The sequence below is a fragment of the Ahaetulla prasina genome, chromosome 6, assembly GCF_028640845.1.
Source record: "Ahaetulla prasina isolate Xishuangbanna chromosome 6, ASM2864084v1, whole genome shotgun sequence".
In the NCBI taxonomy this organism is placed as follows: domain Eukaryota; kingdom Metazoa; phylum Chordata; class Lepidosauria; order Squamata; family Colubridae; genus Ahaetulla; species Ahaetulla prasina.
In genome coordinates, this window is record NC_080544.1 from 104,113,609 (window position 1) to 104,257,787 (window position 144,179).

Below are 144,179 nucleotides of genomic sequence, written 5' to 3' on the forward strand. Positions count from 1 at the left end.
GAGACCAGATGCGAAAAAACCTTGCAGTATTTCTTGTCTGTCAGGCGATGGCGCTGTTGCTGGTCTCCTCATTCATTTCTGCTAACGCAATGCTTTTCCACCTTGGCGAATTTAGGATGCTGGCATTCTGGGAATTGAAGTCCACCCATCTTAAAAGTTGCCAATATTGAAAAACACTACACTAAAGTGTTCGAAGGGGCCAGTACAAGTTCAGAAGGATTTACCGCACATTATTGAAGGTTCTGCAGCTGGGTACATGCCACAACAGTGTACAGCAGGTGTCCTCCAGCTGCTGTTTGCACACAGTTACAGAGAGCATAGCTGCAGTCCTGAACAATTGGTAGGGAGTTATATTCCCCTTACGAACTGTGGAAGGATAACAAAGAAGCACAACAAGTGAACCCAGGAACACTATCAAATATTCTCCTGGCTTGTGTAGTTAAAATAACTGGCACACCTGCTGAGGTACAAAGGCAGAATTGGATCTGTTGAAATCACATTTTTCTTCATTTTTTTCCACTTGTTTTCCTCGAGTTAACTGTTGTGACCAAGGCCCAAGTAGTGATTACTAAACACAATTCAATCCTCAACAAGCTTATTTTATTAAAACAGCTGAGAATGAATCAGTTCTCAGCTGTTTTAATAAAATAAGTTTGTTGAGGACTGAATTGTGTTTAGTAATCTATAGTGACCAGACGTCCCGCTTTTGGCGGGACAGTCCCGCTTTTTAATAATTTGTCCTGCGTCCTGGGGCATTTCAAAAAAGTCCCGATTTTTTCCCCCCACTCCCATTCTGAAAATGGGAGGCGGCAACGCAAGAGGAGGAGGAGGAGGCGGAGAAGGGGGAGTGGCGGGGAAGGGGGCGCGAGATCGCCCGCTGCCTGAAAGAGCCGAGAGGAGAGCCGAGGAGAGCCGAGCCTGCCTGGAAGAGCCGAGAGGAGAGCCGAGCCTGCCTGGAAGAGCCAAGAAGCAGCAGCCGCTCCTCCTCCTTCAGCCAGGTGGCAAGACTCAGCGCGCATGCGCAGCCCCCCCCCATCAATGGTGTCCCGCTTTGCCATCGCTGAAATTTGGTCACTTTAGTTTAGTAATCACTACTTCATCCAAAACAAAATTCTTAATAACCGGTCCTTCGGCCTTATCACAAATCTTTATCTTCTTTGGCACCCTGCCAAAGACTTTTCTTGGCAAGAACCCCAGGAAGTTCAGAAACAGGAGGCAAGAAACAATTGTAGCAACGTTGCTTTCCTACAAAGCACCCAAGAGCCGTTGCTGCTCTTTTAAACCTTATGGGAGTGGCCAATCATCTCCTGGCCTTACTCCGAGTCGTCCTTTTTGCTTCACTGCTCTTTCCTTCTGGCGGCTCTTCATATGCGTGCATTAGGAACAGGCTCCTCTTGTTCCTCTGCCTCACTACTGTCAGCCCCTGGAGGCTCCGGAGTGAGTCCCACATCACTCCCCAATGGCCCTGGCCCCATCTCTGCCTCTTACGCAGAGTCCACATCCGAGCCTTCCCCAGCCTCCAGGACTGGCCCATGTTCTTCCTCAGCCTCATCGCTATCTGACTCCGCTGCCAGCTGTGGCGGCTGCTGGCGGACCAGAACAGTAACCCATTTTGATCTGTTATGTTTCTGGCAAGCTCAAGTGCCGTAATAAACGAGCACCATTAAGCTGGAAGAGGCCTTGTTGAGGGCTGATCAAGGTAGCCATTGCTCTGTGATCAGAGGATATCAAAACAAATGTAAGCTCAGATTACTTGAGTTATGTCCCCGGGATTGCTCTCAAGAGAAAGCAAAGTACTTCTTTCTTGAGGATCATTTGCTTTGCTTAAGGGTTTACTGACCTGGAGTCCATTACAGCTGCTAAAGTAGTTGACCCTTTAGATGCACTCCATTAGTCTGTTAGTTATCTACTCATCTACAAGGCCATCCATGTTTAGGGTCACTGCTCAATGCACCCGCGGAGATTCACACAGCCCAGTCAGTGTGGTAGCAGGCTGGGAAAAAAGAAATCCACTGTGAGTTGCATAAAGTCTTCCTATATGCTTCAATCCTAAATGTACTTCGAAGATCTCTCTGTTCCTAAAAATCAAAAACAATGAAAGTGGGTCAAATGTAGGTTTTAAGAGTCACTTTGTTAGATGTGACTTCCTTAGGGTTTGGAACGAATATCATAGAATAGAATAGAATAGAATTGAATTGAATTTTTTATTAGCCAAGTGTGATTGGACACACAAGGAACTCGTCTTGGTGCATACGCTCTCAGTGTACATAAAAGAAAAGATACCTTCATCAAGGTACAGCACTTAATGATAGTCATAGGGTACAAATTTAATACTTAATTACACTTTAATAACACTTTAACTTAAAGAAAGTTCTTGATGAAGGTACGTCTGTGGGTGTCCCTTCAGGGAGCCTTTTTCAGAAAAGAAACGATGGCAAGGCCAGACTGGTGGACTTATGGCCAAACAGGGTACTCCAAGGCTCTGTCTTAGATCCAGTACTCTTCAATATCTTCATCAATGATTCAGATGAGGGGATAGAACGGGAACTCATCCAATTTGAAGATGACACCAAGCTGGCAGGAATAGCTAATACTCCAGAAGATAGGCTCCACATACAGAAGGATCCAGTGATGGGATTCAGCTGGTGCGGGCGAACCGGTAGTTAAATTGCTGGCTGGCCCCACCCCTCCCTTCCCCGCCCCTTCCAGGAATCCCCACATGCCCCATTTCGGCTCTCAGGTGATGCAGAGAGGCCTCCTAGGCCCAAAACGGGGCATGTGGGGTCCCCCCCCAGCCCATTTTCACTCCCAGGAGGCTGCAGAGAGGCCTCATAGGCCCCAAACGGAGTGCAGAGGGTGCGGCGCGGCTCCCCTGCAGCCTGTTTTCCCTCCCAGGGGGGTGCAGGAGGCCGAGTGCTGCCTGTCACACCCCTGACCACGCCCACCATGGCCATGCCCATTCAGCCGGTCATTAGGGCAGAGAACCAGTTGTTAAATTACTGTATTTGTTGGAGTATAAGACGCACCTTTTTCCCCCGCAAAAAAAGAGGGTGAAAATCTGGGTGCGTCTTATACGCCGAATGTAGCCCTGCCCAGCTTCTCAAATGGAGGGTTCAGAGGCTGAAAGAAGCTTCAGAAACAGAGCTTAGGAAAAAAGCCCCAAATGGAGCTTCAGAAAAAAAGCCCCAAACAGAGCTTCACAAAAAAGCCTCCAAACAGAGCTTCAGAGGCTTTTTTTTCTGAAGTTCTGTTTCCGAGGCTTTCAGAGACAGAAAAATGTTTTTTCTGAAACAGAGTTTCAGAGGCAGAAAAAAAAGCCAAACAAAAGCAAGGCACAGAGCTCACAACTAAGAAACCTGTTGTTAAAATTCACCTTTGAGAAGAGCTGATTGGAGGTATTCCGGGAGGCCAATCCATCTGCCAATCAGCTTTTTTCTTATTTTCCTCCCCAAAAACTAAGGTGCGTCTTATATTCCGGTGCGTCTTATACTCCAAAAAATACGATATTTGAATCCCACCACTGAAAGGATCTTGACAGACTTGTACACTGGGCCCTATCTAACAAAATGGAATTCAATAATGAGAAAGGATTTTACACTTAGACACGTAAAACCATATGCCCAGGTATAGAATAGGTGATACCTGACTTAATAGCAGCAACTCTGGGAGGGACCTTGGAGTCCTAGCGCACAATTACTTAAATATGAAGCAGTGTATTGCAGCTGCCAAGAAAACCAATGCAGTCCTAGGCAGCATTAACAGAGGGAGAGTAACAAGATCATGCAAAGGATTACTGTAGTAGTACCGCTTTATAATGCCTTGGTAAGACCACTCTTGGAAGATTGCATCCAGTTTTGGTTGCCATGATATAGAAAAGATGTTGAGACTTTAGAAAGAGTGCAGAGAAGAGCAACAAAAATGATTAGGAGATTGGAGACTAAAACATAAGAGAATAGAATAGAATAGAATTTTTATTGGCCAAGTGTGATTAGACACACAAGGAATTTGTCTTGGTGCATATGCTCTCAGTGTACATAAAAGAAAAGATACGTTCATCAATGGGCCGCAGTGTGGCTCAGGCTGTTAGAAGCCTGTTATTAAAACACAGCTGCCTGCAATTACTGCAGGTTCTAGTCCCACCAGGTCCAAGGTTGACTCAGCCTTCCATCCTTTATAAGGTAGGTAAAATGAGGACCCAGATCATTGGGGGGGCAATAAGTTGACTTTGTAAATATACAAATAGAATGAGACTATTGCCTTATACACTGTAAGCCGCCCTGAGTCTTCGGAGAAGGGTGGGATATAAATGTAAACAAAAAAAAAAAAAAAGGTACAACATTTACAACACAATTGATGATCAATATATCAATATAAAATCATAAGGATTGCCAGCAACAAGTTATAGTCATACAGTCATAAGTGGAAAGAGATGGGTGATGGGAACTATGAAACGATTAATAGTAGTGCAGATTCAGTAAATAGTCTGACAGTGTTGAGGGAATTATTTGTTTAGCAGAGTGATGGCCTTCGGGAAAAAACTGTTCTTGTGTCTAGTTGTTCTGGTGTGCAGTGCTCTATAGCGTCGTTTTGAGGGTAGGAGTTGAAACAGTTTATGTCCAGGATGCGAGGGGTCTGCAAATATTTTCACGGCCCTCTTCTTGATTCGTGCAGTATACAGGTCCTCAATGGAAGGCAGGTTGGTAGCAATTATCTTTTCTGCAGTTCTAATTATCCTCTGAAGTCTGTGTTTTTTGGCTGCAGGAATTGGGTATGTCCAGTATAGTGAAAAGAAGGATTAGGTGTGACATGAGAGCAGTCTTCCAATATCTCAGGGGCTGCCACAAAGAAGAGGGGGTCAACCTATTTTCCAAAGCATCTTAAGGTAGGACAAGAAGCAATGGATGGAAACTAATCAACGACAGAACCAACCTAGAACTAAGGAGAAATTTCCTGACAGTTAGAACAATTAATCAGTGGAATGACTTGCCTCCAGAAGTTGTGGATATTCCAATACTGCATGTTTTCTAAGAAGAGATTGGACAACCATTTGTCTGAAGTGGTGTAGGGTTTTCTGCCTGAGCAGGGGGTTGGACTAGAAGACCTCCAAGGTCCCTTCCAACTCTGTTACTCTGCTGTATAACACTTTTTAATCTAATCATGTTTGTTACTGGTTCACATATTTACAACTGAACAAATGGTTTTAACTAGATAAATCTATGGGGTTTTTTTCTAAAAATAATTTGAAATTTTACTGTGTGGTTTATAAACTGCTATTGAAATTGAATTTGGAGAATGGATACGTAAAGCGCTTCATGATTCAATGAGCAAAGAATTGGGGTATAATATAATGTCTGAGCAATGGGAAAACATGTGGACGAAGGGCTTAAAATTTACATTAAATTATAATTTAAAAGGAAATGTTTTATCAAATGATGCACTGTTGGTATTTAACACTCGATAAATTGTCAAAGAGGTACAAAGATATTTCGAATATACAGTATGTGGGAAACCTAAATGCAAAGACAAAACTTTTTATCATCTTTGGTGGACTTGTAATACAGCCAAAAAATACTTGGGAAGATTCATATTTCAATACAGGAGAATCTTAAAGTGAGTATAAAAATTAAACCAGAGAGTTTTCTTTTAGGCTTAACGAACAAAGAACGCTTTATATATAAAAATAGAAAGATGCTCTCCCACAATGGATGAATGGCTGGAAAAATCGTTGGAACTAGCACAGATGGCTGAATTAATTGCTCTGATCCAAGAATAGGCTACATCCAACTTTATTTCTGGGATTTTGTTCTTGAGATGGAAAAAACTGAAGCATCGACTTTGGGTTTTGTTGATTAGATAAGTTTGTTGTTATAGAAATAGCTTGTATATACTAAGAATATAAAAGGAAAGTTGAGACTGTAATGTTACTATTTTATTCTTCTGTTCTAAAAAGACTAGGAATCAATGCTTTTCATTCTTTTTAACTCTTTACCTGACACTGCTTTCTCGTCTCTTCCCCATTTTCCCACTATTTTCATTTATATTTTATGCTTTGATAAATGTACTAGACATTCTTTTTCTAAAAAAAAAAAAATAGGTTGAATGAAGAAGAATATTTGCCAGATTAGCCTACATAGGCAGTGGAAAAGTTTGATAGGGAAGCCTATTCAGGAGGGGGCTTAAAATTTTTTAGCACGGGGTTCTCTGCCCGGTTGCTGGGTAGGTGTGGCCATGGTGGGCATGGCCTTGTCAGCCTCCTGCACCACAGTTTGCCCTCCTCAGCCTCTGGAGGCATTGCTTGAGCCTCCAGGAGGGCAAAAACGGCCTCCCCAGGCTCCAGAGGCCCTCTGGAGGCCAGAAACTGACTTGTTTCTGAACTTCTGGTAGGACCATTTTTCACCCTCCCCGAGCCTCCGTGAGTGCCCTGCACTAACCTGCATCCAAAATGGGCCGCTTGGGGACTCCTGGGAGGGGTAGAGTGGGGTGGGTGGGGCCAGCCAGGAGTGGGATTTGGGGGTTCTCCAAACTTCACAGAATCTTAGCTAGAGGTTCTCCCAAACCCCTGAGAACCCCCAGCAGCCCACCCTTGAACCTATTATACCGTACTGCCAAAGGATAATACAGTATTTTAAAATGATTGGCAATAAAGCAATACAGGGCAATTGGCCCAATTCATCCAGGACAGGCCCACCCAACCAGTGCTGGGATTCAGCTGGTGGCGACCATGGGAGGCTCTGCCCACCCGCCTGGATGTAATGCACGAACAAAGAGCATGCGCAGAAGGCCGTGTGTATGTGCAGGGGAGTGTCCGCTCACATTTGCGAACTGGTAGGGAAGGTAAATTAATCCGACCTCTGCACCCAACCCCAAATCTATTGCTGAATAAGGAGACCACAAAAGAAAATTCAAACCAACCCAATAAAAGTTTTAAGGTAATGCATTTTTTTTTAACAAAATAAAAGTGTTCTCCTAGTAACTTTGCCAGCCCCATTAGGATGTGAGGAAAATAAACCACCAGCTCTCTAAAACTCAAAGCAGCATCCAATTGTATACAAATATACAGAAATATATGACTAAACAAGGAAATTCCTAAAAGTGTATAATCCTCCTCCTTTCCCTCCAAAAAAAAAAAAAAAAGGCTATCGACAGGATAAGTTTTGACTAGCAGATTTAACCAGAAATCAAAATAGATCCAAACTTTCAACAAACTAGAGAAGGAGATTGTATGTGATTGATTGGAACAACAACAACAACAACAACAAAAATGGAAGCCTAATTCATACATAACGATCTTGCCTGATGAGACCTAATTCTATTTCTCACTTTTCTGCTTTAGAGATCATTGCGTAACTGAAACATTTCTGTAGTTTCATTGAGATTAAACACTTATCCCAATTTAAAGAAATATTTTTAACGCATCACCATCTTGGGGAATCTTTAAAAAACCTCTTGAGCGCGTGCAACAATTTAACATTTTCTCATGACACACACCGGTAGATGTTATTTTTTTTTTTAAAAAAAATTATCCTGCCTTTTAAAAAATAACTAACTCAAGGTGATGAACATATCTTATATGCTTTCCTTCTTCTTCCCCACAACAACAATCCTGTGAGGTAGTTGGCCTCAGAGAGAGAGAGACTGGCCTAAAGTCACCAGTTGGCTTTCATGCCTATGGCGGGACTAGAACTCACAGTCATCTGGTGATTGGCCCAAAGTCACCCAGCTGATTTGCATAGCTAAGGCAGGACTAGAACTCACAGTCTCCTGGAGATTGGCCCAAAGTCACCCAGCTGATTTTCATGGTTAAGGTGGGATTAGAACTCACAGTCTCCTGGTGATTGGCTTGATGTCACCCAGCTGGCTTTCATGCCTAAGGCAGGACTAGAACCAGGGGTGGGCTGCTGGGGGTTCTCAGGGGTTTGGGAGAACCTCTCGCTAAGATTCTGTGCCTTTTGGAGAACTCCCAAATCCCATTCCTGGCTGGCCCTGCCCACCCGTCCCCTCCCCTCCCCTCAGGAGTCCCCACGTGGGCCGTTTTGGATGCAGGAAAGTGCAGGGCCCATGCGGAGACTCAGGGAGTGCAAAAAACTGGCCTACCGGAAGTTTGGGAAATGGACCCGTTTCTAGCCTCTGGAGGGTGTCCGGAGCCTGGGGAGGCCATTTTTGCCCTCCCGGAGGCTCAAGAAAAGCCTCTGGAGTTCAGGGAGGGCAAAAAGCCCCCCTTCCCGCCATGGTGCAGGAGGCTGACTAGGCCACGCCCACCATGGCCACGCCCACCCAGCAGCCAGGCAGAGAACCCCTTGCTAACATTTTTGAAGCCCACCCCTGACTAGAACTCACCGTCTCCGGGTTTCAAGGCCAGGACCTTAACCCTTACACCAACCTGACCCACTGGCACGTCAAGCAGGCGGTTGTGAGAAAATGGCATCAGAGTAGCCGCTGCCTGGATTAGAATATTTTGAATAGAATAGAATAGAATAGAATAGAATTTTTATTGGCCAAGTGTGATTGGACACACAAGGAATTTGTCTTGGTGCCTATGCTCTCAGTGTACATAAAAGAAAAGATACGTTCATCAAGGTACAACATTTACAACACAATTGATGGTCAATATATCAATATAAATCATAAGGATTGCCAGCAACAAGTTATAGTCATACAGTCATAAATGAAAAGAGATTGGTGATGGGAACTATGAGAAGATTAATAGTAGTGCAGATTCAGTAAATAGTCTGACAGTGTTGAGGGAATTATTTGTTTAGCAGAGTGATGGCCTTCGGGAAAAAAATGTTCTTGTGTCTAGTTGTTCTAGTGTGCAGTGCTCTATAGCGTCGTTTTGAGGGTAGGAGTTGAAACAGTTTATGTCCAGGATGCGAGGGGTCTGTAAATATTTTCACGGCCCTCTTCTTGATTTGTGCAGTATACAGGTCCTCAATGGAAGGCAGGTTGGTAGCAATTATTTTTTCTGCAGTTCTAATTATCCTCTGAAGTCTGTGTCTTTCTTGTTGGGTTGCAGAACCGAACCAGACAGTTATAGAGGTGCAAATGACAGACTCAATAATTCCTCTGTAGAACTGGATCAGCAGCTCCTTGGGCAGTTTGAGCTTACTGAGTTGGCGCAGAAAGAACATTCTTTGTTGTCCTTTTTTAATGATGTTTTTGATGTTAGCTGTCCATTTGAGATCTTGCGATATGATAGAACCTAGAAATTTGAAGGTTTCTACTGTTGATACTGTGTTGTCTAGTGTTGTCTTGAAACAGGATTGTGTAGGCTGAACATTGAAACTGGATTATTTTGATGGCTGTAATTCTCTCTGAGAGAAGGGAAGGGGAGAAGCCTGGATACAGACAGATAAGCAGCACCAAAGATACCTATAAAAAAACATTTTATGTATTTTATAACAGTTGGAGCCGGTTTAAAAAAAACACATTGGACTCAAATTCTTACCAGCAATTTCTGTGGTGATACTGTCTGAACACTTTCATCTGAATTTTCTTTTTCTGAAATCGAGGCAGTGCCTCATATCATTCAAAGGGTAACCTGACTTTGATCAACTTGGAAGCTGTTCTGAAAGCATGAAAGAAAAATGGTACCAAGTTATGTGACGTATCTTATCAACATCTTTTTTTTTTTTAATGTTTTCTCTGTGGAGAAGAGCATCTGGATGTGTTTTTCTTACACAGATTTACTACTTGGATTCCTGCTCCAAAATTAAAAAGAGACTCTCTGTCTTCCATTCCCCCACCCCCTCTTTTTTTTTAACCAAAATCTATTCATCAGCCTAATGTGGGCGAGTGAACACAAAGGAGTTTTAAAAAGAAGATTATTTATTATCTCTTTTATTTTTCTATGCATAATTCAGGGCCAAAAAGTATCTTCCCAGTGGCAAGGCAAGTTTATTCCTTTAATCAATTGTCCTAAATTCGTTCTTAGAGGGATGTTTTTAAAGGGGACCAAGATTCAGATTTGGATAAAGTTATGGTTCCAAGTAAGTTGGAAAATAGTGGAGGGGACACAATCAAAGCTGTAACACAGGGGTGTCAAACTTGATTTCACTGAGGGCTGCATCAGGGTTGTGTTTGACCTTGGGGGGTGGGGGGGCAGGGTGAATGTGGGCGTGGCCAGGGTGGGCATGGCCAGCTTGATGTCACTCGTGTCGGGGGCGCCTGTGGCGGCCCAAGTGCTCTGCTAGAGAAAACGGGCTCCCGAGCTCCATTTTCGGCTACAACAGCCTCTTGCAACCCTCCTGAGCACCGTTTTTGGCTACAACTGCCTCCTGCAACCCTCTGGAGCTCCGTTTTCACTGGCAGAACCACCGCGAACTGGCCGTTCGCTGTTTTCAAGGTGTAAGTACCCCATGGGCCACATCCGGCCCGTGGGCCTTGTGTTTGACACCCCTGCTGTGAGAGTTCCAAATTCTCCCGTGTTTAAATGGTTTACTTTTACATTAAATAGATACAGGTAGTCCTTGAGTTACAACGATTCATTTGGGGACTGTTCAGAGGTACAATGGCACTGAAAAGTGACTTATAACCATTTTTCATACTTACGCCCATTACAACACCCCCATGGTCACATGATCAAAACTTGGATACTTAGCATGTGGTATGGATTTACGACGGTTGCAGTGTCCCGGGGTCACGTGATCATCTTTTAAGACCTTCTGATAAGCAAAGCCAATGGGGAACTGAAGTTATCTTATCAGCCCTATTATCAACTCAACAACTGCAGTGATTCACTTAAGAACTCTGGTAAGAAAGGCTGTAAAATGGAGCAAATTACTTAACAATTGTCTTGCTTAGCCACAAAACTTTTGAGGCCAATTCAGAGGTGGGGTTTCAGCCGGTTCGGACCAGTTCTGGAGAACCGGTAGTGGAAATTTTGAGTAGTTCGGAGAACCGGTAAATACCATCTCTGGCTGGCCCCGCCCCCATCTATTCTCTGCCTCCCGAGTCCCAGCTGATTGGGAGGAAATGGGGATTTTGCATTAACTTTCCCCTGGAGTGGGGAGAAAATGGGGATTTTACAGTATCCTTCCCCTGCCATGCCCACCAAGCCATGCCCACCAAGCCACACCCACAGAACCAGCAGTACAAATTTTTGAAACCCACCACTGACTATGTTGTAGACCGGAGAGCGATGATGTCATATACCCCGCTCTGTTGAGAGGCTGTTTTCATGCATCTGCATTTTGCAAAAGAAGTTTGTGCCTGTCTGCCAATTTCCGCTACTATTTTATTTTCCTTTTACGATGAATACCGCTGACCCTCGATAGGTGCCCACGTTGCCAGCTTGGAGGGATTTAGAATAGAGAGACAGAGAGAGACGTCTCCTGTTCTAGCCCGTCTCCAGATAAAACAAGTATTTGTCATAACAACAACAACAGAGTTGGAAGGGACCTTGGAGGTCTTCTAGTCCAACCCCCTGCCCAGGCAGGAAATCCTACACCATTTCAGACAAATGGTTATGCAACATTTTCTTGAAAATTTCCAATGTTGGAGCATTCACAACTTCTACAGGCAAGTTTTTCCACTTATTGATTGTTGTAACTGTCAGGAAATTTCTCTTAAGTTCTAAGTTGCTTCTCTCCTTGATTAGTTTCCACCAGGGGCGGGATTCAAATAATTTAACAACCGGTTCTCTGCCCTAATGATTTCTTCCAACAACCAGTTCACCAAACTGCTCAGAAAGTTAACAACCGGTTCTCCCGAAGTGGTGCGAACTGGCTGAATCCCACCACTGGTTTCCATCCATTGCTTCTTGTTCTGCCCTCGGGTGCTTTGGAGAATAGCTTGACTCCCTCTTCTTTGTGGCAACCTCTGAGATATTGGAACACAGCTATCATGTCTCCCCTGGTCCTTCTTTTCATTCAACTAGACATGCCCAGTTCCTGCAACTGTTCTTCATATGTTCACACAGAGCTGTTTCTCTCCCAGCTGAAGGATGAACAGTTGGCATTAAAATAAATAAATAAAGTCTGACAAATATGAAAGGAGATGGAAGGGTCACTTAATTCTTTCTGGCAAGTTCTTCCGTCTTGCCCAAACACTGTTCTGGTTCTCTACCATCAGCACCCCCCCCCCAAAGAGCTCTCCACCCCAAACCCCACCCGCCACCCCCTTGCATTCATACGTTTTTAAAGAAAGGAGGCTCTAGACTTTCCTTAGACTCGTCTCCACTCTCTCTGAGCATCCATCACTGTAGGTGAGATCTGCAACTTCTCATTCGCTGAGTGCTGCAGCTGTCTTTGCGGAGAAGGAATCCAGATTCGGTGGGCGTTACAGATTTCCAGCTCTAGTTTTTGTCTGGCACAGATGGATGATGTGGAATTAGAGGTGAAAGAGGTGAGCAGACAATGAAGACAAAAGAGGCAGCCAGATGTGTCTAAGTAAAACTATCGACAATGTTCCTTTTCAGAAAAGTACCTTTGATTCAAGCTTTGCTTTGCTTTGCCCTTCCTTTCCCTTTATCTTTCCCTTCCCCCTTTCTTTTCCTTCATCCTTCCCTTCCTCCTTTCTTTTCCCCATCCTTCACTTCCTTTCTTTCTTCTCATCCTTCCCTTCCCTCCCTTCCTTTCCCCCTTTCTTTTCCTTCCCCCTTCCCTTCCCTTCCCTTCTCTCTTTCTTTTCTCTTATCCTTCCTTTCCCCTTCCCTTCCTTTCCATCCCCCCCTCTTTCTTTTCCTTCATCCTTCCCTTCCCCTTTCTTTTCCTTCATCCCTTCCTCCCCCTTTCTTTTCCTTCATCCCTTCCTTCCCTCTTTCTTTTCCTTCATCCCTTCCCTTTCCCCTTTCTTTTCCTTCATCCTTCCTTCCCCTCTTTTCCTTCATCCCTTCCCCTTTCTTTCCTTCATCCTTCCCTTCCCCTTTTTTCCTTCATCCCTTCCCTTCCCCTTCTTTTCCTTCATCCCTTCCCTTCTCTCTTTCTTTTTCTTCATCCTTCCCTTCCCTCTTTCTTTTCCTTCATCCCTTCCCTCTTTCTTTTTCTTCATCCTTCCCTTCCCTCTTTCTTTTCCTTCATCCCTTCCCTTCCCCTTTTTCCTTCATCCCTTCCTTCCCTCTTTCTTTCCTTCATCCTTCCTTCCTCTTTCTTTTCCTTCATCCCTTCCCTTCCCCTTTCTTTCCTTCATCCCTTCCTTCCCCTTTTTTCCTTCATCCTTCCCTTCCCTCTTTCTTTTCCTTCATCCCTTCCCTCTTTCTTTTTCTTCATCCTTCCCTTCCCTCTTTCTTTTCCTTCATCCCTTCCTTTCCCTCTTTCTTTTCCTTCATCCTTCCTTCCCCTTTCTTTCCTTCCCTTCCTTCCCCTTTATTTTCCTTCATCCTTCCTTCCTTCTTTCTTTTCTTCATCCTTCCTTCCTCTTTCTTTTCCTTCATCCTTCCTTTCCTCTTTCTTTTCCTTCCTTCCTTCTTTCTTTTCCTTCATCCTTCCTTCCCTTTCTTTTCTTCATCCTTCCCTTCCTCTTTCTTTCCTTCATCCTTCCTTTTTCTTTTCCTTCATCCTTCCTTTCCCTTTCTTTTCTTCATCCTTCCTTCCTCTTTCTTTCCTTCATCCTTCCTTTCCTCTTTCTTTCCTTCATCCTTCCTTCCCCTTTCTTTTCCTTCATCCTTCCCTTCCCTTTCTTTTCTTCATCCTTCCTTCCTCTTTCTTTCCTTCATCCTTCCTTCCCCTTTCTTTCCTTCATCCTTCCTTCCCTCTTTCTTTTCTTCATCCTTCCTTCCTCTTTCTTTTCTTCATCCTTCCTTCCCTTTCTTTTCTTCATCCTTCCTTCCTCTTTCTTTTCCTTCATCCTTCCCTTCCCCTTTTTCCTTCATCCTTCCTTCCTCTTTCTTTTCCTTCATCTCTTCCCTTCCTCTTTCTTTTCTTCATCCTTCCTTCCCCTTTCTTTTCCTTCATCCTTCCTTCCCTCTTTCTTTTCCTTCATCCTTCCTTCCTCTTTCTTTTCCTTCATCCCTTCCCTCTTTCTTTTCCTTCATCCTTCCCTTCCCTCTTTCTTTTCCTTCATCCCTTCCCTTCCCCCTTTCTTTTCCTTCATCCCTTCCTTTCCCTCTTTCTTTTCCTTCATCTCTTCCCTTCCCCCTTTCTTTTCCTTCATCCTTCCCTTCCCTTTCTTTTTCTTCATCCTTCCCTTCCCTCTTTCTTTTCCTTCATCCCTTCCCTTTCCCCTTTCTTTTCCTTCATCCTTCCCTTCCCTCTTTCTTTTCCTTCATCTCTTCCCTTCCCTCTTTCTTTTTCTTCATCCTTCCCTTCCCCCTTTCTTTTCCTTCATCCCTTCCTTTCCCTCTTTCTTTTCCTTCATCCTTCCCTTCCCTCTTTCTTTTCCTTCATCCCTTCCCTTTCCCCTTACTTTTCCCCATCCTTCACTTACTTTCTTCCTTCTCATCCTTCCCTTCCCTCCCTCCCTTTCCCCATTTCTTTTCCTTCCCCCTTCCGTTCCCTCCCCTCTTTCTTTTCCTTCATCCTTCCCTTCAGCCTCTCTTTCCCTCAGCCTTCCCTCCCCTCCCGTCACCACCCCAGCCCAATTTAAGAACCACTGTTTGAGGCTGACCTAGGAATCTGTTGGTATAAGAGGGGTGGGGGTGAGGATACTTAACAATAATAAAGCAATAGACTCAATCTTTCTCACTCGTGGGCTGAGGCGGAGGTGAGGGTGAGCCCATGGACAGATGGCAGCAAAAGGAGATTGCCAGAGAGTGTTTTCCGCCATATTACATGAAATTATTTTTTCCCGAAGGCCATCACTCTGCTAAACAAATAATTCCCTCAACACTGTCAGACTATTTACTGAATCTGCACTACTATTAATCGTTTCATAGTTCCCATCACCAATCTCTTTCCACTTATGACTGTATGACTATAACTTGTTGCTGGCAATCCTTATGATTTATATTGATATATTGACCATCAATTGTGTTGTAAATGTTGTACCTTGATGAACGTATCTTTTCTTTTATGTACACTGAGAGCATATGCACCAAGACAAATTCCTTGTGTGTCCAATCACACTTGGCCAATAAAAATTCTATTCTATTCTATTCTATTCTATTCTATTCTATTCTATTCTATTCTATTCTATTCTATTCTATTCTATTCTAAATGGCCTGATTCTCACTCCCATGGTGACAGGTGTGGAATGCTATTGGAGAGCTCTGTTTTCATATACAGGTACTCCTCACCTTACGACTGGTCGCTAAATGACAATGCCTCCCTCCCAAATCCTCGGGACCCAGTTCTGAAGTTCCAAGGTCAGCCTCTCCCTGCATTTCAGGTGCTTGGCAAACAGCCCTGATTTAGGGCCATTTTATAGCTTTGCAGACTCACAGGACCTCAATTAACGATGGTTTTTTACCAAAAAGCGGTGTTTACTTCTATTTTTTTTGGCAAAAACGCCACACCGTGAAAGATGGGTTTGCTTAACAACTGTGGTGTTCCCTTTGTTAGAGTAGCATTTGCTTTACAACTGTAGAATTGGCGTAATGACTGCCTCCCAAAAAGTTGTAAAATTGGGTAGGTCAAGTGGGTGACCCGCTTTATGACTGTCACAACTTACGGCAGTAGTGGGCAAACTCCATTGCAGGTAGTCCTCCGCTTACAACCGTTCATTTAGTGACTGTTCAAAGCTACAACAGCACTGAAAAAAGTGACTTATGACCGTTTTTCACACTTACGACCATTGCAGCATCCCCAGGGTCACATGATCAAAATTCAGGCACTTGGAAATTGACTCATATTTATGACGATGGTACTGTCCTGATGTGATCGCCTTTTATGACCTTCTGACAAGAAAGTCAATGCGGAAGCCAGATTCAACTAACTTAACAACTGCAATGATTGTTGTGTCTCGTCCGATCTCACCACCACAGCCGGGGTCTGCTTATCTGCTTCCGAACGCTGAAGAATGTCCTAGCAGGCCTCCTGGCCCCAGCCCTGGCTCCATGCCCAGACAGGCTGAGGAGGAGGCATCTCCCGGCCCCAGCCCTGGCTCCATGCCCAGGCAAACGGAGCAACTAGACCCCTCCCCCTCCTCCACAGCATGTGAGCCTGAGGAGGGTCTATTACCAACAGCTGCCGATTGGAGTGACCCTCGCTTCAGAAGGATTGATAGGCAGCGGTGTCAGAAGGAAGGGAGGGGCAGGCCTGGATAAGTGCTGAGTCATGGAGCCACACCCCATGGCCTATATAAAGGACCTGCTTTCTGGCATTCTCTGAGTCAGGCAAAGTCTAAACATATCTTGCTGAAGTCACTTTCTGGTCTCCTGCCTGCCCTGAGGACTTTGCTAGGACTTTGGCAGAGCTGCAGAGGCATACCTGATTCGGATTTCCCTGACCCGGCTGTCAGCGGAGGAGTGGGACACGACAATGATTCACTTAACAACTGTGGCAAGAAAGGTCGTAAAATGGAGCAAAACTCACTCAGCAAATGGTTCCCTTAGCAGCATAAATTTTGGGCTCAATTGTGGTCAGAAATCAAGGACTTCCTGTATAGTTGTAAGTCGAGGACTACCCAATGAGACAGGGAAAACAACCTTGGTTGTGTCTGCAGCAAGTGTCATTTTATACCAAGATATAGGTAGTCCTTGACTTAAAACATTCGTTTAGTGACTATTTGAAGTTACAACAGCACTGAGAAATTGACTTATGACCGTTTTTCACACATTATTCACACCGCTGCAGCATCCCAATGGATGGTCACGTGATCAAAATTCAGTTGCTTAGCAACTGGTTCATATTTATGACAGCTGCAGTGTCCCGGGGGTCACACGATCCCCTTTTGTGACCTTCTGACAAGCAAAGTCAATGGGGATGCCAGTGTCCCTTACTCACCTTGTTACTTAACAAGTGCAGAAATTCACTTAACAGCTGTGGCAAGAAAGGTCATAAAATGGGGCAAAAAACTCACTTAACAACTGTCTTGCTTAACAATGTAAGTTTGGGGCTCAATTGTGGTCGTAGGTTGAGGTCTACCTATACACACTGGCTGAATGTTATCTCAGCGCAGCTGCCCAAGTAAGCCAACTGCCCTGGTCTGGCTTGGCTGCCCCTCTGGTTCCTCCTGAGCTTCCATATTATTTTTAAGTTGCAATAGTTCTGTTTCTCTCCAGCTTGTGACTTCCAGATTTGGGGGGGGGGTCCCTGCTTATTGGTCAGGCCAGTGGACAGAGATCTGATGAACTACTACACAAGATACAATTAGAAGAAGGATGGTCTGAATAGAATAGAATAGAATAGAATAGAATAGAATAGAGTAGAGTAGAGTAGAGTAGAGTAGAGTAGAGTAGAGTAGAGTAGAGTAGAGTAGAGTAGCGTAGAATAGAATAGAATAGAATAGAATAGAATAGAATAGAATAGAATAGAATTCTTTATTGGCCAAGTGTGATTGGATACACAAGGAATTTGTCTTGGTGCATATGCTCTCAGTGTACATAAAAGATACATTCATCAAGAATCATAAGGTACAACACTTAATGATAATCATAGGGTACAAATAAGCAATCAGGAAACAATGTCAATATAAATCTTAAGGATACAAGCAACAAAGTTCCAGTCATACAGTCATAAGTGGAAGGAGATAGGTGATGGGAACGATGAGAAGATTAATAGTAGTGCAGATATAGTAAATAGTTTGACAGTGTTGAGGGAATTATTTGTTTAGCAGAGTGATGGCGTTTGGGAAAAAACTCTTCTTGTGTCTAGTTGTTCTGGTGTGCAGTGCTCTATAGCATCGTTTTGAGGGTAGGAGTTGAAAGAGTTTATGTCCAGGATGTGAGGGGTCTGTAAATATTTTCCCAGCCCTCTTTTTGACTCGTGCAGTTTACATTATTATTACCATAATAATCAGCAACCAAGCAAAAGTGTGGGCGGAAGATGTTAATGGAATATCTGACAGACCTTGTGGCAACTTGGATGTAAAGGCCCACTGTTAAATTCGGGCAATAAAGAGGCAGGAGACCAGTGAGTGACAACAGCTCTTTAGTTTATAGTGAACCCAGCAAAAACATCCGGCAAAACCCCTCTTTATATACAGTTCTGGCTGAGGCTTCAACCAATCAGCAACGTGCTTGTTCCCGCCCAAATTTCCCTCCAAAAACTTTAAAGATACATTACACTCCTTCCCTCCCAGAACGCATTGTACCCATATTTACATAAAATTAGCATCTTATTTCTCTACATAGTCACGCAGGTAGACAGGGCGTCTCCTAACTCTTTCGGACCTGCGCAATTCATTTTCTGGGAGTGAGTCGAGCTGGCCGGAGGGACTGTTAGTTCCTCCCAGCTCCTCCTCTGGGCCATCCGGCCCTGGATTATTGGCAGAGTCGTCCCTGCTGTCTTCAGGAGGAACCGGTTGGCGTCGCTGGACTTCATCGGACTCAGATAAGTCCCCCGTTTGCCCCGGGTTTGAGTCAGCTGTGAATTCAAACATTTGATAGTCAGGGCCTGGCTGATTTGTTTCTGTTTTACTTGTTATTCGTTTCCTTATTTGGTCTATGTGGCGTCTCCAAACCCGGCCATCCTCCATGTCTATTACATAGGATTTCGGCCCAGTTATTCCAAGAATTGTTCCTTTCAACCATGTTGGACCCTCGCTATAGTTGTGCACCCACACTGGGTCACCCACTGTCATTTCCCTAGTTTTACCGTGTGCCCCCTTGTACCCATCTGGGGTGTAGGTTGGGTTTAGTCGGTCTAACGGGCACCTGAGCTTCCTGCCCATCAATAGTTCCGCCGGGCTGCGGCCAGTTGTCACACAGGGGGTTCTATGTTGGACCGCTAGAAAGGTATCGATTTTTGTTTGCCAATCGCCTGGCCTTATCCTCGATAACGCTTCTTTGGCACTCCGAACGAAACGTTCTGCAAGTCCGTTCGTCGCCGGGTGGAAAGGCGCCGAGAGGACATGTCTGATGCCCTCCTCCGCCAAGTACCCCTCAAACTGGGTTGCCGTGAATTGCGGGCCGTTGTCGGAAACTAGGGTGTTGGGCAACCCATGGGTTACAAATAGGTGCCTCAGGACTGAGATAACTGCCTCTGCCGTCGTGGTTCTCATGAGAATGATTTCTAACCATTTTGAGTAGGCATCTACTACAATTAAAAAGGTTTGCCCATGGAATGGCCCGGCAAAATCTATGTGAATCCTAGACCATGGCCCCTGGGGTTTCTCCCATTCTCTAATAGGGGCCGTAGGGGGTAGTGGTCTTGACTCTTGGCAGGATTGGCATTTCCCTACCCTGTCGCTAATTTTCTTGTCCATAAGGGGCCACCAAACATAACTCCTCGCTAAACTCTTCATCCTCACGATCTCTGGGTGGCCCACATGCAAAAGTTCCAATACATTTTTTCGTAATTTCTCCGGGATAACCACCCTATCCCCCCATAACAGACACCCCCCTTGAACCGATAGTTCTGCTCGTTTTTTTGCAAAGTCTTTGAAACGCTCGCCCGACGCAGCGGGCCATCCCCTTTGCACCCAACCGATTACAGTCCTTATGGTAATGTCCTTGTAAGATGCCCTAGCCACTTCCTTGGATGTGACTGGGCCAGAGTCCAAAGAGTCAATTAGCAGGACGGGTGTCCCCGGGGTAGGGTCTTCGATAGTCTCTGGTAACGGGCATCGACTCAAAGCGTCCGCATGCCCCAGTTCTTTTCCAGGGCGGTGGAGCAATTTGTAAGAGTACGCCGCCAGGAAGATAGTCCATCGGGTCAGCCTGGGTGAAAGTGCAACGGGTGTTGGGCGGTCGCCCGCTAAGAGTCCCAGTAGGGGTCTATGGTCCGTTACTATCTCGAAATCTCGTCCGAATACGTATTCGTGAAATTTCTTTACCCCTGAGACTATAGCCAATGCCTCCCTATCAAGCTGGCTATAATTTCTTTCGGCTGAGAACATTGTTCGGGAATAATACGCTATAGGGGCTTCAGTTCCATTCGGTAACCTATGGCTGAGCACAGCCCCCACCCCGTAGGGAGATGCATCACAGACTAGTACCAATGGCAACGTACCATTGTATTGAATAAGGAGGCTATCGCTGGACAAAAAGTTTTTTACCCCTTCGAATGCCTTAGCTTCCACTTTTCCCCAGGACCAAACAGCTTTCTTTGCTAGTAATTTGTGTAGCGGTTCGGCTATCGTTGCCTTGTTCTTTAAGAATACCGCATAGAAGTTGACAAGACCTAAGAATGCCTGTAACTCCGTTTTATTTTTTGGAGCTGGGGCCTTCCTGATGGCCCGTACCTTGCTCTCAGTGGGGTGAATCCCTTCCCTGTCTATTCGGTAGCCCAGGAATTCTACGGATCCTACCCCGATTTGGCATTTGTTCAACTTAACTTTAAGCCCGGCAGACCTGAAAATGCCCAAAACCTTCCTTAGTCGTACCCCCAGTTCTTCTAAGTTTTCGGCCGATATCAACACATCGTCGAAATATGGTACCACCCCGGGTAGACCCTGCAATAGTCGCTCCATTAAGTTCTGAAATAACCCCAGAGCCACACTAACTCCGAACTGGAGCCGAGTGCATTTAAAAGCACCTCGGTGCGTGACAATAGTCTGCGCCTCGGCTGTGCTGCTATCTACGGGTAACTGCTGATAGGCTTGAGCCAAATCGAGTTTGGCGAAAACCTGCCCTTGTCCTAACGAGTGCAGCAAGTGTTGCACTACTGGGATGGGGTATGCACTCTTCTGCAATGCTTTGTTGAGCGTTGCCTTGTAGTCAGCGCAAATCTGGACCGATCCGTCCGGTTTGACTGGGGTAACTATAGGTGTCTCCCATTTCGCATGGTCAACGGGCACTAGTATTCCCTGGCTTACTAGTTTGTCCAATTCCCGGTCAATCTTGGGCTTTAGGGCGAATGGAACCCTCCTAGCCTTTAACCTGATAGGGGCAACTTGTGGGTCTAGATTGAAAGAAATAGGGTGTCAGCCTCCACTCCAATCTTCATATGCTTTGGAATGATTATACCAGTAGATAGAATGTAAAATGTTTATTTCTGTATTATAAAACTCTTTAGGAAATGAGATGTATCATACCACCGTACAGGATAAGGGAAAGGAGTCTATTAAGAGTGTCGGCTGACATAACAGGGGGGAGGAATGATTAACGACTGAGTGTTATCAGCGCGCGTTTTCTAACAGACACTGCATTCCTAAGATGACTGACATCTAGAGTCCTGTGGAAGAAGATTACCACGAGGGGCTGAGAAGAAGCTGGCATTGGACCAAACCAGCCTGACCTCCTGGAGGAGGAGGGACAAATGGGGGGATATGATATGTTAGCCATATTTTGTCTCAGTTCCAACTTAGCTTGGCTGCTATCATGACTGTAAAAAGTAAAAGTACTTGTCTTTGTTCCAAATGAAGTCAAGGTGTATTCTTTCCTAATTATAGTCGGAGGTAGCCTGACATAGGGGTCCCCTCGTACTTGCCCAGGCAATCTTTGAAAACGTCCTCGAACTCCTTCAGCAGTTCACCCTTGAGGTCGACTTCATTTCTGAAGACCCTGGTCACTCCCATGTCCAAAGCTCGGAACCAGTCCAGTCCTAGCAAACTCGGAAAGGTTCCATCTACTATGGTGATTGGCAGGGTTTTCTTGAACTGTCCATACTTGACTTGGACTGACGTTACCCCACGAACAGGGATTCAATTTCCTTGGTAGTCTTGCACTCTCAGCTTCTGGGTTTGTAGCTGGCGCTTCGTGATGGCTGGCAAGTCTCTCACGAGGGTGTCCCAGGACATAATTGTGATTGATGAGCCGGTGTCCACTTCCATTTGGCACGGCACCCCTTCAATGTATGTCTTAGTAAAAATCTTTTTTTCTAGTCGCGTCGATGCGAGGCCCACTCTCACAGTGGTCTGGTTTAACTTCGCGCCCTTTTTGAATGGACCAATCCCGGGCCGCTTCACTGTTCCCGCGCTCTGATTGGTCGGTTTTAATTTTTGGTGGGAAGGTTGGGGGGCTCAACAGGCCTGCGCTATGTGACCTTTCTTTTCGCAATGCCGACAAATCGCGTCCTTAAACTTGCAGTGTTGTCGTTGGTGTTGGCCCCCGCAACTCACGCATTCGCTCCGGTCCCCTCTCTCCGGCCTCCCGGTGTGGAAAACCTCTTCCTCTTCCTCACCTTCCGACTCGGCCTGGACTTCCTCATTGTGGACCGGTGTTGTTTTCGCTCCGGCACCTGGTGCATTCGGCTTTTGCAAGGTTTCTGCCGCTTTGGTAGACATCTCGTGAGCCCTGGCCTCGTCCAAGGCTATCGCCAAAGTCAGGTTGCTTTTAGACAGCAGCCGCCTTTGCAAACGGATGTCCCTGACCCCACAAATGAGTTGTTCGAGTAAGGAGTCCTCCAAATCTCTGTACTCGCAGTGGTTCACGGCTTTCCTCAACGCCGCCATGTACACACTTATCGATTCGCCCTCACGCTGTACCCTCTGCCTCAACTCGAACCGTTGGACGAACTTTGAGGGTACCGGTGCGTAGTGCGCTCGAAGTGCCGTTTGTAGTGTTTGCCACGGTACCGACTGTACCGGCGTTGGCTCTGAAAGTGACTCTGCGGTATCGAAAACCTCTGGACCGCAGTGGCTCAGGAAGTACGCTCGCTTCCTATTATCCAAAACCCCTTGTAGTTCGTTTGCTTCGAGGAAACACTCGAAACGAGCCATGTATGACCCCCATTTCTCCTTGGCTGGGTCAAATGGCACTGGCGGCGTGTAGCTGGACATCGCTAACTATCCGCCCTTGAGACTGGCTGGGTTCGCGCCTTCTTTTCTCCTTCAGCTCTTTTCCCGATCTCACTGCCTCAACATCCCACCTTCGTCGCCAATGTTAAATTCGGGCAATAAAGAGGCAGGAGACCAGTGAGTGACAACAGCTCTTTAGTTTATAGTGAACCCAGCAAAAACATCCGGCAAAACCCCTCTTTATATACAGTTCTGGCTGAGGCTTCAACCAATCAGCAACGTGCTTGTTCCCGCCCAAATTTCCCTCCAAAAACTTTAAAGATACATTACACCCACCAATTCAGTGACATGATCAGGGCAAAACGGAATAATTTCCGTTTATTTTTATTTATTTATTTTTTATTTATTTTGTCACAACAGTATACACAAGCATCAACATAAATCAGCGAAATATCATATAAGCATATATATGAGCAAAAGTATGTAATAATTGTATTAATTTGATATAATGAAAGGAAACATTAGGACAGGAACGGTAGGCACTTTTGTGCTCTTATGCACACCCCTTACAGTCCTCTTAAGAATGGGGTGAGGTCAATGGTAGACAGTTTTTCGTTAAAGCTTTTGGGAGTTTGGGAAGAGACCAAAGTCAGGCAGTGTTGAAGCGGTTGACATTAAGTTTGAATCTATTGTTTGCTCTTGCATTATTGCGATTGAAGCTGAAGTAGTCTTTAACGGGAAGGGCATTGCAATAGATGATTATGTGTGTTAAACACAGGTCTTGTCGGAGTTGGCGGAGTTCTAAGTTTTCTAATCCCAGGATTTCAAGTCTGGTGGTGTAAGGTATTTTGTTGTTTTCAGAGGATAATAGTAGAAAAATGTGGACAGCTTGGCTATAAAGAAGAAAGTCATTCAACTTCCGACACAATATAAATCGAGGGACGTTTAACTGCTATTACTTTACTTTAATTCTACTTAAATGGAGAATGAGGAATTGTAGGAGAGAAGTCATCTCCCATTTAATTTTATTCCTGTCGGGTCAGGAAAGCTCCAGTAGAGGCATTTCTTCTCCACAACTGCTGCTTCTCTGAATTGCACACTCTGGAGGGTGGCTTTTGCTTGTGTTACTGATAGTGAATTTGCATCTTCTTGTGTATTAATTGCAGAAGGATAGTGACAGGAGAAGAGCATCTCCTACTTGTGAATCCACCAGCGGGTTGGCTGTTGGCTATTGTGAGAAAGGAAAAGGCTGGGAAGGAAGGAAGGAAGGAAGGAAGGAAGGAAGGAAGGAAGGAAGGAAGGAAGGAAGGAAATAAATGAAAAAGGAAGTAATAGAATAGAATAGAATAGAATAGAATAGAATAGAATAGAATAGAATAGAAGTTTTATTGGCCAAGTGTGATTGGACACACAAGGAATTTGTCTTGGTGCATATGCTCTCAGTGTACATAAAAGAAAAGATACCTTCATCGAGGTAAAGAAAGGAAGGAAGGAAGGGAAGAAAGGAGACAAATGAGGATGGAAGAAAGGAAGGAAAGAGAAATGAGGAAGGAAGGAAGGAAGGAGAGTGAAGGAAGGAAGGAAGGAAGATGATAAATGAGGAAGGAAAGAAGGAAGGAAAGTAGAGGAAAAAAGGAGGGAAGGAAGGAAGGAGATAAATGAAAGAAGGAAGGAGATACTGGTAAATGAGGAAGGAAGGAGAGTAGAGGAAGAAAGAAGATAAATGAGGAAAGAAGGAAAGGAAGAAAGGAAGCAGATAAATGTGAAAGGAAGGAAGGAAGGAAGAAAGGAAGGAGGGGAAGGAAGGAAGGAGTAGAGGAAAGAAGTAGAGAAATGAAGGAAGGAAGGAAGGAAAGGAAGAAAGGAAGCAGATAAATGGGAAAGGAAGGAAGGAGAGTAGAGGAAGAAAGGAAGGAAGGAAGGAATAGAGGAAGGAAGGAGAGAAATGAGGAAGGAAGGAGATAAATGAGGGAGGGAGGGAGGGAGGAAGGAAGGAAGGAAGGAAGGCTCTTCAAGTGGCCAAGGTTGAGAAACTGTGGCCTAGAATGCTCCCTTTCAACTCCGGTATTCTGAGAAATTAAAAATCTCTTCTTTATTCTGACCCTAGCAAAAAAATAAGAAGCATCCATATATCCCACTTTGCTATCCTAACCCTTTTTGTTGTTGCTGTTGTTGTGCTCTATTGGCAGATGCAGTTTTTTGAGATGACTTCATATTACTCTCTGCGGTGAGCCTACCTATACATCCATCACAGCTTCCCTGATCCTGTGAGTGAGTCCCCCTCCTCCAGAGCCCTCTGTTTCGCAGAGAAAGGGTAGGTGGGAGACGGATAAGAAGATGGGTGCCTTATTAATCACTGGAAAGGCTCACCCTTTTAATCCCCAGCGCAAGAGCTTGCTATTAATACCCTTCAGTTTAAGACAAACAATTCCCAGAACTGCTGGATCAGGGAGAAATAGCAGGCTCTTATTTAGTCCAAAAGGAAAAGCCACGGTTGTATGTGGAGAAGAATCTCAGCGGAGGATCCTACATTCCTAACATTTCATTCCTGGTATCTTTCTTTTTTCTGTCGCCTGCGGTATTCTCAAAAGCCAAGGTCATGATTTCATTTGAATTCTTTCAGGAGAAGCATTAAATATATGAGAAAAAAACCTGGCCACTTTCAGATGTTTGGGGAGTAAAACCCCGATGAGTTTATTTTTACTTCATTCTTTTATTCTTTTTATTATTATTTCTTTTCGTGTTTTCTATAGCCGCCCAACTCAGCCGAGTGAATCTGGGCAGCTTACAAGTCTAAAATGCTAAAACAATTCAAACAATTTAAAAGACATTAAAACAATAAAAAAAACACCCACCCACAACATAAATAAGTATAAACAGCAGCTGTGATGTTTAATCAGCTAATAGTAAAACCAAGTAATGAGGCCTTTTACATTAGGCCCAGCTATCACAGCCAGAAAGGGACGTAGTGGCTCAGTGGCTAAGACCCTGGGCTTGTCGATCGAAAGGTTAGCAGTTCAGCGGTTCGAATCCCTAGCACCTCGTAATGGGATGCACACCCATTACTTGTCTCAGCTTCTGCCAACTTAGCAGTTTGAAAGCATGTAAACAATGCATGTAGAAAAATTAGGGACCACTTTTGGTGGGAAGGTAACAGCGTTCCGTGAACCTTTGGTGTTTAGTCATGCCGGCCACATGACCGCGGACAGCGTTGGCTCTTCAGCTTTGAAACGGAGATGAGCACCGCCCCCTAGAGTTGGGAATGACTAGCACATATGTGCGAGTGGAACCTTTACCTATCACAGTCAGTTATAATGGAAGATGTCCTTCAAAACATTATCAAGGAGGTAGGTTGTTGTATCACAACTTCTAGCATCAAGATGTTGAGACTTTGGGAGGAGTGCAGAAAATAGCAACAAAGATGATGAAGGTTGTGCCTTAAAACAATGAAGAACAGCTGCAGGAATTGGGTAGTAGGACTAGGTCTAGAGAAAAGAAGGACCAAGGGTGACATGATAGCAGTATTCCAGAATTTGAGGAGCTGCCACAAAGAAGAAGGAATCCATTTATTTTCCTTTTTTCCCCCAACCTATTCTCCAAAGCACCTGAGGGCAGAACAAGAAGCAAGGGATGGAAACTAATCAAGGAGAGAAGCAACCTAGAACTAAGGAAAAATTTCCTGACAGTTAGAACAATTAACCAGTGGAACTGCTTGACTTCCCAGAAGTTTTGGGTGCTTCCATTCCTCACCATCCAGTCAGAGCTGAAGAAGCTTCCTGGATGAGAAGCGAAATGTCTTCAAAGAAAAACAGGGAAGTCCAATTGCCGCTTGAAAAAGCACCTTTGGGACAGGAAGTAGGAAACTTCTCTACAATTGCCAATGACTGCCTCATCCATCACGAATTTGCCAAGTTCCCCTTTACGATGGTATAAGTCAGTGGCCATCATTGCAATTAATGCAAAAGTGCTGTGTATCACACGCAAAAATCATGGAAACTTCTCATCAAAGCACATCAGATTCTTAGGAAGAGCCAGTGGTGGGATTCAAATAATTTAACAACCAGTTCTCTCCCCTAATGATTTCTTCCAACAACCAGTTCACCAACTGCTCAGAAAGTTAACAACCGGTTCGCCCAAAGTGGTGCGAACTGGCTGAATCCCACCACTGGGAAGAGCCCACTCACTCATGAACGATGTTTTTCTTTATGAAGGATAATAATATTTTAAACAGCTTAAATCATAAATTCAAGGAATCCCAAAACAACCTATCTCTGTAACTTGAAAGGGGAGATGGAACGCCATTTCTTGTTTTTAATACTACTATTAACGCTGGGGTAGCCTTGGATCTGAAATAATTTTGTTGCTCTCCCAAATATGAGGACTCATTTCTTGCAAGTGCAGTCATGTTTTTTTTTTCATGTGTGAAAAAGATGAATCTGTATACTGTGTTTTCCCGAAAATAAGACCTTGTCTTTTATTTTTTTGAACCCTGAAATAAGTGTTTGACCTTATTGCCATGTGCTCAAAAGTCCAATTGGGCTTATTATCAGGGGAGGTCTTATTTGGGGGGGGGGAGAAACATACAGGGAGTCCTTGATTTATGACAATTGGGACCAAAATTTCCATTGCTCAGCAAGGCTCTGGTTAAGTGAGTCACCCCCAAAGTTACAACCTTTTTTTGCCAGAGCTTTTGTTAAGCAAATCACGGGAGTTGTTAAATGACTCGTGCGGTCGTTGAGTGAATCTGGCTTTCTCCATTGGCTTTGCTTGTTGGAAGCAATCCGGAAAGGATACAAATGGTGATCACATGACTCTGGGATGCCAAAACCATCATTAGAGCCGAGGTGGCGCAGTGGTTAGAATGCAGTACTGCAGGCTACGTCTCCTGTCTGCCGGCTGCCTGCATTCGGCAGTTTGATCCTGACCGGTTCAAGGTTGACTCAGCCTCCCATCCTTCCGAGGTGTGTAAAATGAGAACCCAGATTCTTGGGGGCAAATATGCTGACTCTGTAAACCACTTAGAGAGGGCTGTAAAGCACTGTGAAGTAGTAGATAAGTCTAAGTGCTATTGCTTGGTGGACTTGCAAGAAAATTAAGGCCTTTTGGATAAGAATTTGGTGGATTATTCAAAATGTACTGAAGAAGAAGATAAAGTTCCTGCCGCAATTTTTGCTTTTGGGAATTATAACGGATTGTACAGGGATTGAGACTAAATTGATTCTGAGTTTAATAACAGCAGCAAGACTATTGATTGGACAATACTGGAAGAAAGAAGAGGTACCTACAATAGAAGAATGGATATTGAAAGTCATTAATTTGGCTGAGATGGCTAAAATCTCAGCTTTTTTAAAAGACAATACGCAGGAAAGATATTTAATTGAATGGAAAAAATGGATTGATTATCTACAAAACAGATATCAGATTAAGAAATATCAGATTGCCTTTGAATAATTAGGAAGTTATTTTATGTAATGGGGAGGGGGTTGGGAGATGAAAAGCTTTGGATGAGGTTAATTGGATTGGAAGGGAAAATTTTATTCTATGTTTGGTTTATGTATAACAATACCTTGTAATTGACCCGGGAAGCCGGGGGAAGGAGGGGAAGGGGTTTTCTGGGAGGGGGGGAAAAAGGGAGGAAAATGTTTTTTTTTTAAACTTTTTCAATTAAAAAAAAAAGTCTAAGTGCTATTGCTATAAATCTGTGCCAAACCACCCAAATTTTGATCACGTGACCATGGGGAAGCTGCGGTAGTTGAAAGTTCAAGGACCGCTCAGGTTGTCCTCAACGTACGGCCCCAATTGAGCCCAAAATGGATGCTATTTAGTGAGAAATTTGTTAAGGGAGTTTTGCCCCATTTTACGACCTTTTCTTGCCACATTTGTTAAATGAATCACTGCAGTTGTTAAGTTAGTCACATGGTTGTTAAGCGAATCTGGTTTCCTCATTGACTCTGCTGGTTAGGTCACAAAAGGGGATCATGTGACTCTGGGACGCTGCAACGGTCATAAATGTGAGCCAGTTGTCAAGCATCTGAATGTAAGTCACACGACCCTGGGGATGCTCCAATGATCGTAACTGTGAAAAACAGTCATAAGCCACTTTTTTTCCAGTGGTGTTGTAACTTTGAACGGTCACTAAATGAACTGTTGTAAGTCGAGGACTACCTGTACCTCAGGGGTGAAATCTACTTACCTTCCTTACTGGGTTGAAAGTACACACGCTACGTCCCATGCGCACGTAGACCTTCTGCGCATGCGCAAAACCTTCTGCACATGTGCAAAACCTTCTGCACATGTGCAAAACCTTCTGCGCATGCGCAGAAGGTAAAAAACACATTACTTATTTATTTTATTTATTTTATTCGATTTTTATACCGCCCTTCTCCCGAAGGACTCAGGGCAGTGTACAGCCAAATAAAAATCCACAATATACACATTAAAACAAGATTAAAACAAAACATATTACAGGGTGGCTGAAATTTAAAACAATTTAACAAACCTTAAAATATAAATAACCCCAATTAAAATTTAATAAAACTTTTAAGCCAGTCCCGCTTGAATAAATAGGTGCGTTTTCAGCTCACGGTGAAAAGTCCAAAGATCAGGCACTTGACGTAAACCAGGGGGAAGTTCGTTCCAGAGCGTAGGGGCTCCGACAGAGAAGGCCCTACTCCTGGGGGCCGCCAGCCGACATTGTTTGGTGGACGGCACCCTGAGAAGGCCCTCTCTGTGTGAGCGTACGGGTCGGTGGGAGGCATAAGGTAACAGCAGGCGGTCCCGTAAGTACCCGGGCCCTAAGCCATGGAGCGCTTTAAAGGTGGTAACCAAAATCTTAAAGCGCACCCAAAAGACCACAGGGAGCCAGTGCAAACTGCGCAGGAGTGGTGTTACATGGGAGCAATGAGTTGCTCCCACTATTACCCGCGCAGCTGCATTCTGGACTAGCTGCAGCCTCCGGGTGCACTTCCTGGTTTTAATGACACCCGGGCGGGTGTCGATACCGGATCACCAAACTACTGGTCACAATTGCTACGCGATACACTTTGTTCAGAATGTAAAGCACTTAAAAATAATAAAGCAGACAATCCAGCAGAGGGCACTGAAGGCATGTCATTTTTTATTTTATTTTTTGCAACTTGTATTCTGTGATAAATGCAAAAAGGATAAACTTACTTAAATTGTATTTCTTACTTTGTTTAGCACTGCTCAGAAATGTGGGCATCCATCCTTGCATAGCAGCTGATTCAGGTGACAATAAATATCAAACACGTTTCGGTGCTTCACGTACACCGGGTTAGTTTAGGGGTTTATTTATTTTTATTTATTTATTTATTTTGTCACAACAATATATGTAACTATCATACAGAAAGGTTATATAGTATATAAAGGTATAGAAGAAAAGAAAAACAATAGGACAGGAACGGTAAGCACGTTTGTGCGCTTATGCACGCCCCTTATGGTCCTCTTAGGAATGGGGTGAGGTCAATAGTAGAAAGTTTTTGGTTAAAGCTTTTAGGATTATGGGAAGAGACCACAGAGTCAGGTAAAGTATTCCAAGCACTGATGATTCAGTTACAGAAGTCATATTTTCTGCAATCTAGATTAAAGTGGTTGACATTAAGTTTAAATCTATTGGTTGCTCTTGCATTATTGCAATTAAAGCTGAAGTAGTCTTTGACAGGAAGGACATTACAATAGATGATTCTATGAGTTAAACTTAGGTCTTGTCGAAGGCGACGGAGTTCCAAGTTTTCCAAGCCCAGGATTTCAAGTCTAGTGGGATAAGGTATTTTGTTGTTTACAGAGGAATGGAGAACTCTTCTTGTAAAATATTTCTGGACACGTTCAATTGTATTGATGTCAGAGATATGGTGAGGGTTCCAAACCGTGTGGCTTTAGTGTTTGTTTGTCTCTACAGTATATAAATCAACAGCCAATATATTGTCAGCCTGTTCGGGTTTGTACAGATTTGCATCACCGAATGAGGTGGTGTGGGCTATTTCCCTTCTATGCTCTTGAGGAGATTAAATCTCACCGAACTCCTAGAATGCACTTCTGAGTAAAGATTTTTAAGTTTGTGCAGTCAGACCTAATTGGCTTTCCATGGGGAGAAGAGAAAATGCAAGAGGTTAAGACACGGAGGAGCCTGGAACCATTAGAGGCACATGGGAAAATTGAACTAGTCAGTCAGTCAGTCAGTCGGTCAGTAAGTTCTTTACTAGAGTCAATGACCAGTGTTCCATCTAGAAAACCACACCGGTTAAAACGGATTAGATAATGAAAACATATTATGCAAAAACATTTGGCAAAGAGAAAATAATAATCAGATAAACAGCCCGATGTAAATGATTAGTCTAACAGACTAAGTTTGCATGCTGCATAGATTTTATTTTATGCATAATTTCTTTTTTTATTTTTATTGAATGTTAACAATTAAACCATTTTTATCCGACTCTTGTGCATGATTGTGACCATTTACATATCATCTCATTAGTGTTCTCCTATACTCTATATAATTTTACTAAATCTACTATCTGCTATTTCCCCTTTTTTCTCATTTTCGACCCAATTATACCATTTCTCCCATATTACATAAAAATCCGAATCCATCCGTCCTTTCAGTTCAAGTGTCATTTTGTCCATCTCGGTGCAATCCAATACTTTTCTAATTATTAACTCTTCAGAGGGTATATTTGAGCTTCTCCAACATTGCGCAAATGCCAATCATATGTAAAATAATATATGGCTTTTTTTTTCATATTTTATTTTTATTGAATGTTAACAATTAAACCATTTTTATCCGACTCTTGTGCATGATTGTGACCATTTACATATCATCTCATTAGTGTTCTCCTATACTCTATATAATTTTACTAAATCTACTATCTGCTATTTCCCCTTTTTTCTCATTTTCGACCCAATTATACCATTTCTCCCATATTACATAAAAATCCGAATCCATCCGTCCTTTCAGTTCAAGTGTCATTTTGTCCATCTCGGTGCAATCCAATACTTTTCTAATTATTAACTCTTCAGAGGGTATATTTGAGCTTCTCCAACATTGCGCAAATGCCAATCATATGTAAAATAATATATGGCTTTTTTTTTCATATTTTATTTTCATCATTCCTAGAACAAACAGTTCTGGTGTATATTCTATCTGGAAGCCTGTTACTTCCTGTATCCAACTATGTATTTTTTTGTTATGCATAAAAATGCAATATTTTATGCATAATTTCTATTAGCTAGCCAGTATGGTTTCATTTTTTAATGCATAAAATCTATACGACCTACACACTTACCGTTAACAAAGGGTTAACTTTCAGACAGAACCAACCCTGGTCCTTTAGTATTGAATCAGATGACTAGGAAAATCCTTTGTGGAGAGAGAGAGCAATAAAAGCAAACTTTATATCCAAAAGGAAAAAAGAGTAGATTTAAAATCAGCTGCTGCCAGTTCGGACTGGTTCAGGCGAACCGGTAGTTCTGACCACCGGCTGGGCCCGCCCACCCATCCATATCTCACTCTCTGGCTCGCTCGCCCCACCCACACAGCCCAGGGACTTGCTGCAACTCATCTGCTCTACTCATTGCGGCTGCCCGAGAAGGTGTGCTGGAAGCCACATGCATGAAATCAGCATGTGTTTGAAGCTGCATGCAAAAACTCAAAATTTTGGTTCTGCACTAGGCGAGCCGGTTGTTAAATTATGTGAAGCCCACCGCTGATAATGATGATGATAATAATAACAACAACAACTTTTCTAGCTTAACTAGAAAACTTGGACCGGAAAACGCGCAAACTTTTGAATATGTACCACACTTTACATCCACAAAGTGACATCGACAGGTTGGATCTGCCAAGAAAAATAGGGGGCAGAGGACTATTGCAAATCTATCAAGCTGTAGAAGAAAAACGAAGTTTGAATGATTATGTGAACCAAAGTACAGAACAATTGCTGCAGGCTGTGACAACAGAGAACATTATAGAAACAAAGGCAGAATAAATAAACATATTTATTTATTCGCGCGGGGCTGGCTTAAATTTTGTTGGTTTTTAAATTTATATTATGAATTTTAATGGGTTTTTAGAATTTTAAACGTTTTTAAAGTTTTAGGCCAATTGTGTAATAAGTTTTTTAATTCTTGTTTTAATTGTATATTGTATTGTTTGTTTTTATTTTGGCTGTACACCGCCCTGAGTCCTTCGGGAGAAGGGCGGTATAGAAATCTAATAAATAATAATAATAATAATAATAATAATAATAATAATAATAATAATAATAATGATAATGATAATAATAATAATAATATAAGGAAAAACAGCTGGATGACAGATTAAATAGATGGAAAACCAAAGCTTTGCATGGACAGCACTTGAAAAACATTAAAGGAAAATGTGATGACAACTTCACATGGGCATGGCTTAAGATGAGAACCATCAAGAAAGAAACAGAAGGTTTAATACTCGCTGATCAAGAACAAGCACTACAAACTAATGCCATGAAAGCAAAGATACAAAAATCCACCTGCCGACTTTGTAACAACAAAGTCGAAACTGTTTCACATTTAATATGTGAATGCAGCAAAATCGCGCAAACTGATTACAAAGCTAGACACGACCGAGTTGCTAAATTAATCCACTGGTCATTATGTAAAAAACATGACTTGCCTGTATCCCAAAAGTCATGGGAACATAAAGTGGAAAAAATTATAGAAAATGAGAAGGTGAAGATCTTGTGGGACTTTCGAATACAGATGGATCGTCACTTGGAACACAACACGCCAGATATCACAGTTGTGGAAAACCGAAACATACAATTTGTTGACTTTTGTTAGGAAGGGGATAAAAATTACAGGCAGTTCCAATACTAGAGAATAATCTATAAAATTTTTCTGATAGAAAAGCATCAAAGAAAATCTTTAGATTCCGGGTAAACCACAAGTTAACACTGATCTGATCCTAATTTAGAAGAACTTCTGTTGAAAAATAATGCCATGTGATATAAAGCACACAAATACTGAGTTACCGCAACATGATAAATATCGGAGCCAAAATTTTAGACTTACGAATATTTGATCAAAATAAAAAAAAAAGAGTCTTCTACAATATTTCAAACTAAACTTCTTATCTGCTGCTTTGGATTACCGGATGCCTAAAGAGAAAGTCCCCTTGTTTGTTTTCTTTGACTTTTTTTGTTGTCGATTTTTTTTTGTAGATTTTCCTTTGATCAGAGGTTCAACTTCAAACCCAAATATTCAATTTCTTCTTTCTTTCTTTCTTTCTTTCTTTCTTTCTTTCTTTCTTTCTTTCTTTCTTTCTTTCTTTCTTTCTTTCTTTTTCTTCTCTCTCTTTCTCTTTCTCTTTCTTTCTTTCTTTCTTTCTCTTTCTTTCTTTCTTTCTTTCTCTTTCTCTCTCTCTCTCTCTTTCTCCTGCAATTTCCAGAGAATAAAGTATTTTCCATCTGGACAAGCTGGAGTTGTATGGAATCTCTCAAAATATAGATGTTGTCTGACTTAGTGGAATTTGTTGTTGTTGTTAGTTACGAGGTTGTGTCCGACCCATCGCAACCCCATGGACAATGTTCCTCCAGGCCTTCCTGTCCTCTACCATCCTTTGGAGTCCATTTAAACTCATACCTACTGCTTCAGGGACTCCATCCAGCCACCTCCTTCTCTGCCGTCCCCTTCTTCTTTTGCCCTCAATCTTTCCCAGCATTAGGCTCTTCTCCAGTGAGTTCTTCCTTCTCATTAGGTGGCCAAAGGATTTCAGTTTCATCTTCAGGATCTGGCTTTCTAAAGAGCAGTCAGGGTTGACCTCCTCTAGGACTGACTTGTTTGTTCGTCTTGCAGTCCAAGGGACTCGCAGGAGTCTTCTCCAGCACCAGAGTTCAAGACTTAAGTGGAATAGGGATTCTTTATTTAAAAATCAGTAAATAAAAGCCCCACCCTATTAGAAATTGCCAATCCATGCTTCTTTACAAAAATGGGTAATCACAACTTGCTGTCAGGAAGAAATCTGTTTCCTAACTATGATTAATAAATTAAATAAGCGATAATTGATTGATTCCATGATGCCAAGTCACCAATCTGCAAATCAAAAATGGCACATAGTATATCTTCATGTGCAAATATATATATTTTTTTGCCATTGAGTGATATCACCAAAAAACTGAAAGCTCTACTTATAAATTGTCTGCTCTTGTCTAGAAAACACAATTTTCTTGTAAAAAGGTAGAATAAGAAATTGTATGACTTGACTGCTTCCAGCCGATTAATCTGAATTTTAGGATAGGGATGTATATTTATCTCATGTCTAAGAATTCATCGCTCTATTTCACACTTTAGAATTTTGAGAGGAAGATGTGAGGTCATTTAAAAGTTACCCACAGAAGCCAAAAAGAAAAACGAGGCATAGTTTGTCTTTTTTTCATTAAAGAAGAACCATGACTAAGTTTCTTTTGATTTTAATTTGATTTATTAATTTTAAATGGCTGCCAAGCAACAAATATTCTCTGGCTGTCTTTCAGACCAAGATGCACTAAAAAAATTGCTAACATTACAAAATGCAGGAAGTATTTTAAATAGCAAAAAAAACCCAGCCTAATAAAATTTTCAATAGTAACAGTAAGCAGCAGCAGTTTAGATTAAAAACCATACCAAAATAATGAGACTATATCATCCATCCATCCATCCATCCATCCATCCATCTTCTATCTGTCTGTCTTCCTGTCTATCTAATGCAGGGGTCAGCAACCTGTGGTTCTGGAGCCACATGTGGCTCTTTCACCCCTCTGCTGTGGCTCCCTGTCACTTAAAATATGCGTCACAACCACCAATGTGCGACACCTGCCAGAACGCGACTTATTGATCTTTTCCAACCCCCGATAGGCCAACCGTGGATAAATCCAAGAAAAGAAAAGTTTCAGAAGAAAACGAAACGTTTAATTCAACTACATATGCTCGTTTTGTGGCCGCTCAAGAAATAGTCAGGCACGGGAAGGGTTTTGTGGCTCCCGGTGTTTTCTTTTCTGTGGGAAGCAGGTCCAAATGGCTCTTTGAGTGTTTAAGGTTGCAGATCCCTGATCTAATGTATCATCTACCATCCATCATCCATCATCTGTCTGTCTATCTGTCTATCTATCTCTATCTTATCAATATGCCATTTCCAGTTAAAAAGTTCGAAGCTACCCTTTGGTAACCCTCAATTATCCTCTTGTTAGCTGTTTGCTTTATTTTGATTGATGGGACATGTAAATACTGTATTCTCTTTTCATTTGCTTTTGATTGATTGGTCAAGTGCCATAAGTTGGTGTTGATTCTTGGCGAGCATATAAATCAGAGGTTGGGAACTATGGCCTCTTTATGACTTGTGGATTTCAACTCCCATGCCGGCTCAGGAGTTGAAGTCCACAAGTCATAAAGGGGCCATAGTTCCCTACCGCTGAACATAAATAGATCCTTTTCAGGATGATGTGTCCCCAGCTTGTACCCATTCCCTTGTAATAAAATCCATCTAACTTGCTGCTAATTGTATTTTTTGTCTCTTCCTTTATGCTTTCCCCATCATTATGGACTTCTCTAAACCAGGGGTCTCCAACATTGGCAACTTTAAGCCTGGCGGACTTCAACTCCCAAAACTGGCTGGGGAATTCTGGGAGTTGAAGTCCGCCAGGCTTAAAGTTGCCAAGGTTGGAGACCCCTGCTCTAAACAACTGTCTAGAGAAATCCATAATGCTTAAAGTATCCAAAATATGATAGTTCGATCTTGGTAATCTGTGTCTTAAGTTGATTGGTTTGATGATCAATGGATTTGTTTTCTGGCCAAACCATGGTAAGTTCAAAAGTGTCAATATGTTGTCCTTATCCTACAGTACTTCTTCCAAGTCCACGTTTTGCTAGAGTGCCACAAAAGGAAATCGTTGCCTGCAGAATTGTTTTTTGTAGGTAGAGGTAAATAAAGCCGTGATAGCTCAGGCTGTTAGAAGCCTGTTATTAGAACACAGCAGCCTGCAATTACTGCAGGTTCAAGCCCGGCCCGAAGTTGACTCAGCCTTCCATCCTTTATAAGGTAGGTAAAATGAGGACCCAGATTGTTGGGGGGGGGCAATAAGTTGACTTTGTAAATATACAAATAGAATGAGACTATTGCCTTACACACTGTAAGCCGCCCTGAGTCTTCGGAGAAGGGCGGGATATAAATGTAAATAAATAAAAAAAAATCCCAGCATCTGGATATCTTTTTGGAAGGACTTCATGGCTCCTCTACCAAGTGCTAGTCCGTGGTACATTTCGTGAAGACTTGTTCCCTTATTATTCAGTTATTCAAGTCTAAAAGACATTAGTTATCTACTCCTTCAGAATCTTCATTGTCAGTTCTGAGGCTGGTTGCTCTGCCTGCGTCATTAGTTTGGTCTGCGATATATTTAATCTTAATCCATTTTCGCCATGCTCCTTGACTTTCATTAGTAAGGTTGCAGATCATTTATACATTCAGGTATCAGAGTAGTGTCATCTGCATAGCACAGATTATTGATGTGCCTTCCTTTAAAACCAAAGCTCATCTTTTTCTAATCAAGCTTCTCTCAATATACGCATATTCAGCACATATGTAGAATAAATAAGAGAGTATTCAGCTTTGTCTCACTTCTTTGCCAGCCAGACTCAGCCTGTTAACACATATGGACATAGGACAGTAACCGGCGCGTTTTCTGGTATCAACAACAGTGTACAAGTAGTCCTTGAGTTACGACCACAACAGAACCCAAAATTTAAGTTGCTAAGTGAAACATTTGTGAGTTGGTCCCATTTTACAACTTTTCTTGCCAGAGAAACACGGTTGTTAAGGGAATCTGGATTCCCCATTGATTCTGCTTGTCAGAAGGCCACAAAAGGTGATCACATGATCCAGCAAGGGTCATAGGCGTGAGTCGCTTGCCAAGCATCTGAATTCTGATCACGTGACCGTGGCAATCCTGCAACGGTTGTAAGTGTGAAAAATGGTCATAAGTCACATTTTTCAGTGCCGTTGTAACTTGGAACGGTCACTAAATAAACTGTTGTAAGTTGAGGACTACCTGTACATGTGCAGTACGATACAAGTAGTTGTTGTGTCTGCGGCCCCCGAGCCAGGCTTGCTGCCAGAAAGTGACTTGAACAGTGAGGGGGAAGGGCCATCAGGACTTACCTCGGGAGCACTGGCTTGCCTGGCTCAGCTCCAGGAGCCAGAAACAGGCCAGGTGGAAGAGATAACGAGGCCTCCGTCCCCTGAGTCTTCCTCCCCCCCAGGCCACGCCTTCAGACCCAGCTGATGGCAATCAGGCTTGGTTGGATCCTAGGTTTCGTAGGCAGGAGAGGAGGGAACAAAAGAAGCAGGGGTGGGGCAGGCCTAGGAAGTGCTGAGTCATGGAACCACACCCCACAGGATATAAAGGCAGGGAGAACTGCTGTGCCTCTTCGTAGCAGGCAAATCAACTGATTAACTAAGAGCTGAAGTTTGTTCCTGGGTGACTCATCTGGCAGACGCTGGCTATTCTGCTGCCAGAGCTGATAGTGCTGGCTAATTAAGCCATCACTCGGATGGAGGCGAAGGAGGACAGAACAAATGGCTTGTCCACTCACATGACTGCATGTTGGACGCTTGCCAATCAGTTTGCATTTATGGCTGTTGGCAGTGTCTTGCGGTCATTTGACGTTGTTCTGTCGATCCAAAGGTCGGCAGTTCAGCGGTTCGAATCCCTAGTGCCGCATAATGGGGTGAGCTCCCGTTACTTGTCCCAGCTTCTGCCAACCTAGCAGTTCGAAAGCACATAAAAATGCAAGTAGAAAAAATAGGGACCACCTTTGGTGGGAAGGTAAGAGCGTTCCATGTGCCTTTTGTGTTTAGTCATGCTGGTCACATGATCATGGAGATGTCTTTGGACAGCGCTGGCTCTTCGGCTTGGAAATGGAGATGAGCACTGCCCCCCTAGAGTCGGGAATGACTAGCACATATGTGCGAGGGGAACCTTTACCTTTACCTTTTATGACAGTAGTAGTCCACAGCAAATCATTGGACCAGCTGCAGTGCTCACTTAACCATTGCTGCAAAATAGTATTATGGTAAAACGAAAAGTTGTGATTTGTTGTTAATGCCTTACTCTACTGCAACAGATAGAGTTGGAAGTCAACGTTTCCTTTTTCTTTCCCTACCCTTCCTCACTTTTCTTTCTCCTTTCCCTTCCCTGTCCTCCTATTTGCTCTTGTATTTTATAATACTTTATAACCTAATAAAAGTGTATTCTGAAGAGCAAAAAAAATAAAAACTAATAATGAAAACAATTGCTGCAAAAAAAAAAAGATTGTAAAATTGGATGTCACGTGGTTGACCCAACTTGTGGTTGTCATGATTTGGGACCACGATCAGCAGGTTCCACTAGGTGATTAAGTCGAGGAATATCTATGCAGACTTTGTTTTCATGTGGCCTCTTAGTACATGTCATGGCCCCCATTATGTTTCTCACCTGTGGGCCCCTTGAAATCTCTTAGGAGCCCAGGTTACCATATGGTTTTTATCTGGGAAGCACTGGAGCAGTTGATTCATATAATCTTTCATTGTGCTGACCTTTCCCATGTTCCTGCTTCTTGCAGTTGATGTTCCCATTGTAATTCTTTCTTTGCGGCTTTGCATTTCGGCGCTCTTGGCGCACAAACTTCAACCTTCCCAGGAAACCCTTCCCCACTGTAACCCTAACCCATCCCTAGATGGAGTAAGTTGGCCAACTGACAAGAAAAGCAATGATCTGAGAAGGATCTATAAATATATTTGACTGAATGCATCCCCAACCAGGTCTGTGCATAAAACTCTGAAATAGGGATTAAACATTTTTATGTTCTTTTGGTTAGACGGGTATAAACTCATGAATGTGAAATGACATCGCTTAAACAAGAAAAGAAAAATAAAAGGAATGCTAATAAGAGTTAACTCTATTAATATAGTAATAAGAATTTGTTAACTAATCAATATTAATTAATCAATTTGTTGAGACGCTAGAAAGAGTGCAGAGAAGAGCAACAAGGATGATTAGGGGACTGGAGGCTAAAACATATGAAGAACGGTTGCAGGAACTGGGTATGTCTAGTTTAATAAAAAGAAGGACTAGGGGAGACATGATAGCAGTCTTCCAATATCTCAGGGGCTGCCACAAAGAAGAGGGAGTCGGGCTGTTCTCCAAAGCACCTGAGGGTAGAACAAGAAGCAATGGGTGGAAGCTAATCAAGGAAAGAAGCAACTTAGAACTAAGGAGAAATTTCCTGACAGTTAGAACAATTAATAGGTGGAACAACTTGCCTGCAGAGGTTGTAAATGCTCCAACACTGGAAATTTTTAAGAAAATGTTGGATAACCATCTGTCTGAGATGGTGTAGGGTTTCCTGCCTGGGCAGGGGGTTGGACTAGAAGGCCTCCAAGGTCCCTTCCAACTCTGTTGTTAATAATAATAATAATAATAATAATAATAATAATAATAATAATAATAATAATATCACCTATCTGAACTCTAAATACTTGCACACATCCCCCCCGTTTGGCGAAACTTTTGCTAATCTTCCTTTTAGAGTTTCCTTGACCTGTAACCAAGTCTTAGTGAGCGAAATCGAATTAATCATATACAGGTAGTCCTTGACTTACAACAGTTCATTTGGTGACTGTTTCAAGTTACGACAGCACTGAAAAAAGTGACTTTTGACCATTCTTCACATTTATGACCATTGCAGCATCCCCATGGTCATGTGATTCGGGGTGAAATCCAGCAGGTTCTGAAGAACCAATAGCGGAAATTTTGAGCAATTCGGAGAACCGGTAGCGGAAATTTTGAGCAGTTGGGAGAACTGGTAAATACTACCTCTGGCTGGCCCCAGAGTGGGGTGGGAATGGAGATTTTGCAATATCCTTCCCCCAGGAGTGGGGAGGGAATGGAGATTTTGCAATATCCTTTTGCCAGGAGTGGGGAGGGAATTTATTTTTATTTATTTATTTATTATTCGTACTTTTATACCGCCCTATCTCCCTAGGGACTCAGGGCGGTTTACAGCCACTTAAAAAACATATATATGTACAAGATAAAAACATTAAATTAAAAAACTTATTACATAGGCCAAATATTAAAATAGAGCTATAAATAATAAAACCCCATTTAAAACCAAATTTAAAATTTAAACATTTAAAATTTAAAATTCTAGTCCAGTCCTGCGCAGATAAATAGATGTGTCTTAAGCTCGCGGCGGAATGGGGATTTTGCAGTAGTCTTCCCCTGGAGTGGGGTGGGAATGGAGATTTTGCAATATCTTTCCCGCAGGAGTGGGGAGGGAATGGAGATTTTGCAATATCCTTTCCCCAGGAGTGGGGAGGGAATGGGGATTTTGCAGTATCTTTTCCCCAGGAGTGGGGAGGGAATGGGGATTTTGCAGTATCTTTTCCCCAGGAGTGGGGAGGGAATGGGGATTTTGCAGTATCCCTCCCCTGCCATGCCCACCAAGCCACACCACGCCCACCAAGCTACGCCCACAGGACTAGTAGTAAAAAAAAAAAATGGATTTCACCCCTGATGTGATTTATATTTGAATGCTTGACAACTGACTCACATTTATGACGGTTGTGGCATCGTGGGGTGATGCAATCATCTTTTGCGACCTTCTGATTAGCAAAGTCAAGGGGGAAACCAGATTCACTTAGCCACCATGTTATTAACTTAACAACTGCAGTGATTCACTTAACAAACGTGTGGCAAGAAAGGTCAAATGGGGCCAAAGTCACTTAACTAATTTCTCACTTAGCGACATCAATTTTGGGCTCAGTTGTGGTCGTAAGTCCAGGACAATCTGTATTCTCCCTCCATCTCTCCACTACTTGTAAATCCTTTGGATTAAAAAGCTCCTTTCTTGGATTCTGTAGAGGCAACAATATGTTGAAATGCTTTTTTGTAATATCCAGTAAGTCATCGGAGCCTCAGTATTCACAGAACATGCTTAGCCCTGTTAGTAAAAGCAACATTGGCTCCGTTTTCAAAACACGCTAAGCTTGACTTGAGTTCCTCTAAATTTGTCTCTCTGTTGTAGCTAGGGTGTTAACTGTATGTGAAACCAGCTAGATTGATTAATTTATGCTTTGGTACGTTGCGTCACCCCAGAAAATGGAAGAACTAAAAAAAACCAGGTTATTCAAAACCAACACAGTGAGTCACCAACCAGCCAGCGCCATTCCGCTTGGATCGTTGTGTGTCATTAACTCATAAAGTCAATTTCTTGTTCAAGGGATTGTGCAAACCTTGGATTCGGTATACGAACATTGTGTCTAATGCTTCAAATGAAATTAAATATATAATAATAGGGCTGGGCCTAGTTCCCAGAAGTTAAAAAAGAAAGACTTAAGTAAGCAGCAATGCACACGACTTGCCGCGTAAAATATTCTGGGTTTGTCCAATGACCAAGAGTGCAGGAAAGATCCCCCTTTTTCAAAAAGATCGGATCTGCCAGAACATCATCCTCTCCATTCGGGTTTCCATCTAAGTTATGTTCGCCCCTGAATAAATGTTTCTAGCTTCTGCCACCTCCACGTTCGAGGCATTTGTCACAGAGTGACAAGACCCTTTCGGGTGCTGTATGCAATGAAATTTCATTTTAATGTATGTCGATTAGTATACGTTGAAAGTGACAATAAAATTATTCTAAGTTTCTAAGTGTTGTGGTCCGCCAGCAGCCTGCGGAGCTGGCAACGAAGTCAGACAGTGATGAGGCTTAGGAAGAGTGGGGGCCAGTCCTGGAGGCTGGGGAAGGCCTGGATGAGGGCTCTGCGCCGGAGGCTGAGGTGGGGCCAGGGCCATCGGGGAGTGAGGTGCGGACTCCAGAGCCTCCCGACGCAGACAGTAGTGAGGCAGAGAAACAGGAGGAGCCTGTTCCTAATGCACACATGAGAAGAGTTGCAAGAAGGCAAGAGCAGCTAAACCAAAGAGGATGACTCAGGAGTAGGGCCAAGAGATGATTGGCCCCTCCCATGAGGCTTAAAAGACCAGCAATGGTGTTTGGGCTCTTTGCCGGAAAAAAAAGTTTTGCTTTGCTTTGCTTTGTCTTGTTGCATTTGTGTTGTATCAGTATCTTCTGAACGTTTGCCAAGAAAGGCCTTTGGCAGCTTGCCTAATTGGACCAAGGTTGGTGATAGGACTGAGGAATTGTGTTGGGAGGAATTTGCTTTAATTTAGTTGGGCTACGCTGAGAATGAAGTAATTCTCAGCTGTTCGAATAAAGTTTGTTTGTTTTTACACTGACTTGTATTTCCTACTACCTACTGGGGCCTGGGTCACAACACTAAGCCTAAATGCTGCTCTGGATGAATGAGAAGAGACAAACAGGCAGACCTAAGTCACAGCCACAAGTGCTAGCATCAATACAAATCAGCTGTCCTTTTCCTGTTATTTCAGATAAACCTTTCTAAACTATTTCATAGGAAATTGGAAACAATGAACTTCCCGGCTCTGTTCAGGAGAACTGATAAAATCACTTGTCCTTCCTTAAAAATGTCCCTTGAAACTGTAGGAAGTTAGCACCCGGCCCGCTCCTAGAAGAATGAAATATCTTAGGAAATATTAAAAAGGGCAGAATATTATATTTCCCTGGATGAGAGAAATGGAGAAACATGTTTTAAGGACAAAGCAGCTCCCTGCAGCTTCCTGCCTCCCCACCACCTCTGTCAATGGGCCAGAGACAGAATCTCCCTCCCCCCCACCTTTGTCAATGGGCCATCATCTGCAACACAATAGGACCCATCTAGCAACAGAAACTCACCACATGGCACCTGGGGAGATTACATCAGCCAGCAAGGCTAGCTAAGAACCCCACCCCCTGGGAGTCTGACAACCAATCAGGACATTCTTCCTGTGCCCAAGGAAGTTCAAAGCTTAGAGAGAGCATAAAGCCAGGGCGCACACAGCACCTCGCCCTTTTTCTGTTCAGAAACTCAACCCATGTGAACCTGACCACCATTAAACCATCTTTCCAAGCAGCCTTCATGTTTCCAGTGTCTTTTTCCCCACTTGGAACTGAACCCAGACAGATGTTTTCTTCCAACAAAACAAACTGTATTTTGAGGAAAATTAAGTCCTTAGAGGCAATATTTTTACTCCTAACTTGAGGTGTTTTACTTGCGGTATATTTCAACTCCATTTCAAGAGTGCTTATTTATTTACGGGTTGAATTTATATCCCAACCTTGTTAGGCAGACAGACAGTGGCTGAGAGTTTCATGCTTGAGGCCAGATAAGGACTTGTAGGAAGAAAATAGCCAGTTATCACCACTAAAAGGGAGAAAAAATCAGAAACAAAGGCTCAACTAAAAGTTTTAGGAAAATACAAAGTACATATTACCAAAAGGACAGGAAACTGCAGCTCCAAATACATTAGAATAGAATAGAATAGAATAGAATAGAATAGAATAGAATAGAATAGAATAGAATAGAATAGAATATCATTAAGAATCCCCATAGAAGCAGATAGCCCAAAAAGAACAAAAAACCCAGAGTAATTAAAATTCCAATGTAGTGGAAAACCCCAAGAAGAAGAACAGGATCAGAGTAATTAAAATCCCAATATAATGGGAAGGGAAGAAAAGGTAATGCAAATGCAGGAGGAGATGTATTACAATAACAAAAAGGAAGCAAAGGAAAAGGTGCTAAAGACAGAGGATAAACACTGATGACACCCAGCTGTACATATCCACCCCAGGCCACCCCAACGAGGCCGTTGACGTTATGTCCCAGTGTCTGGAAGCCGTACGGGTCTGGATGGGACTTCAACTCAATCCCTCGAAGACCAAGTGGCTGTGGATGCCGGCTTCTCGGTACAGCCAGCTTACTCCATTGCTGACTGTTGGGGGTGAGTCGTTGGCCCCCACAGAGAGGGTATGCAACTTAGGCGTCCTCCTGGATTCACGGCTGTTTCTTGAAGATCATTTGACGGCCGTCGCCAGGGGGGCTTTCTATCAGGTCCGCCTGATCCGCCAGTTGCGTCCCTTCCTGGACCGGGTTTCTCTGCGCAAAGTCACCCATGCCCTCGTTACATCTCGCCTGGACTACTGCAATGCTCTCTACATGGGGCTCCCCTTGAAGAGCACCCGGAAGCTCCAACTGGTCCAGAATGGAGCCACGCGGGTGATAAGAGGGAGCACCTCATGGCTCCCATATAACACCACTCCTGCGCGGGCTGCACTGGCTTCCGGTGGTCTTTCGGGTGCAGTTCAAGGTGTTGGTTACCAACTTTAAAGCGCTCCATGGCTTAGGACCGGGCTGTCTACGGGACCGCCTACTGCCACAAACAGCCTCCCATCGACCTGTGCGCTCCCACAGGGAGGGCCTCCTTGGGGTGCCGTCGGTGAAACAATGTCGACTGGCGACCCCCAGGGGTAGGGCCTTCTCTGTGGGGGCTCCTGCCCTCTGGAACGAGCTGCCTCCGGGGCTTCGCCAACTCCCTGACCTTCGGACTTTCCGCTGTGAGCTGAAGACTCTTTTATTCCATCGAGCTGGGCTAGCCTGATTAAGTAATTTTAAATGGGGTTTTAGTTTTTTGTATTAGTTAGTTTTTTAATATTTTGGCCATTATTTATATAAATTTTTAGTCTGTTTTTAATGTGTATTTATTGTATTTTTTAAATTGGCTGTTAACCACCCTGAGTCCTTCGGGAGAAGGGCGGTATACAAATGCAATAAATAAATAAAAATAAATAAATAAATAAAAACAATATCAGTTTTAGGGAAACACACTTTTGATAAATAAAAAATATTAGCAAGCACTTCCTTGCCAGTACTCCAGGCAGAGAGCAAAACAGGAATTTTATTTTTATTTATTTATTTTTCACAACATTATATATAAGCATAAGCATGAAATAACTATACGATATATAAGCACATATATAACCATAAGTATGTAATAACTAGGGATGCGGTGGCTCAGAGGCTAAGACAGCTGAGCTTGTCGATCGAAAGGCCGGCAGTTCAGCGGTTCGAATCCCCTGTGCCGCGTAATGGGGTGAGCTCCCGTTACTAGTCCCAGCTTCTGCCAACCTAGCAGTTCGAAAGCACGTAAAAAATGCAAGTAGAAAAAATAGGGACCACCTTTGGTGGGAAGGTAATAGTGTTCTGTGCACCTTTGGCGTTGAGTCATGCCGGCCACTTGACCACAGAGACGTCTTCGGACAGCGCTGGCTCTTCGGCTTTGAAACGGAGATGAGCACCGCCCCCTAGAGTCGGCAATGACTAGCACGTATGTGCGAGGGGAACCTTTACCTTTACCTTATGTAATAACTATATGAAATTGTATACAGTCAAAGGGAACATTAGGACAGGAACGGTAGGCACGCTGGTGCTCTTATGCACGCCCCTTACAGACCTCTTAGGAATGGGGTGAGGTCAATAGTAGACAGTTTTTGGTTAAAGCTTTGGGGATTTTGGGAAGAGACCACAGAGTCTGGTAGTGCATTCCAGGCATTAACAAACTCTGTTTCTGAAGTCATATTTTCTGCAATCAAGATTGGAGCGATTCACATTAAGCTTAAATCTATTTTGTGCTCGTGTATTGTTGTGATTGAAGCTGAAGTAGTCAGCTTTAATCACGTTATGATTGATATGATAATGAACCATTAACACAGGAACCACACAAAGCCAAAACCATTAGTGCGAACTGCACTAAGAACTTCAAAGGTAAAAAGAGTATAAAACACCTAGTCACACACAATTTGTTTGCTAGCCCAGGAAGGTGTGTCCTTGCTGCGGCTTGTACCTCTTTCCTGAAAATAAAGAGACCTGACTTTCACGCAGCTGCTCCGTTTAAATTATTCAGCCATGTCGGCAATAATTCCCAGCGGGAAATTCGAACCCAGGCAAGGAAGATTTGAAAGGAAAAAAAATAACCTAACTTTAGGTTAAAGGTCCAAAATTCACCTTTAGAAACAATGTCCTCACAAGTTATTTCCACTCTAATAAGCAGAATTCAAATGTTTCTACAGTACTACATGTTTCAATTATGCCTCATGTGAATCCATGAATTCTCTCTTCTGACACGCAAATAAACGCGCCACCCTCATTCAGACATTCAACATAAACACGTAACAAAGAGGCAGTTTCGGCGCATAAGCAGAACGCTCCGGCCACAAACAGGGGCGGGGCTTATCTCTACTCTTTCCCGTTTCCTTATTGGACACCCGAAAGGGAGAGAAGGACGGCTTGTATCCTAGCAACGGGAAATCAATCGCGCAGGCGCACCTGTACCTTAAGATTTGCTCGCGCACGCGCCTTGCTCCCCCTCTCTTTTTCCTCTAAAGAGAAATGACGGCGGCGCTTCCTTCAGTTTTGCTCTTTCTGTATTGCCCCGCCCCCACCCCCCACTCCACCGATTCCGAGGCCCTCCTCCCTCCCACCAGCTTGCGCCCAAGCGCCTGCGCAGAACGCCCCCTCCGTCTCTCCTTCCTCTCTCTTTTCCGCCTCCGCCCCCCTACCCCACCGCGACTCTCTCTCTCTCTCTCTCTCCCTCCCCCTCTCTCCCCCCCTGCCCGTCGCTTTTGTCGCTGGAGGATGACGTAGCCCTGCTGGGGCCGGTCGCCGCCGTGTAGCTTGTGGGGAGCCGGACCCACGTGAGTCGTTGCCGAGGCGGTTGCCGGGTGCTGTCGCTCAGGGGAAGAGTGGTGGTGGGGAGGGGCGCGGGGACGGTAGCCGCGGGAGGCCAGCCTTTCTCGGAGGCCGGGATGCGCCCAGCGACGAAGGTACGCGCCGGACGGGCAGCGGCGGGAGGGGGCGTGGTGATCCGGGGGCTCGCGTGCCTTCCTCCGCCGCGCTTCCTGAGGGGAGTGTGTGAGTCACTAGGCCGGCTGGCCTGGTGGACCCCCATCCTCCGGCCGGAATCCTCTTAAGGGCGGGGGTTCCCGTGGGAAGTGGGGGTCTTGCCCCTAACATCGGGGGGGCGGGATTGGCTGGGAGGGTGGCGAGGATGGGCGTCCATTGAGGAAGGCAGGTGCCTCCCCGGGGGTGGGCTGGGGGTGGCCTCCGCGCTCCCAAAGGGCTTTGATTCGGATCAGCTCCAGGCTCGCTTCTAATGAAATTTACCCCCCCCCCCCCCACGCCCCGTTCCGACGAACTCGATAACCCGGGAGGCGCCACCGTTTCCTCGGCTTCGATTTTAAGGTGCCCCCACCAAAAAACAACTACCCCGAGGGAACTTGAGGGAACCAAAACGAACATGGCTTCTCTTCCCCCCCCCCCCAAAAAAACACAACCTCTCCCTCTCTTTCCTCCATAGAATCCGAAGGTTCAGCCATTTAGAACCTCATGCAGGTGTGTGTGTGTGTGGAATAAATAAATTAAAAGGAGCCCTAAGACTGGTTTATTTTGACTGCTGTTGGCGACGTTTCGACGAAGTCTCATTCGTCATCTTCAGGCTGGTGTTTTCAGCTTCATGCTCCTAGAAGCATGAAGCTGAAAACACCAGGCTGAAGATGACGAATGAGACTTCATCAAAAAGTCGCCAAGACACTTCCAATTTTACTCGGGAGAAAACCCGAATAACCAAAGACCTACACACACACACACACACACACACACATTTATTTATTTATTTATTTATTTTGTCACAACAATATATGTAACTATCATACAGAAAGGTTATATAGTATATAAAGGTATAAGCATATATATATAGGAAAAAGAAAAGAAAAACAATAGGACAGGAATTATGCACGCCCCTTATGGTCCTCTTAGGAATGGGGTGAGGTCAATAGTAGAAAGTTTTTGGTTAAAGCTTTTAGGATTATGAGAAGAGAGTCAGGTAAAGTATTCCAAGCACTGATGATTCTGTTACAGAAGTCATATTTTCTGCAATCTAGATTAAAGCGGTTGACATTAAGTTTAAATCTATTAGTTGCTCTAGTATTATTGCAATTAAAGCTGAAGTAGTCTTTGACAGGAAGGACATTACAATAGATGATATATAATACAATAGATATATATAATGGTTTTCTCTGTGCTCTTAAAGAGGTATGTTGGGGTAGCAAGAACTGATTGGAGCTCTTACACGAAACACATCTGGTTTACCTCTGGCCTCCCTCTCTTTCAGTAATATTACTTGAAGCAAAAAAACAACAACAAACCGATACCTTTTCCTGTTAGAAACTTGGGAGTCAGAATGGAAATAGCACTTGGACTTATATACCACTTCATATAGTCCTTTTGCAGCCTTATGCACCTCTCTTTTTATCCAGTGTTGTGCAGGAATTAAAACTTTCCCATAGAGGAACTGTAGAAATGGACAGTGAAGGTTAGAGCTCCAGAAACTAAAAGATTGTGAATCCATTTGTCTGCTGAGATTTCTTTTCCCTATGGTGTGGAGAAGTTAAGTATGGAAAAGGGAGTGAAAAATGATGATATATCTAATTTCAGAAAGAAGATTCAGAGAACGTGCTTATATAAAAGAATATTTTCAGTCAGGTAACAGCAAAAGAAATGTTTCATCTAAGGTTTTCCAATGAAGGAAAATACCAGAATAGGAGATTGTTATATGTCTAAGAAAGCAGGGGGTGAGCATGAAGTACGACAGCTGCTTTAAAGATATACAGACAGGGCTGTGTATCATCTCTGAAGATCCTTATTAGAATTAAACCTGAAGGGAAGAGGGTGCATATTCAGGCTGCAAATTGTACAGATCTAAGTTGCTGATGCCAAGCAGATTTTTTTTTTTTTACTTTTCTGCTGAGATTTTTTTTCACAAGATGTCTGAAAAAGCTGTTTGGAAGTACTTCTTGTATTTTTTTTCAAGGGCAAGCACTTTATTCCTCTTGGCTGCGGGGGGAAAATACAGAACTCTTTAAAGCATTGAGGTTCAATGTATTTTAGTATAGTTACATTCAAGGAGCTGCTAAGATCTAGATCCTGCCCTCCTAATACTTGAGCTATTAAATAAAACTGATGATCAAGGTTGAAATTTAAATTAAATCAGACATTTAATTTATGGAACGTGCTTCCACAAGTTATGCTGACAGTTGCGCTAATGGGTGGATTTAAGGCGGATTAGACAACCTGTAAGATAATGCTGGTAGAAGCTCCTACTCAGGAAAAATCCCTTTGTGTCTTGTTTGTGGTTCTCAAGAGACATCTGATAGATCACTATGGAAGGTGGTGACTGATGTTGATCTGCACGGATGGTTGGTCTGATGCCACAGATTTTTACACTGCTCAGAAAATGTCAAAAAAAAAAAAAGGCCATTTTCATATTTCAGATGTTTTACCAAATCCAGTATGAAAGAGGTAGAACTGATGCAAATGGTCACTCCTGAATATGCATGCTTGTACTGATTATACTGACATACTTAAGAAGCTGGATAAGAATAAATGGGTGAGTGTTACATTGGCAGCTTATGCTTACGTGGAAACAGCCGTCTTGATTGTTAAATGGCTGCTGATGGAAGGGTAGGAAGCATAAAGGTTTTACATTATAAAATTCCGTTAGCCAAAGAACAGAGCTATTTGGTAGGTGGAAGAACTAGATAGAATAGAATAGATAGAATATGCTCTCAGTGTACAGTGAGAGTGTACATAAAAGAAAAGATACGTTCATCATTACACTTAGGACCTGGCTTTTTGAAAATTATTTTTAGGACAGTCTTTCCTCCACTCTTTATTTTTATTATCTTTCGGGTGCGCTTTAAGATTTTGGTTACCACCTTTAAAGCGCTCCATGGCTTAGGGCCCAGGTACTTATGGGACCGCCTGCTGTACCTTATGCCTCCCACCGACCCGTACGCTCACACAGAGAGGGCCTTCTCAGGGTGCCTCCGCCAAACAATGTCAGCTGGCGGCCCCCAGGAGTAGGGCCTTCTCTGTTGGAGCTCCTACGTTCTGGAATGAACTTCCCCCTGTTTTACGTCAAGTGCCTGATCTTCGGACTTTTCGCCGTGAGCTGAAAACGCACCTATTTATTCAAGCGGGACTGGCTTAAAAGTTTTATTAAATTTTAATTGGGCTATTTATATTTTAAGGTTTGTTAAATTGTTTTAAATTTCGGCCACCCTGTAATATGTTTTGTTTTAATTTTGTTTTAATGTGTATATTGTGGATTTTTATCGGGCTGTACACCGTCCTGAGTCCTTCGGGAGAAGGGCGGTATAAAAATCGAATAAAATAAAATAAATAAATAAATATTCTTTTCCCCATGCATAAAGAAAAGTCCGACCAGGCAAACCAGACAGGGACTTAACCAGACACTGATCAGTTTAAGTCTAAAAACATGGAGACTTTCAAGTTCATAGTCAGTGCATTAAGTCAGTGGCTCTCAACCTTTTTCTTCACCATGGACCCGCTTTAAGTACCTTTGGTGGCCACGGACTACCAAGACCTAATTCAAGATTTAAATCATCACATTTGGTTCAAGCCTTCGCGAACCCCCTGTGATGACATCGTATCCGTGGTCTACAGGTTGTGAACTATTGCATTTCGTTAAACGAAGATCTGCACCCTACTCTCTGTGTGTTGAAAGTGGTATTACTGGGAAGAGCACAATGCTGGTAAATGCACGGTGTACTGCTTGTCTTCATAATCTGAGGTTTGGCATGTACTTACAAGTCAGATTGCTCTGACTTTGGGACAGTGTCTATGTTGCAGCATATTTTAGGGTGTGACAAGCTTATAATTTAGCAATTTTAAACAGGCTAGTATTTAACAGCTTCCCTGACAGCCATAGGCAATAGGGAAAGTGATGCAGGAGAGTATATGGAGTTCCAGGCTGATGAACGAGTTGGCTGGAAAAACAACAGATTCTAGTTCCTTTGCCAGTTGCACAGGGAGAATTACTTCCTCTGCAACCAGCAGAGAAAGATCAAGTATTCCATCCTTCAGAGGCCAATGACTTTTTTTTGTAGTCAAGTTAACATCTTGCAGGCTATAAGTCTGTGATCTGATTTTTAAAGTTGAGTTTAGAATTTTGGTAGAAAGCCTTTTATGTTAAAAATAAAAAGTTTTGTGTGGAGTGGGAGACAGGCCTGTGACATTGAGACGAGTAAGAAATCTGAAAGATGGATCCTGGTTTCTGCAAATTTTGAATGTAGCCTATTTATCACACTGCTGGGAAAACGGTGTGCTTCAAGGCCAGGATGGCTTGAATTTAGTTTTACAAGGCCGAGCTGGTGGAGAGTGAGCTCTCTTTTTCTACAGAAAATGATGTCATGAAATTATCCTCATTTACAGTTGAGAACAATGAACTTAAAATGTGCAGTTCTCTCCTCTGCCAGTGTTATATTTTTGGGGGACGAACAGAAGAAGGTTTTGAGCTGTGTGCAAACTTTTTGAAATGCTTTTGAACAATAACATCCTAGACTCTCAGAAACTTTTCCTCATTTCTGGGTAGATCAGTCTTCTTCCAATTGCGTTTTTCAGATATGTTGACTTTTAATTTCTGCTTACAGTGCAGCCTGAGCAGATTTGAAGGGCAACAAGTCAGAAAAGGGTTTTTGTAAACCGATATTCCAATTCGTTTTTGAAACGCGTTTGTTGTTTTTCTTCTGAATTTTAGAGCAGTCGTTTTCAGTGACTATCAGCTGGTCTAAAGCGGAAAAAAGCTGAGTACAGTCCATCTCTAGTCATTTTTTTTCATACTGTTTTACCTCTCCAGAACATTGTGCTGCAATATTGATTTAATACTTTTATATTTTTGTGATTATTATGCCGTCCCATGTAGCAAAACTGCTTAGATAACTAGAGTTTCCCCCACATTTTCCAGTAGTTCCTCTGGCACTGAATAATTGCCCACTTCTGCTTGTGTTGCCTTTCTTACTTGCCAATATGTGGTCAGTCAGGAACTGTTTACACAAGAATAAAATGTACAGTTTTCCAAAAATGTGCTGTTTAGCAGACAAGAATTTTCAACAAGAGATTACTAATAATTGACTTTTAAATATCTGAAGCCGTGTACGTCTTCCGATATTTTGAACCTTTGAGAAAATAGCTTGACTTACTGCCAGGAAAATTTCTTAGAGTAAAACCTTGGTAAAGTCTGAGCAGAAAATGTTTCAGAATTTCTATTGTTTGCTGTTCCTTGGGGGAAAAAACTCAAGTCAGTGCTATATATTATTTAATACGAAACATAAGCATTCTGAAACAAAAATATTAGCATTCTCTGTGTGTAAGTTTAAATTTAGGGATCTTCACATATTCACCAGATTGATTAATGTATTTAGGAATAGGGGCCTCAAATCATAATTTCATTTTAGGTGGATTTTCTGTTGTCGACTTTGCTTAAAAGATAGCAACAAAAATTTTATCAGTTTGCATGTTTGAAACCATTACAGGTAGTCCTCAATTTAAGGCCATTCATTTAGTGACCGTTCAAACGTCATAAAATGGGGCATAATTCACTTAACTCATTTAGCAACAGAAACTTTGGGTTCAGTCATAGTAAGTCGAGGGCTACGTGTATGTAAAGTGGAATCAAATTTACAGCTAAAAATCTTTCCTTTTTAATGGCAAGGATATACAAAAAGCATACATTCAGGAAAATTGCCTAGAAATTAACAGAGTTATTTCTAAAATGAAGTGTCTCCGTCCCTCCCGCATTTGAACAAGAGTTATTCCATCTTCACTTGAAGTATGTTCCAGAAAAATAAAGCTTGGGGAAAAAAATGGTTTTGCTATTTTCATCGTGGAAATTTGAAATAATCCCTTTGCTTCTTTGTTTTATAACAGTGAGCCACAAAGTAGGATGTGGTCTAAGCTAAGCACTACCACCACTCAAACTATAGAAAAATTGGGTAGGGGAAGGTTTTTTTTTCCTATTTTGAAACGCCCCTATCTAACACTGGAAGAATAATTAAGCAACTTTTACAACCAATGCCTGTTTAAAACATCCGTCAGAAAACAGATACCAAAGAAGCAACAGTAGTAGACTCATACAATACCTGCAACATAACAGCAAAAATATTTCTCTTGATGCTTCTTCCTGGTGCACATGTTTGCACAATTAACATTTTTCTACTTATTCCTCCAAAGCTTAGCAAAGAGATAAATCTACATAATTTTCCGTATGACACCTGCGAAGCTGAAAACATAGTAATAGTGTTACTTTTATTTTATTTTGCAAAATTTGTGGACCACCGACTCTAGAAGTGCCAGTGAATAACGAAGCAAGGATAAATCAGAACACAATAATAATCAGAATATTAAAAATGTGATACTCATATACTTAGCCAAGACTGGCACCTGCAAACAATTCAGGCCGAAGGCACATTTGAAGCTTACAATAATAAAAAGGAAGAAAAAGAAAGGAGTAAGCAGAACTAAAATAATACAATAAAATAACAAGGACAAAGGAACACAATGAAAATGATACAATATTTATTTATATTCCACCTTTATTATTTTTATAAACAATGCAAAGTGATGAACATACTTTAATATTCCTTCCTCCTCCTATTTTCTCCACAACAACACTCCTGTGAGGTGGGTTGGACTGAGAGAGAATGACTGGCCCCAAATTACCCAGCCAGCTTTCAGGATTTATACTCAGTTTCTTGGTTCGTGGTTGTTGGTGCCTTAACCTGCTCATTTTGCATTTAGAACGTTCTAGAAAACAAAATGTTAGGGGCAGCAATACTGTGTTATAAACAGTGGACTTAACTTCCTTTAAATATGTGCAGTTTCTCTGTAGATTAAGACTAAAATACCATGTGGCAGCCTGCCTACTTTTGTGGCCCTAAAATAGAGCATGAGGAAGCAGCAAAGTGCTGCTTTTAAGTTCCCATTTTTCATGTTTCTATTCCTTTTGAATAGTGAACCCTTGAGGTACTTCGAGTTTTGTTCAATAAATACACATTCATTTAAATACACATTCACATAAATACACATTCATTCATTCATTCAGAATATGTGGTTTTGGATTCGCACCTTGTTACAAATGATTTAAATATATATTTCAGTTACAATATTAATTCAGATTGGAGGAATAAGCATCACAAATAATGGGGGGGGGGGAACCTCATGATTTTTAGAAATCTTTTGCTACTGAACAAACATAATTTTATATCCTGTGAGTTGTGTATGTTCTGGAGAGCGTTGCAATTTTGCAATCCTCCATTTTGGCCGGCTGCCTCTCTTTTCAGAGGAATTAAAAAGGAATATTCTTTTTTACTTATCAAGCCTCTGACCTCCATAAGTCTTCAATTTTTGTAAACCAGTTCAGAAGATTTCCTCAGTGTACCGTATATGCATATATTATGTAGGTACCTTTCTTTCCGTCCATCAGTACTTTTTCTTCATCGTTTCCCCTTTTTTCCCCCCCGATATATATTTTTTTATTATTACTGCGAGGTGGGGTTGAATGAGCTCTGCACTGATTAGCTCTCAGTGGCAAAGATGACCTTGATAGGACAAAAGCTGATTGCTTCGGTCACCTGCTGTAATAAAAGACCAGCTCACCTTTGTTCGGCTCCTACATTACATATCATCACAGCATCAGTACAGATGGCTTCAAGACTGGTTTACTGAGGTCTGAGAGTGATGCCTTCAAAGAATGCGATAGTTATACACAAAGGGCAATGATTGAGTCAGTTATGAATGTAGTCTTTGACGTAAATGGGTCCAGTATCCGGATTTTGAGTTAGAACCGCCAGTTCAGTTTTTGGTACCCGATTTAAGGCTCTTAACAACAATGGTCAGAAATACTTGAAGGCCATTGTGGCGGGCTGGGAAGGAGTGTGAATGGTTAGGGTAGAAGAGACAGCATTGAAGAAACAGATGATTAAAACCAGGAGTGAGATTGCAATCGGGTCATCATTTATAGAACAGATTTCAAGTGTTCCAATCAAGGCTCTTCCCATACGCCTTGAAATAAAATTAGATCAGTTCCCCACTTATCCCTGTAATAAATTACTGTAAATAAGACCATTGTCTAAATGCATAGTGATTTGCCTAAGGATGCCTAGCAATTTTATGGCTGACATACAGATAGTCCTCGACTTACGACCACAATGGAACCCAGGATTTCTGTTGTTAAGTGAAACGTTTGTCAAATGTCCTTTGCTCCATTTTCTTGCCACCGTTGTTAAGTGAATCACTGCGGTGTCATAAGTTAGCAAGACAGTTATTAAGTGAATCTGGCTTCTCCATTGATTTTGCTTGTCAAAAGGTTGCAAAAGGGGATCACATCACCTTGGGACACAGCAACGGTCATAAGTATGAACCAGTTGCCAAGCATCCGAATTATGAGTAAAAGGGTCACCGGGGATGCTGCAATCGTCATAACTGAAAAACGGCCATAAGTCACTTTTTTCAGTGCTATTGTAACTTTGAAGGGTCACTAAATAAACTGCTATAAGTCAAGGATTACCTGTATTTGAGTTTGATATTTGGTCTCCTCTTCTTAGCTGCGTCCATCACAGTTTTGCCCTTGAAATACGTTGCCTCACTGGCCACACATTGCTAGGCACATGGTATAGAATGGGGTAGAAGTCGTTTAAGGTAGTTTGATATATTTGGATAAGGGAAGTGGCTCACCAGGCTAATGCAGCCTGTTATTAACACACAGCTGCCTGCAATTACAATTACTGCAGGTTCTAGTCCCACCAGGCCCAAGGTTGACTCAGCCTTCCATCCTTTATAAGGTAGGTAAAATGAGGACCCAGATTGTTGGGGGGGGCAATAAGTTGACTTTGTATATAAATATACAAATAGAATGAGACTATTGCCTTACACATTGTAAGCCGCCCTGAGTCTTCGGAGAAGGGCGGGATATAAATTCAAATAAAAAAAATAAATAAACATAAAAATGTGGAGGCAGCCTTAAGGGCCAAGATAGTAGAAAGAAAACCATTTGAGGCAAAAACCTCAAATGAAAATAGGATGCAGTTGTGAATTGGCACAAAGCAGAGGAAGGGATTATTAGGTCTTGTATTTCATGTATTCTACCAATAAGCAGAGAGATGAGTTGAGCTTGTTGATCGAAAGGTCGGCAGTTCAGCGGTTCGAATCCCCTGTGCCGCGTAATGGGGTGAGCTCCCGTTATTTGTCCCAGCTTCTGCCAACCTAGTAGTTCGAAAGCACGTAAAAAATGCAAGTAGAAAAATAGGGACCACCTTTGGGGGGAAGGTAACTGTTCCATGCACCTTTGGCGTTGAGTCATGCCGGCCATATGACCACAGAGACGTCTTTGGACAGTGCTGGCTCTTCGGCTTTGAAACGGAGATGAGCACCGCCCCCTAGAGTCGGGAATGACTAACACATATGTGCGAGAGGAAACCTTTACCTTTACCAATAAGCAGGGTGCAAGGCTGGGTGTGACCTATTTGTAGGTTTTAGCAATATCACTTAGACTTATATACCACTCCACAGTGCTTTACAGCTCTCTCAAAGCAGTTTACAGAGTCAGCATATTTGTCCCCAATGATCTGGGTCCTCATTTTACCACCTCGGAAGGATGGAAGGATGAGTCAACCTTGAGCTAGTCAGGATCAAACTCCTGGCTGGGGACAGAGTTAGCCTGCAATACTGCATTCTAACCATACAGTGGCACTGTGGCTGCATGGTTAAAATGTACCATCATGACTCTTCTTTAGAAATTTTTTTTAGAAAGTTATTGATGCTGTAGGGCCCCTTTGTGACCCCCACTTAGAAAGGGTACATTTTTTTTTTAGGAAGGAGATTCTAATCTAAGCCATTACAGGTAGTCATCAACTTATAACAACTTTGTTTAGTTGACCATTCGCTTACAATGCCTGTGACCGTTTTTCACACAAGATCCCCTTGGTCACATGATCAAAATTCAGATGCTTGACAACTGGTTCATGTTTATGATGGTTGCATTGTCCAGGGGGTCATGTGATCCCTTTTTGCGATCTTCTGACAAGCAGTCAATGGGGAAGCCAGGTTCACTTTAAAACTGTTTAACTAACGTAACAATTGCAGTGATTACTTAACAACCGTGGTAAGAAAAGTCATAAAACGGAGGGAAATTCACTTAACAAGTGTCTCACTTAACCGCAAAATTTTGGGCTCAGTTGTGGCTGTAAATCGAGGAGTACCTACCTATACATTACCGGAGAACGGTAAATGAGACAACCTGCATGTATTCTGTGGTGTAATTCTGTCCCTCTTCTTCATTTGCAGCTTCACTTTGGGATCATAATGCTGCAGAAAAATGAAAGAGCATAGTCAAACTTTGCAGTGGAGAAGTCTGTTGCTGGCCAGTTGTCGAACATGGACTGCGGGACTTTGGGGGCCAAGGCCACGCTGGTTCCAGAGGAGGCGTCTGCCTCTACTTAGAAGAAGGAAGCAAAGCAATCTGACATCTTTCAAAGCGAAACAAACTAAACCATACCGAAGGAGGTCTCGTCTGCACCAGAGAAGTTGGATTCCTGACGTGTTCATCCATATAAATCTGCCAGTTGGATTTATTCAGAATTGCACATGTCCACAAAATAGATTCAAAACCCCTTTCTCCAGTTGTGGAAGTCCCTGTTCAGGATCTAGAGGGCTTCGCAGGACACCTTGCGAGAGGGAGCTGCTGGCTAAATACATTGGCTTAGGGGTTGACTCAAAGGTTTGTCAAGACAGGCCATACAGCTCCAAGGCCAGCATTACTGGTTTGTCGCTTAAAAGGGACAGTTTTCCTTCCAACTTGGGAGGACGTAACAATGACAGAAAACAAAACGAAATCATAATTCTGAACAACTCTACGAGAAAATATTGTTGCCAGGGACTGAAGCACCATGGAACTTGCGGCCTCTTGAGTGCCCGACGGCCTAAATTCAACCAGCGTACTTTAAAAAGATCCCGATTTATGATGCATAAAAAACTTTCTCTGGTTAAGTTTCGAATTAGAATTGCGAAATCTCTTCCCAAGCTTCGGAGAGGCAAGACGTGTAAGTCGAACAAAAGCAAGCTGAGTTGGGCGACGAAAGTCACACGAGATTGGCAAGAGGCTCAGCAGGCGGAGGCCTTCGCAGTGGACCGCGGGGCCTCTCTTCCTTCACGGAAATCCAAGTGTAACTCTCCTTGGGACCTATTCTGCTTCTCAGATATGAACAGTAACATGCCAGGACCACTTATTGAGGAGAGTCAAACGTGTCGGCCTGATGCTTGCCTTACGCAGGAGAGACTGTTTCATTGTAGGCAGCTCCATTACAAAAACTTGGCGCCCCGAGACCAAAACGGTATCGCGGAAACCTGCCTGCTTCCGGAGTTGCAGAAAAGTCCTTCGGGGACAGAGGCCCTTCCCAGGGCGGACGTGGGAGAGATGCCGTCTTTGGACAGCTGTCCCGAAGACATTTTCATCGTAACGGAAAAAGAAATCTCCGTTTCAGGGCACGGCGAAGAAGAATCCAATCAGGTGATGGGTTCCGACGAGGTGGTCCTGGAGCCCGCCAAGTTGGATTTGGGCACAAGCGACGGTTGCACTAACGGACCTGTCGTGGATCCAGTCCAGAACGAAGACTGTCGTAATCAGATGGAAGTGGAAGGGCCTATCAGCACGGACGTCTTTGGCACAGAGCTCTTAGATCACCTGTACTGTAAGAGCCCTCTGGACGAGCCTCTGAGAGGAGGAAGCACAGGACAGAAATCAGGGACTCCCAAAGGTGGCAAAAGGAGCAGTCAGAAAGTGTCTTGTGTCAATGATGAGCAATTGGCTGCGTGGCTCTGTGGTATTTGCCTATTTTTTTTCCCCCCCACCTTACGTTATTGAGTGTTTTGCTTGGTGTAGTGATTCTGGGTTGAGATTCAGAGGCTGCCTGTAGAGCAGAGTCCAGAGGTGAAATCCTCCGAGATCTGCTACTGGTTTGCTGTGCGCGCATGTGCAGTGTGTATCAAATGTGCACTGTGTGCACATGCGCTACCGTGCAGTGCTGCAAAAGGAGGCTTAAGAAGGTAAGTAGAACAGCGAGGGGGGAGGAACAGCCGTACCATTCAATTTAGATTCGCTAGAAAGCAGGATTTCCTTTGTTCTAGCGAATATAAATGCCAAGGCACAGCTGATCGTCAGAAATACTGGTTCGTCCGAACTGGTAGCATTTTTTTACCTACCGGTTCAAGCGAACCGGTGGCTTTTATTACTACCGGTTTGGGTGAACCGGTCCGAACCGGTAGCATTTCACCCCTGGCAGAGTCCCAAACTTTTCCAGGTTTGCAGCTCGGAGTGAGGGGAATGGGGAAGGAGGGGATGGTTTTGTCGGAGGGGCAGGTGCACGCACGTGTCTGCGCGCAAATCATGATTACAAGGGCACTGCAAAAAGTAATTTACAACCGGTCCTCATGCTTAGGACGCTGGCTGCAACCGGTATGTATTTGTGATGCTTGCACCACCCCTCGTGATCAGAACATGAAGCTTTGCAAGCAGCGGCTTAGAACCCAACTAATGACAGACACCCATCTCCTTTCAGCGTAGAAATATTAAATGGAATTCAAGGTTTAACAGTATTTCCATTTTAATCGTACCGATCTGCAATATGGAGCATGGAAGAGCGTTTTTGAAATTCATAAGGCTTTTGGTTTAGAGGTTTTACAGTATAACTGCTGCACTGAAGGATGTATTTGCTGACCTTGTGATTAAAAAAAAACAACAACATTTGAGTATCGGTGACTAAATTCTGCTGTAGTCTTTTCTTAGGTGACCTGCAAAAATAAGCTCAAATTTTGCTGGGAAAATGAGACTTTGGTGTTGGCATTCAACAACTTTTATGAAGTATTCTGCATTCGTTTTCTATAGAGGTAGTCTTCGAATTACAAGTTTGTTTAGTGACCCTTCAAAGTTACAACGGCGCTGAAAAAATGTTGACTTACGGCCATTTTTTTCAAAGTTGCAACCTTTGCAGCATCCCTGTGATCATGTGATCAAAATTCCGATGCTTTGACAACTGGCTCATATTTATGACCATTGCTGTGTCTCTGGGTCATGTGATCCCCTTTTGCGAAGACCTGACAAGCAAACTCAATGGGGAAGCCAGATTCACTTAACAACCGGGTTACTAACTGAACAACTGCAGTGATTCACTTAACAACTGGCAAGAAAGGTGGTAAAATTGGGCGAAACTCAGTTAACAAATGCCTCACGCAGCAACAAAAAATTTGGGTCTCAATTGTTGTCGTAAGTCAAAGTCTATTTGTGCAACCATTATTACACTTTGCTTTGGAGCATTGTTCTGAATAGTTGCCAAGTTCTACAATACAGCCGTTTTCATGGAATTCATCTTCTGAGTTAATATTTCCACATTATTTCCATATTCTTTATGTGCTACACCATTTATGCACTGATGTCTTCCATCTGACTCCAGGCAGCTCGCAAGAATGCAACATATCAAAGCAGAATGTAAACAATAAAAACCATCTGAAGGCTAATATAATAAAAAACAATTTATTTTATTATTTATTCATTTATTTATTTATTATTTATTTATTCGATTTTTATACCGCCCTTCTCCCGAAGGACTCAGGGCGGTGTACAGCCAAAAATAAAAACAAACAATACAATATACAATTTAAAATACAAATTAAAAAACTTATTTTATAATTGGCCTAAAAGACTTTAAAATATATAAAACTAAAACCCCATTAAAATTAATAATAGATAATTTAAAATCAATAAAATTTAAGCCAGCCCCGCGCGAATGAAAAGATGTGTCTTCAGTTCGTGGCGGAAGGTCCGAAGGTCAGGTATTTGGCGTAAACCCGGGGGAAGCTCGTTCCAGAGTGTGGGAGCCCCCATAGAGAAGGACCTTCCCCTGGGGGCCACCAGCCGACATTGCTTGGCGGACGGCACCCTGAGAAGTCCCTCTCTGTGAGAGCGTACGGGTCGGTGGGAGGCATGCGGTAACAGCAGGCGGTCCCGTAAGTATCCAGGCCCTAAGCCATGGAGCGCTTTAAAGGTAGTGACCAAAACCTTAAAGTGCAGTCGAAAGGCCACAGGTAGCCAGTGCAGTCTGCGCAGGAGCGGTGTTATATGGGAGCTACACGTAGCTCCCTCTATCACCCGCGCAGCTGCATTCTGGACTATGCAGTTTCAAATAATTTCAAATGCAGTTATAATAAATCACAGATAAACCAATCGCTGGTACTATGCTGTAGGTTAGATGAGAAGTGACATCAACCCTAATGGTAAGAAATACAGGAACTGGTCTTTGGTGGTTAATGGAAGATACTGGGCCAGCGTTGATATCGGTGGTCCTCGACTTAACGACCACAATTGAGCCCAAAATTTCCATTGCTAAGCAAGACATTTGTTAAGTGAATTTTACCCCATTTTGCAACCTTTCTTGTCAGAATCGTTAACTGACTCCCTGCAGTTGTTAAGTTAGTAAAATGGTGGTTAATTGAATCCGGCTTCGTCATTGACTTTGCTTATCAGAAGATCGCAAAAGGCTCGTATTTATGACACTGCAACCGTCATAAATACGACCAAATTTTGGTCACGTAACTATGGGAATGCTGCAATGATCGTAAGTGTGAACAATTACAAGTCCCTTTTTTCGGTGCTGTTTTAGAATGGTTTTTTTTTTTTTTTATTGGCCAAGTGTGAGTGGACACACAAGGAATTTGTCTTGGTGCATCTGCTCTCAGTGTACATAAAAGAAAAGATACGTTCATCAAGGTACAACACTTACAACACAAACGATGGTCAATATATCAATATAAATCATAAGGATTGCCAGCAACAAAGTTACAGTCATACAGTCATAAGTGGAAAGAGATTGGTGATGGGAATGATGAGAAGATTAATAGGAGTGCAGATTCAGTAAATAGTTTGACAGTGTTGAAGGAATTATTTGTTTAGCAGAGTGATGGCCTTCGGGAAAAAACTGTTCTTGTGTCTAGTTGTTCTGGTGTGCAGTGCTCTATAGCGTCGTTTTGAGGGTAGGAGTTGAAACAGTTTATGTCCTGGATGCGAGGGATCTGCAAATATTTTCACGGCTCTCTTCTTGATTCGTGCAGTATACAGGTCCTCAGTGGAAGGCAGGTTGGTAGCCATTATTTTTTCTGCAGTTCTAATTATCCTCTGAAGTCTGTGTCTTTCTTGTTGGGTTGCAGAACCGAATGGTTCTAAACAAATGGTTGTAAGTCCAATCCCATGAGTGATTCGAGATGCATATTTAGATTTTGCTAGTACAGATATCCTAGACTTAGAACCATTCATTTGACAACCATTCAAAATTACCCTGTTTTCTCCAAAATAAGACATCCCCTGATAATAAGCCCAATCGGGCTTTTGAGCGCATAGCAATAAGGCCAAGAGCTTATTTCAGGGTTCAAAAAAATATATATGACAGGGTCTTATTTTGGGGGAAACACGGTACAAGAGCACTGCAAAAAATGATTTGCAACCAGTCCTCACACTTACGATGCTTGCTGCAACCGGCGTGTATTTATGATGGTTGCAGCATCCTAGGGTCACGTGATGGCCATTTGTGACTTTCCCAGCCAGCTTCCAGCAAGCAAAGTCAGTGGGGGGAAGCCAGATTCACTTAACGACTGAGTGATTCACTTAACAACGGCAGTGATTTGCTGAATTGTGGCAAAAGGGGGTGGGACAACTACATTGCTCAACAGTGGAAATGGTTCCAATTACTGTTGTAAAATGAGGATTACCTGTATACGATGAAAAGATGTATATGGTGAAAAGAGCATATTGTACCTATGAATCAAGGGGCATTCAAGATCTGACAATTCAGGTTACCATTTCATTGCAAAAAACGGTAGAAAATTGTAGGGAATATTTCATTCTGTTTTTCCTGCTTGTTCCCTTCCATTGAGTCCCTCCGTTTGCAGACATATTAGAAAGAGTACAGCAGAGTGTAAATTGCCAATGGATTTCAATAAGTCTAGGAGCAGCCCTACTGGTAACCAATCTAGTTTAGTCTTTTTTTAAAGATTGTTTTACTTTAATTAAAACTGAGAACTTAGCAGGCTGCCAGTAAAGCATGATTTAATGTCCAGTAATGATTCTGCTTCCACCTTCAAGATTCTAGATGCTTTATAAGTTAAAAAGAAAGGGGAGAAGTTACTATAGAGTGCTTTGTTTTCTGGTCTGCCTATTTCCCTTTAAAATTTGCCTTCCTGTCAGTGGATATTTTCTGTTTGCCATGCTTTTGTGGGGAGTTGTCCCAAATGGGCTTTTTTCCAAAAGGCAACTGGGATTTTCTTTTGTTTTTCCTTGAAGACGTTTTGCTTCTCATCCAAGAAGCTTCTTCAGTTCTGATTTAATGGCGGAGAATGGAAGGATTTATATTCCTTGCAGTCATCTGGTTGTTAGTGCTCTTTCTGAGAATTGTTGAGGCTGCTTGGAGGCTTTATCTGTGCCCTCAAGAGTCACCTGAATCCTATAGTCCAGGGGTGTCAAACTCAGTTTCATTGAGTGTGGGTGTGGCCAGCTCGACGTCACCAGTGTTGGGGGGCGGCTGTGACGGCCCGAGTGCTCTGCCAGTGAAAACGGGCTCCCAAGCTCCATTTCTGGCTGCCAGGACCTCCTGCAACCTTCTACCAATGAAAACGTAGCATGCAGCCCTCCCAAGCTCCATTTTAGCTGGCAGAAGCACCTTTACTGTTTCCAGGGCAGCCCCGCGGGCCAAATTTTAAGTACCCCGCGGGCCGAATCCGACCCTTGGGCCTTGAGTTTGACACCCCTGCTATAGTCTGTTGTGGCAGAGTTTTTGTGAATGCTCTTAATAACCTTAAATTCCAAGGGTGTTTGGTGGCTTAGTAAGATCGGAGTCCCTGCAGTAAGTAGGCAGGTGGATGAGTTGGAAAAATAAATTTCAAAACTCTGATCAGAAATGGGTTTGTCCAATTCCGTCTTTAAAACACAATGAAACCCCGTATTGCATTTTAGGGGAGAGAAGTTAATTCTCATTTTAATGAGAATTTTCTATCTTAGTATGTGAATCCAAGTAGAGCTATTTGGCATTTGCAGTTCTCGCAGTTTTTAGTAATATATGTATTACTGTGCAAACATTAATATGCAAAAGGTGGAGAGAGAGAGAGACAGACACACAGGAGGCATATACGAAGTAGAACTATGTGCAGAAATAAATATATTAACAAAAATAACTTGAGATATAGTGGGAGAAACGGATGTTGAAATGCATTTATTCTTCCATAAAACTTCGTTCTTAAAAGGCAGGCTGAATGTGGAACCAATTCAGTATGGATTTAAGATGGGGAAATTGATTTATATTTGCCCGTCTAAATCTGACTAAATTATGCAGGCGTGCTTTTGAAATGTTTATTATGGTCTTAATGTGTTCATGTCTGCTTCAAAGTCTTAAGTGGCCACAGTTGGATTTGTGGATGTAACAAATCAACAAGGAAGCCACAAAAATCAACTTAAGATAAATTGCTGAATATAGTAGTGGATGATGACGCCTTGCGCTTCTAGTATTTCATGAGTTCCAGAAATAGAAATGGTGCAAAGTAAACTTATCATTGATATAATGAATGAATTTGATAATTTAATAATGAAAAGGCAAGCAAGGTTTTTGCTAGAGATTGGTGAATAAATCTGGAATGAATCTGGTGAATGAATCAAGACTGTGTCTTGAATATCACATCAGTTTGAGTTGAGAGCAATTTACCCATATAAAACCAGTTAAAAATACTATGTGAACATCAAATACTCAAATAGGTTTTACATGCTTCTCTCTTTCCTTTGTTTCATTCACATTTATTATTTTTTATAAATAACTCAAGGCAGTGACCATACCTAATAGTCCTTCTGCCTCCTATTTACCCCACAACAACAACCCTGTGAGGTGAGTTGGCCTGAGAAAAAGTAAATGCCTAAAGGCACTCAGCTGGCTTTCATGCCCAAGGCAGGACTAGAATTCATAGTCTCTTGCTGATTGGCCCAAAATCATTCACCTGGTTTTCATGCCTAAGGCGGGACTAGAACTCATAGTCTCTTGCTGATTGGCCCAAAATCACTCAGCTGGCTTTTATGCCTAAGGCGGGACTAGAACTCATAGTCTCTTGCTGATTGGCCCAAAATCACTCAGCTGGCTTTTGTGCCTAAGGCGGGACTAGAACTCATAGTCTCTTGCTGATTGGCCCAAAATCACTCAGCTGGCTTTTATGCCTAAGGCGGGACTAGAACTCATAGTCTCCTGCGGATTGGCCCAAAATCGCTTTCATACTTAAGGTGGGGCTAGAACGCAGTCTCCAGTTTCTAGCCTGTTGCTGTTGTGACCTAGGCTTACTGAATCATTCATTACAAGACACAATTAGTCCCAAATAAACCTATTTTATTGTAACAACTGAGAATTATGTTCATTCCCAGCTGAGTCCCAATTAGTTGCAAAACAAATCCTTTGGAAGAAGTCCTTTGGGATAATCACCAACCTTTATCTTTTTTGACACCCTGCCAAAGGCCTTACTCAGCAAGGCCCCACGGAGTTTAGAAACAAACGAGATGCTGACTGGAAACAGAGTTAGCAATGTGGCTTTCCTGAAAAAAGGCCCAAGTGCCTTTGTTTCTTTTTTAAGCCTTATGGGATGGGCCAATCATCTCTTGGCCTTACTCCCGAGTCACCCCTTTTGCTTTAGCTGCTCTTGCCTTCTGGCAACTCCTCCTGTTCCTCTGCCTCTCTGCTGTCCAACTCTGGAAGCTCTGGAGTCCGCGCATCATTCCCAGATGGCCCTGGCCCCATCTCTGCCTCCAACGCAGGGCCCCTGACTCTAGCACTAGCCCATGTTACTCCCCAGCCTTCTCACTGTCCAGACTCTGCTGCCAGCTCTGCAGGCAGCTGGCGGACCACAACAGTTGCCATAACAACCTCACCTTAACCACTAGAGACCAAACTGGCTTTTTACCGTTATTTCCAATGAGCGTTTCAAAAGAGGTGATTGGAGTGATTGCCTCAATTACTTGTAGTTGAAGACCAATAATCCAAGGTATCTGCTTCCTTATCATAATATATGCCCCACCCATCCCTTATTAATGGAACACATCAGGGATGAAATCTACTTACCTTCCCTACCGGTTTGGAATTGCATGCGCCATGTGCGTGTGTTCACTTCGCTTGTGCACATCCATTGTCAAGTCCAATTGTAGACCCTCTGCGCATGTGCAAAGCCTTTACGCATGCGCAGAGGGTCAAAAAAAAGTTACTTCCTGGATAAAACCAGGAAGTAACGATGTCCAGGCAGGTGGGTGGAGCCTCATGCTGCCGCTGCTACTGGTTCAACGAACCATGCGCCGCTGCCGCTACGAGTTTGCCAAACCACGCACCGCCGCCATTACCGGTTCGCCAAACCATGCGCCACTGCCGCTACCAGTTCACCCCAAACCGGAGCAAACCGGTAGTATTTCACCCCTGGAACACATGGAAAAACAGTCTCTTTTATTTCATTATTGAGAAGGAAGAATATTTTTTTTGTTCCAAATGTCCTAGGTCAGTGGTTCTCAACCTTTATAGTGCTGCGACCCCTTTAATACAATTCCCCACGATGTGGTGACCCCTTTAATACAATTCCCCACAATGTGGCGACCCCAACTGTGAAATTATTTTCGTTTTGAATTTATCGCGCCTGAAGCCGTATTGGCTAGTAATCTGAACTGCTTGCGATTGCCTTGAGGACGGAGGCATTAAAGCGGAGACTCCTCCCCTATTAAGTTTATCGCGCCTGAAGCCAGATTAGGCCAGCGATTGGGAGTGATTGCAGCTGGCTTGAGAGGGAGACATCAGAGCAAAGATTTCTCTCTTTTTTAATTCATCACGCCTGAAGCCAAATTCGGCTAGCGATTTGAAGAGCCTGCAGCTGGCTTGTGGAGTCAACCATTGGAGCGCGATTCTTCGACTTGCAAGTATACTTCCCATATTTCCGATGGTCTTAGGCGACCCCTGGCAAATCGTCATTCGACCCCCAACAGGGTCCCGACCCACAGGTTGAGAACCGCTGTCCTAGAATAAATGATGGTTGTTGAACCTCTTATTATCTGTCTAGAAATGCTACTTATCCTAGATTTAAATGAACAGGCTCTGTAACTGTATCATCTCCCGTCTAATCTGATGGGAGACCATAGTACTAGATGGCCTTATAGTTGTATTGCTAACACTACCCAGTCTTACTTTGGATCAGTAGATTCTGGCTGTTTGGATCACGCCTATTTTCTTCTGAATGCGTCAGGACTGCGGCTCTGAGTCGTTAACAACAAGCATGTCGAAAGCCAGCTTTCTGGCTAGGAATTGTGGGTTTTATTTATTCTAACGCATCTTGAGAAACAAAGCTTTTTCTTTCCTGATTCTCGCTGTCTGGAAGTAAGCATGGAATTGCTGGATTTAATGAGAAACTACTTGGTTTGTTCATGTTATGATTTGAAACTATATTTCTGGGATCCTAGGTCTACTTCCAGTACAGGTAGTCCTCGACTTACAACCACAATTGAGCCCAAAATTTCTGTTGCTAAGACAAGGAAGTAGTTAAGTAAGTTTTGCTCCATTTTACAACCTTTTTTTTAATCCCTGCAATTGTTAAATTAGTAACACGGTTGTTAAGTGAATCTGGCTTTCCCATTGACTTTGCTTGTCAGAAAGTCGCAAAAGGCGATAGATAATATGACCCAGGGACTCAGCAACCGTTATAAATATGAACCAGTTGCCAAGTGTCTGAATTTTGATCCCATGACCGCTGCTGCAACCGTTGTAAAGTGAAAAATGGTCATAAGTCACTTTTTGTCATGGCCATTGTAACTTTGAACGGTCACTAAAATTAACTGTTTTAAATCGAGAACGACCTGTACTGTCTTTGACCAGCAACGCTCATCAGTTAATCTTGCGGGTTAATTTTTGTGCTGTATTTTCGAGACGAAAAAGTGGTTTTATTGAAACTTGTCTGCGGAAATAGATTAGCCAGCTGTTTTGTAATTAATTCTGCAACTTTTTAATACACCAATCTTTTCCTTGAAGAATTCCTAGATGAAGTAATAAAGAAATACGGCAGCTTAGTTCCGCTTTGTGAAAAAGACGTTATGGGAAGATTAAAGGAAGTCTTTAATGAAGATTTTTCTCATCGGTTAGTAACTCTCTATAATTTTCTGCTTTGCTCATTCCAGATTCCATGTGTATGGATTTATGTACCTGCATCTCACAAGTACTGGGATTATTTTAACATCGGCTGTTTTAATTCTGTTGCAGAAAGCCATTTATCACTAAAGAAATCATGAAGTATCAGACCAGGCATCCAAAATCTCCCACTTGTAATTTCCGGGTCTTTTATAATAAGCACATGCTGGATATGGATGATTTGACAACGCTAGACGGCCAGAACTGGTTAAATGACCAGGTAAGACTCTGCTGTAAATATCCACCAAGATGTATCTGCTTGAAATGGTCCTTGCTGATGACCAAGTGGCTGCATGGTTTCTTTGGAGAAGCAGCACCAAGCAGTGATGGAGGGGAGCATTTCGGTGGATATGTATCTTGTTGCTGACCGTGCCTGGATGTTAATTAACCATTCAGTGAAAGAGGCCATAATTCTTTTCAAAATGTTGCGCTCACTTATCCAGAATGTTGTGTCTTGTCCGCTCGCACAGGAGCCGGGGCCTTCTTATCTGCTCCCGAACACGGAGGAATGTATGCCTCCCGGCCCCAGTCCTGGCTCCATGCCCAGACAAGCTGCAGAGGAGGGGGCACCTCCCGGTCCCAGCCCTGGCTCCATGCCCAAGCAGGCTGCAGAGGAGGGAGCATCCCCCGGCCCCAGCCCTGGCTCCATGCCCAGGCAAACGGAGCAGCTAGACCCCTCCCCCTCCTCCACAGCATGTGAGCCTGAGGAAAGTTTGCTTCCAACAGCTGATTGGAGTGACCCTCGCATCAGAAGATTGGATAGGCGTAGGCAACAGAAGGAAGGGAGGGGCAGGCCTTAATGAGTGCTGAGTCATGGAGCCACACTCCATGGCCTATATAAAGGATCTGCTTTCTGGCAGTCTCTGAGTCAGGCAAAGTCGAACTTATCTTGCTGAAGTCACTTACTGGTCTCCTGCCTGCTCTGAGGACTTTGCTAGGACTTTGGGCAGAGCTGCAGAGGCACACCTGATTCGGATTTCCCTGACCCGGCCGTCAGCGGAGGGGTGGGACATTACACAGAAAGGTTCAGAGTTTCTGGTTTGTATGGATTAGAAGATGTGTAGGAAAGGATTGCCAGTATTACACAACAGACCTTTCTGGAGTAAGGATTCTTGTAAGCTCAATGAGATACTTTCAGGGAGCAGCGTGGTGGCCTAGTGGTGAAGACGCTCGCCTCCCACTCGGAAAGTTGAGAGCTCAATCCTAGGTGGTGGCAGGTGTTTTTCTCCTAAGGCGCAAAATAATTGCTGCGAACTCCGTGTGGCATCAGGAAGGGCATCCGGCCAGTCAACGCTCAGCTTCATTCAGTCGCCCTGACTCTACCCTGAATAGGGACCACAGAATAGAATAGAATAGAATAGAATAGAATAGAATTTTTATTGGCCAAATGTGATTGGACGCACAAGGAATTTGTCTTGGTGCATTATAATAATATTTTTAATAATAATAATAATAATAATAATAATAATAATAATAATAATAATAATAATAATAATAATAATAATAATAATAATAATATAATTTTTATACCGCCCTTCTCCCGAAGGACTCAGGGCAGTGAACAGCCAAGTAAAACAATACAATATATTACAATAAAAACTATTTAAAAAACTTATTCCATATGGCCTAAATTTAAATATAAAATACATAATATAAAAATAAATCCCATTTAAAATGAATTAAAAACCCCTATTAAGCCAGTCCTGCTCGGAAGAATAGGTATGTTATAAAGGGAATTTAATAAGATACTTTCATCCCAGCTAACGAGAATATCCTCATAAAAATATATAACAAATCATCAGAAAGATAATTTAGACCTGGACATATCAATCATTCAGAATAGAGCTGGAGGTCTAACTCCCTGCTCAAGCAGGAGATTCTATACCATTTCAGATAGGTGGTTGTCCAGTCTCTTCTTAAAAACCTCCAGTGAAGGTTACCTGCTGAAGGTAAGCTGTTCCACTGGTTAAGTGTCCTCACTCTTAGGAAGTTTCTCCTTAATTACAGATTGCTTCTCTCCTTGATTAGTTTCCATTCTTGTTTTGCCTTCTGGTGCTTTGGAAAATAAGTTGACCCCCCACTTCTTTCTTCAGCCCTCAAATATTGGAATACTGCTATCATGTCACCCCTAGTCCTTCTTTTCTCTAGACTGGCCATACCCAATTCCTGCAACAGTTCTTAATATAGTTTTGTCTCCAGGCCTTTAATCATCTTAGTTGCTCTTCTTTGCACTTTTCCCACTCAAATTCTCAACATTTTTTTTGTAATGTGTAACATATCATACAGATAATAACTTAGAATAAACAATAAATTTCCATTCAGATTGTTATGAGCCCACTGATTTACAAAGTAGGTGACAGCTATATTTGAACGAACTCTGATTTCACAGTGGATAGGTTGTCTTGGTAAGAGAAGATGACTTGACCTATATAAATGTGAATTCTGAATTAACTGGCCTCTGCGGCTCAGACTGGTAAGACAGTCTGTTATTAACACAGCTGCTTGCAATTACTGCAGGTTCTAGTCCCACCAGGCCCAAGGTTGACTCAGCCTTCCATCCTTTATAAGGTAGGTAAAATGAGGACCCAGATTGTTGGGGGCAATAAGTTGACTTCGTATATAAATATACAAATAGGATGAAGACTATTGCTAACATAGTGTAAACCGCCCTGAGTCTTCGGAGAAGGGCGGGATATAAATGAAAAAAACAACAACAACAAAAAAAAACGCGTGTGGAGTAGAGAAAAACAGGAGAGCTAAAATGTCAGATTCTAAGGTGGCATTCGTAGGCAGTTAAAAAAAATATGTTCGGAAAGAGAAATGATTGTGAACAGTAAGATATGATGAATCTCTAAAGAGAATAGCACAGTGATTTCTTTTTTCCTCTATCTCTGCCTAAAAATGGGAAGGAAAGTTTTTCTTGAAGACATGATTTTAAATGCTTACTTACCAAAATTGTTTGTGTGTGTGTCTGTGTTGGAAAATCCAAAAGCATTTGGTTTGATTAGTTGTGAAAACGTGTGTGCAACTAATCCATTTTTTCTGAGAATTAATGTATGCCTGTGAGCATGTTGCTACTCAAAAATGTGTAACTTGTATTACTAATAGATATATTAGTTCTACAGTAATCCTATAAAGGAGAATATCTTGCTTGTTTCTGTAGAACTCCAGTTTTAGAAGTAAGGAACATCTCAAAAGATAGATAAGTAGATAACTGATAAAAAGTTCAGTACAAAAAATTCCATTCAGAACACGTTTTATTCTTATCTGTAGACTGTATATTTGCTGAATTCTGACAAGGCCGCAGAAGTAAACTGGCTATTTATCAAATTTTTATCTTGCATTTTTTTCCAAGGAGTTAAAAGTGGCTTATTGGTTGCTGGCAGAGTTCAGTTCCTTTTTTATAATGATTGTTATTGAAACTTTCAAAGAAGAAGATGAAAAAAAGGAACTCTGCGATAATATAATTACAACTGCTGTGAAGAAGCAGGTTTATTTTTTATTTTTTCTTCCTTATTTTATATTTGTTTGTATTAGCTGCTTTTAGGGTTCCCAAAGAATTGAGCTGTATGCAACAGTGGCCTTGATTCAGCTGCCCTGCTCAAAGCTGTTTGTTATCGTGTTGAAAGTTTAGAGGCTAATAAACATTACAAACGCCAAAAGATGCTTTAGGGTAAAATCAACAGCATAGGTCGTTCCCACAGCCAATGAAGCTGATTTATTTTATTTTTAACACAACTTCACTATTTAATAAAGTAAAAATAAAAGTATTTCAGGCAGGAGCAACAGGTTAAATAGCAATAGCACTTAGACTTACATACCGCTTTACAGTGCTTGGACAGCCTTCTGTAAACGGTTTACAGAGCCAGCATATTTGCCCCCAAAATCTGGGTCCTCATTTTACCCACCTCGGAAGGATGGAAGGCTGAGGCAACCTTGAGCCTGGTGAGACTCGGACTGCCAAATTGCAGTCAGCAGGCAGTTAGCAGAAATAGCCTGCAGTACTGCATTCTAACCACTGCGCCATGCAAGTTTTGAGACATAAGTTATTGTAATGGAGCCTGCCATTATAGTTATGGTTGTAAAATGACAGCTGACTTGATTTCATTGGGTGGGGGGGGGGGCGGGCGGGCGTTGTGGCAGTTGTTAAACGAACATGACAGTGAAGCAGATCCATTGGTCGCTCTGCTGCAGTTTTGCAGAAAACCGGAAGGAAGTGCTGCTTTTTGGCAAAACCAGTCAGGTGATTGCAGGACGCTGCCAACGGCCGTAAGTATGGCCAGGTTGTCGAGCAACCAAAGTGTAGTCACGTGACTCTGCAGGGGTCACTGTCAGAACTTTGGATCTGGGTCATAAGTCCCCCTTTCCAGGTAGATCTTAACTTTGAATGGTCGCTAAGTGACAGATCACAAGGCAAAGACTACCTACAAGCAAATAATTTCTCTGAACCAGCAAATGTGAAATACATCAATTTAGTGCGGGGCACACGGGCGACTCCTTTGTGAGATGGTCTCCCAGAAATGTTTGGAATTCACTATATTTATTTATTTATTTAGCGCATGGCATGTCATATATGGACTAGCATGACAGGTAGTCCTCAACTTACAACAATGTCAAGGTTCCAGAAATACCTCTTCTGCGTAAAAGAAACTCGGAGGCATTTCTTTTCCAGAGTTCTTTACTAGCATGAGGAGACTGGCACACGATGAGTGCAATTCCAAAACTGAAGTTCCGGATTCTTTTCCCCCCAGTTATACAAACCCCAAGAGTCCCACCCCCCTGACCCCTTCGATGGTCACATGGTCCCACGTTCTCCCAGTTCATTCGAATATCTTCTTGCCACTCTTCCTGCAGATGTGAACACCATCCGACCTTGACCGCTTGAAGAATGTTACCATACCCCTCAACCCCCCCCTCCTCCCCTCAGGGGAAAAATGTGGCAGCGACTGGAACCCTAAATTCTAATATGGTTTCCAGGCCTGACAAACAGTTCATTTAGCGAGCATTCGCAGCTACAACAGCAAAAGTGACAAAAAATGACTTACGACTGTTTTTCACACTTACGACCTTCGTCGCATCCCCATGATCATGTGAATCGAAATTCAGATGCTTGGCACCTGACTCATACTTACGACCGTTGCTGAGTCCCAAGGTCATGTGATCTCCTTTTGCAGCTTTTTGACAAGCAAAGTCGGTGGGGATGCCTTAACAACTGTGTTACTAACTTATTAATTGCGGTGATACACTTAGCAACTGTGGCAAGCAAGGTCGTAAAATGAGGCGAAACTCACGTAACAAATGTTTCACTTAACAACAGAAACGTTGGGCTCCATTGTGGTCATAAGTTGAGGACTACCTATAACAACAGTTCACCTAGATTAGTAAAACCCAATAAAATATAAATGTTAAAAAGATCTGTGTTCAAATAACGATGTCTAGGTCATCTAACCATTGAAGTGCAGGATTGTTTATATTTAAAAAAATCAATATGCTGGACCCAATATATGTTCTCGGCTTACAGCCGGTCATGACATGATCTGTGTGATTCACTATACAAAATCCACAAGTGGAACTTAAAAACAAATCACACACGCACACCAAACAAGAGCAGCTATTCAAGGTAGCCTTTGATTTTAAAAATCTTTTTTATCTAGAGAGCTTTGAAGGGGATGCATTCATATTTCAAGGTAAGTACAGAAAAATATGCAGAGTGGAGCTTTAGGCAAACGATGAACTGCTGAAGAAGTTCTGGGTTTCTTTTCTATCATTTATGTCTGTGGAAATATTATTAGTTTCAGGTACTAATACCTTTATACGCTACACAGATATAGGACATCCTAACGTAACATTTTTTTGGACACCCTCCCCATAAACCAGTGACGGTTAACCTTTTTCTTGTCATGTGCCGAAAGCGCTGGCGTGCGCACGCGACAGGACGCGTGCTTGCCGGCACCCATAATGTAATGCGGGGTTGGGGGTGGGGGGCTGCACATGCATGCCCGCCCCGTCCCCCGTCCCCCGTTTTGAGCCTAGAAGTCCTCCCTGCAGCTCCCTGGGCCTGAAAACGGGCTGTGGGTGGGGGCGCGCTGCCCCCCCGCTCCCCCCACCCCTGCGCATGTGCGCGTGACCCCTCCCCCCATGCATGCACACATGACACACCCCCCCGCACATGTGCATGCATCTTCCGCATGCGCTCTGCTCCCCATGTCTCCTGAAAATCAGCTGGAGGTTGGAAGGCAGGCGTGCCTATGCACGGTGGAGCTAAACTGGGCGACGGCTCGCGTGCCCACAGAGAGGGCTCTGCATACCAGCTGTGGCACACGGGCCACAGGTTCGCCATCATGGCCCTAAACTATTACGAAATTACAGTATAAGAGAAAATAAACATTCTTTGAATCAATGTGAAATACTTGGAATTTCCTCTTTTACTTTGCCTAGACTTGGATCGCGTGTGTTGTCTGTATTACATGAAGCATACGGAACTTGATATATACTTCTTTATGTTCCATAAAATGACTATGCGTTGGACATCATATCCTTCCCTTTCTAAAAATATTTTTTTCTAAACCGTTTCAGATTATCAACATGTATGGTGAGCTAATAATGGATGCAGTCCCTGATAAGGTGGGTATCTTTCATTTTGTCTTTTTAGGTAAAATTAGCCAAATAAGATCCAAGAGTGGGAAGGAGAATAAAAAATTATCTTGAGCAAAAAGAAAAAGAAAAAAGAAAAAAAGAGGAGAATCAGTTTATTTATCAAACAGGATTATTTGTAATCAGTCAAATCATTTAGCTGGGTGATGGTGGGGACAGTAGAGGAGTTGGTGCTGGGTCTAAGATGCCTATGTTTTATACATGCATTTTATAAATATTATTTGAATATTTATGCACAGGTTCATAAACTGGTTTTAGAATAGAATAGAATAGAATAGAAAAGAAAATATGGAATGGAATGGAATGGAATGGAATAGAATAGAAAAAATGGAATGAATGGAATAGAATAGAATAGGAAAGAATAGAATAATAGGAAAGAATAGAATAGAATAGAATAGAATAGGAATAGGAATAGGAATAGGAATAGGAATAGAATAGGAAAGAATAGAATAGAATAGAAACAGAACACAACTAAAGTGAACTTTATTGGCCAAGTGTGATTGAGCATAAAGGATTGTGTCTTTGGTGTGTAAGCTGTCGATGTACATACAAGACAAGGATAATAGACATACAGTTGTATTACATGGTAAATATCCTTAGGCATAAGACAGTGCTATGGGAATTAGATATTCAGCAGAGTGATGGCACAGGGGTGGGGTGGGGAAACTCTTTGTGTCTAGTTGTTGTGGCACGCAATGCCATATAGCAGCATCCTGAAAGGAAGAGTTGAAACGGTTTATGTCCAGGATGCGAGGGGTCTGTAAATATTTTCACAGCCCTCTTTTTGACTCGTGCAGTATACAGGTCCTCAATGGAAGGCAGCTTGGTAGCCATTGTTCTTTCTGCAGTTCTAATTATCTTCTGAAGTCTGTGTCTGTCTTGTTGGGTTGCAGAACCAAACCAAACAGAGAGATGTCTAAAGATGGGCCCTTTTCCTTCTCTTTGAAAAATGTGGATGACAGCACAAAAAGTTTTTTAAAAAAAAAAAATCTACCCCTGCCTCTGCCAGCAGAGCTCCAGATTCCTCTTTTATCACTTCACTAAATTTCAGCAAACATTTTTACTGATTATGCTACTAAAATGCTGTTTAAATTGCTGTTTGGTTGCTTGGCCTCACGAATACGTAAATGGTTGGGTGATGATTGAGGAGCCCTGGGTTCAAGTACTCCCTCAGCCATGGAAGAAATTTCTGGAAATTTCCCTGGGGGGTGGGGGCTTGCAGCTAGCCAGTCACTCTAGGCCCAATGTACCTCACAAGATTGTGGTGGGAAAAAAAAACAACCTCTGGGAATACTGTATTCACGGCTTCTCCTTCCTTTGGGGAGAGGCAGGATATAAATCTTTTCCTTCTCTTGCATGCAGTAGCTTCACTGTTGAAGACACAGTTCATTACTGGAATTGTGAGCTTTGATTTGGACCAGTAAATTCACTGATCACCCTGTCTTTATAGGTTCATTTCTTCAACAGCTTTTTCCATAGACAGCTGGTAACCAAAGGCTATAACGGGGTGAAACGATGGACTAAAAAGGTAATGATCCTATTCCCTGAACTTGACAACCCTTGGCAGGTGAGAAGTGTTGAACATTAGAAAAAAAATGCATTTGAAATTTATGAATTTTCTCTTTATGAACTTTTCCCATTTATGAAAATGTTAACCTGTGTCAAAACCAAAGCGTATGCTGTAAGGGTACCCTTGATGGTAAAGCTGGTGAGAATATTCTTTGGGGAACAGACCAAAGAAAAGTCTTTTTTGCCTTTTGACTAAAGTCAAGTGTAGTATCACAAAAATTATGATTATACTTTAGTCGTTCGTGCAGGCCAAACTTCCTTCAAATCCTTTTGAAGTTAAAATAGCTTTTGTAAGTATTTATTTAGAACTGGGCTCCAGAAATCGAAATGTTCCATTCTGCTCTTTGGAATTAGAAATTAAATTGGATTTTGTTACTTGACTTGTGTAGTAGAACTTAGTTTTGTTTTGTTCACGCTTTGTGTAGAGCATTTTGAGTTCAGCCCCAAATGGCAGTTTCACCTGGCTGGATTTTAATTAAACTGAGAATGTGCATTTTCCTTTTAAAAATATAAAAATAAAAATCTGAGATTAAGGGCATCTTATTTTGCCACTTCAGCTCTCAGTTACTCCCCAAGCCATAGTTAATTCTCATTGTATAATTTTTATCAGCTGGAGTTATGTAGCTCTGTCTAAATGGTCCTTTTAGATTTACTAATTGAAAGCCGGTTTTGTTTCCAATTTCGTTAACCATCTTGATCTGACCATTTTGGTCTGAATTCACTCCATTTACTCTGTCCTTTTTTAAACTGGTGCCCAGTATTTGCAGTTGGTGCTAATCATCATCATCATCATCATCATCATCATCATATCATCATCATCATCATCATCATCATCATCATCTTAATGACATTGGAGATGGTCTCTGCTCCAGCAGTTTAAGCCCTCGCACTGCTTGGCAGTGGGAGCTCCCATAACTCCCCTCAACTGCTTCCCGCCTAACAGTTCAAAGCATGTTCTGTGCGAGTAGATAAATAGGTACCACTTTGGTGGGGAGATAAGCTGGTGCTTTGTGCTGCGGTTAAATCCTGCCGGCAATGAAACTTACCAGTTGCACTGCCCATTTGGGAAGTGTGGCTTCGCTAGAGGGAGGGGGGCCTTGGACAGCGCTACAGGAAAAGCCCCTCGTCTTTCTTGCTGGTGCAAAATTAGTTCCCCTCTTGTGTGCACTCTGGGAAGAGCACAGTCATGTAACTTTAGAACAACTAATCAGTGGAACAACTTGCCTCCAAAAGTTGTAAATGCTCCAACACTGGAAGTTTTTAAGAAGAGATTGGACAGCCGTTTGTCTGAAGTAGTGTATGGTATCCTGCCTAAGTCCACTAAGGGGGTTGGACTAGAAGACCTCCCAGGTCCCTTCCAACTTTGCTTTTCTCTTCTATGTTCTAACCTAACATTGCTGGTAAACAAGCAGCCAGCTCTGCATTACTGCAAACTACTGGTCTGCATTAGCATTGTGGTCTCCTGGCTAATGTAACAATGCCATTGAATGAATGAATGGATGAATGAATGAATGCATGAATGCATGAATGATGAATAAATAATCACCATCATCATCCTAGTTTTATTCCCACAAATTGAAGACGTGCTTTTCGGGACAACAAGCATGTGATCAAACACAGCATCTGGGTCTAATTCTCCCATTACCAGTTCACCATTGGACCTTTGGCTTTTCTTTTGTTTCTAACCCAGACAATCCCTTTTGTTGCTTTTGGTACCTCTTACTTTTGTGTCTCCTCTTAGTCTTAGGCAAACTCACTTGCCATGGGATGTCCATGCTGCATTCCTAACTGTGCAAATAAATACACATTTTCTTCGCATACACTACAACGTCTTCATCCCTTTTGGGTCTTTTCCTTCTGAAAAGTTATATAACCTTCCAATGCTGTAGGATCATACTCCCTATCGAGTTTATATAATGCCTTATCACGACATCGTTGTCTTCTGATTACTTTTCATATTCTGCAATGGTGTAGAAACATGAGAGGTTCTGAATAACGCCTTGCCAGTATTTCTTTTGTAATATCCTACAAATGCTGAATGCTCACCCTGGTTTTCTTCCTTTGTGTTGAATAGAATAGAATAGAATAGAATAGAATAGAATTGAATTGAATTGAATTGAATTGAATTGAATTGAATTGAATTGAATTGAATTGAATTGAATTGAATTCTTTATTGGCCAAGTGTGATTGGACACATAAGGAATTTGTCTTTGTGTATATGCTCTCAGTGTACATATGGAGAATAAAATAAATTCATCAAGAATAAAAAGATACAACACTTAGTGATAGTCAGGGTTACTAATAAGTTACCACTAGGAAACAAATAAAAACAATATGATCGAAAGACACAAGCAACATGGTTACAGTAATAAGTGAGAAGAGATACATACTAGTAAGGAAGAGAATAATAATAGTAATACAGTCTTAGTAAATTATTTGACAGTGTTGTGGGAATTACTTAATTAGTTAATTAGTTAATAAGCAGAGTGATGGCATTCAGGAAAAAACTGTACTTGTGTCTAGTTGTTTTGGTGTGCAGTTCCCTATACCGTCGTTTTGAGGGTAGAAGTTGAAACAATTCATGTCCAGAATATGAGGGGTTTTCACAGCCCTCTTTTTGACTCGTGCAGGATACAGGTCCTCGGTGGAAGGCAGGTTGGTAGCCATTGTTTTTTCTGCAGTTCTAATTATCTGTTGAAGTCTGTGTTTGTCTTGTTGGGTTGCAGAGCGAAACCAGACAGTTATGGAGGTGCAGATGACAGACTCAGTAATTCCTCTGTAGAACTGGATCAGCAGCTCCCTGGGCACTTTGAGCTTCTTGAGTTTGCGCAGGAAGAACATTCTTTGTTGAGCTTTTTTGATGACGTTTTTGATGTTAGGTATCCATTTTAAGTCTTGAGATATGATAGAACCTAGAAACGTGAAGGATTCTACCGTTGATACTGTGTTGTCTAGTATTGTAAGAGGTGGTAGTATAGGAGATTTTCTTCTAAAATCAGTATGTTAGCTTCTGGGCTGTTTCTATCCTTTGTCTTTGATTCTTGTTTTATGCTCTTCTCATGAGCTGAGAAAGTGCCTGCCAAACCATTTCTTCCCACTCTTCCTGTATATTCACTGAAATCCTTCACCAAGATAGCATAGTCCAGTGATGGCGAACCTTTTTGGCACCAAGTGGCAAAATAGTCACACAGAAATGGCACACGTGTGCGCTTGTCGGGGCTGCGCTTCGGAAAAGCTAAACTTCCGGTTTCTAGGGCGCATGCGCACCTGACGATCAGCTGGCCGGTGCACATATTCAGGCCAGTTCTCGGCACTGCTGCATGCGCGAAGGGATCACGCTCCGGAAAAGCCAAACATCCAGGTTCTCGCGCACATGCAGATTCGACACTCAGCTGGCCAGTGCACATGTGTGCATTGCACACCGGTTTTCGGCCATGCATGCGAAGGTCAGCTGATGGTCGCGCATGCATGCATGCCACAAATCCTGAAGACAAAGAGGCAAGGCTGCACGTGCCAGGCGACATGGCTTTGCATGCCACTTTGGGCATGCGTGCCATAGGTTTGCCATCACGGGCATAGTCCATTGTTGCAGGAGCTAAACTCTTGGTTTCACCGTCTACCGTACAACAGATGTTCATTTCCATAGTCTAGTTTAGTCTACTTGTGTTGTGGTCCATCAGCAGCCTATGGAGCTGCAACGGAGTCGGACAGCGATGGGGCTGAGGTAGGGCCAGGGCCATCAGGGAGTGAGGTGCAGACTCCAGAGCCTCCAGAGACTGACAGTAGTGAGGCAGAGGAACAGGAGGAGCCTGTTCCTAATGCATGCATGAGAAGAGCTGCCAGAAGGCAAGAGCAGCTCAAGCAGAGAGGACGACTCGGGAGTAGGGCCAAGAGATGATTGACCCCTCCCATAAGGCTTAAAACAGACCAGCAACAGCGTTTCAGCTTTGCCGGAAAACAACGTCGTAGCTGTTTCTTCTGCTCCGTCTTCTGCTCCGTCTACATCTTCGTCTTGTTTTTGTGGCTTCTGGACGTTTGCCAGGAAGGCCCTTTGGCAGTTTGCCTAATTGGACCAAGGTTTGTGAGATAACTGAGGAATTTGTGTTGGGAGGCATTTGTTTTACTTTGGGTTGAATGATGCTGGGAATGAAGTAATTCCCAGCTGTTCAAATAAAGTTTGTTTTTCTACGGACTAAGTTTATTACTATCTACTTGGGTCTGGGTGACAACAACTTGCTCATTGACCTTCAACTGAACAGACTGATGAAAAAAATGTACTTGTCCTCCCAGTTCACTTTCCTGGCAATAGATTCTTTAAGGTATCTTCTAGTCATTATACATCCCCAACTGGATCAAGAGGAAAGGAACCATGAATAATATTGTCCCAAAATATTGGCTTTTCAAAAGTCAGTAAGACTTTCTTGGTTTTTTTTTTTTCTTTCTTTCTTGAAAACCAGGAAAAGAAGCCAAGAAGCTTCTTGGATGAGAATGAAAACATTTTCAGGGGGGAAAAATAAGAAGCTTCCAGTTGCCTTTTGAAAAGCGCCTTTGGGACACCTGTGACCTGGGTGATCGAGAATCTCCATAGACATCAAATAATCTTGGTAACCTCTTTGTTCTGCTCTAGAAATTGGCACCTGGGAAATAACACACCTCTAGTCATGATGTATTGTGTCTGCACACAATTCCCGTGGATCCTATCAGCAGGGAATTGCCTATCCCCACAATGTGCCTCTTTTTCCCTAAGTAGCTCCTGGTTTTTGGTTCTTTTCTTTTTAGGAATCTCCAGGGCCCCGGGTTCTCAGGTGGCTCCTAAACTTGACTAAATGTCTATGGAGATTCTCAGTTATCCAGGTCATGGTTGTCCCAAAGGTGCTTTTTTTCAAGAGGCAATTGGACTTTCTGGTTTTTCTTTGAAGACGTTTCGCTTCTCATCCAAGAAGCTTCTTCAGCTCTGAAGAAGCTTCTTGGATGAGAAGCGAAACGTCTTCAAAGATAAACCAGAAAGTCCAATTGCCTCTTGAAAAAAAGCACCTTTGAGATTCTTAAAAAAGGTAAAGGTAAAAGTTCCCCTCGCACATATGTGTTAGTTGTTCCTGACTCTAGGGGGCGCTTCTCATCTCTGTTTCTAAGCCGAAGAGTGAGCGCTGTCTGAAGAAGTCTCGATGGTCATGTGGCCGGCATGACTAAACGCCAGAGGTGCACAGAACGCTGTTAACTTCCCACCAAAGTTGGTCCCTATTTTTCTATTTGCATTTTTTATGTGCTTTGGCAGAAGCTGGGACAAGTAACGGGAGCTCACCCCGTTATGCCACACTAGGGATTCGAACCACTGAACTGCCAACCTTTTGAGCAACAAGCTCGGCGTCTTAGCCACTGAGCCACCATGTCCCTTAAATACTACTACTACTACTAAATAAATAATAATTAATAATTATTAAATTATTAGATTCTTAAACTTGAGTTAATGTAAAGGTAGAACATTGGGTTCTGATTGAGAAATTCTGTAAATAGTTGCATTTGTTCACCAGTTTTATCTGGGATTATTCCATCTACTCTTTATTTATTTATTTAATTTATTTATTTAATCAAATTTTTATATCGCCCTATCTCCCGAAGGACTCAGGGCGGTTTACAGCCCGATAAAATACAAATATCATACAAGATAAAAACATTAATTAAAAAACTTATTTAAATAGGCCAAAATTTAAAATTACAATTAAAATGTTAAAACCCCATTACCTAAAAATTAATAACTAACCCCAGTTAAAATTAAGTAAAACTTTTAATCCAGTCCCGCTTGAATAAATAAATGCGTTTTCAGCTCACGGCGAAAAGTCCGAAGATCAGGCACTTGGCGTAAACCAGGGGGAAGTTCGTTCCAAAGCGTAGGAGCTCCAACAGAGAAGGCCCTACCCCTGGGGGCCGCCAGCCGACATTGTTTGGCGGACGGCACCCTGAGAAGACCCTCTCTGTGTGAGCGTACGGGTCGGTGGGAGGCATGAGGTAACAGCAGGCGGTCCCGTAAGTACCCGGGCCCTAAGCCAAGGGGGGCTTTAAAGGTGATAACCAGAATCTTAAAGCGCACCCGATAGACCACAGGAAGCCAGTGCAGACTGCGTAGTAGTGGTGTTACATGAGAGCAACGAGTGGCTCCCGTTACTACTCGCGCAGCTGCATTCTGGACTAGCTGCAGCCTCCGGGTGCACCTCAAGGGCAGCCCCATGTAGAGAGCATTGCAATAATCCAAACGAGATGTAACCAGAGCGTGAGTGACCGTGCATAAGGCATCCCGGTCAAGGAAGGGGCGCAACTGGCGGACCAAGCGTAGTTGGTAAAAGGCCCTCCTGGAGACGGCCGCCAGATGATCATCGAACGACAGCCGCCCATCCAGGAGGACACCCAAGTTGCGCACCCTTTCCATTGGGGCCAATAACTCGCCCCCAACAGTCAGCCGCGGCTGCAGCTGACTGTACCGGGGTGCCGGCATCCACAGCCACTCCGTCTTGGAGGGATTGAGCTTGAGTCTGTTTTTCCCCATCCAGACCCGTACGGCTTCCAAGCACCGGGACAGCACTTCGACAGCTTAACACCGTTACATAGGGTGTTAATTGAGCCTTTATTAGTGGGGTTAATTGAGCCTTTTGTCTTTTCCTATGTAACGGTGTTAATTCTTTAGAGTCAAGATTGCAGATGCTGGTGGCAGAAGGTTGGGTGTTCTGCTTCTTTCTATATTTTTCCCCTCCCGAACATTCTTTCTAAAGTGCCAAGACTTTTGTTCCCTGATAATTGCAAAGAAATGAGAACTATTGTTTGGAGTTTTCATTGAGTCTTCTGAAGCTGTTAAGCATATGTCCTTTTGACTTTTTTTTTTTTCTTCAGAATTCTTTCTTGGTTTTGCCTCCTTTCCAAACTCACAATATGTTCAGGGTTGGCAAGCGCCAGCAAATAAACAGGAGCCTGCATTGTGGATTAATTAAAGCTTCATCCATGAATGGAAAATAAACCGTAGCATTTATTCAAATATTTGCCTTGTTTGCAAATATGTTTCTCCTCTCCGTTAAGCTATTACCATCCTCACTTGCCCAGGACATTTTCTATCTCCCTTAGGCACCTACCAGTGTTGTGGCCCAGGCCCAAGTAGGTAGTAATAAACTTAGTCCGTGGAAAAACAAATTTTATTCGATCATTCATCTCAAAGTAAAACAAATGCCTCCCAACACAAATTCTTCAGTTGTCTCCCAAACCTTAATCCAATTAGGCAAACTGCCAAAGGGCCTTCCTGGCAAACGTCCAGAAGCCACAAAAACAAAGACGTACACAAAGCAGAAAACGGAGCAGAAGACGCAGCTACAACGTTGTTTTCCGGCAAAGCTGAAACGCCGTTGCTGGTCTGTTTTAAGCTTTATGGGAGGGGCCAATCATCTCTTGGCCCTACTCCCGAGTCGTCCTCTCTGCTTGAACTGCTCTTGCCTTCTGGCAGCTCTTCTCATGCGTGCATTAGGAACAGGCTCCTCCTGTACCTCTGCCTCACTACTATCAGTCTTTGGAGGCTCTGGAGTCCGCACCTCACTTCCCGATGGCTCTGGCCTCACCTCAGCCTCATTGCTGTCCGACTCCATTGCCAGCTCCGTAGGCTGCTGACGGACCACAACAACCAGATCTTCACTATAGCGGGTTGGGGTGCAGAATTAAAGTGTTACTTCAGCATTTCACAACGTGAATTGATGGACATTTCTCTCTGTTGAGCCTCTTGCATAAAAATGCTAATTTTATGCTTAACACCATCTCATTCTATGCTGTCCGACACTTCTGATTTTGAATAAGTCAATACAGGAAGATTTTTTTCAATTTTTTTTTTTTAACAAATTAAAATTTGGCAAATTGCATGAAATAAATGACTGCTGGGAAGGAAAATTGACTCCCATGTGACTGGGTCAAGGCTATGCATTCTTTTATTGATCGAGGACAGATTTGTTTTTTGTTTTTTTTTATCCTGTACCAGGAATTTCACTGGCCAAGACCATCATGCAAAGCGGTTAAATGAAATGGAATGAAAAAATGTGGATGACAGCACAAAAAGTCTTTAAAAAAAATTACCCCTGCCTTTGCCAGCAGAGCTCCAGATTCCTCTTTTATCACTTCACTAAATTTCAGCAAACATTTTTACTGATTATGCTACTAAAATGCTGGAAATGTTTAAACTGCTGTTTGGTGGCTTGGCCTCACGAATACATAAACGGTTGGGTGATGATTGAGGAGCCCTGGGTTCAAGTACTCCCTCAGCCGTGGAAACTTCTGGAAATTTCCTCAGGGGACTTGCAAGTAGCCAGTCAGTCACTCTTGGCCCAACATATCTCATAAGGTTGTTATGGTGGTGAAAAAAACTGTGGGAATACTGTATTCACTGCTTGGCCTTCCTTTGGTGAGAGGCAGGATATAAATCTTAAAAAGCAGCTTTAAAAGTTATCATTGACCCCAGAAGTTGTTTCAACAAGGATCTCTCGTTGTCCTCTTGTGTGCCTTTCGGGACGAAATGTGTCCAGCTAGTTGGAATTCCAAAAAGCGTGCAGGAAAAAAGAAATATCATGTGTTGTGTGATTTTTATTGGTTCCCTAATGATCTTTTTATCAGGGATCTTCTGAGGAAAGAAATGTTCAGACAGTGGTGTGCTCTCTCTCTACCATTTCTTTTCTCTGTGACTGTTGCTGTTTTTCTTTTTCCAACGCCTCCTGTCCAAACTCACAATATGTTCAGGGTTGGCAAGCGCCAGCAAATAAACAGGAGCCTGCATTGTGGATTAATTAAAGCTTCATCCATGAATGGAAAATAAACCGTAGCATTTATTCAAATATTTGCCTTGTTTGCAAATATGTTTCTCCTCTCCGTTAAGCTATTACCATCCTCACTTGCCCAGGACATTTTCTATCTCCCTTAGGCACCTACCAGTGTTGTGGCCCAGGCCCAAGTAGGTAGTAATAAACTTAGTCCGTGGAAAAACAAATTTTATTCGATCATTCATCTCAAAGTAAAACAAATGCCTCCCAACACAAATTCTTCAGTTGTCTCCCAAACCTTAATCCAATTAGGCAAACTGCCAAAGGGCCTTCCTGGCAAACGTCCAGAAGCCACAAAAACAAAGACGTACACAAAGCAGAAAACGGAGCAGAAGACGCAGCTACAACGTTGTTTTCCGGCAAAGCTGAAACGCTGCTGGTCTGTTTTAAGCTTTATGGAGGGGCCAATCATCTCTTGGCCCTACTCCCGAGTCGTCCTCTCTGCTTGAACTGCTCTTGCCTTCTGGCAGCTCTTCTCATGCGTGCATTAGGAACAGGCTCCTCCTGTACCTCTGCCTCACTACTATCAGTCTTTGGAGGCTCTGGAGTCCGCACCTCACTTCCCGATGGCTCTGGCCTCACCTCAGCCTCATTGCTGTCCGACTCCATTGCCAGCTCCGTAGGCTGCTGACGGACCACAACAACCAGATCTTCACTATAGCCGGTTGGGGTGCAGAATTAAAGTGTTACTTCAGCAATTCCCAACGTGAATTGATGGACATTTCTCTGTTGAGCCTCTTGCATAAAATGCTAATTTTATGCTTAACACCATCTCATTCTATGCTGTCCGACACTTCTGATTTTGAATAAGTCAATACAGGAAGATTTTTTTCAATTTTTTTTTTTTAACAAATTAAAATTTGGCAAATTGCATGAAATAAATGACTGCTGGGAAGGAAAATTGACTCCCATGTGACTGGGTCAAGGCTATGCATTCTTTTATTGATCGAGGACAGATTTGTTTTTTGTTTTTTTTTATCCTGTACCAGGAATTTCACTGGCCAAGACCATCATGCAAAGCGTTAAATGAAATGGAATGAAAAAATGTGGATGACAGCACAAAAAGTCTTTAAAAAAAATTACCCCTGCCTTTGCCAGCAGAGCTCCAGATTCCTCTTTTATCACTTCACTAAATTTCAGCAAACATTTTTACTGATTATGCTACTAAAATGCTGGAAATGTTTAAACTGCTGTTTGGTGGCTTGGCCTCACGAATACATAAACGGTTGGGTGATGATTGAGGAGCCCTGGGTTCAAGTACTCCCTCAGCCGTGGAAACTTCTGGAAATTTCCTCAGGGGACTTGCAAGTAGCCAGTCAGTCACTCTTGGCCCAACATATCTCATAAGGTTGTTATGGTGGTGAAAAAAACTGTGGGAATACTGTATTCACTGCTTGGCCTTCCTTTGGTGAGAGGCAGGATATAAATCTTAAAAAGCAGCTTTAAAAGTTATCATTGACCCCAGAAGTTGTTTCAACAAGGATCTCTCGTTGTCCTCTTGTGTGCCTTTCGGGACGAAATGTGTCCAGCTAGTTGGAATTCCAAAAAGCGTGCAGGAAAAAAGAAATATCATGTGTTGTGTGATTTTTATTGGTTCCCTAATGATCTTTTTATCAGGGATCTTCTGAGGAAAGAAATGTTCAGACAGTGGTGTGCTCTCTCTCTACCATTTCTTTTCTCTGTGACTGTTGCTGTTTTTCTTTTTCCAACGCCTCCTGTAAAAAGCCTCCATCTTTGGATATCCAGGGAGGCCTTCTTAAACGGCTCTTGTTTCATCAGTAGGCATCTGGCTACTGTCAACCAGAATTCGGAAGTCCTTCTTGGTTCAGACCATATCCCTGCCCGTGGTTGTTAGGAGGGGAAGAAAGAGAAAGCTAATACAGAGAGAAAAGTTTCTTGGAGCTTGTCCTCGGCTAGTATTTTTTACCAATTGAAGAGAACATTTATAGCTCTTGGATGAACTGTGGGGTCCTTGGTGCTCTCTGAGCTTGATGGTTTTCTTACAGACGTTTCATGACCCAGCTAGGTCACATCATCAGTGCTGGTAGGGAGCGGGGTTTGCTCGCCATTCCCTTCTAGCACTGAGGATGTGACTGTTGTGTCTGCGCCCCCCGAGCCTCCTGCCAGAAAGTGACTTGGAAAGTGAGGGGGAAGGGCCGTCAGGACTTACCTCGGGAGCACCGGCTTCCCTGGCTCAGCTCCAGGAGCCAGAGGCAGGCCAGGTGGAAGAGATAACGAGGCCTCCGTCCCCTAACTCTTTCCCTCCCCAGGCCACATCTCCAGACCCGGCTGATGGCAATCAGGCCTGGCTGGACCCTAGGTTTTGTAGGCAGGAGAGGCAGGAACAACACAAGCAGGGGTGGGGCAGGCCTAGGAAGTGTTAAGTCATGGAGCCACACCCCACAGGATATAAAGGCAGCAAGAGCTGCTATGCCTCTTCGTAGCAGGCAAATTAACTGCTTAACTAAGAGCTGAAGTTTGTTCCTGGGTGACTCATCAGCGTCGAGGGAGATAACAGAGACACTTGGCAGACGCTCGCTATTCTGCTGCCAGAGCTAATAGTGCCGGCTAATTAAGCCATCGCTCGGACGGAGGCGAAGGGGGACAGAACAGTGACGTAGCTGGGGTAATGAAAACCTCTGCAGAAAAACGAGGAAGTTCAGAGAGCAACAAGGACTGATGAGTAGTATGTTTACAAGTTGCGCACTGTTTCTGACCTGATTTGGGAGATGTGTTGAGACACATGGGTGGCAGCCAATGGTGGGATTAAGCTGGTTCGGGTTGGTTTCCCCCCCCTCCCCCTGCGGCCTATTTTTGCTCCCAGGAGGCTTCAGGGACACCTCCTAGGCCCAAAATGGGGCGTGGGGGTGGTGATGGTGCATTGGGCCCCCACCCCTGCAGCCCATTTTCATTCCCAGGAGGCTTCAGAAAGGCTTCCTAGGCCCATTTTTGCTTCCCGGGAGGCTTCCTAGGCTCGTTTTCGCTTCCCAGAAGGCTTCAGAGAGGCCTCCTAGGCCTAAAGTGGGACGCGGGGTATGTGTGTGTGTGGTGTGACCACCCCACACCCTGTTTTTGCTCCCAGGGGGTTGCAGGGAGACCTCCTAGGCCCAAAATGTGGCGTGGGTGGTGGTGCGGTGGGCCCCCACCCCTGCAGCGTATTTTTGCTCCCAGGAGGCTTTAGGGAAGCTTCCTAGGCCCATTTTCGCTTCCCAGGAGGCTTTAGAGAGGCCTAGGCCTAAAGTAGGTGTGTGGGGGGGGTGCAGCGCGACCACCCCATGGCTCGTTTTTGCTCCCAGGAGTTTGCAGGGTGGCCGCCTAGGCCCAAAACAGGGTGTGGGGGGGCTCTTGAGGCTTGCTCTGAACTGTTTCAGTTTCCCAGAAGTTGCTTATCTTCCAACCTCGCCTTCAGTCATCTGTAATTGCAGCGGTTGCTGGTCTGTTTAAGATTGTCCAGATCAGTGGCGTTGCTAGAGTCTAGGGTGCAGTCTGCATGCAGTTGGTGTTCTTTTAAGAGAGGTTATGTCTGTCATCAAACCTGCAGTTCAGAAAAAGAATTGCTCCTTGCGGTTCAAGGAACTCCTCTGCCTTTTGAGTGGGAAGGGAGAAAAAGCAGTTCCATGTGGAACTGCTGCCCGACATGATATCGGTAGCATTCCTTGTATAACCACTGCTTTTCTTAAGAAGCAACCTGGGGTTATTAATTTGTTCTGCCAGGAAGTAATTTGTGCCTCAACCCTTCCATTTACACTGCCTTGGGGGAGCTACAGTTTGAATGTAGTTTTTTGCATTGGGTGGAGAATGGAAAAGTTATCTTTGCGGAACCCTGTAAAGTTCTAAATAGAACTTGGCTTGAGGGTGTAAGGCCGTGGTCTCCATCTTTTCTCGCTTGGCGGCCCCAGGGGAGGGGTAGTTTCCTGCGAGTGGCAGGTGGGCACGAGTGTGCGCAGCTCAATTTGTGTGAGTAGGCATGCCTGCCATTCATGCGATGAGCGCTTTGCATGGAAAGGCAAGCAGCCACCACTTGCACGAGGAGCACTTTTGCACGCACTCAAGTGCTTGCCCCCCGTTTGTGCAGCTCAGTTTTGAACAGGCCGTGGCCCAGTAGTAGGTTGTGGCCTGGGAACCCCTGGTATAAGGGTTACTTTGAACTGGAAGCTGTGTTCCTGGTTTTAGCACCCTGGTCCTAAAGTCGTGGAAAAAACTGGCTCCCTGGAACACAAGTTCTGCCTTCCTGTCTCTAATAAAATAGATCAGAAATTAGCCAATCTTGGAATCATGGCTACCTAGGATTCTTCAGACCAATTCCATTACAAATTCCTCATGGTAAATTAAACAAGGATAAGAGAGGAAGAGAGCTTTGTCCAGATGTTTGGGCAATAAGTTGTTGTTGTCTACCAGCAGCCTGTGGAGCTGGCAGCAGAGTTGGACAGTCAGGGGGCTGGGGAGGACAACGGGCCAGTCCTGGAGTCAGGGGAAGGCCTGGACGAGGGTTCTGCATCGGAGGCAGAGATGGGGTCAGGGCCATCTGGAAGCGATGCGCAGAATCCGGAGCCTCCAGAGGTGGACAGCAGAGACGCAGAGGAACAAGAAGAGCCTGTTCCTAGTGCATGCATGTGAAGAGCTGCCAGAAGGCAAGAGCAGTTAAAGCAGAAAGGAAAACTCCGGAGTAAGGCCAGGAGATGTTTGTCCCCACCCATAAGGCTTAAAAGAGCAGCAATGGCTCTTGGACTCTTTGTAGGAAAGCAACGTTCCTACAATTGTTTCTTGTCGGCAGCTCTTGTTTTTGAACTTCATGGGGCTTTGGCAGGTTGCCAAAGAAGACAAAGGTTTGTGATAAGGCCGAAGGACTTTTTCTGAAGGACTTTGTTTTGGAATTAATTTGGACTAAGCTGATCTAATAAAATATGATTGTTTAGAACTGATTGTGTCTGGTAATAACTACCTGGGCCTAGGTCACAACCTAAGTTTCATTTTTCCTGGCTATCGGTTGCAATTTAACATCCTCAGAAGCAGGGATGCAAAAACGTTACGACCTGAGAATCAGAAACAGGGACGGGGTATGGTATGTGAAGGGCCAAAATAAGCTTTGTGGATGCACCCTTTAGACTTCTGAAATTCTCCCCCAGTAAAGGCTGTGCAGCTCCCTTGCGATGGAAACCTTGAGAAGGTCATTAAGTTGATGGAGATTCTAACCTCTAGTTTGGAAGGCAGTAATTCTTCACCCCAGGTAAAAAGGAAGGAGGCATGGTGTGTTTGTGTGAAATTGGCAGGCAAGTGTACCCTACATTTCCTCTGTCTGTCCCCTTTTTTCTTACAGTTGGAATTTCCGGTGGTTTTCTTTATGGTTCTGTGGGAATCAATGATGCATTCATCAGCATTGTGGGCAGGTGATACCATTGCTCATTCCTGTTGATGGATGACCTGCTCTCTCTCTTTTTTTTTTTTTGCTTCAGGTGGACCTCTTCAAAAAGACCCTCTTATTAATTCCTATTCATCTGGAAGTCCACTGGTCCTTAATTACTGTGAATCTCCCTAACCGAATTATTTCGTTTTACGACTCTCAAGGCATTCATTTTAAGTTCTGCGTAGAGGTAAGAGGAACAGCTGCTCTTCTAATAAAACGTGTCCCATCTTTTCATATCCCAAGGACCTTGGTCCAGGGGTGAAATCCAGCAGGTCCTGGAGAACCGGTAACGGAAATTTTGAGTAGTTCAGAGAACCGGCAAATACCACCTCTGGCTGGCCCCAAAGTGGGGTGGGAATGGAGATTTTGCAATATCCTTCCCCTGCCATGCGCACCAAGTCACACCACGCCCACCAAGCCACGCCCATAGAACCAGTAGTAAAAAAAGTTGGATTTTGCCACTGCCTTGGTCGTCCCTTTGATAGAGCTGTCCTGAGCTCTATCTGATTTACAAAACTGGGACTCGCCCGCTCCACTCGTGTTGGCAGAGGAGGCATCCTCTGGAACATCTCCCCGCCCCCCCCCCGCCCCCCAATGTGAGGCTGTACCAGTCGGCTTCGGGCTCCAATAGGGGATCAGCTCAATGGAGATGGTTGATTGACTTACGGGACCGCCTGCTGTTACCTTATGCCTCTCACCGACCCGTACGCTCACACAGAGAGGGACTTCTCAGGGTGCCGTCCACCAGGCAGTGTCGGCTGGCGGCCCCCAGGGGAAGATCCATCTCTGTGGGGGCTCCTACTCTTTGGAATGAACTTCCCCCTGGTTTACGCCAAATACCTGACCTTTGGACCTTTCGCCGCAAACTGAAAACATATTTGTTTGTTCGCGCGGGGCTTTCTTAAATTATCTAGATTTCGAATTTTAAATTTTATTTAAGTTTTAAACTGGGGTTTTTAGATTTTTAACCATTTTAATTTCGGCCAAATTGTATAATAAGTTTTTTAATTTACTTTTAATTGTACATTGTTTCTTTTTTACCTTGGCTGTACACCGCCCTGAGTCCTTCGGGAGAAGGGCGGTCTATAAATCTAATAAAATAAATAAATAAAATAAATTGAGTAATAACAGACCTTCCTCCCCCCCGACTCCACCCTCACCCTCCCCATGTGTCTCTGATTTTAAGGTTTAATTTTAACGTTTGATTTAACATTTTATGTTTTAACTAAGATGTAACTTTTAAGCCGCCCAGAGTTACCCTATGGCAGGGGTGTCAAACGCACGGCGGCGCGTGACGTATCGGGACTTTTTCCCCCCCTTCACTAAACTGGGCGTGGCCGTGGCCAGCGCATGACACATCCGGGCCGCGGGCCAGGAGTTTGACAGCCCTTTCCTATGGTAAGACGGACGGCCTATAATTTTTATAAATAAATAAATAATAAATAAACAAAAACTCCAACCATCTTTCGTTAAACGGATAGAGCAGGGGTCTCCAACCTAGCTTTGCTGGCTGGGGAATTCTGGGAGTTGAAGTCCGCCAGGCTTAAAGTTGCCTAGGTTGGAGACCCCTGGGATAGAGCATCAGTTGGTTAATAGTTTGGATATTTTTGCCACCATTAAATTGCGACCTTGGGGAAATGATAAGGCATTGCGGCATCTAAATATCGAAATAAACGCTACATTGCTTGAGTTATTGTCTGTGCCAGGTCATCTGTTACAGGTAGTCCTTGATTTAACAGCCATTTGTTCAAAGTCACAATAGCACTGACAAGGTGGCTTACGACCGTTTTTCACACTTACGGCCGTTGCAGCATCCCCACGGCCACGCGATGAGAATTCGGATGCTTGGCAACTGACTCATATTTATGACGGTTGCAGTGTCCCGGGGTCACGTGATCCCCTTTTGCGACCTTCAGACAAGCAAAGTCAGTGGGAAAGCCAGCTTCACTTAACAGTTATGTGACTAACTTAACGACTGCAATGATTCACTTAACAACTGTGTCAAGAAAGGTCGTAAAGTGGGCCAAGCCTCGCTTAACAAATGCCTCGCTTAGCAACAGAAAACCGGGGCTCCATTGCGGTCACGAGTCGAGGACTACCTGTACTTTAGTAGCCCAAAACCTCTTTCTTACAATTTGGGTGAAACCGTCATCGATAAGCTTTCACCTAGAATATCTTATTTACAAAATACGAAATTGTTGTTGCCTGTATCCTTGGCCATATATTGTTAATTCTGAGTGGGCCATACCTCTTCCCACTTTTTTCTGAGTTCTTAATATATATATTTTTTTTAACCAATCTAGCGTTCTCCAAATTCATTGCGATGGGAAGTCTCGGTGCTCCCAACCCTTTTGGCCCATATACTTAAGAATTCTGGGAATTGTAGTCCAACAAAATCTACCATTGTAACAACCAAGCGAAGGTTCCTGCCCCGTCTTAAAGCCGTCTTAAATAACTTTAGCAATTTGCGTCTGTTATTGATCCTCTTCCTTTCGGTAAAACTCTGCAGGCTACACAGACAGATTTGTTGCAGAGATAAAATGAATTAAAACCCCGCGAGGTTAATTACACTGAAAGCTAATGATTCCTGCAAGATTTACCCAGGATGTTTTTTAAATCATGGCCATTAAGGGAGCTTTCTGTTCCAAGCCAAACGCTTTTCATTGTATCCCACTGACTCTCAGAGGGAACGATGTGTAGGGAAGTGCTTGTTTAAGAAACGTACAACCGATCCAAACAGGCTCTGATTCATATTCCTCCTCCTATTCTCCCTCCCCCCTCTAAAAAGAACATACGGAAATACTTGCTGACAGAAGCTAAAGAAAAGAATCGGCCCGATTTCCTTCAGGATTGGCAGACGGCTGTTACAAAGGTTAGTGCTATTCATGGAGGTGAGCTAATTTTTGGGGTAGTACCTGGCAGAAGACCTGAATTTGTGATAGCTCACAAACACACATTTAACAACAACAACTATATCTCTACATCGTACATCTTAAGAAGGTACTTGGTTGATACCTAGGATGCTGGCAGCAACCTGTATCAACCATTAGCACCAGTCAGTGGTATCTGTGATGCATTTTTGAATGTTCAGTTGACTGAGTTTCATGTTTAATGAATAAAGATAATTACTACAAGACTATGGATGAAACATGTAACGGTGATACCCATTGTCATCGGGGCACTTTGTACCATGTCCAACAATTTTACAAAACACATCAAGAAATTTCAGCTTCCTGCAATAACACCTGTGGAACTGCAAAAAAACTGTGCTACTCGGAACATCATATATTTTAAGAAGATTCTTGGTTGATACCTAGGACACTGGCAGCAACCAGTATCAACCATTAGCCCAAGTCAATCGTATTTATGACACATTTTTAAATGTTCAGTTGACTGAGTTTCATGTTTAATGAATAAAGAAATGATAATGATGATGATGATGATGATAATAATAGTAGGCTTTATTGTCATTGTACATCATGTATACAATGAAATTTACACTCGGAGTGGTTTTTCAATGAGACCAGTCTATCAGGGCAACCTGGTCTACCTAATTATGGGATGGAACATACTGCTTCCATTTTCACCTTTCAACCCCAATCCAGGAGCCTTTGAGGGAGTTGCTTTCATGACAAACTATTTTTTGTGTTAAATTTATATATGTGTGTGTGTGTGTTTTCTGAGGTTTTCGCGGGTGTTTGTATGTAGGTCTTTGGTTATTCGGGTTTTCTCCCGCGTAAAAATGGAAGTGTCTTGGCGATGTTTCGACGAAGTCTCATTCGTCATCTTCAGGCTGGTGTTTTCAGCTTCGTGTTCCTAGAACACATTGCTCCTATTTATGTATATATTTTATATATTTATTTCTTTGTTGGTAAAAATATATATATATAAATTCAACACTCAGAAAAGAGCTATCTAAAGCAGGGCTGTCAAACTCGTGGCCCGTGTGTCGGATGCGTCACATGCTGGCCTCACCCATGCCCAGTTTAGCGAAGGGGAAAAATTGTGATAGGTCACGTGACACTGCCATGATAAGATGCGTTTGACACCCCTGATCTGAAGTCAAAGACAAAATACAGAAGGGAGATTCTACCAAAGGAGCAATTAATAACAAGCATATTGATCTAGCTCAAATATAAGAATATATAAGAAACCAGATCCATTCGAACGATCAGTCAACAAGAGAACCAATCATCTGCTCAGAATTAAACGTAGCTCCAAACGAACAACCAATCAAATGACCAACTGACCACACTGGCACACAAGTCATAAGCTAGAGAGGAATAGGGCAAGAAGATTGTACTGATGATGTTACCTAGTCTGGTAACGAGACGTTCAGAAACTAAACTGAAACAAGCGTGGAGAACAAACCTATTGACAAAAGGTTTGACTTGGTCTAAAATGAGAGTTTTGCATGGAAAAGCTACATTTAACAATAGCACGGTGGAGTTAGAGAGAGGGCGGGGTGAAAAATGTAAGCTGGGGTTTTACGATGTTGGGTCTTCTTTAAGACCTACTACACATAGTCCTTGTCTTACGACCACCATTTAGCCCAAATTTTTCTGTTGCTAAGCGAAACTGTTGTTAAGTAAATTTTGCTTCTTTTTTACGACCTTTCATGCCACAGCTGTTGCAGTGAGTCGCTGCAGTGATTAAGTTAGTAAGAAGGTTGTTAAGTGAATCTGGCTTCCCCCTTAAAGTTGGCACAAGTTGATCACATGACCCCCAGGGCACTGCAACCGTCATAACTATGAGTCAGTTGTCAAGAGTCCGAATTTTGATCACGATGCTGCAGCGGTCGTAATTGTGAAAAACGGTCCTGAGTCAGTGCTGTTGTAACTTCAAACGGTCACTAAATAAGCTGTTGTAAGTCAAGGACTACCTGTACTGTAACTTTCATAACTTCCTGGGGTCAGAATGATGGAGAACCACCGAGTTTTAATTAGAGAAGGATTTCAGTACCTGAAAAGAAAAAAATTGGTGGCTACGTTTTCGAGGCTTTTTTTGGGGGGGGGCATTTTTTGTTTGGAAAAAACAGTGAAAATAACTTCAAAAACAGACTGAAAAAAGCCTCGAAAATGGGCCAAAAAAGCCTTGAAAACAGGCCAAAAAAAGGCCTCAAAAACTGGCTGAAAAAAGCCTCAGAAAACAGGCCGCAAAAAGCCTCAAAAATGGGCTTAAAAAGCCTCAAAAACGGGCTGAAAAAAGCCTTGAAAACAGACTGAAAAAAGCCAAGAAAACGGGCTGAAAAAAGGCTGGTAAAGGCCCGAAAAAAAGGTCCAAAATTGGGCCCCACAGAAGCCAAAAACCTTCTTTTTTTTTTGTTGATTTCCTCTTCTAAATTTCGGTGCGTTTTATTATCTGAAAAATATGATACTTAATTTTGTGAGTGCCAGGCTAGAGAGAGGCTGCTCTGATCCGGGCAACTTTCAGATGTCTGAATTTCAGGCCCCAGAATTTCCATCCAGATATTCATCACCAGGCCCTAGAGAAAGCTTCCCCCTCCCTCCCTCCAACTACATATCATTTTAAAAGTGAAGCTCTGTTTATAATGTCCAACAGAAAAATGAAAATTAGAGCGTTTCAGTAGCTGAAACAGCTTTCAGCTGCCAAAAACATAACCATCTTGGAATCGGAGCGTAACCAGCATACCAGATCTTCTCTTTAGAAAAATACTTGTCTGCCTGCAAAGTACAGCTTAGCTCCTGCTTAACCATAGCATCGTTACGCTAATTCCCTATAATTATAAAGATGGATTGAATAAAAATCACTGTGTAGCTTGTTCAGGATAGCTCTGAATTTGTGGCTTGGTTAACTTAATGTCAGACAGCTGCTTTGCCTGGATGGGTGTCCCTCCCTATATGTTGGAAGCAAAGCGGCAGAATTTCTAGCTAGATATAAGACTCCCGCTTCCCCATTTATGGGAGGGGGGTGGTAACCTGGTTGAGAAACGTTTCTGCATAATATAACTCAGAAGTACATACAGCGGTGGGTTTCCATTCTTACCATTGGTTCGCCCTGTGCACGCATGCTCGCTTCATGCATGCGCCTTCCACAAATGTGCCTGGCCTTCCGTGCATGCTCGCTCGTCTTCCGTGTCAAAAATGTGCCTAAATACGATGGCATAAAACAAGTCTCCGCTACCGGTTCGCCCAAACCGGTATGAACCAGCTGAATGCCATCTCTGGATACGTATATTATTAGGAAGGGGATTGAAGGGATAGTTTGAAAGGTGGGAGGTGTGGCTTTTTCCTATAGGATATCAAGCTGCCAGATTGGTCCAGTACAATAGCCATTGACAATCAAAGATAACCCTGGTGGAATACAGGTAGTCCTCAACTGATGGCCACAATTGAGTCCAAAATTTCTGCTGGTAAGTGAGACATTTTTTAAGTGAGTTTTGCAACCTTTCTTGCCACATTTGCTAAGCGAATCCCTGCAGTTGTTAAGTGACTCTGGCTTTGTTGTGACCCAGGCCCCAGTAGTTAGTAGGAAACTCAGTCAGTGTAAAAACAAACAAACTTTATTCGAACAGCTGAGAATTACTTCATTCTCAGTGTAGTTCAATTAAATTAAAGCAAATTCCTCCCAACACAAATTCCTCAGTCCTATCATGATCCAATTAGGCAAACTGCCAAAGGCCTTTCTTGGCAAATGTTCAGAAGTCACAGATACAAAAATAAATGCAAGACGAAGATGACGAAGCTACCAACATTGTTTTCTGGCAAAGCCCAAATGCCATTGCTGGTCTGTTTTAAGCCTTATGGGAGGGGCCAATCATCTCTTGGCCCTGCTCCTGAGTTGTCCTCTCTGCTTGAGCTGCTTTTGCCTTCTGGCAGCTCTTCTCATGCGTGCATTAGGAACAGGCTCCTCCTGTTCCTCTGCCTCACTACTATCAGCCTCTGGAGGCTCTGGAGTCCGCACCTCACTTCCCGATGGCCCTGGCCTCACCTCAGCCTCATCGCTGTCCGAATCCGTTGCCAGCTCCGCAGGCTGCTGGTGGACCACAACAGGCTTCCCCGTTGACGTTGCTTGTTGGAAGGTCTCAAAAGGGGATCCCATGACCTTGGGACACCTCAACCATCATAACTATGAACCAGCGTTTGGGTTTTGCATAACGTTAAATCTCTTAAGTACTGTACAAAAGTTAGGCATCATTGAAGCTCTGCCTGTTTTGCAGTTCACAGGAGCATCACCAACAAAGCACTTGGGGATCCCCCGGTTTGGTCCCCCCCAGGCTCCCTCAGTTGCCTGACTTAATGCTTTTTACATATAGACTCTTTGGTCCTTTGGACTGCAAGGAGATCAAATCGGTCAGTCCTGAAGGAAATCACCCCTTACTTTTCTCTAGAAGGCCAGATCCTGCGATCCCCTTTTGTGACCAGCAATGCCCGTGAGGAAACTAGATTCACTTAACAACCGTGTCACTAAATTAACAATTGGAGTGGTTCACTTTAACAACGGTGACAAGAAAGGCCGGGAGAGGGGCAAATTCACTTAACAAGTGTTTCACTTAGCAAGTTTTGGGCTCAGTTGTGGTCATAAGTTAAGGACTACCTGTACCTTCCCCTCTAGGAACATTAGAAAACATTGAGGAGTTCTGATTGGCCCCAAAAAGCTTGAGTACCCGAAGTTAAACGTAGACTTAGAATCACTTTATTTTCACTTTAAATGTCCATAATCGGCATACGTTAAAATGAAATTTGATTGCACCAGCTTTCAAAGGATCACTACCTCCAATATACACTACATAAACATGGCAAAATAAATAAACACAAAATTGTGCACGTAGCCACATATATTATTATATGACACAGAGAAACAACACGCTCCAGGTCGGTTGTATACACGTACATGGCGAGAAAAACGAACCTTGCGACTTGACCAGACAGCACAAGGAGCAAAGCTGTTACAGAGAGATAAAGACAATCGTGTCTTAGAGAAAATAAAAATAGATCAATGAATGGGAAAGGGCCAGACCAATTCCTCGTTATTTTCTTAACAACATATCAACATTGCCTCCAGCAGATCCTGGGACATCCTAATATAGAACTTAATTAGAATGTTACTCATTATTCAAGAAACAGGTTTTTGAAGTTCAAGGTGGGCTCACTTTTTCCACAGGCATTGCAGTTCATTGAATTCCCCATAAAAGCCCTCTAAAATACTGCTCTCACTCTGATTGATGACAGTTCATTGAATGGTGTCCTCTGAAGCAAATCTCTTTTTAACGTATCTAGTTATCTTCCTCTTCCTCAGAGTTAGTACATTGTGAAGGTGCGTTCATAAGGGCTAGTAAGTCTTTAATGCTCAAATGGGCAACCTTGCTTTAAAATGCCTTAATGATGGCCAAATATGTTAAACTGCTGAGCTGTTAAAAAAAAAAAATCTATGCTCTGTGGAGAGAAGGCTAGGAGTAACACTTTCCCTGAACTAGTGTGTTTGGCCATGTGTGTGCATGCTCAGAATAAATGGGAGCCTGTGTAAAGGAGATAGCAGAGTTCAAATATTTACTTGAAATAATTGGGAAGAAGCTGCCCCATCTTGGTTATTAAAATTTTGGCATGTGACTGGGGAGGTGAAATTTATTTTCCATTACGGAATAACATGTGTGTTTACTTACGTGGCCAAATCCACATAAGAACCTGCCATATTTTTTTTTAGCATTGAGACCCTGCGACCTTGTGATTGAACCCAAGCCGCCAACCACATCCTTTCGGTTGTGGATCACGTCAGGGAAAGTATTACCCCTAAAAAAAAAAAAACAAGCATTGCCATCTCTTTTTTAAAAACAAAACAAAACAATGGCACTTTCTTTACTCTCATTTGCACAATTCCAAGTGAGAGCACAGATAGTCCTCGCTTAACGACCATTCGTTCCGCAACCGTTCAGAATGACAAACAGTACTGAACGAAGACACTCCTAATCTATGCCTGAACTTACGGCTGTTTCGGTGCCTCCTGCAGTCACATGAATGTGGTCTGGGCGCCTGACATCCTATTCGCAATTGTGATGGGTGGTCAAGTGCCCCATAATCGTGCAATCGCCATGTGTAATCTATCAGGAGTCTCCAACCTTAGCAACTTTTAAGACTTGTGGACTTCAACTCTCAGAGTTGAAGTCCACAAGCCTTAAAGTTGCCAAGGTTGGAGACCCCGGTCTATCCTGCTGGCTTCCCCAGAAAATCAATGGGGAAGCCTGCAGGGCAGGTCATATGCTACTGCCACCTGCCCAGATGACCCTTTGGTCCCTGAGGACTAGTTGAAAAAGGTTCATCCCAAAATCCAAGCAGGAAATCCTGCCTGGATTTCGGGAGGGGTCTTTTCACCCAACCTCCTTGAGGGTAAAAATGTTTGGTGGCGAGTTTCCATCCCTTCAAAATCCTTCAGGCAACGCTTCTGCTCTCTAAAAGAGGCTAAATGGGAAAGTCCCTTCATGAGGTTCTGGGTGGGGAATTCTGGGAGTTGAAAGTCCACCCGTCTTAAAGTTGCCAAAGTTAGAAAAACACTAGTGAACTCAATTCTTCGATGTGTCAGCTTTCTTCTTGATCCTAAAACTTTAGAACTTCACAATTATATTTGGACTCAGAAACGCCAGCCAGTGCTGATACTGACAGGATTCTGGGAATTTTTGTAGGAAGGCAGCTCTAAAAATGTGGGCGGCCTCTTTATTTTGTATTTCTGACTATATTTCTGGAAGGAATGTTTCCAAGGGGGCGGAAACGAAGACAATTGGGTTGCATATGCCTTCTTGGCTCATGTAAACAGGAGGAAACAGAACAGAGCAGTGAACAACATTTGGAGCAGTGCAGCTTCCTCATCAGGATGCTTTGGGAAATTTGGACAAGTAAACTTGCCATATGTACCCTTAACTTATTTCTATGTTGGCCATTAACAGTAAAAGTTATGAGCCTGTACATTTAGAGCTTTGACCCTCCCTCTTTAAAGAACTGAGCCAATCAGAATGTTTCCTGACGACCTTCCTGCTTCAGCAGGGACTAGGTGTCTAATCCCGGCGGGGTCTCCAAACTTGGCAACTTTAACACTTGTGGACTTCAACTCCCAGAATTCCCCAGCCATGGAGAGCCTAGCCGGTAAGAGTTCTCGGTGATCTCCAGGCTGTGGCGGGAGCAATCTTTTTATTATCTGTTACCTGGTCCTCTTTTTAAACGGGTGACACAAATTGGATCTTTCCAAAAGCAAAAATGTGTTGAGATCCGCACCGTAATTAGAGATTGGTTGGTGGTTGGTGATCTGGAAACGAGCAATTGCAGAATGCAGATTGGTTACTTGGAACCCAGTGTGCATATTTGTGTTAAACTCTTGTTTTGTTTATGTGGTTTTCCAGTGCATTCCACAACAGAAAAATGACAGCGACTGTGGGGTTTTTGTACTCCAGGTAAGGCAGTAGCTTTTCAAAAATACGGGTTTTTTTTCCTTTTTTCAGAATCTGCTGGAACGTTGCCTCTCGTCCCTGTTTCTAAGATATGTTCCTTCTTGGTTTTTCCCCACAGTACTGCAAGTGCCTCGCCTTAGACCAGTCCTTTCAGTTCTCTCAAGAGGACATGCCCAGAGTGCGAAAAAGGATTTACAAGGAACTCTGTGAATGCCGACTAATAGACTAATAGAAAAAGAAAAACAACCCTTGGTATTTTCTGAAGAGTCCCAGCTGGTATTTGTGTACTTGAATTTTCTGAGAAGAAAGAAACTTCCATGAATTTCAAACAAGTCTTGGTGGAGTGGTTATAGCCAACGGAATTACCTCAAGCATTTTTGTTTTTCTTTTCAGTCTGTACCTTTACCTGGTGAACCTACCGCAAAATATTCCCAGTGTCATGGGGTGTTTTTTTTTTTCTAATGTTCTTTCCTGTATTTAATATTTATTATCTAACGCATGTGCATAGGCAAAGCATGCGACTAAAAGCAAAGAGAAGTATAAAACTGTAGAATTGGTGCACCTTTGAAATGTAGCTAGAAGTGACAAGAATAATACAGGTTAAACGTTTTTGTCTGAAAACATGAAACGTGCATGATCCATTTTTCCGATGCAATAATCTTTGAATGTACAAAAAAAAAAGAAAGAAAGAAAGAAAAGAGAAGAAAATCCCAATTCCACGAAAAGAATATCTAGAATCTTTTTCTTTTTTCTTTAAAAAAATATTATGTTTTCTCTTTCCTAATCCTTTCCCCGTTAAATTGGGAAGAAAGATAGTTGGAAACTGGACTCTGTATGTAGTTTGTGAAAATCCATTTTATCAGTCATTTCATTTTTATTTTTATTTTTTAAAATTTGCCAAGTGGTACTAGATCACAGTCTTCAGACCATTCGGAAGGAATTCTTTGTACCACAGACTCCTTTAGCGCAAATAAAATATGGAGATGCTCGTTCACTTGGATTTGGCAGTCTTACTTGTAGATTTACCGAGGAAATGTTGACATTCGATCTCGTTTTTGAGCAACATCTGGGTCACCGTGTCCCAACTTTGCAGCTTTAAGATGTGTGGACTTCAACTCCCAGAGTTTCTGAGCCAGCTAAATTGCCATATATCTTAAAGTTGCCAGGGTTAAGAAATACTCAACTGGGTACATCAAGCCACTCAACTAACTCTTGTTCCCTTACCCTATCCTACCTTATCCTACCCTACCCTCTCCTACCGTATCCTACTCTACCGTGCCCTGCCTTACCCTACTCTGCCTTCCCTATCCTGCCCTACCTTGCCCTGTCCTCTACCCTATCCTTTCCTACTTTATGCTACTCTACTCCAGGGGTCTCCAACCTTGGTCCCTTTAAGACTTGGGGAGTTCAACTCCCAGAGTTCCTCAGCCAGCTTTGCTTTGAAGTCCACAAGTCTTAAAGGGACCAAGGTTGGAGACCCCTGCTCTACTCCACTCTACCCTACTTTAATATACCCTATGTAACCCTAACCCTAACCCTATCTTACCATACTTTATCCTGCCCTACCTTACCCTATCGTACCTATTCTATCTTATCCTACTCTACCCTAATCTAATGGTTGGCAGTCTACACTCTCCAAAATAATTTTTGGACCCTCTCAAATTTCCCACAGGATTTTAAAAACATTTTTAACCTGTGATAATAGGTGGTGATAAGCTTCTGGTGGGTTTAAAGGGCCAGTTAAAAAAAGCCTTCACCCACCCACCCCCAGTATTAACTGGTCAGATGTTTCAGCTGGAGACACTTACTGGTCAGGGCCCCTGTTACAGTCAGAAGCAGACATACCCACACAAAATGAGCATTTTATTGGGGGGAGGGGAGAACCGTCCTTCCCTTTCTATTGCCTTTGCCTTTGTGTTAATAGTGCCCAGGGCAGATTCATGGGAGCAAAATCCAGCCTGCAACATTTTTTACTCCCCAGTGGCTGTGCTATATGGTAAACCTTGGATACTGGCTGTCTTCCTTCTCAATTCCGGTGTGCTTGTTTTCCGATTTAGGCTCACTTTCTCAGGTGAGGCCTCTGGAATACAAGTTTCCAACATGAATAAAGCTAGTTTTTGTGTAATTGCGGAACGAGGGACTGACTTTCTAAGGCTTTAAGGAAGAAGTTTCTTGCCATTAGAAGAACTGTACATGAGAGAGAGAGGAGTAGAAGGAGATGATAAAACCTAATATAAATTGGCTTCATTTTTTTGGGGGGCTAAATGGACATGAATGTGCCAATTGCTAGCAATTCCCAGTTTCAGTTTGGGGCATGATGTTAAATATTTTGACAGCACTAGGTTGGCTGTAGGTTGATGGCTCTTAAGGCTCAAAGCAAATTTATTTATTCTGGATTACCTAGATCAATTTTCGAATGAGGTTGTCTTTTGGCTAGGGAAGACTTGACCTCCAGCACATCACAATAGAAAAATAAGCTCGCTTTGATTGATGGAGACTTCGGACAAGTTGTGTGGTTTTGAAATATTTCCTACAAAGATGTTTGTTAATGATGCACAAACTCCTAGAGAGACTTGAGGTGGGCGTGTGAGTATCTTTTACAAGCTGTTGGAAACATCTCTTTTTGCTACATCTACTTCTAGAAACACAAAAGGCATTTTTGGCTGATGCTGCCTTCTAGCGCTTCATTGCATAATCCTTGGATGGCCAATATCCTTATTTTTATTGCATTCATAATGTTAATCAACATTAACAAATGAGGCGTTTATACTGAAGATTAAAAGGATTTGCAACTAATGGTCTAGAAAAATCTTGATCTTCAGTGTCTTAGGCTGAAGTTTGTGATCTATTTGGGATTAAAAAAAAGTTCGGGAGTATAATGTCTGATTATTATTTTTTGTATATATAAACTATCTCTGCTTCCATTAAGATCCAGCAATATCTCAACTACATATGTGTGTGTAAAAGGATTGGATACTGAAAATTGTTTGGCTGCTTTTCATTTTTTAAATAATGTTTATTACATTTTTTTCCTTTACATAACTCTAGTACATAATCAACAGACTGTCATTTTTATATGCTTCGGATCAACATTCCATACGATATATACATTATAGACATTCAATATCTAATCCTCAATAGCCTTAGGTATATTTCCAATTTTTATTTCTATTATCTGTCCAAGTATACCATTTTTCCCAAACCGCATAAAATTCTGAATCGTCTTTTTCTTTTAGTTCTAGAGTAAGTTTATCCATTTCGGCACAATCATATATCTTCTGAATAATCAATCAATGGTGGTATATTGCGTTCCTTCCAATACTGTGCAAACACAATTCTTGCCGCTGTTAATATGTGTAAAATCAGATACCTTATTTTTCTATCATATTTTGTTTTAAGTATTCCCCGGAGAAATGTTTCAGGATTTAGTTCGGTTTGACATTTTATTATATCTTGAAGCCATCCTTGTATCTTAGTCCAGTATTTTTTCACTTCAGGACATAGCTACCAAGCATGATAGAAGGTACCTTGATGTTGATTACATTTCCAACCCTTTGGGCTTAGATTCGAATGTTTGGCTACTTTTTAAAAACATGTTTTCTCCTACTTTTGTAAGTTTGTTCACGAACTTGATGTTCACTGGCTCCTACCAACTCACGAAAATCTTCCAACATAGGATAGAGATTCTGTTTTCCCAGCCCAGTTGGGAGACCCTAACCATGGCCCTCCAAGATACCTTTGTATTTGAGGCTGTGAGTTGTGTGAGGGTGAAGGTTCGTTCTCTGAGCTTGTGAGTTGGTTTCCGAACATTTTGTTACCAGGCTAGGTTACATCTTCAGTGGAGTAGGGGGATCCCCTAAACTCCACTGAAAATATTATGTAGCCTGGTAACTTTTGAGAACCAACCCACAAGCTCGGAGAACGAACCTTCACCCTCATCCTACACCCGAGCTACAGATATTCACCACTATTGTGTGTTTCAAAAAACAAAATCTTCCATAGCAATTCAGATCCTGCCTTTATGATCGTGTGTATATATATATATATATACACACGATCATATATATATTGGTGACTTTGGAGGACTAGTGCTTTTGAAAACCTGTATATTTTGAGATGCTGCATAACTTATGCCAAACTGACAAGTATCTATAGCTCAGCGAGTGTCAAAAAGGTCTCGCAGAAATGTCACACGTGTGTTGGTCGGGGCCGCGCTACAGGAAAAGCCGAACTTCTGGGTTCTAGCGCGCATGTGCGCCCGATCATCAGCTGGCCGGCATGCATGCGCACACCACTTTAACAGGTCATAACCAGAAATCCAACCCAATGACTAAAACCTAATGCATAATAAACATTTTTACAGTTTTCAATTGTAAGCAAGGCTACCGCTGCAAATGGTCCTTTTGTCCTATGCTGAAACCTGAAGAAGAGTGAGATTTGTTACAGAAAGGAAGCAGGATAATTGCAGAAAAGATTCTTAAGTCTGAATAACAAAGAGTTGAAAGGGACCTTGGAGGTCTTCTAGTCCAACCCTTTGCTCAATCTCTTTTTAAATATCTCCAATGTTGGAGACCTCCACAACCACTGGAGTTTGGCAGATGAGGGGATGTGGAAATATGGGAAAAAGATCCAAAATAACTCCACCTTAACTACATTAGGTATAAGTTGATCTGGAGAGGGTGTTTTTTTTATGGGCTTCCAAGCTTCTGTTATCTTGCTCTATTATCAATAAAGTTGTATTATTAGCAATAAAACAAAATAAAAATTCTTCAGTATGAAATTATCACCATGGATTTGAATTACAAACCCCATAATCTCTAGCCGGAACATGTAGCAAGTTGGTTAGGACTAATAGCAGTCAAAAATTAGCATTGTTTGTTGGATGAAAGCTGCATTAGAAAGTTTCTCAGACTCAGGCACTCTATTTTTATTTTCCTGAATTTAAAATAAGAAACAAATGGGACATTTTAGGGTCCCATGCTAGGAAAAAGTGAGCTAATGTTTTAGAGAAGAACGGAAAGATTCAAATCCATGAAAAGCATGAATTGCAGAGAGACACATGAGGTAATTTTCAAGGAATCAAAAAAAAATGTGTTTGTTCTAGATTTTTGGTAATTCTCTGGCACAGTACTATTTTAGCAAATATTAGTCTATATGATGTAACCATTGCCTATCCTGGCTAAAAAAAAATCCTAACAGATCACTGTAGAGCATTGAACCATCAATTTTGCTTTTCTGCTGAAGTCAGGATCTTAGAAGAGACTATGTTTTTCTAATTAGCTTATTTCTAATTTACACAGGAGCAGAGATCCACATGGCTGAAGTAAACCTTGTTTACTTGTGTAAGTAAATTTATAGGAGCTGACTTAACAGAAGCTGGTGGATATTAATGCAAATTAAACACAGAGAGATCCGGTGCCTGGTCTGTTTACATTGATTTGATCAACCTCAGGGGTCACTTCTGAAGTAGGTGCCCTCATTAGACCTACAAATCAGATTAAAAATTAAAAAATCCTGCATTCTCCAAGAGGAAAATTCTGTATGGTATTATGTTTTGTGTCTGGGAGTTGTGGCATCCACACAACTATGGCTACAACCCATGAAGGATTTTCTCTGAGCTTTTTTTATTAGAGCATTTCCTTTAAGATGCTGAAGTGTTAGGTTCATCTTTTCTGGTATGCTTAAGGACAGTGGTCCTTAAACTGACGTATTTGTGGCATATTTGGGCATATCCTGAGGAAAATGGAGCAATTTGTTGATTGTGAATTGAGTAGAATAGAATAGAATAGAATAGAATAGAATAGAATAGAACAGAATTTTTTATTGGCCAAGTGTGATTGGACACACAAGGAATTTGTCTTGGTGCCTATGCTCTCAGTGTACATAAAAGAAAAGATACATTCATCAAGGTACAACATTTACAACACAAATGATGGTCAATATATCAATATAAATCATAAGGATTGCCAGCAACAAAGTTACAGTCATACAATCATAAGTGGAAAGAGATTGGTGATGGGAACGATGAGAAGATTAATAGTAGTGCAGATTTAGTAAATAGTTTGACAGTGTTGAGGGAATTATTTGTTTAGCAGAGTGATGGCCTTCGGGAAAAAAACTGTTCTTGCGTCTAGTTGTTCTAGTGTGCAGTGCTCTATAGCGTCGTTTTGAGGGTAGGAGTTGAAACAGTTTATGTCCAGGATATGTAAATATTTTCACGGCCCTCTTCTTGATTCGTGCAGTATACAGGTCCTCAATGGAAGGCAGGTTGGTAGCAATTGTTTTTTCTGCAGTTCTGCAGGTAGTCCTTGACTTACACTCATGCATTTAGTGACCAATCAAACTTACAATGGCACTGAAAAAAAGTGAGTTATGGACGTTTTTTCTCATGAACTTTGCAGTGTCCTGGGGTCAGGTAATCATCACCTTTTGCGATCTTTTGACAAACCATGCCAATGGGGAAGGCAGAGTCACTTAACCGGGTTCCTACCAAGTGCAGCAATTCACTTAACAACTATGGCAAGGAAGGTTGTAAAATGGGGCAAAACTCACCTAACTGTCTGGCTTAGGAACAGAAATTCTGGGCTCAATTGTGGTCACAAGTAGAGGACTACCCGAGTCCAGTTTGGGACTGCTGCTCACAAAACCCTTGTTTAAAATAAGACACTCCCTTTTTTGAGTGAGTATTAATTACATTCACTGACTTGAGTTACTGATAAAGTAATAAAAGCGAGATAAGAATCAAATGAATAACTAATGAAATAATTACATTATTCGAGTCTAAGAAAGTGCATAATTGGGTCAAACAGTTCAGAAATGCTGGCCTAGAGACTTTCCTTGCATGACGATGGTAATTGTTGTGGTCCGCCAGCAGCCTGCGGAGCTGGCAACGGACTCGGATAGCGATGAGGCTGAGGTGAGGCCAGGGCCATCGGGGAGTGAGGTGCGGACTCCAGAGCCTTCAGAGGCTGACAGTAGTGAGGCAGAGGAACAGGAGGAGCCTGTTCCTAATGCACACATGAGAAGAGCTGCCAGAAGGCAAGAGCAGCTCAAGCAAAGAGGACGACTCAGGAGTAGTGCAAGAGATGATTGGCCCCTCCCATAAGGCTTAAAACAGACCAGCACCGGCGTTTCAGCTTTGCCAAAAAACAACGTAGCTGCGTCTTCTGCTTCGTCCTCTGCTTCGTGTACGTTTTTGTGGCTTCTGGACGTTTGCCAGGAAGGGCCTTTGGCAGTTTGCCTAATTGGACTAAGGTTTGGGAGATAACATAACATAACATCAGAGTTGGAAGGGACCTTGGAGGTCTTCTAGTCCAACCCCCTGCCCAGGCAAGAAACCCTACACCATCTCAGTCAGATGGTTATCCAACATTTTCTTAAAAATTTCCAGTGTTGGAGCATTCACAACTTCTGAAGGCAAGTCGTTCCACTTATTAATTGTTCTAACTGTCAGGAAATTTCTCCTTAGTTCTAAGTTGCTTCTTTCTTTGATCAGTTTCCACCCATTGCTTCTTGCTCTACCCTCAGGTGCTTTGGAGAACAGCCCGACTCCCTCTTCTTTGTGGCAGCCCCTGAGATATTGGAACACAGCTATCATGTCTCCCCTAGTCCTTCTTTTTGTTAAACTAGACATACCCAGTTCCTGCAACCGTTCTTCATATGTTTTATCCTCCAGTCCCCTAATCATCTTTGTTGCTCTTTGCACTCTTTCTAGAGTCTCAACATCTTTTTTACATCATGGCGACCAAAACTGGATGCAATATTCCAAGTGTGGCCTTACCAAGGCATTATAAAGTGGCATTAACACTTCACGTGATCTTGATTCTATCCCTCTGTTTATGCAGCCCAGAACTGTGTTGGCTTTTTTGGCAGCTGCTGCACACTGCTGGCTCATATCTAAATGGTTATCCACTAGGACTCCAAGATCCCTCTCACAGGTACTAATAACTGAGGAATTTGTGTTGGGAGGAATTTGTTTTAATTTCAGTTGAACGATTCTGGGAATGAAGTAATTCTCAGCTGTTCGAATAAAGTTTGTTTTTTCATTGACTGAGTTTCCTACTACCTACTTGGGCCTGGGTCACAACAGTAATGTCCAGGGATGTGCAATGGGGATCGAAAAAAAATCAAGATGACAGTACTACCATAAGATTAGAACACCCCTCTGGGTTCTTCATGGCTATTGACAACCCTAGATAAGGTACATCTTGACTTTTTCAAACTTCCCCTCTCTGTGTGAGATCCAGTTTGAGGTGGTGATTTTAAAGGCACTGGAATAGAAATGTACAGTTTGCAGATTAGGTGAAACCTGGCTCAATAGCAGTAACTGTGAAAAGGACCTTGGAGTTCTTCTAGTCCCATCCCCTGCCCAGGTAGGAAACCCTGTACCATTTCAGACAAATGGTTGTCCACTAGGACTCCAAGATCCCTCTCACAGGTACTAATAACTGAGGAATTTATGTTGGGAGGAATTTGTTTTAATTTGAGTTGAACGATTCTGGGAATGAAGTAATTCTCAGCTGGTCGAATAAAGTTTGTTTTTTCATGGACTGAGTTTCCTACTACCTACTTGGGCCTGGGTCACAACAGTAATGTCCAGGGATGTGCAATGGGGATCGAAAAAAAATCAAGATGACAGTACTACCATAAGATTAGAACACCCCTCTCCTCCAGGCTTAAAGTTGCCAAGGTTGGAGACCCCTGACGTAAAGTATTAGTACAGTTTTATAAAGACTTGGTAAGGCCGCACTTGGAATACTGCATCCAGTTTTGTTTGATTTATTTTTATTTATTTATTTTGTCAACCATATATAAGATAACAGGCAAAAGTATAAACATAATTTGGATACATCCCCCCCATTATAAAAAAAAAGATGTAGAGACTCTGGAAAGAATGCAGAAAAGAGCAACAAAGATGATTTGGGGAGGTGGGGATGGGGACTGAAGGCTAAAACATGAAGAACGGTTGCAGGAATTCGGTATGTCTAGTGAAATGAGGTGTGACGTGATAGTGTTTCAATATTTGAGGGTAGGAGTTGAAACAGTTTATGTCCAGGATGTGAGTGATATGTAAATATTTTCATGGTCCTCTTCTTGATTCGTGCAGTATACAGGTCTTCAATGGAAGGCAGGTTGGTAGCAATTATTTTTTCTGCAGTTCTAATTATCCTCTGAAGTCTGTGTCTTTCTTGTTGGGTTGCAGAACCGAACCAGACAGTTATAGAGGTGCAAATGACAGACTCAATAATTCCTCCAAGATCACGTAAAGCAAAGCTGGCTGGCGAATTCTGGGAGTTAAAGTCCTCCAGGCTTAAAGTTGCCAAGGTTGGAGACCCCTGACGTAAAGTATTAGTACAGTTTTATAAAGCCTTGGTAAGGCCGCACTTGGAATACTGCATCCAGTTTTGTTTGATTTATTTTTATTTATTTATTTTGTCAACCATATATAAGATAACAGGCAAAAGTATAAACATAATTTGGATACATGAAAAGAGTAATCCCCCCCATTATAAAAAAAAAGATGTAGAGACTCTGGAAAGAATGCAGAAAAGAGCAACAAAGATGATTTGGGGAGGTGGGGATGGGGACTGAAGGCTAAAACATGAAGAACGGTTGCAGGAATTCGGTATGTCTAGTGAAATGAGGTGTGACATGATAGTGTTTCAATATTTGAGGGGCTGCCACAAAGAAGAAGAGGGGGGTCAACCTATTTTCCAAAAGCACAAAAAGGCAAGACAAGAAACAGTGGATGGAAAGAAGGAATCAAGGACAGACCCAACCTAGAACTAAGGAGACATTTCCTGACAGTGAGAGCAATAAGAAACTGGCAGAATTCTAGTCTCAGGTACGAAGCTTAAGCTGCTTTGAAAAGTAGGAAACGAGTTTTAAGTGATATTGGGCCGGCCATTTTCTCTCAACCCTAGGAAGAAAGCAATGGCGACCCCTTAATAATAATAACAACAGAGTTGGAAGGGATCTCGGAGGCCTTCTAGTCCAATCCCCTGCCCAGGTAGGAAACCCTATACCATCTCAGACAGATGGTTATCCAACATCGTCTTAAAAACTTCCAGTGTTGGAGCATCCACAACTTCTGCAGGCAAGTTGTTCCACTGATTGATTGTTCTAACTGTCAGGAAATTTCTCCTTGGTTCTAAGTAGCTTCTGTCCTTGATTAGTTTCCACCCATTGCTTCTTGTTCTACCCTCAGGTGCTTTGGAGAATAGTTTGACTCCCTCTTCTTTGTGGCAACCCCTGAGATATCAGAACACTGCTATCATGTCTCCCCTAGTCCTTCTTTTCATTAAACTAGACATACCCAGTTCCTGCAACCGTTCTTCATATGTTTTAGCCTCCAGTCCCCCCTTCTGAAAATCTTTGCCAAGAAAAAAAACTGCAGGGATTTGTCCAGGCAATCTCCAGGAGTCAAGACTGACTGGATACACACACATACACACAGGCAACTGCACAAGGGGGCATTTCTGTGCAAGGGGCAAAGATCTATGGCCAATCTGGTGGACCTAGAAAATAGGCAAGGTTTCAATTGCGAATGAAGGCAAATATACATGCCTCAGAGTAATGTTGCAGGATCCAATTTGGGTTGGTCGCCGGGACCAGACGTTTAGTTTTCTGAGATTTTGGACTTGTGCTGGAGCCCATCCTCAGGGAAGTTCTCTCTATCAGAATGTGTCCTCAGGGAAATTTTATCTCTCACATTGGGGAGAGAGAGAAAGAGAGAGAATGAAAGTGAGAGAGAATGAGGGAGAGGGTCAATAAGAAAGAATGAGAAGGGACAATGAGGGAGTGAAAGAGAGAGAATGAGATAGAGACATAAAGAAAAAAAGAAAAGGAGAGAATGAGATTGAGAAAAAATGAGAAGGGAGTGAAAGAGAATGAGATAGAGACAAAGAAAAAAAAAGAGTGAATGAGAGAATGAGAGAGAAAGAGAATGAGAGGGACAATGAGGGAGTGAAAAAGTATGAGATAGAATGAAAGAATATGAGCGATAATGAGAAAGAAGGGAGGAGGACAATGAAGGAGTGAATGAGAGAGAATGAGATAGAGACAAAAAGGGAGTGAATGAGAGAAAGATAGAGAAAGAGAATGAGAGGGAGAATGAGTGAGAGAAAGAATGAGAGAAACGAGAGAGAGAAAGAAAGAGGGAGGGAGAGAGAGAGAGAGAAAGAGAGACTGACCCAGATTGGATCCTGGAAGGTTTCATTTGCCCTGTGATGGCCTCCATCTTGACTTTTTTGACCATATCATGCCGACACCCTTGATTGTTGAGTAAGGAAGGTTGGAAGGTTTGTATAAATTTCAGAAAGGCCCTGAATAGTCAAGGGTTTTTCTGGCCCCTTGAGACCTCTCTGATAACATCGCTGAGATTTGCCAGCAAAACTCCCCAAACCCTCAGACGGCTTTTCAGCTGCTTTGAAGTAGGAAGCAAATAAGCCAACCACAGGGCAGGCTTGTATAATAACGTAGACAAAGGTTAGGTCATTTGTGATTCAGACTTATGGAAGTCAGCCAGCCTGTTGGCTGAGTTGTACAAACTGGGTCTTTTATGTTAAGCCTGTTGAATGGTTTGTTTGTTTATTTCCCTAGAAAATTTATATGTCTGCCCATCTTAAATAAATTACTCCGGGTGCCTAACTAACCAGTCCACAAGAAAACAAAGGAAGAAAGAGAAAAACGAAACAAAACAACATATAAACAATACAAAATCCTCGCCCTGGAGCATTCACTCCAAGCAGAAATGACCAGGTTCAAATTCTCCCACTTTGGACTCATTATGCGAAGACCAAACTCCATGGAAGTGGTGTTGATTTGGAAAAGGTGGAAGGAAAGAGAAGACGAGGACAACCAGCGGCAAGCCGGATGGACACAACTGCTATCTTTTTTTTTTTTTAATTGAAAAAGTTTTACAACAACAATTAAATTTTTCCCCTCCCATCTCCCCTCCCCCTCCTTCCCCCCTCCTTCCAAAACCCCCTCCCCCCCCCCGACTTCCCGGAGCAAACACAAGGTATAGTTCAATAAACAAACAGTCATACATTAAATTTTTAAAATCTAACACAATTATAATCCTTCTCTCTCACATAACCTGACTTCTTCCATTAAAATCAAAACAACATCCTTCATTCAAAGGCAATCTGAAATTTCTTAATCTGATATCTATTTTGAATATAATCAATCCAGTTCTTCCATTCATTTAAATATTTTTCTTGAGTACTGTCTTTCAAGAAGGCTGAGATTTTAGCCATCTCAGCCAAATTGGAAACTTTCAATATCCATTCTTCTATTGTGGGTAATTCTTTTTTCTTCCAATATTGTCCAATCAACAGTCTTGCTGCTGTTATTAAGTTCAAAATCAATTTAGTCTCAATCACTGTACAGTCTGTTGTTATTCCCAAAAGGAAAAATTGTGGTAGGAACTTTATCTTCTTCTTCAGAACATTCTGCATAATCCACCAAATTCTTATCCAGAAAGACTTAATTTTCTTACAAGTCCACCATACATGAAAATATGTAGCATCATCACAATTACATCTCCAACATTTCGCTTGCATATCTGGATACATACATGATAATTTCTTAGGATCTAAATGCCATCTATAAAACATCTTATAAAAATTTTCCCTTAAATTCTGCGCTTGCGTAAATTTAACATTTCTAACCCAATTTTTTTCCCATGTTTCCAACATTATTGGTTCTTGAATATTCTGTGCCCATTTTATCATACAATCCTTTATTAAATCTCTTTCAGAATCTATTTCTATCAACACAGTATACAATCTCTTTATATGCCCCTGAGTTTGATTTCTAATTTGTTTAACCAAATTTTCTTCATTTTGAATAACACCAATTTTCTGATCTTCTTTCCATCTAGCCTTTAACTGTCCATATTGAAACCAAGTATAATTCCTCCCTTCTTCTTTTAATGTATCCAAAGATTTTAGTTGTAAATTTCTCCTCTCGTTATATAAAAGATCTTTATAAGTAATCATTTCTTGTTCCTGTTCTATATTTATATTCTCTACTGCATGCTGAGGACTAGCCCATATAGGAATTTAACTTATGATAATATTTTTTCCAGACATGCAGAAGAGAAATTCTCAACACATGATTCTTAAAAGCTTTATCTACTTTCTTATCATACAATAAATATACATGCCAACCATATAATAAATCATAACCTTCTATATTCAAAATCCTTTCCTCCGTCAAATTAAACCAATCACTTATTACAGAAAGAACAACTGCTTCATAATACAGTTTTAAATTAGGCATTTTTAATCCTCCTCTTTCCCGTGTATCTTGCATTATTTTCATTTTGACTCTCGCTTTTTTCCCTTCCCATATAAAGACACAACTGCTATCTTGATGACTGCAATGTTGCAAGACTCAGAAAGACCAAGTTAAGGACAGATCATCATGGGGGGAAAAAAATTCTATGTGGTTACTAAGAACCAATGCCGACTTAATGGCAAGTAATCCATCCATCAATCAATGTAGTTCAATATATTCTGAAAGCAATTGTGGGTGGTGGGTCTCGTTTAATGTAAAGATGGGTCACTTCAAGTAGACAGCTGTCAAAACCATAGAACAGAATCATAGGGTTGGAAGGGAGACAGGAGATCTTATACCAACCTGGTCAAATGGTTGGCTCTTTAGTTCCTCTTCGCTTTCTGCCATTAATGTGGTCCACCATTTAAAAACCATCTTTCCAAGCAGCCACTGGCAGCGTTTCCAGTGTCTTTCTCCCCATTTGGAACTGAACCCAGATGGACATTTCTTCCAACAATTTGAACAAAATTGCTGCAGTTCATACTACTGCAGCCGCCATCTTGATTTAAAAAAAAATTTTTTTTTAACCATACCCTGCAGAGAGGTCCCTGCCCCGAGAGGCTTAAACGGGTCTGAAAAATTAGCATCGAGCAAATTGCGTGTCAATTCGGGAGGTCAAACTCCAGGCCTCTCTTCTCTCCAAAACAGCCCCCCCCCAAAAAAAATCGTGTAATGTGACCTCGCTGGTCCTTCCTTAAGTATTTGCTTTGCAGACCTGGGCAGACTGCCATACAATTGTGCAGGCCTGCACTGTGTAACACACAAATTGGGCCTCTGAACCGTAATCTTTCTCTCCCCCCCCCCGACCACCCCGTTTTTTTTTTGTTTTTTTTTAAATAAAGTACAAACGCAGAAGCAGCTGCTTTGAATTCTGAATGTGCAGAGAGCTTTAACCGTCTCGCTGTTAAAACCCCGGCTGATTGAAGGGAATTGATAAAAAGGGTTAAGAGGCATGCAAATCACGGTTTTACCTCGCAGGCTGAAAGATGGCAAGACCTGGAAAGGAAAAATAGTCATGCCAACAAATTGGATCAGTTTCTTTCAGTCAAGCTGTCCAAATAATTGGGGGCTCCACTTCCTTCTTTGCAAATGGAGTTTTTTTTGGGGGGGGGGGGAGAAGAGAGACAGGCCAAAGGGAGGTAAAAAAAAAACAGCGGCGTTTTCATGGAAAAATAGTCCTACAGACGCACATTTTCAATGATCCTGGCAGGTTTTTCTCTCTTCCCTCGTGGGCTGTTTTTCATATAATCATAAAATTCTAGTGATTGTGCTTTTTTTTTTTTAATTTAATACAGAAGATTTACAAAGCATCTTGAGTTGAACTGAGCTGGGGCTATTCTTTTAACGGCTCAGCTCAAGTATTTTGCTTTGGTTCCAGAATGACAAACAGGTTACATCAATTTTATTTATTGTTCTCTAACATCTGGCATTTAAAAAAGAAAAAAAGGAAAAAAGGAAAGCACTTAAGTTTCCTTGTTAGGAAAATATATCCTCCCTCCCTCTCGATTCTGAGGGGGTGAAAATATGCGTAGCCGTATAAGGGCAACGTTACATTAACGTGGTTTGTTCAACTTGGCTTTCTTTATTGTATGAACATGTTTGCAATGATCTGCAAACCATGGTTTGTGATTTTACTGTGTCCAAACCTGTCAGTGGTGGCTTACTCCATAAACCACACTGAAGCAAACCATGTTTTAACATGAAGTGCAAAACTTTCCCCTCTCAGGTCACGTATTCATCCATCTTAGTTTTATTTCTTGTAAATGGGTCACGATTTGGTGACATCATTTTGCCTGTGACCTCATCATGGCAGCTGGATGCCTATGGGCCCAAGGGTGCCTTTCTTGCTTTCCAAAGGAAATGAGGCTATTTCTATCAACTAGACAAGCCGTAACCTGGCATCTGAGCCAATAAACCTGCTTTAGAATAGAATAGAATAGAATAGAATAGAATAGAATAGAATAGAATAGAATAGAATAGAATATAATTTTTTATTGGCCAAGTGTGATTGGACACACAAGGAATTTGTCTTGGTGCATATGCTCTCAGTGTACATAAAAGAAAAGATACCTTCATCAAGGTACAACATTTACAACACAATTGATGGTCAATATATCAATATAAATCATAAGGATTGCCAGCAACAAGTTATAGTCATACAGTCATAAGTGGAAAGAGATTGGTGGTGGGAACTATGAAACGATTAATAGTAGTGCAGATTCAGTAAATAGTCGGACAGTGTTGATGTAATTATTTGTTTAGCAGAGTGATGGCCTTCGGGAAAAAACTGTTCTTGTGTCTAGTTGTTCTGGTGTGCAGTGCTCTATAGCGTCGTTTTGAGGGTAGGAGTTGAAACAGTTTATGTCCAGGATGCGAGGGATCTGCAAATATTTTCACGGCCCTCTTCTTGATTCGTGCAGTATACAGGTCCTCAATGGAAGGCAGGTTGGTAGCAATTATTTTTTCTGCAGTTCTAATTATCCTCTGAAGTCTGTGTTTTTCTTGTTGGGTTGCAGAACCCAACCAGACAGTTATAGAGGTGCAAATGACAGACTCAATAATTCCTCTGTAGAATTGGATCAGCAGCTCCTTGGGCAGTTTGAGCTTACTGAGTTGGCGCAGAAAGAACATTCTTTGTTGTCCTTTTTTAATGATGTTTTTGATGTTAGCTGTCCATTTGAGATCTTGCGATATGATAGTTTTTAGTTTTTCTTTTCAGCCTTGGTATAAAATGAGTCAGTAATTAGACTAGAATAGAGTGGGAAGGGAACCTGGAGGTCTTCTAGCTCAACCCCCTGCTCAGGCAGGAAACCCTACACCTGTGATGGCGAACCTATGGCACGTGTGCCACAGTGGCATGCAGAGCCCTCTCTATGGGCATGCGAGCCGTCATCCCAGTTTGGTTCCCCCACGCATACATGTGTGCCTCCCACTGGCCAACTGGTTGTCGGGTCTCTGCCACCCATGTGCTGAGGGTGGAGCACGTGTGGGTGGGCGTGCGCATGAGCGGAGCGCAAGGCATGTGCAGGGGGCCATGCGAGCATGCAGGGGAGCGGAGTGCCATGTGTGGGCCCCCACGCGCAGGCACAGGGCCATCCGCCCATTGCATTTTGGGGGTTCGGGCATACATAGAATAGAATAAAATAGAATTTTATTGGCCAAGTGTGATTGGACACACAAGGAATTTGTCTTGGTGCATATGCTCTCAGTGTACATAAAAGAAAAGATACATTCATCAAGGTACAACATTTACAACACAATTGATGGTCAATATATCAATATAAATCATAAGGATTGCCAGCAACAAAGTTACAGTCATACTGGAAAGAGATTGGTGATGGGAACGATGAGAAGATTAATAGTAGTGCAGATTCAGTAAATAGTTTGACAGTGTTGAGGGAATTATTTGTTTAGCAGAGTGATGGCCTTCGGAAAAAAACTGTTCTTGTGTCTAGTTCTTCTGGTGTGCAGTGCTCTATAGCGTCGTTTTGAGGGTAGGAGTTGAAACAGTTTATGTCCAGGATGTGAGGGGTCTGTAAATATTTTCACGGCCCTCTTCTTGATTCGTGCAGTATACAGGTCCTCCATGGAAGGCAGGTTGGTAGCAATTATTTTTTCTGCAGTTCTAACATGCACACATTTTGGGCACTCAGTTTAGAAAAGGTTAGCCATCACTGCCCTGTACCATTTCAGACAAGTGGCTGTCCAATCTCTTCTTAAAAGCCTCCAGTGATGAAGCACCCACAACTTCTGGAGGCAAGCTGTTCCACTGGTTAATTATCCTCACCGTTAGGAAATTTTTTCCTTAGTTCCAGGTTGCTCCTCTCTTTCATTAGTTTCCATCCATTGTTTCATGTCTTGCCTTCCGTCAAACAAATTGACTCCCTCGTCTTTGTGGCAGCCCCTCAAATACTGGAATACTGCTATCATGTCACCCCTAGTCCTTCTTTACTCTAGACTAGCCAAACGCAAATCCTGCAACCGTCTCCAGGCCTTGTGGTGACCAAAACTGGAAGTAATATTCCAGGTGTGGTCTTATTAAGGCTTTATAAGGCGGTATTAATACTGTGTGTGATTTTGATTTACGTTTATAGAACCAAGGATCGTATTAGCGGTTTTGGCTGCTGGTGCACACTGCTGGCTCACGGGCTTAAGTAGATGTCCCCATGCTTTACGTAAACCCAGAGAAAGGATTTAATTCCTTAACTAGCTTGTCTGAATGCAGCCTCAGAAATTTAGCCTATCTCCCCTACCCCGCTTCCACTCAGTCATGTCTGATTCTCAGAGACTGCCTGCGTAGTCCCTACAGTTTTCTTAGCAAGCATATGGTTTGCCATTATCTCTTTTCTGGGGCTGAGAAACACTTACTGGCCCAAAGTCACCCAACTGGCTTCATGCCCAAGCCAGGACTGGAACTCACAGTCTCCCAGTTTCTTGTGTCATGCCTTCACAACTTCATTAAGCTGGTACTCTTAGTGTTGTGTCTGAGCCCCCCGAGCCGAGCCTCCTGCCAGAGAGTGACTTGGAAAGTGAGGGGGAAGGGCCGTCAAGACTTACCTCGGGAGCACCGGCTTCCCTGGCTCAGCTCCAGGAGCCAGAGGCAGGCCAGGTGGAAGAGATAATGAGGCCTCCGTCCCCTGACTCTTCCCCCCCCAGGCCACACCTTCAGACCCAGCTGATGGCAATCAGGCCTGGCTGTACCCTAGGTTTCGTAGGCAGGAGAGGCGGGAAAAACAGAAGCAGGGGTGGGGCAGGCCTAGGAAGTGCTGAGTCATGGAGCCACACTCCACAGGATATAAAGGCAGCAAGAGCTGCTGTGCCTCTTTGTAGCAGGCAAATTAACTGCTTAACTAAGAGCTGAAGTTTGTTCCTGGGTGACTCATCGGTGTCGAGGGAGATAACAGAGACACTTGGCAGGCACTCACTATTTTGCTGCCAGAGCTGATAGTGCCGGCTAATTAAGCCATCGCTCGGATGGAGGCGAAGTGGGACAGAACACTTAGCCTATCTCACAGACAGACATAGAATAAAATTTAGAAGAGACCTCGAAGGTCTGCTAGTCCAGGGTTCTCCAACCTTGGCAACTTTAAGACTTGTGGACTTCAACTCCCAGGCTGAGGAATTCTGGGAGTTGAAGTCCACAAGTCTTAAAGTTGCCAAGGTTGGAGACCCCTGTTCTAGTCCAACCCCTTGCTTGATCAGGAGACCCTATCCATTAAATTGGCTGTCCGGTCTCTTCTTAAAAGCCTCCAGTGATGAAGCACCCGCAACTTCTGAAGGCAAAACGTTTCCTTCGTTCATTGTTCTCACCGTTAAGAAATTTCTTCTTAGTACCTTTTGAAGGCAAATAAATGCCACCTCTGTTGGTTTTTGAGATGCCACCAGGATTTTTGAAGTTTTTTTTAAAAAATTCTCTAGTTTTAAATTTGAGGCAAAACCATTCCATTGGAAGGAAGAGAAGCCTTGAAGGTAATGCTTTGATAGATGTTCTGCTGAAGGCCTAATCTGCATTTCTTTGTTTATGTTCCCATGCTGCTTGTGTGTGTTTTGCATGTGGGAAACATAATTTTTCCCTACAACCTTCCCCTAACCAGTGGGCAGGCAGAAGAACTGCTTGGCCTCTTGGCCTACAATCTGGAGCAGTGTTTCTCAAACCTTGGGAACTTGAAGATGTGTGGACTTCAACTCCCAGATTTCCCCAGCCTGGGGAATTCTGGGAGTTGAAGTCCACACATCTTCAAATTCCCAAGGTTTGAGAAACATTGATCTGAAATGTTCAACTTTCAGGCTCCAGACCTTAAATTTGCGCATTTCCATTTGGGTAAAATAAATAAATATTTATGCTCTTTAGAGGCCAGATCCTGAAGATGAAACTCAAATACTTTGGCCACCTAATGAGAAGGAAGGACTCCCTGGAGAAGAGCCGAATGCTGGGAAAGATGGAGGGCAAAAGAAGAACGGAATGACAGAGAATGAGGTGGCTGGATGGAGTCACTGAAGCAGTCGGTGTGAGCTTAAATGGACTCCAGAGGATGGTAGAGGACAGGAAGGCCTGGAGGAATGTTGTCCATGGGGTTGCAATGGGTGGGATACGACTTCACAACTAACAACAACAACAGCAGCAGCAGCAGCAGCAGCAGCAGCAGCAGCAACAACTAACTAAATAAATAACCACCACAAACCATCATCCAAAAATGTAGCGATGCCGATTGTGTGAAAGGAAGAAGCCGTGTTTGGCCACCAGATGTCTCTCAAGTGCCACCAAGCTGCTGTCGGTGTGAGAATTTGGGACATGGTATTTGTCAAATGCCTAATTAACAGCAAAATCTACTGATGTTTGTAACCTGTCATATTAATAACCAGTGTGTTCTCTCATGAAACCTGAAATATGCAAGTCTGGTTTTGAAAGCATTTGGCCATCTGTCAAATTCTCCAAATACACAAAGCACACGCTTGTTTTGGCGGTTAAAAAGAGGAGGTGAATTGTTCCAGCCCAGAGTCACACTATTTGTATTTTTACTTTTTTTTAAAAAAAAAAATTGACCCTCATAACTGCAACTTTCCACAGGCCTTCAGATCCGTGGGACTGCCCTAACCTTTATGGGTTAACGGGAATTGTAGTTGCTGGCTGGAGTGGGCCACCCCAACCTGTTTTTTTCTTGGCTGAATTCTTCACTAAAATCCCTCCCTAAAACATATGGAGAAAAACTAGGTTTTGTAAATTGCCGAAGATGGCTTACACAGGAGGCACAACTGGGACTGCAGAATGCAGCGTTTTAATCACTTTGTAAAAAAAAGAAAAAAAAACCTTTTAAAAATGGATTTAAAGGGGGAGAAAAATTAAGCAGGAAAACAGGTCATTAGAATAAATGTAAATGAATTGCAAAATATGCAGGACAGAATGATTGATAGCAGTTCTAAAACTGGAGCTGGACAACAAAAGATAGTTACCTCACTTTGGGTAGATCGTAGTTTCTTTGATCAAGCCCATGATTCCTGATTCAGTCCTTGGTAATTTTAATTAAAACGTCTATGGAGATTCTCAGTCATCCAGGGTGATGGTTGTCCAAAAAGGTTCTTTTTTCAAGAGGCAACTGGACTTTCTTGGGTTTTTTTGAAGACATTTCACTTCTCATCCAAGAAGTTTCTTCAGCTCTGAAAAGCAAAATGCCTTCAAAGAAAACAAGAAATTCCAGTTGCCTCTTGAAAAAAGCACCGTCGGGACATTCTAATTAAAATATTTTTAATTACTGAATGCATTTATATTCGACATTTCCTCTGGGGGTTCAAGGCAGTACATAGTCCATTGTTTGGAACAAACTGCAAATCATAATCTAAAACCCACTAGGACCAAGTTTGTGGATAGATTGCACGAATAAAATAAATGCAATTATTTATTTATTCCTCTTTCTTTGGTGCTTATACACTAATCTTTGCATTACTGCAAAGTCAGCTCTGAAACTTCATTTCGTGGCTTTTTTAAAGCAATTATGCCAAGTTTTTTTTTTCTTTTGGCTTATGGCACGTGTTAGCCAGGGTTCACCGAAGTGGCTGGCTGCCTCTGAGAAAGGATTTTTTTTTCGGGTGGTGTTATCTTACCTGCGGAACACCTGAATCAGAGGTTGGTTTCAGCAGGTTCTGACCAGTTCTGGAGAACTGGTAGCGGAAATTTTGAGTAGTTCAGAGAACTGGTAAATACCACCTCTCACTGGCCCTGCCCCCATCTATTCTCTGCCTCCTGAGTCCCAGGTCTCTCTGTAGGCATGTGAGCCATCAACCAAGTTCAGCTTTGCCGTGCATTCACATTCACCTCCTATTGGCCAGCTGGTTGTCAGGTCTCTGTCGTGCATGCGCGGGAGGTGGGGCACATATGGGGGCATGCACGTACATGCATGGTGGCTGAGGCATGTGCAGGGGGGCTGTGTGTGCATGAGTGGCGGTGGGGGCATGCATTGGTGGGCCCATGCACATGCGGGAGTGGTGGGGCGCATGCACAGGGGGCATGCACGCATTGCATTTTGGAGGGTCGGGCACACGCGCACACTTTGGGCACTTAGCCATCCCTGGTCTATGACGATTAGACATCCTCGAAATGATGCCCTTTTGAAGTGTGAGAAACTGGGGGAGGTTGCACAATGCGGGAAAGAGCTTCGCACGCTGAAAGGGTGGGTACTCGGACAACGTCCTTGCCATCATGTGAATAAGAGCAGGACAAGAACCCTACATTTTAATGGAAACGGAAAACAGTGTCTTCTCTGCTCAGTTGAACGAGGATGATCGGTAAACAGAAACGACATCTTCACATAAGTGGGGTTGGGAGGCCAGTGGAAAACCTGGTTGTACACTGTACTCAGCTTAGTTAGCCTTGACCTTGGCTTTTGAGAAGTGGTTATATACAGCGTTGTGCAAACACAGCTTGATTAGTTTAGAGCTGGCTGTACGGTGAGAAGCTGGAAGGGGGCTAATCCATGAACCGGGTTAAAGGTGCCATGTGAACGGAGTTGTTCATTATCCTGCTTAATGAGAACCAGAAGGTTAGCTAGATGGCCTGATGTGAAGCTGAGGAAGCCCTTTCTGTCTTTATTGGAGGATAGCTTCAAAACTGGCTCACTCTTGCCTAGTTTGCAGTACCAATAAAGGAGAATATTTGTAGCTCAGGGGTTGAAATGAGGAGTCCTGGGTGCTCTCTGAGCTTGCTCGTTTTCTTGCAGATGTTTCATTGTTCATCAAAGTAGCGCTGGTGATGTTACCTAGTTTGGGTAATGAAATGTCCACAAGAAAACAGCCAAGCTCAGAGAGCACCAAGGACTCCCAGTTTGCATGAGGAAAAAGTCAGGGAAACACTGCTCTAAGGTTACATAAGTGGTGGGATTCAGCCGGTTTTGTCCAAATCGCGTGAACTGGTTGTGGTGACTGCGGGAGATTCCACCCACCTGCTCGGACATAATGCACAACTACTGCACATGTGCAGAAAGCCATGCGCGGGTGCAGAGGTGCACACTCACATTTGCGAACCGGTAAGGTAAGTAAAGGTAAGGTAAGTACAAGGGACGCGGTGGCTCAGGGGCTAGGACGTTGAGCTTGTCGATCGAAAGGTCGGCAGTTCAGTGGTTCGAATCCCTAGTGCTGCCGTGTAACGGGGTGAGCTCTTGTTACTTTTCCCAGCTTCTGCCAACCTAGCAGTTTCGAAAGCACGTAAAAATGCAAGTAGAAAAAATAGGGACCACCTTTGGTGGGAAGGTAACAGCATTCCATGTGCCTTTGGCGTTGAATCATGCCGGCCACATGACCATGGAGATGTCTTTGGACAGCGGAGATGAGCACCGCCCCCTAGACATCCCCCCATGGAGATGTCTTCGGCTTTGAAACGGAGATGAGCACCGCCCCCTAGAGTCGGGAACGACTAGCACGTATTTGCAAGGGGAACCTTTACCTTTTTAAATACAGGGAAGGTAAGTAAATCCCACCTCTGTTTCATCCTAGCTTTCTTCTTTCCACCATTTCTAGTCATCAATCTCAAGTTCATTTTTTTTCTTAGTTTCCGCAAAAAGTCCATAAAGGGTTTCCAGTCGCTGACAAATATAGTCATTGTCTTTTCTCTAACCAAAACAAGTCAATTTTGTCATCTCTGCAAATTCTGACATTTTCACCAGCCATTCCTCCATTGTGGGTAAGTATCCAGTCTCTCCATATAATATTCTCTCTGCAGGTACCATGTATAAAAACAATCACCCAACTGGTCTTTTCTAATTGTCTTTCCATTAATCCTCATTTTGCTTTGTGATGAAGATGTATAGTTTCTAAATTTGATATATAAATAATAAATATATATAAATGCTCACGTTCAGTTGTAGTTGGGTCTCATCCTAAGAATTGAGTCAAACTCGTTGCTGATTTCAATAAGCCAAATTACGTTACACAGTTGTGTTCACCCAACAACAAACAAAACATGGGATAACGGTGATGCTGATGATGATAATATTATCAGCAGGAATCTCACCAAAGATAAGAAGGATGGACAAAGGTGCCTTCACCTTTCATGGTTCCAAAAGCTAGGAAAAAAGTGAAATTACAATAGCCAAATATTAGATTTTATAGCAGACCTCAGTGAGATGTCAGTGAAGAGTATTTTAAAAAAGTCAAGATGGCAGCCATGACAGTGCAGTTGAAGCTCTGCCTGGTTTTATATGCATTTCTGTGCTGTGCTTTGCTTGATCGGTTGTGGCTGCCATCTTGACTTGTTGTGGCTGCCATCTTCAATTCTTGGACCACACCCCGCAGACACCCTTACTTCCCTTTTTGGAGAAACTGCTCTGTTTATGAGAGTGTTCTGACCTAGGCTTCCTGAGTCAGTAAAACACACGAGTAGTCCCAAAAACCTCTTTTATTTCAACAGCTGTGAATTCTGTTCATTCACAGATGAGTCCCAAATAGTTGTAAAGAGTCCTTCGAGATAAGGCTGATAATCACCCACCTTTATCTCCTTTGACACACTGTCAAAGACCTAGCCGGCAAAGCCACACAGAGTTCAGAATCAAACAGAGCTTCAGACTTTAAACTGAACGGAATGAACAACGTTGCTTCCTGCAAAGGCCCACCTGCCTTTGCTCCTCTTTTAAGTCTTATGGGAGTGGCCAATCATCTCCAAGCCCTACTCCTGAGTCGTCCCTTTTGTTTTAACTGTTCTTTCCTTCTGGCAGCTCTGCGCATGCGCGCACTGGGAACAGGCTCCCCCTGTTCTTTTGCCTCGCTGAGGTCCGACTCTGGAGGCTCCGGAGCATGTACCTCCCAGATGGCCCTTTCTCTGCCTCCAATGCAGAGCCCTCATCCGAGCCTTCCCCAGACTCCAGGACTGGCCCATGTTCCTCCCCAACCTCCTCACTGTCCAACTCTGATGCCAGCTCCACAGGCTGCCAGTGGACCCCAACAGAGAGGCTAAAACAGGATTTTTCAACCTTCACAAGTTTGAGATGTATGGATTTCAACTTCCAGAATTCCCTAGTCAGCCATGGACTTCAACTCCCAGAAGCCTTCAACTTTCCAGAATTGGAGGACTTTCAACCCATGCTAGTTGGGGAATTCTGGGAAACTGAAGTCCATGCATCTTAAAAATTGGCAAGGTTGGGAAACCCTGGGTTAAACTATCTAAGTTGGGCAATAAAAAGAAACAAAAAGAGAGCAGAGAAGCTTTGAAAAGCTGAGCGTACAGGCAGGTCAGCATATACTGCGTTAGAGCAAACTGTAGGTCCATTTAAATTCTGGTGATTATTTGCAAAATTTCACCTCTCTGTTGAAGGCCTTTCCTTGCCCTTAACCGTGGCACTAACACGCCCTGTCAGCTTCTTTCTGCAACGGACTCTGGATGTTGCTGCATCTTGTTCCGATCACAGAAGGGAGACAAGCATCAGCCTACCTTTTTTTCAGGTAGCCTTTTCTCCTCTCATTCCGGCCCTCGTCCAAGGTTAGTTGCACAGAATATGAAACGTGTTCAGCTTCGTCACCCATTCCTCTGACAGCAGTGACCGAGACAATTGAACCGGGGGAAGAAAAGCAATGCAGAAATAAATTTAATACGGTTCTTTTTTGCTGATTCCAGGGTGGAGAGAGAATAAAAGGTAAAGGTAAAGGCTCACCTCGCACATATGTGCTAGTTGTTCCCGACTCTAGGGGGCGGTGGTCATCTCTCTACATGGGGCTCCCCTTGAAGTGCACTCGGAGGCTTCAGTTAGTCCAGAATGCAGCTGCGCGGGTGATAGAGGGAGCTCCACGTAGCTGCCATATAACACTGCTCCTGCACAGACTGCACTGGCTACCTGTGGCCTTTCAGGTGCACTTTAAAATTTTGGTCACTACCTTTAAAGCGCTCCATGGCTTAGGGCCTGGGTACTTACGGGACCGCCTGCTGTTACCGCATGCCTCCCACCGACCCGTACGCTCTCACAGAGAGAGACTTCTCAGGGTGCCATCCGCCAAACAATGTCGGCTGGCGGCCCCCAGGGGAAGGTCCTTCTCTGTGGGGGCTCCCACACTCTGGAACGAACTTCCCCCTGGTTTGCGCCAAATATCTGACCTTCGGACCTTCCGCCGCGAACTGAAAACACATTTATTTATTCGCGCGGGGCTGGCTTAAATTTTATTGATTTTAAATTTTCTATTATTAATTTTAAGGGGTTTTAGTTTTATATATTTTATATATATATAAATATATATATATATTTTTTTAGGCCAATTATAAAATAAGTTTTTTAATTTGTATTTTAATTGTATATTGTATTGTCTGTTTTTACTTTGGCTGTACACCGCCCTGAGTCCTTCGGGAGAAGGGCGGTATAAAAATCGAATAAATCATCATCATCATCATCATCATCATCATCATCATCATCATCATCTCCGTTTCAAAGCTGAAGAGCCAGTGCTGTCCAAAGACATCTCCGTGGTCATGTGACCGGCATGACTCAACGCCAAAGGCACATGGAATGCTGTTACCTTCCCACCAAAGGTGGTCCTGATTTTTCTACTTGCATTTTTTTTACATGCTTTCGAACTGCTAGGTTGGTAGGAGCTGGGACAAGTAATGGGAACTCACCCCATTATGCAGCACTAGGGATTCAAACCGCTGAACTGTTGACCTTTTGATTGACAAGCTCAATGTCTCAGCCACTGAGCCACCTCTGGAGGAAGAATATAAGCATGCAAAAAGTGCAACGCAGCTATCCTGGTTTCCTTTTCCCTTTAGGGCCATCTTGGCTGAATCAAAGCAAGATAGACACCCCCCCTCCCCCAGGAAACTCTAGGACTGTTACTAGCCAGGAGCCACCGGGTTGTGGGATGGAGAAACCAAAGTTGAAGGAGCAAGAAAACCCACAGGCTGACCAAGCAGGGCTGTCTTAACGCATGGGCCCGATGGGCACTTGCCCGTGGGCCCAAGGGTGGGCTGCTGGGGGTTTGTAGGGGTTCAGGAGAACCTCTAGCTAAGATTCTGTGCAATTCGGGAAATCCCCAAATCACTCTCCTGGCTGGCCCTGCCCACCCCTCCCCTCCCCTCCCAGGAGTCACCATTAGGCCCGTTTTGGATGCAGGTAAGCGCAGGGGGACGTGGTGGCTCGGGCTAGGACGTTGAGCTTGTCGATTGAAAGGTCGGCAGTTCAGCGGTTCGAATCCCTAGTGCTGCCGTGTAACGGGGTGAGCTCCCGTTACTTGTCCCAGCTTCTGCCAACCTAGCAGTTTCGAAAGCACATAAAAATGCAGGTAGAAAAAATAGGGACCACCTTTGGTGGGAAGGTAACAGCGTTCCGTGCGCCTTTGGTGTTGAGTCATGCAGGCCACATGACTACGGAGACGTCTTTGGACAGCGCTGGCTCTTTGGCTTTGAAACGGAGATGAGCACCGCCCCCTAGAGTTGGGAACGACTAGCACGTATGTGCGAGGGGAACCTTTACCTTTACCTTTACCTTTAAGTGCAGGGCGCGTGCGGTAGGTCAGGGAGGGCGAAAAACGGGCCTACTAGAAGTCTGGGAAGAGGGCCAAAGGTCCTCTGGAGCCTGGGGAGGCTGTTTTCGCCCTCCCGGAGGCTCAAGGAAAGCCTCCAGAGCCCGGGGAGGGCAAACCCCCCCTCGCACCGTGGTGCAGGAGGCTGACTAGGCCCCGCCCACCATGGCAACGCCCACCCAGCAATCAGGCAAAGAACCCCTTGCTAAAATTTTTAAAGCCCACTCCTGCTTGGGCCCCACGAGCCTAGGGGCCCCATACTAATCTGTGTATGTTTACCCTTAAGTGCACCTTGCATCATATAATTACAGCAATATGTTTATTACCTTTTACTGCATTTTTTAAAATTAATACTAACATGCAAATTATATGTTTAATTTTATCGACCATTTACATTTTCACTCTTGTAAGTGGTTGTCGTAGGGGCTCCAGTACACTGCTTTACCCGGGGGCCCATAAATGCTGTTAAATGCTTGCCTGCCACCAAGCACCCTCTCCCTCAAATGAACAGGGGGGAAAAACCCAGCACTGGGGCCAAGGGCCACCTGTCAGGGCTTAAATTAGTAAAACCGGCCCACATGTTCTGCGGAAGGTGATGTGAAATCCAAGACTTACACAAAACATATTTCCCGGTAAATTATTCATTCGTCAACCCATCTTCAAACTCTCCAGTGTGAGTATAACTGACAAGGGTAGGGGAAGAGGATTAAGAGAGATTCTTTTGAGCTTCACACTTATGCAAATTTTATTCAGGTTTTTTTTCCTCCCCCCACCCCTCTTCTTCTCCAGGCAGGGCCCTTCCCCCAAATCCAGGGCTCATATGTGTGCAATTCTGAGCTTCTCCTTTCTCTTTGTGGCTTTGCGGGCTCTTCTTTGCAAGCCCTCCAGCAGCACACATGGTGGGGCTCTTGCCTAGCTTGAATTCTGCTCCCTGGATACGGCGAGGTGCACGTACTTTCATTGCCACAGGATGGGCAGGAATTGAACTGCACAGAGGTCAAGGCTGCCCACAGACAGAGGCGTGTGCCGTGTGTTTGCAAATTGTCCCAGTTTCTACGGATGTTACTTTTTAAACTGGTGTTTTTCACGCTTAGCCATTTTGAAGATGGGTTAGACTTCGACGCCCAGAATTCCCCAGCCAGAAATGATGGCTGGGGAATTCTGGGAAGAAAAGTCCACCCATCTTAAAATGGCTAAGCGTGAAAAACACTGGTTTAAATCAATGATTTGACTTAGACCCATTCTCTGGTCTTAGATACTAGGCTTTGCATTCAGCAGAGGAAGGATTGGAAACAAAGCAGGGGTCGGCTGCTGGGGGTTTGGGAGAACCTCTAGGTAAGATTCTGTGCAGTTCGGAGAACCCCCAAATCCCACTCCTGGCTGGCCCTGCCCTGCCCCGCCCCCTGCCCTTCCCCTTCCAGGAGTCCCCACATAGCCTGTTTTTGATGCAGGTAAGTGCAGGGTGCATGTGGAGGCTCGGGGAGGGCGAAAAACGGGCCTACCGGGAGTTCAGGAAGGCTGGAAAAGACTTGTTTCTGGCCTCCAGAGGGCCTCCAGAGCCTGGGGAGGCCGTTTCTGTCTTCCCAGAGGCTCAGAAAAGCCTCTGGAGCCCAGGGAGGGCAAAAAGTACCCCCCCGCATGGTGCAGGAGGCCAACTAGGCCACGCCTACCATGGCCACGCCCACCCACCAACCAGGCAGAGAACTCCTTGCTAAAATTTTTGAAGCCCACCCCTGAAACAAAGATATATGCATCAGTGGTGGGTTTCAAAAATTTTTTCTACCGGTTCTGTGGGTGTGGCTTGGTGGGCATGGCATGGCTTGGTGGGCGTGGCTTGGTGGGCATGGCAGGGGAAGGTTACTGCAAAATCCCCATTTCCTCCCGATCAGCTGGGACTCGGGAGGCAGAGAATAGATGGGGGCGGGGCCAGTCAGAATTTTTACTACCGGTTCTCTGAACTCCTCAAAATTTCTGCTACCGGTTCTCCAGAACTGGTCGGAACCTGCTGAAACCCACCTCTGATATGCCTGTTGCAACACATAAAAATAACAAATCAGGTTTTCAACATCCAGTAAGTGCTCCGTTTCTTCCAGGAAAAGGAAAGAAGTTTTTTTAAATAAAGAAAGGGAGCAAAGTTAAGTGGGAGAAAACATGCTTTGCTTACCAAAGGTAACAGAACGATTACTAGAGTTGCGATGGTCCATATAAACCAAAGACCGTGTTATCTGCTTCACAAAGAGGTAGTCCTCAACGTATAACTGTAATTGAGCCTGTCAAACATGGTGGTAAGTCATGACGGTCGTAAAGCAGGTCACCGACATGACCGACCTGATTTAAAAAATTTTTTCCCAGTGATTGCGGTTGTTAAACGAACACTGCAGTCATTAAGCAAACTCATTGTAACAGAATAACAGAGTTGGAAGGGACCTTGGAGATCTTCTAGTCCAACCCACTGCTTAATCATTTCAGAGAAGTGGTTATCCAATTCTCTTCTGAAAAAAATTCTTTAGCAATTTCTTGTTTGCTATTTTTTGCCAGAAATCAAAAGTAAACATGGGTTTTTGGCAAAAACATTTGACAATGACTGTGACTGCGGGATGCAGCAAACCATCATTGCTGTTACATATTCCTGTTGCCTCTAAAGCAGTTTTAGAGTTTGGGCATCAGTGTGCATCTCGTGATCAAAACCTCTGCATTTTCCAGTAATGGATTTCTAGAATTTGGGGATGAAACTGAAATACTTTGGCCACCTAATGAGAAAGAAGGACTCCCTGGAGAAGAGCCTAATGCTGGGAAAGATGGAGGGCAAAAGAAGAACGGGACGACACAGAATGAGGTGGCTGGATGGAGTCACTGAAGCAGTTGGCATGAGCTTAAATGGACTCCAGAGGATGGTAGAGGACAGGAAGACCTGGAGGAACGTTGTCCATGGGGTCGCGATGGGTCGGACACGACTTCGCAACGAACAACAACAGTTTTCAGACACATCTTCTTGAACATGCCATATTTCCTTGTAATGAAGCTAAGCTGGCCAACCAGATCTCAAAGGCAGACCTCTACCCTGGAACTGTGTCAGCAAAATCTGGATTGAGCAAATTCATCTAGTTTAAAAATAAAAAAAAAAGGGGGGGGGAGGGAACTGTAGGGTGTGATTTTATCATTGCCATGGTAAATAAACTTATCATTGAGAGATAATTTCTTTCAAGGCCTGAAAAATATTATTTTAATGTAACAAAATAAAATAACAAAATAACTGACTATTGTAACAAAATAACAGAGCTTCATTTCCTTCCTTCATTTATCTCCTTCCTTCCTTCCCTCCTTTTTTCCTCTACTTTCCTTCCTCATTTATCATCTTCCTTCCTTCCTTCCTTCCTTCCTTCCTTCCTTCCTTCCTTCCTTCCTTCCTTCCTTCCTTCCTTCCTTCCTCATTTCTCTACTTCCTTCTACTTTCCTTCCTTCCCACCTCATTTCTCTACTTTTTCTACTACTTCCTTCCTTTCTTCCATCCTCATTTACCTCCTTTCTTCCCTTCCTTCCTTTCTCATTCATTTCCTTCCTTCCTTCCTTCCTTCCTTCCTTCCTTCCTTCTTTCCTTCCTTCCTTCCTCATTTCTCTACTTCCTTCTACTTTCCTTCCTTCCCACCTCATTTCTCTACTTTTTCTACTACTTCCTTCCTTTCTTCCATCCTCATTTATCTCCTTTCTTCCCTTCCTTCCTTTCTCATTCATTTCCTTCCTTCCTTCCTCCCTCCCTCCCTCCCTCCCTCCCTTCCTTCCTTTCCTCCTCCCTCCCTCCCTCCCCTATCACCTATCTAATCTCTTGATATTTTATTAATAATTTACTAATATGTCTTTTTCTCATCACTATTATAGAAATTTCATTTTATACGTGCATTTTACTTCTCAAAAGAGAGCTTTACTTATAAACAATTCTGACAATGTGTGTTCTACAAAACAGACAGTTTTCTTTCTGTTCTTCCCCCCCCCCCCCGATATAGTTTCAATTCCCCCTCCCCTTCATTTTTCTAATTACTTCCACAAAGTTGTCTAATTTCTCCGGTTCTTTATATCCCTGCTGTGACTTCTACAGTTGCTATTTATTCCTAGATATGTCCCTTAGGTTTTATTTTATTTTTTGGGTGAGGCTTCTTTTAACTAAAAAAAAACAAAAACCCAAAAACCTAACAAAGGGGAAATTTCATTTTTATAAATCAAAACAACTGCCTAAAGCATCCGTTTTATTTCCAAGATCTCATCAACTTGAGGAACGTTTTTACAAAACAAAAATGATAGGTGGCTTTGGTTCATTGTTTTGTTTGGAAGCATATCTATTTGCCTGTAAAAAAACCCAAAACAACCCAAAACAACATCAGAGGTGAACTGGCATCTGAAGAGTATCTGAGGTAGATAAAAAGGAGCATTCAGAACCTGATTAGTTTCTTCTTTGGCAAGTGGGTGTTTTATACCGGGTTACGCCCATTACATTATCATGGTTTGTGATAGTCTCCAGGCTACTATCTCCAAAATATGGGCACCCATCCAAAATTTCAAGGACCACTCATTCGTACAAAGTTGCCTGTCTAACTTTTCAAGATAAGCATTATGCTGGTTTCTTGCCTAATAATAATAATAATAATAATAATAATAATAATAATAATAATAATAATAATAATAATAATAATAATAATAACAACAACAACAACAACAACAACAACAACAACAACAACAACAGAGTTGGAAGGGACCTTGGAGGTCTTCTAGTCCAACCCCCTGCCCAGGCAAGAAACCATACACTATTTCAGTCAAATGGTTATCCAACATTTTCTTAATAATTTCCAGTGTTGGAGCATTTACAACTTTTGCAGGCAAGTTGTTCTATTGATTAATTGTTCTAACTGTCAGGAAATTTCTCCTTAGTTCTAGGTTGCTTCTCTCCTTGATTAGTTTCCCTCCGTTGCTTCTTGTCCTGCCCTCAGGTGCTTTGGAGAATAGTTTGACTCCCTCTTCTTTGTGGCAGCCCCTGAGATATTGGAAGGCTGCTATCATGTCTCCCCTAGTCCTTCTTTTCATTAAACTAGACATACCCAGTTCCTGCAACCGTTCTTCATATGTTTTAGCCTCCAGTCCCCTAATCATCTTTGTTGCTCTTCTCTGCACTCTTTCTAGAGTCTCAACATCTTTTTTACATCGTGGTGACCAAAACTGAATGCAATATTCCAAGTGTGGTTCTTACCAAGACATTATAAAGTGGTTCTAAAGTGACTTGTTCAAGTCACTTTAACCGCCAATGGAAAAATCCTGCAAAATATTATTACAGGTAGCCCTCGACTTACCACGGTTCATTTAGTGACCATTTGAAGTTACAACGGCATTGAAAAAACCTGAACTTAAGACTTTTCACACAATCATTGCGGCATCTCCAAGGTCACATGGTCAAAATTCAGATGCTTGACCGCCGGTTCATAGTCACGATGGTTGCGGTGTCCTCGAGTCATGTGATCCTCTTTTGCGACCATCTGACAAGCAAAGTCAATGGGGAAGCCAGACTCACTGACAAGGGTTACTAATTTAACCACTGCAGTGGTTCACTTAACAAATGTAGCAGGAAAAGTCGTAAAAATGGTGCAAAACTCACTTAACAAATTTCTCACTTAGAAACCTAAATTCTGGGCCCAATTGTTGTCATAGGGACCTCTGGTGGCTCAGACTGCTAAGACAGTCTGTTATTAACAGCAGCTGCTTGCAATTACTGCAGGTTCAAGTCCCACCAGGCCCAAGGTTGACTCAGCCTTCCATCCTTTATAAGGTAGGTAAAATGAGGATCCAGATTGTTGGGGGCAATAAAAGTTGACTTTGTATATAATATACAAATGGATGAAGACTGTTGCTTAACACAATGTAAGCCGCCCTGAGTCTTCGGAGAAGGGCGGGATATAAATGCAAATTAAAAAAAAAATAAGTGCAGGACTCCCTATATTTGAAAAGAAAGCTGGGATCCAATCCAACCTAATCCACTTGAATGGTCACTAAACAAATGATTGAAAATTGAATTTTGTGTTTTAACCTGAATTTATTCCACAACTTTTGGAGACAAGTCGTTCCGCTGGTTAATTTGCCTGAATTTTGTGTTTTAAATCCAGTATTCAGTTGACTAGAAAGCTGGGACACCCTATCCAATCCAATCCAATCCAATCCAATCCAATCCAATCCAATCCAATCCAATCCAGTCCAGTCCGGTCCAGTCCAGTCCAATCCAATCCAATCCAATCCAATCCAATCCAGTCCAATCCAATCCAGTCCAATCCAATCCAACCAGAGCGAGGAATGCTAATAAAACTCTCATATTCATTCAACCAGCAGGACAAAGTGGCTGAACTCAACATGACAAGGCAGGAAGTTAGCAAGTTATTGTTTAATTGCAGGTCTGTTGCTAGGTTTACATGCAAGGTAAAATTATGTCAGTGAAAGGTTTAGTGGCTCCACTTGCTCAACGTGCGTCAGCCTTGGGGGGCCATCTTTTTCTTTGAATCTTCAGGGCTGCCACACTTAGTGTTGTGGAAAACTGGGTGGGGGAATAGGAGTAGAGTGGTGGAGATATGTAGTCATAATAACATTCTTTTCTCTGAGAGTCAAGGACATCTTGCCCTGCTCCTGGACGGATGAACCTAGGAGGCATCTCCAGTTGGGACGGTGCATTGATTGGGCCATGTGTGAAGGGTGGCCCACAACTCGCGCAAGTTGAGCTGCGCGCACACACACACACACACACACACACACACACACGGGCTCAGTGCGGTTCCAAATGGGCCACGGCCTGGGGGCCGGGGACCCCTGTCCTACAAGATCATTAATGGGTTCCATTTATCTTCGCTACCAGTTTGGAACTGTGAGAGCGCGCACATAGTGCTTCTGCGCATGCGCAGACCTTCTGCACATATGCAGAGCGTCCGTGATGATGTCTGGGCTGGTGGGTGGAGCCTCCTGCTGCCGCCAGTACCGGTTCGCCTGAATTCCGCTGCCTTCGACATGACCTGAGTTTAACTCATAGAGTCATCTCTTACAACGTCCTTCCAGTTGAAGACTACTTCAGCTTCAATCGCAACAATACACGAGCACACAATAGATTTAAGCTTAATGTGAACCGCTCCAATCTCGATTGCAGAAAATATGACTTCAGCAACAGAGTTGTTAATGCCTGGAATGCACTACCTGACTCTGTGGTCTCTTCCCAAAATCCCCAAAGCTTCAACCAAAAACTGTCTACCAATGATCTCACCCCATTCCTAAGAGGTCTGTAAGGGGCGTGCATAAAAGCACAAAAGTGCCTACCGTTCCTGTCCTGATGTTCCCTTTGATAGTATCCAATTTCATATAGCTATTACATACTTATGATTATATATATGCTTTATATAGTATAGTTTTTCATGCTTATGCTTATATATACTGTTGTGACAAATAAATAAATAAATAAATAAAACCACCACTGTACAAGATGTGATACTGTATTACTTTAACAATCCCCTTGTCTAATATAATTCTGTCCATCCTGACAGATCATCCAAAGTGGGCCTGCTTAAAGATCCGCGGTGTGGCTCAGGCTGTAAGAAGCCTGTTATTAAAACACAGCAGCTTGCAGTTACTGCAGGTTCTAGTCCCACCAGGCCCAAGGTTGACTCAGCCTTCCATCCTTTATAAGGTAGGTCAAATGAGGACCCAGATTGTTGGGGGGGCAATAAGTTGACTTTGTAAATATACAAATAGAATGAGACTATTGCCTTACACACTGTAAGCCGCCCTGAGTCTTCGGAGAAGGGCGGGATATAAATGTAAACAAACAAAAAAAAATCAGGGTCTCCACTCTCTGGGGGAGACTCCCCTTCCCCCAACAGTTTCAAAAGGTCCTCTCACTTCTGTCTTTCGGAAAAGATTTGAAATTTTTTTCTTTTTTGTTAACTGCTTTACAGATAGTCCTCGACTTACGACGTCTTACATTTCGTGATCATTCAGAGTTACAATGGCATTGAAGAAAAGGGACTTTTTAATGAACGTTTTTTTACACGACCATCGCAGCGTTCCCTGGGGTCAAAATTCAGACGATCGGCAACCGGCGTGTACTTACGACGGCTGCCGTATCCCGGGGTCATTGGTTTCCCTATGGACAAGCAACATCGATAGTTGCTGTTTCAGAATATCTGACCGGCCCCTGAGTGGTTTGCTTGGGGCAGAATGCAGATGTGTGTAACAAATAAGTTTTGTTGCCTGAATGCTGCTTGAGTCTCTCAAAGGTCTAATCTGGTTTAGAGCTTCTTTCTTTCTTTCTTTCTTTCTTTCTTTCTTTCTTTCTTTCTTTCTTTCTTTCTTTCTTTTCTTTTTTCTTTTTTTCTTTTTTTCTTTTTTTCTTTCTTTCTTTCCTCCCTCCCTTCCTTCCTCCCTCTCTCCCTTCCTCCCTCTCTTTATTTCTTTTTTTTAATTTCATTTTGTCACAACAGTATATACAATCATCAACATAAACAATAACCCATCATGAGAGAAAAAAAAGTATATATAAGTAAAAGTATGCAACAACTATGTTAATTTGATATAATGAAGGGAACAATAGGACAGGAACGGTAGGCACTTTTGTGCTCTTATGCACGCCCCTTATAGTCCTCTTAGGAATGGGGTGAGGTCAATAGTAGACAGTTTTTGGTTGAAGATTTTGGGGTTTTGAGTAGAGACTATAGAGTCAGGTAGTGAGTTCCAAGCGTTAACAACTCTGTTACAAAAGTCATATTTTCTGCAATCAAGTTTGAAGCGGTTGACATTAAGTTTGAATCTATTGCTTGCTCTTGTATTGTTGCATTGAAGCTGAAGTAGTCTTTTACAGGAAGGATATTACAATAGATGATTCTGTGTGTTAAACACAGATCATGTCGGAGTCGGCGGAGTTCTTTTTTTCTTCTCTCCCTCCCTCCCTCCCTCCCTCCCTCCCTCCTTTCTTTCTTTCTTTCTTTCTTTCTTTCTTTCTTTCTTTCTTTCTTTCTTTCTTTCTTTCCTAACCTTTCCTAACAGCATCAAAGATTCAGGGATGGTTGTTTGAGCATAGGCTGTGGCTTCGATGGTCTGATGGAGGCCACGTGGCTTTGCTTGTCCCTTTGATTGTGGGTTCCTGATAAGAGCACAAAGAATGTTTTTCAGTAAAAGCTTTGCTGCTGGAACGGCTGCCGTAACCCCTCTTTCTGGTAGCCAGCAGCTGTTTGTTATCCTTAGACTACTCAAGGCTATCTTGACATAAAAAGCCGGCATAGCAACTGTAAGCAGAGTAGTGACAATAAACAGAATGGCTTGATAAAGAACACACTGAACCAGACCGAGGCGGCTTGGTTTTGTTTAGATAAAACAAAGCGACAAAAATCAGTGAATTTTTGCCAGGCAGCTTTTGGAAGGAACAGCAACAGAGGGAATCCCAGTGGGCGGATGGGAGATTTTTGCCAGGCTTATCGGCTCTGTGGTCTCCTTCTGACTTGGGATTTTCATCTCTATGAGACCGATTGTGAAATGATGTCATGCTCAAAGGCTGTGCCCGAAACAGGCCACATCACTATCACCTCAGATGGTTGAAAGCTTTGACTGGGTGGCTAAGTCATTTCAGAAATCTCAGAATACAGAATTACAGAGTTGGGAGGAAGCTTGGAGGTCTTCTAGTCCAGTGGTCACCAACCGGTGGTCCGTGGACCACTAGTGGTCCATGAGAAAATTTTGGTGGTCCGCAGAAAAATTATTTGCATTTTTTATATTGCACTAAATTAGGGGTCCTCAAAGTATGGCCCCTAGGCTGGATACGTGCAATGAATGTTTCTGTTGCTGCAGAGAGTCTCCCCCTTTGGGGTCTTTTTGTGTGGGTCGGAGGGGGGCAGAAATTCCGACTTGGGGTCTGCTTCAGCCTCCTGGTGCGGGGCTTTGGGCGAAAGCTGGTTCTTCTCTTTGATAGACTAGACATACCCCATTCCTGCAACCATTCTTCATATGTTTTAGCCTCCAGTCCCCTAATCATCTTTGTTGCTCTTCTCTGCACTCTTTCGAGAGTCTCAACATCTTTTTTACATCGTGGCGACCAAAACTGGATGCAGTATTCCAAGTGTGGCCTTACCAAGGCCTTATAAAGTGGTATTCACATGATCTTGATTCTATCCCTCTGTTTAAGCAGCCTAGAACTGTGTTGGCTTTTTTGGCAGCTGCTGCACACGGCTGGCTATTATTTAACAGAATAACAGCATAATGGTGTTGAAAGGGACCTTGGAGGCCTTCTAGTCCAACTCACTAGTCGCATCGAAAACCCTGTGCTGTTTCAGACAATCTCTTCTTTAAAAACCTCCAAATAAGGTAAAACACAAATGATAGAATCAAGCACAAAAGATATTATGTGCAGTTCTTGACTTACAACTGCTTGCTTAATGACCGTTCACCTTTATGATGGCCGTGGAATGGATGTTTTATGGCCTATAACGCTACCACTGGCTGTTGTAAAGGATCACAACATGCACCCGTGGTCACATGACCGTATGTCAGGGCTGTGGCAACTGGCCATCTTTATGACTCGTCATATGGTGGGGCCAGGCAGAGGTGGTATTTACCGGTTCTCCCAACTACTCAAAATTTCCGCTACCGGTTCTCCAGAACTGGTCAGAACCTGCTGAAACCCCCCCTCTGCTTCTGAAAGATAGATAAAGCGTCAAACTTTCTGATCTTCCATGAAGATTTATGTGGCTTTACTCAAACATTATAACATTAATTTTTTTTTAAAAAGGGTCCAAACTAGGCATCTTGATGATGTCATGGGAGAATACAGATAGCCAATCCTGACTAGAGAACCCATCATGTATGGGAGATCCCATGTTGACTGTAACTGTAGTTGGGTGTAAAACAATTCCATTTCACACGGTGGTTTGTTTTTATTAATCTTGATGAAAATTAAACAACGGTTTAGAGTTCAGATGATCCTTGAAAAATTGTTCTTAACCTAAGCAGAATAAGCAACTTTTGAATTTACGGTAGCTTGATTGTTTGGCAGAAATGTCGGTTGGACCTCACATACCTTTGGCATGAAAGTATTTCATGCATGCTAAGAAAAAGATTCTGATATTTCAGCTATCAGAAATCTATGTTCCGAATGAATGAAACTGCTAACAGCTCCCGGCTTAAATGTTGCTTCGTATATAAGCGTTTCCAACGAGGTCGACTTATATCATGAATGAAGTTTACTTGGCTGGTGCATCGTGATTAGTCATTGTTTGCTATGTAAATTTTAACTGATCAGGGCACACAATGCGCTATGCCCAAACCCACAAAAATATTACAGTTTAGTAAAACTATTATTATATTATTAATATTAGTAAAAATATTGTTATCTACTATTGACCTCACCCCATTCCTAAGAGGTATGTAAGGGCCGTGCATACAGCGTGCCTACTGTTCCTGTCCTATTGTTTCCTTTCATTATATCCAATTCGTATGGTTATTTCATGCTTATACTTATATATACTGTTGTGTTTGACAAAAATAAATAAATAAAATAAAATAAAAAGGCATGTAAAGGTGAGGTAAAGGTTCCCCTCGCACATACGTGCTAGTCATTGCCGACTCTAGGGGGTGATGCTCATCTCCGTTTCAAAGCCGAAGAGCCAGCGCTGTCCGAAGACGTCTCCGTGGTCAAGTGGCCGGCATGACTCAATGCCAAAGGCGCACGGAACACTGTTCCGAAATATCTGTTCTGAAATATCTATCTCTTTTTTATGAAAAAGGCATGTACCCATTCATAAAAAAGAGATAGATATTTCAGTTTTTGATTAGAATCATCAAAGGTTTTTTAAGACATATAGCTTGGATATATTCTATTTGCTGTTAGTCATGAAGTTGTGTCTGACCCATCGTGACCCCATGGACAACATTTCTCCAGGCCTTCCTGTCCTCTACCATCCCCCAGAGTCCATTTAAGCTCACGCCGACTGTTTCCAGCAACCTCGTTCTCTGTCGTCCCTTCTTCTTTTGCCCTCCATCTTTCCCAGCATTAAGCTCTTCTCCAGTGAGTCCTTCCTTCTCACTAGATGGCCAAAGTATTTGAGTTTCCTGTTCAGGATCTGGCCTTCCCATGAGCAGTCAGAATTATCTCCTCTAGGACTGACCGGCTTTGATCGCCTTGCACTCCAAGGGACTCGCAGGAGTCTTCTCCAGCACCAGAGTTCAAAGGCCTCAATTCTTTGACGCTTAGCCTTCCTTATGGTCCAACTTTCACAGCCATACATTGAAACTGGGAACACCATAGCCTTGACTATACACACTTTTGTTGGCAGGGTGATGTCTCTGCTTTTTAGTATGCTGTCTAGATTTGCCATAGCTTTCCTCCCTCATCTGCAATGATCTTGGAACCCAGGAAAATAAAATCTGTCACTACCTCCATTTCTTCCCCATCTATTTGCCAGGAATTGAGCGGGCTGGATGCCATGATCTTAGTTTTCTTAATGTTGAGTTTCAAGCCAACTTTTGCGCTCTTTTTCTTCACCTGCATCAAGAGGCTCTTTAGTTCCTCTTTATTTTCTGCCATTAGAGTGGTATCATCTGCATATTTGAGGTTGTTGATATTTCTCCCGGCAATCTTAATTCCAAGTTGTGATTCATCTAGCCCCACCTTTTTCATGATGTGCTCTGCATATAAGTTAAATAGGCAGGGTGATAGTATACAGCCTTGCCGGACTCCTTTCCCAGTTTTGAACCAATCAGTGGTTCTGTGTCCAGTGCTCACTGTTGCTTCTTGACCCGCATATAGGTTTCTCAAGAGACAACTAAGATGATCTGGTACTCCCATCTCTTTAAGAACTTGCCACAATTTGTTGTGATCCAATCAAAGGTTTTAGCATAGTCAATGAAGCAGAAGTAGATATTTTTCTGGAACTCCCTAGCTTTCTCCATGATCCAACGTATGTTGGCAATTTGATCTCTAGTTCCTCTGCCTCTTCAAAATCCTGCCTGTACTTCTGGTAGTTCTCGGTCCACATACTGCTGCAGCCTACTTATAGGATTTTGAGCATAACTTTGCTAGCATGTGAAATGAGTGCAATGGTGCAATAGTTTGAACATTCTTTGGCATTGCCCTTCTTTGGAATTGGAATGTAAACTGACCTCTTCTAATCCTGTGGCCACTGTTGAGTTTTCCAAATTTGCTGGCAAATTGAGTGTAGCACTTTTACTGCATCATCTTTTAAAATTTCAAATAGTTCAGCTGGAATACTGTCTCCTCCACTAGCTTTATTGTTGCTCAGACTTCCTAAGGCCTATTTGATTTCAGGATGTCTGGCTCGAGGTCAGTGACCACCCCATTGTGGTTATCAGGGATGTTAAGCTCGTTCTTGTATAGTTCTTCTGTGTAATTTTGCCACCTCTTCTTAACCTCTTCTGCCTCTCATGTTTCCATTGATCAGAAGGCAAACTCTCCCAGTTTTTTCTGCCACCTAGCTATCTTTTTTTGGGGTGTGTGTGTGACATGGGAAACAAATTTCTTAACCATGAAGCAGTCTACAATGATCCAAGCAAAATGGAATCTCAGTACTATTACTGGAAATGCCATTTATGCTTGAAGCATTTTCCTTGTTTTGGACTTCCTTCCTTCCTCCCTCCCTCCCTTCCCTTCCCTCCCCCTTCCTTCCTTCCTTCCTTCCTTCCTTCCTTCCTTCCTTCCTTCCTTCCTTCCTTCCTCCTCCCTCCTCCTCCCTCCTTCCTTCCTCTCCCTCCCTCCCTCTTTCCTTCCTCCCGTCCTTCCTTCCTTCCTTCCTTCCTTCCTTCCTTCCTTCCTTCCTTCCTTCCTTCCTTCCTTCCTTCCTTCCTTCCTTCCTCCCTCCTCCTTCCTTCCTTCCTCCCTCCCTCCTCCTCCCTCCCTCCTTCCTCTCTCCTCCCTCCCTCCCTCCCTCCCTCTTTCCTTCCTTCCTTTCCTCCCTCCTTCTTTTTCTCCTTTCTTCCTTCCTTCCTTCCTTTCTTCCTTCCCTCCTTCCTTCCTTCCTCCTCCCTCCCTCCTCCCTCCCTTCCCTCCTCCTTCCTCTCTCCTCCCTCCCTCCCACTTTCCTTCCTTCCTTCCTTCCTTCCTTCCTCCCGTCCTTCCTTCCTTCCTTCCTTCCTTCCTTCCTTCCTTCCTTCCTTCCTTCCTTCCAACCAACCAACCAACCAACCAACCAACCAACCAACATCAGGTGAGCCTTATGAGTTCGAAAGCAGGAGTCCCCAAATGTTTGGGCGCCTGCAGACACACTGTTTGGGGATTCAGGAAGAATGGCAAGATGAGACAAACCTCTCACAGTAGATTGCTGTGAAGTTTTCAGCAAATGTCGTGGTGGTCCAGTTGTAAATTCTGAGCTTGACTGTGATACTCTGCAAAGGAGCAGACCGAGAGAATCTTGCACTGATTTCTGTAATTTATGGCTCCGTCTGATGCGTTCGAGCACCGTGTCTTGTTTTGTGGGTGTCTTTTGTTAAAGAGCATCCGTCTTAACCATCTTAATTTGATTCCTGTTCTCCCAGTCGTACATTCTACTTTGGCTCTGTTTTGTTCGCCTCTTCATGTTCGAGGGCTCACCGCTGACATATTCTCTTATTGACAAGAACAACTTCTACACAAGAAAGTGATTTGATCTGGAATCCTCCCGAGAAAGTATCAGGCAATAAATGCTGGGGTTAATGTCCCTCTGCAGCTGTTTGGTGTTACAAAGAAGGCAACTTTCGCGGAAGGTTTAGTAATTGAAGATTCTCCATTAACAACACCAGGCAGCCATCTTTTCTCTCCAAACAGTCGTGTCATGACAATTTCGCTCCTCAATGGCTTCAGTGGGAAATTGAAGAGAGAACAAAATGGTGCTAATGAATCTTCAAATCTATCTGGACAGAGTTGTAGCTGGAGGACTTTTATCCAAACACACAGTCCAAAAAGAAAAAGAAAAAAGCGATAGGCTTCTAGATAGATTTATCTAGAAAGCAGTACTGAGCTGCTGATTCTTTAAAGAAATCTTTAAGTTGATCTTTTTAAGAAGAGACTAGACAGTCACTTATCTGAAATAATATAAGTTCTCCTGCTTGAGCAGGGGGCTGGACTAGAAGACCTCCAAGGTTCTATTCTATTCTATTCTATTCTTTATTTTCGTCAAGCATGTATTTTATGACAGATACAAGTGTAAACATGATTATAAATACATGAAAAGGATACGAATAAAAGAAAACATTAGTACAGGGACGGTAGGCATGCTGGTGCGCTTATGCACGCCCCTTACAGACCTCTTGGGAATGGGGTGAGGTCAGGCACTGACAACTCTATTACTGAAGTCGTATTTTCTGCAGTCTAGTTTGGATCGGTTTACCATGAGTTTGTATCTATTGTGTGCTCCTGTATTGTTTTGGTTGAAGCTGAAGTATTCATTGGCTGGTAGGACATTGTAACAGATGATTTTATGTACTGTGCTTAGGTCAGACCGAAGACAGCGAAGTTCTAAGTTGTCTAAGCCCAAAATTTCGAGTCTGGTGGCATAAGGTATTTTGTTGCGAGCAAAGGAGTGGAGGACTCTTCTTGTGAAATATCTTTGGACTTGTTCGATTGTTTGAATGTCCGATATGCAGTAGGGGTTCCAGACAGATGAGCTGTATTCAAGAATTGGTCTGTTCTATTCTATTCTATTCTATTCTATTCTATTCTAGTCTAGTCTAGTCTAGTCTAGTCTAGTCTAGTCTA

At 42.9% G+C, this 144,179-nt stretch overlaps 1 protein-coding gene across 2 annotated transcripts; it reads left to right on the forward strand.

Annotated features, from left to right (window-relative positions):
• The first annotated feature begins 47,161 nt into the window (after positions 1–47,161).
• SENP5 (SUMO specific peptidase 5) lies at positions 47,162–102,599 on the forward strand. 2 transcript variants are annotated; one of them, XM_058187946.1, is made up of 10 exons: positions 47,162–47,301; positions 57,806–59,340; positions 68,587–68,692; positions 68,815–68,962; positions 75,319–75,366; positions 76,847–76,924; positions 91,256–91,393; positions 93,995–94,078; positions 101,555–101,605; positions 101,721–102,599. In XM_058187946.1, exons 2-10 carry the CDS (start codon positions 57,837–57,839, stop codon positions 101,829–101,831), a joined length of 2,268 nt encoding a protein of 755 aa, XP_058043929.1. In that variant the 5' UTR covers positions 47,162–47,301; positions 57,806–57,836; the 3' UTR covers positions 101,832–102,599. The 2 variants fall into 2 exon arrangements, with proteins under 2 accessions (XP_058043929.1, XP_058043928.1); XM_058187945.1 differs by having other exon boundaries at positions 47,291–47,430.
• Positions 102,600–144,179: the final 41,580 nt, after the last annotated feature.

Bases quoted from the DNA above. Each gene is read 5' to 3' on its own strand.
- SENP5 (XM_058187946.1), top strand. From the start codon at position 57,837: ATGAAAGAGCATAGTCAAACTTTGCAGTGGAGAAGTCTGTTGCTGGCC. The intron at 68,693-68,814 runs GTTAGTAACTCT...ATTCTGTTGCAG, and splicing joins AATGAAGATTTTTCTCATCG to AAAGCCATTTATCACTAAAG. The intron at 75,367-76,846 runs GTGGGTATCTTT...CTGTCTTTATAG, and splicing joins TGGATGCAGTCCCTGATAAG to GTTCATTTCTTCAACAGCTT.